At 44.3% G+C, this 144,179-nt stretch overlaps 2 protein-coding genes and 1 pseudogene across 6 annotated transcripts; 2 read left to right on the top strand and 1 right to left on the bottom strand.

The window, feature by feature from the left end:
• Nucleotides 1–33,083: 33,083 nt before the first annotated feature.
• On the top strand, nt 33,084–45,163 carry LOC146352540 (cytochrome P450 1A1-like; annotated as a pseudogene). The gene is made up of 6 exons (XR_014787754.1): nt 33,084–33,905; nt 35,606–35,731; nt 36,552–36,641; nt 36,738–36,858; nt 40,381–40,467; nt 42,292–45,163. The product of XR_014787754.1 is annotated as a cytochrome P450 1A1-like (transcript).
• Nucleotides 45,164–49,917: 4,754 nt separating this feature from the next.
• Nucleotides 49,918–112,014, bottom strand: LOC146352539 (uncharacterized). Of its 3 annotated transcripts, XM_084834291.1 has the most exons (13): nt 111,921–112,014; nt 107,829–107,920; nt 86,625–86,732; nt 73,352–73,552; nt 69,123–69,236; nt 68,178–68,290; nt 63,792–63,872; nt 61,200–61,322; nt 60,008–60,100; nt 57,779–57,839; nt 55,406–55,518; nt 55,045–55,152; nt 49,918–51,943 (listed from the first exon to the last, which is right to left on the bottom strand). In XM_084834291.1, the coding sequence occupies exons 2-13, from the start codon at nt 107,917–107,919 to the stop codon at nt 51,773–51,775; spliced, it is 1,377 nt and encodes a 458-aa protein (XP_084690417.1). In that variant the 5' UTR covers nt 107,920; nt 111,921–112,014; the 3' UTR covers nt 49,918–51,772. The 3 variants fall into 3 exon arrangements, with proteins under 3 accessions (XP_084690417.1, XP_084690418.1, XP_084690419.1); XM_084834292.1 differs by lacking the exon at nt 86,625–86,732 and having other exon boundaries at nt 111,921–112,010; XM_084834293.1 differs by lacking the exons at nt 107,829–107,920; nt 111,921–112,014 and adding an exon at nt 87,647–87,808.
• ANXA1 (annexin A1) lies at nt 109,942–130,620 on the top strand. 2 transcript variants are annotated; one of them, XM_084834296.1, is made up of 13 exons: nt 109,942–109,991; nt 112,346–112,425; nt 113,581–113,671; nt 116,728–116,822; nt 120,075–120,188; nt 122,331–122,421; nt 123,379–123,458; nt 123,590–123,646; nt 124,088–124,181; nt 125,659–125,754; nt 126,545–126,603; nt 128,874–128,996; nt 130,211–130,620. In XM_084834296.1, exons 2-13 carry the CDS (start codon nt 112,360–112,362, stop codon nt 130,268–130,270), a joined length of 1,026 nt encoding a protein of 341 aa, XP_084690422.1. In that variant the 5' UTR covers nt 109,942–109,991; nt 112,346–112,359; the 3' UTR covers nt 130,271–130,620. The 2 variants fall into 2 exon arrangements, with proteins under 2 accessions (XP_084690422.1, XP_084690421.1); XM_084834295.1 differs by having other exon boundaries at nt 113,578–113,671.
• The last annotated feature ends 13,559 nt before the right edge of the window (nt 130,621–144,179 follow it).

Genomic DNA, 144,179 nt, shown 5'->3' with positions numbered 1-144,179 from the left:
GGTAAATATTTACACTGTCAGTAAGAATGCTTTTGCCGTTGTGCACGCTCACAGACAGTTATAGAAAGAGAGGGGATTCCTTACAGCAAATGGATCCCCAGTTGCCAATGGCAGCTTAATCGTAGACCTCTTGGATGCCCTCCAGTTACCCTTACAAGTGGCAGTTATCCACATCCTAGCCCATGGAAGGGAAAAAGAGGAAAAGTGGAGGCAAGGAAATCAAAAAGCTGATGAGGCCGCAAAAAGAGCAGCCAGGGAAGGAATCCAAGGAACATTCCTTGTCTTACCCAGAAGAGGGGAGCACCCCACATACTCCCCCTCTGAGTTGCAAATGGCACAAGAACACAAAGTGAGTCCTCGCGACGATGGATGTATCCAGATGACGGATGGAAGACTGCTTCTTCCACAGACCCTGCAGGGAGCTATCCTGGAACAAGTGCATCACTCTCTTGGACACCCTGGGGCATCAGCCATGATTGACTATTGCAAGAGGCTATTTGTCTCCCCTGGCCTAACTGTACGCGCCCATCGACTAGCCACAACCTGCGAGGTCTGTCAGAAAACTAATTCCCCCAGAGCCCCCCCTCCACCAAAAGGAGGGCGACCATGGTCGTACTATCCCTTCCAGAGGGTACAGATCGATTTTGCTGAAATGCCACTGTGTAGGGGTTACAGCTATTTGCTTGTACTAGTGTGTCAAATGACGGGGTGGGTAGAAACATTCCCATGCAGGAACTGTCAAGCAAAAACTGTAGTTGCTAAATTGTTACAGGAGGTGGTGCCCAGGTTCTCCTTGCCTGAAGTTATAGAATCCGACCAGGGCTCACATTTCACTTCAGCTGTTACGCAAGGGTTGGCACGAGCTCTGGGGGTAGAGTGGCACTTACACTGCCCCTGGAGACCCCAGGTGAGTGGGCAAGTTGAAAGAACCAATCAGAGTCTCAAGGAGACTCTAACCAAGCTCCAGCAAGGGGTAAGACTCACTTGGGTTGAGGCTCTGCCAATAGCTTTGACAAAGCTTCGAAAAATGCCAAGAAAAGACATAAAGCTGTCCCCCTTTGAACTAATGTTTGGATACCCGCCTCGGGTACACTGCGGAAGGATGGAGGAGGTCAAATGGGAAATGGGAGATCAGATGTTAAGGGGCCAGTTGATTTCTCTACAGTCTGTTCTTTCACAGCTACGAGCCTACTCTGTCCTATTCCAGAGATTGCCACTAGATGCTCCCATCCATCTCTTCCAATCGGGAGACGAAGTACTGCTGAAAAAGTGGAATAAAGAAGCTTTAAAGGGTGGGAAGGACCCTACCTAGTGGGACCAACCAGCCATTCATGTGTAAAACTTGTAGGTTCTAGCAAATGGACACACTGCAGCCGGTTGAAGCCATTTAGACGACCCCCGCCTCCTCCTGTCACCCGGAAGACACGGGCAATGGTCCTCTGCTCCCTGGCACCCCCCAGGAAGCTGCCAGGGACACAGGCGAAGAAGCCATCCAGGAGCCACAATCGCCTCTTGTCTATAAATCCCAGCACCTAGGAAAGGCCAAGATCCGACTTAATCGGGCTTAATAGAATAGCTACTCTTGCTAAAATGAAGTGGCTGTGGATCCTAACATTGCTTATCTATGGAGTAATAGGATCAAACAATCTTGTTGCCAAGAAGGGGGAAACACAGTCTTCAGAACTTCTCTAGGGACAGAATACTACAAATCCATGAAGTCTATCACTTGCTTAGGAAAGAAGGTTTTCGAGATACAATTAACCAAACCCTACACCTATTATACTGGTACTCGGAAAAGCCAATTACCACTAGGGGCCAAAGTTTGCCTCACTAAGGGAGGGCAGTGATGATTAGATCGATGGAGCCCGCCGCGGGTCCATCAGACCATTAAGCAAGTTGTGCAGCAAGCCAGGCTAACCCCTGCAGCCCCACATCCGCCCCCCTTAATAAAGATCCCAGAGATAGAGAAGCACCCCTGGAAAGCTAGATTAGGGGTCCCAATAACAAAAGAATAGGGATGTACAAAAGGGACTTACCTTGTCCCGCAGCTTGCTTCGCGGTGGGGGGGAGGCGCTTCACTTCTCCCCCCGAAGTTCAGGCGAGGGGGGGGAGGCGCCGCGCCTCGCCCAGCCGAAATTCAGGCCGGGGGGAGGCGCCCCGCCTCGCCTGGCCGAAATTCAGGCCGGGGAGAAGTGCCCCATCTCCCCGGCCACGAAAGAAAAAGTGAAAAAAAAACCCGAACAACCCCGTGATAGGCTATGTAATGATTAACGTAGCCTATCATGGCTAGATTTCCAAAGTCAGCTGTGATAGGCTACGTTAATCGTCACGTAGCCTATCACGGGTGACTTTTGAAAAAAAAAAAAAAGCACGTACGCAAATGGCGGCGGCCCATGGGCCGCCGCCATTTGCGTACACACTTCCCCCCCCCGAGTCACCCGTGATAGGCTACATGACGATTTACATAGCCTATCACGGCTGACTTTGGAAATCTAGCCATGATAGGCTACGTAAATCGTCACGTAGCCTATCACGGGTGTGTGTATGTTTTTTTTCCTTCACTTTTTAATTTTGTAATGGTGGCGGTGGCCAGTCAGGAGACCGGCCGCCGCCCCCGCCGAACCGCCGCTGAACTGCCACCGGAACCTGCCGCCGAGAGGGACATTCGGCCACGGTAAGTCCCATCCCGGGGGGGGGGGGCGGGGGGCCGGTGGAGAATTTCCCCAACACTTTCGGGGGGCCGAATGCCTCGGCGCTCGGCCTCCCGAAGATTCGTGGAGAAATTCTCCGCCATCCCTACAAAAGAAACTGATAATGTGTGGCTAGAATGGGTAAAGTACACCTCCAAGTCCTTAAACAAGTCTGACTGTTTTATTTGTGCTGCAGGAAGATCAGTAGCAAGGGTACTGCCTTTTCCTCTGGGATGGGACACTCCCTCCCTCTTCACTTGTGTGATCCGTTTGTTCCAGCACCCTAACGCATGGGGAGAGGAGGAGTGCCAGACTCTCAATAAGTTGTACCCTCCCCTCAAATTAGAAAATCGTGTTATACCCCCTGTAGCTTTTGTGCAACAAAGAAACCATACTGGATGTATATACCGAAATCTTATAGGGGGAGGGGAGCCTGTAGGGAACCTGACAAACAAATAGAGATGTGTTAATTCCACTAGCTTTAAAAATGTTTCCCTCCCAGTCCCACGGGCTGATCTCTGGTGGTATTGCGGGGGTCTAGAGTTGTATGAAGTATTGCCCTTCAATTGGTCAGGAGTTTGTGGACTGGTCCAGTTGGCAGTCCCCTTTTCAATCGCATTTCATCCAACAAGGGAGACTAGCCAACCCCGACAGAAATGGTCGGTAACCCCTTTTGATAATCGAAAATACATTGACTCTATAGGGGTGCCAAGGAGAGTGCCAGATGAGTTCAAAGAGAGAAATCAAATCGCTGCAGGATTAGAGTCTACCCTGTTTTGGTGAGCAACCATTAACAAAAATGTAGATTGGATCAATTACATTTATTATAATCAACAAAGATTTATAAATTATTCCCGTGATGCTGTAAAAAGATTGGCTGAGCAGCTAGATGCCACTAGCCAAATGGCCTGGGAAAATCGGCGTGTTCTTGATATGATGTTAGGAGAAAAAGGAGGGGTATGCGTTATGTTAGGTGGGCGGTGCTGCATCTTCATCCCTAACAACACTGCCCCAGACGGCACAGTGACAAAAGCATTACAAGGTCTCACCACCTTATCTGAGGAGTTAGCTGAGAATTCAGGGATTAACAACCCCCTGACTGCCTGGCTAGAAAAGTGGTTTGGAAGATGGAAACACCTAGCAGCCTCAATCCTTATCTCGCTTGTAGTGGTGGTAGGAGTTCTGGTATTATTTGGTTTCTGCATTATCCCCTGTGTCAGAGGCTTATCCCAGCGATTGATAGAAACTGCTCTGTCAAAACAGATGCTCTTGCTTTATTGTACCAATAAAGAGGCTGCGTTTTAAACGCTTTAAGACGTGAGTAAAGACTTAAAGGAGGGAATTGTTAGAAAAAGAGACTCCATAACCGTTGGCGCCTCAGTTACGTAGGAGCCTGAGTGGCGGGAAAAATGTGGGCGGAGCAAAAAGGAGAACCATAATGACGCGCTCATGACTAACGGCTTGGTAAGCTGATACTGACTGTTTATTGGCTATTGGCAAGAACAATAGAAGTGATATGGTATAAAAGGCTTTTTGCACACGTGTCGCGGGGTCCAGACTGCTCTGCACCCGTTTTGCAAAACGTTCAATAAAATAGTGTTGGATCCACTGCTGCCTGCCTGGCATCCTTTTCTTCTAAACCGAAAGTAAGAACTTTTTATCTGACACATTGGTACATTCTTCATAGTGGAAGCCTTGGGAAATCCTGTCTATGGAAGTCTGAAAACAAGCGTTTGTAATTTTAGGTTGTTAAAAAAAATAGTGGCTGAACACTGGCATACTGCTCAAAGTCTTTTGAGTTTAATTCTCGGAAGGGGAAAATAAATAAGAAACTTAAGATATAGCAGCACTCATGGAAGACAACAGAAACTGAGGTCCCTGAAACAGAAACGTTTAAATAAGCATTGGTGTAGAGTTCAAAGTAATTTGTTTTTTACAGACACCATTAAACGCTCACTATCTGTTTAACCTGCTGTTGTACAAACTTGGGCTGGGTTTTCTTTCTTTCTTTGGTTGCCATAAGCTAATTTCGGGAAGGACTAATAAAATCTTAGATGCGCTAATAAAAATAATTAAGCTGACGCAATGCTGCTCCCTCCTATTCAAACGTTAGGCATATTGAGCCTGGTCTTTCAGAATTACAGGGGGCCTTTCCTTGATTTCTTCCTTGAATTTCTACCAACTTTTAAAAATGGCCCTTTTCAGGACAGGGCTTGGTAACTGTGGTGTAACAGGCTCAATAAATTGTGCCTCCCCTTTCTACTAATGGCATAATGAATCTCCTAGGTCCAACAGGCCCTCTTGAAACACAATGCCAGTCTTTCTTGGTTTTTTACGGTCCCAGGTATGTGCAGGGACATTTGGGCCTGTGCTAAAGGTGGGGTGAATAAGTTTTTCCAATGCTAGGGGTTCCTAAGAAGCATAATTATTTCACGGATACTTCTACTTTTGCTGCTCCGCTTTGTATACTCCCCCCCACCCCACCCCCTTCTTCGATTTCACAGAAACCCAATTCATATACTGTCACCGTGGCATGATTACCACATCCACATAGTCAGAAGCCATGCTGCACATTTGTAAAGAGAAACAACAGTGGTCGACAAAGGACATAGTCCTTTCGCGTCCTGATGATGCTTCTCCATGGAGGCTGAAGGTGGTATGGGGACAAAAGAAATTTCCCTTGCCCAAGTAGTTCCTCTTCATAGATTGTTACTACTATGGTATGGTATCTGAAAATGTGGAAACAGTTCCCAGACTGCAACAATAATGTATATATTGGGCCGGGGGGGGGGGACTTGGGAGGTCATATGTCCTATGTTACAGAGGACAGTTCTTTACTTGAAGGGTGGTCAGAGGACAGTCCTCTATTGGAAGGCATCTTTTATTGCAGGGGCCACCAAACTTTTTGGACCCTTGGGCACAATGAGTATTTTTAAAAAATGCCCTGGGCACCACCACAAATTAGCTGCTGTAGGAGGGTGGAGGCTCAAACACAAACACGTTGGGAGTGCCCCCCCCCTTATCTGTGTTTGTATGTGTGCATGGATGTGTACCCTGTGTGTGTCCTACTCACTCTGGCTTCTCACTCTCTCTATTTCTTTTCCCTCTGTTTCTGTCTCCTCTTTTCTCTCTCTTGATCTCCCCACTCTCTCTTGATCCCTGCCCCCCTCCTCTTTCTCTCTGAGCTTTTCTATACAAGGCTGTTAATCCATAGTATCTACTTTCAGTTTCGTCGCAGAATTGAGATCCGAGCACTAAGTAAAGAGCGTTTCCTGCTTTTCTGCTACATAACCACTAGGTGGTGCTGTGATATAGCAGAATTGCACAAGTACACAATGAAAAAGCCAATTTCTTTCCCTTTCACAATTAAATGCCACATTTTCCCTGCTATAAAAAAATTGCCGACAGTGCTAATTAGACAAAGCAGCGAAACTGGAGGGTCACGATGTCGTCTAAAGAATGGTAAACAACCATGACTAGGGAATGAAGAGCGCATGATAAATGCCTTATGTAGAAAAGCCCTTTCTCTCTCTGGAGCCTCTTTCTTTCTTTCTTTCTTTCCTTCCTTCCTTCCTTCCTTCCTTCCTTCCTTCCTTCCATCTCTCTGGCTACTCTTTCTGTCCTCTTCTTCCCCTTCTTTGGCTCCTCTTTACTTCTTTTTCTCTCTCTGGCTCCCTTTCTTTCCTTCCTTCCTTCCTTCCTTCCTTCCTTCCTTCTCTCTGGATCTTCCTTCCTTCTGTCCATCCCTCTCGGCTCCTCTCTCTCTTTCTGACCCTTCCTTCCTTCCTTCCTTCCTTCCTTCCTTCCTTCCTTCCCTTATTTCCTTCCTTCATTCCATCTCTCTGGATCCTCTTCCTCTCTTCCCTCCCTATTAAAGCCAAAGGATCAATGCATGCATTGGTTTCAATAGGGAAAGGAAAAGGCACCTAAAGAAAAATGACTGGGGGTAAGGTCACCTCCCCCCCCCACACACACACCAAGAACTCCGTTGTCCCAAGGGTCCTTGGTGTGTGTAGGTGGACTTTGCCCCCCTCCCCCTTCAGCCATGTTTCGGCAGGGGGTCTTTTCCTTTCCCATTAAAGCCAATGGAGCAATTCATCTATTGGTTTTAATAGGGAGGGGGAAGCCGCTCTGCCAAAACCTGGCTGGAAGTGGGGCGAAGTCCTCCCCCCACCAAGGACTTTATTGCCCCAAGGTCCCTCCTTGCAAACGAATGGAGGATGCAAATGAATGGAGGAATCACTCCAGTCACTTGCAGAGGGGCAATAGCTTGGTGTGGGTGCATTAGCCTGGCCTTGAAGGCTCAGTGGTGCCCATGGGTGCCACACTGGAGACCCCTGCTCTATTGGAAGGGCTGCCTTGTACAAGTCTGGTTTAAAGATAAAGAACCATAACAAGGGAAAGCAAGGACCTTGAATTTGCCCATGAACAGTGAGAACCTGGACAGCAAGACTGTGCAGGCACACAGGTCACCTGGTCACAATCTTCCCCAGTAGGATGACAGGCGCTGTATTTCTATTTAAATTGCAGTAATGATTTCAAAATGTGCATCTGTACATATGAATATGCAAATCTGACCCAAATTTGTGTTCTCTTTTTTTGGTGATATGGAATTGGACACTCTAATGTGGGCAGACACAAGGGAGAACTGCATCACTTAAGTCTGCCTGTATTTTCAAAACAGGAGATGTTAAGCCTAAGTTGACAGAGAAGTTTGAGGGCTCTTGTGGGGCTGGCTTCTCTGAAGGAAAAAAAAAAGCAATTTCAGAGGCATCAAAGTGGTGCTAGGGCACTTAAAACGTCATTCGCACAGTGATATAATCTGAGATTCCTTCTATCTATGGCTACCATGAGTTATCACAGGTTTTCTGCTCTCACACCACCACTATAGATGAAGAGATATCTTCAACTGAGAGAACAAATTGCTAGGGCATGGGTGTTGAACTTCTTTTAGCCTGAGGGCAGCATTCCAAGGAGCTCTCAGGGGCCACAATCCAGTGGTGGGTGGGGCCAAAGGCAAAAAGGGTGGGGCAAAAAGACCATAATATTGTAGCTTAAACCTGTTATTGCTATTATCTTAGCCTTAGGAGCAGCATTTCAGCCTTTTAGAATGGGGATGGGGAACACATGTTGGGGGAAGGGGTGTGACCATCTGGTGAACCCCGGAGGGCCATATTGATACCCCAAGTAGGCTGGATTTGGCCCCCAGACCTGAGGTTCTGCACCCATGCCAGGAGTTAGACACATACCTAGACAAGTCTGCCACAGGCATAGCAACTATCCATCCCCTACCTGTGTCCTTGGCTCATCCATGGAGAACTCCCAATGTTCGTGTAAGGCACTCCTATCTCATGTTATGGATTGTAGGCAAACTTCGTCATCCTTAAAGTAGACCAACCTAAGTCCCACTGATTTCAGTATTGCTAAGTCTGGATACACAACCAACCCAATGTTTGCACACAGGAGCGATTCATTCAGGATGTCCAGGACAACTTACGTGAACAAAATGACCCGGAAAAGCTCCATTGGAATGATACTGAGGTGACACAATGGTAGTGAAAAAGAATTCTTTCTTTGATGCCATTGCTGCCAAGGAATAGGCTTGGTAGTGAGGGTTATCCTGTGTTCGATTAGATTCCACATGCATTTTACAGCACCTGCATTCAAGCCATCTCCCATCTTGCTTCATTGCCCTTTGCTCAGGGTATACTAAGGAGCTGCATGGGATCTGCGCAGAGAGGGCACTTTGGACACAATTGTCAACTGCCTGACTCATCTCTGTATCCCACACGGCTTTGTCGGGAGCACTGGCCATACAAGCAGGAAAATCCCCTAAAGCCCTCTGGAATCTATTAGTTGCTGGGAACCGACCATTTTAATCAGTTCCCCATCTCTGCAGAGAGAAAACGCTGCTAGAAGTCTAAACCTCAATAGGATCTGAGCATAACAAGGTCAGATAATAAATCCCCTACCATCCTCTTGCCTGATCAAAAAAACAGAATCCAGAGTGTGTCCTGCTGCTACATATGTTGGATCAGTGACATGTTGGGACAGCCACATGGTTGTTCTGAAGCAAATTGAGAAAGCATAGCAGATTATTTGCATTCTTTGAAATATAAATATTTGGTCTAAAATTCAAGTCAGCTTCTTCACCTCAACCTACAGGCAGTTCACAAATTACATGGGGAAAGCTAGGAGGCCCTTATTGAAAATCCACACGCCCTGCCCCCCTTCCCAATTTTAGCTAAATAATGGTCCTCTTGTAGTTTTATAAAAAAAAATAGCAGTTAAGGGGGGGCAGACTCCCTTTGCCCCCTCCCTGTATTTTAACCACTGCCTATTGACCAACCACACAACTCATCAGATTTTTGTAGTCTTGCAACAGCTAGAAACTACAGCATGGAAATGTTCCATTGCCCCAGGTGCAAATGTGGCCTTTACTCTGATTGCATCTCACAAGATATTGCAGTTGCTTTGCAATACCTTTCTGCATGTAGCCACGGGATGAAAGATGGGCTTGAGATCTGTCAGAATTAGATATATTTGTGTCTGTTTTAACTGGTTATTTTTATTGATGTTTTTTACTTGCCTTGTTTTAATACTGTTTATTTTGTATTTTATTGTTTTATTGTATATTTTATTGCATTATCGCTGTAAGCCACCTTGAGCACCATCTGGTGGAAAGGTGGGATACAAATTTAACAAATAATACTCCCCCCCACCCCCCAAAAAAGAATTATTTAGGAATTTCTTATATATGAGCTAAAAATTCATAGTAGAAACCGAGCTAATAAATAGAACCAACAACTGTGACATTTCCCTGTACAGAATAATGTATGCACCCTCATGAGAAGTACTGCACAAGTTTATTTTGCTGCCAGTTCATGTCTTGCAAACCCATGTCAAAATAAACACTCGCTTTATATTTCATACAAAATGCTATATATATACACATTTTCCCATACATGGTGATTATGTTCATTCAGGATAAATGTCATGTGTGAAGCAATCTTCAGATATAGATATTGCAGGGACTGTGGGGGCATCAACAATAAAAGAAATCTGGGAAACTGAAGATGGAAAGAGAAAAATTAGAGCAAAGGGTCAGGAAGAACAGTATATCTTTCAAAAAGAATGGTAATATTTACCTAGAGAAGAAGGGGGAAGCAGGACTGATCTGAAACTAGTTTTTAAAAGGGAGAAAGTGAAGAAAATGCAACTATTCCAGGTAAAGTATTGCTCTGTAGTAAAAATATTTGTATCAATTGCACCTCCTGGTGGCAACCAAAAAAGTTACCGCCTTTCAGTGTGTGAAAGATCTTTTCTATACAGGGAGCAGATATTTCTAGCTCTGAAAACAAACAACCTTCACCCCCCACACACACATTTAAACAAGATTTTGAATGAAGTATAGATCATAGTTGTCACATTATATTTCAAATCAGAAATTTAAATTCATCCATACATCATTAGTACTGTACTAGTGATGCTTACAGAAGTTACAAAAGGCTGAAGACAATAAAATATGTGCATCTTGTTGTTAAGGGGGAGGATCTTCAAACAAATTAACCAAACCCGAAACCACAAGTATTATAACCACACTGAGGCCAATTCCGTTTAGAGATAACGGGTGCAAGAGTTGTAATGTTCAAGGATGTTTATGTGAATAAATAGGTTCAAAAGACCAAGAATAGTTTAAAAACAAACAAACAAACAAAAATAGTATTAAGCAGTCAGAAGCCCTTCCATTCTTTCTGTAACATTCACATAAAAGATATGAACATTGTTCCCCTGGGTTCATCTTCATATAAAGGACATTCTTTAGAGAAGGGCCCCCCAACCTTTTTGGGTTGTTGGGTACATTTGGAATTTTGAAAGTGTCAGGGTGCTCTCACAAAATACCTGCCTTGGAGGTGGGGGTTGCCCATTCATAAAATGGCTGCCATGGTGGGCATGGCTGGTCACAAAACACTCATTTCCCAAAATGCAAACTGGTGTGCCTAAAAGAAAAGTAACTTGTCCAAGAACCTAAGTGCAAGGCAGACATGGGGTCTGAGCTCCAAAACACAAAACCTTTCCTTTGAACACAAATAAAGATGGTGCTGGAGGGCAGCAGTTTACTTTGCAGTATGCCAGCCTCCCAGTTTTAAAAAACAATTAATTTAAAAAACTTAAAATAAATATCAGGAGGGGCTGGAAGCCTAGTGGACAACAAGACAGGTGTCCGTGGGCTCACTGGGACCTTCCACATTCTCTTATCACCAAGCAACAGTCCTTTCGCATCTTGTTTAGGCCCTGAGGCCTAGTTCGTAGTGAGGTGGTCTGCCTGTGTCTGGGTTGTACCATTTCAGGCTGCACATGGGGATTCACTTAATGAACCTTAAAGAACCACTTAGGTTCTTGGAGAAGTTACTTTCCTTTTATGCTCCCCACTTTGCATTCTGGGAAATTTTGTGACCAGCCATGCCCACCATGGCAGCCATTTATGAATGGGAAATCTGTTGGACACCATGTTGGAGACTCCAGCTTTAGAGATAGTCTCTGCTGTTTCCTGTAAGGGTTTTCCTAAAAAAGAGCCATCACAAATACTGGCTAAATTATGGAGCCTACGCATGGCACAGGTGGGATGGAGGGGATGGCACAATACACCTGCATTTGTGCCTGCCTTCAGCAAATATTCTCCTCCTCCCTGCTCCAGAAGCCACTTTAGACTGCAGATGGGGACTCAGCCACATGACTGAACGTTCCTCCCTACCACACAAATAATGAAATCCTTATATGTCAAGAATGTTCTAGCCCAGCTTGTGAAGGAATCTCCACTCAGCCCCATGGACGAATGGCCCATTAAATGACTCCCCATATGCAGCCTGAAATGGTACAACCTAGACATCGGCAGACCCCTTTACTACTCAGGGCCTAAACAAGATGGGAAAGGACTGTAGCTTGGTGGCAAGAGCATGTGAAAGATCCCAGGTTCAGTCCCTACTATCTACAGATAAAGCTGGGAAAGGCTGCTGTTGGAAACTCTAGAAAGCCTCTGCCAGTCAGTGTAGGTAATACAGAGCTAGATGGGCCCATGGTCTAACTTGGTATTAGGCGGCTCCCTAGATGTGACATGGGAAATCTGTGATCTGACCTCCCAAACTTTTTTGTTTTCTTAAAAGCAACTGGAGTGGGAACTGGATTGAGGTTGTGGCACTGGGAGAGGAGGAGTTAACCCTTGTGTACCACACTGTTTCCCTGTTAGAAATCTTATGCTTCCACCCCCAGGCTACTATTAGCTGAATGGAAGAATTAAAACAGGTGCCTATATTTATGGTTAATCGCAGCTCGGGGGGTAATTTTGATCAGGGAAATGGTCATCTCCATATGGGCTGAATGCAGATTAGCCATTCTGTCAGTCAAAGAGTGCTCATAGAAAGCACCAGGGTCTAGCAGAGGTTCCCCATTGAAGCAAGGACCCCTGGAAGTGATCTTTGCCAATTCTCCCTTCCACCAGTAGCCCCCCATGTTGCCTCTCATGCTGCTCTGGGGGGTCCCCCAGCCCTCCAGAGCAGCTGTTCAGGAGGCACTGGGGGCTACAGGAGGAATCACAAAGGTTGCCCCCCACTCCTTCCTCCAGCATGAGTGTAAGCCAAGTGCTAATCTGGATCCAATCCAATATATATTTGCACTTACAGAATATAAGTGTAAGATCTTTATATGGCTATGGAATTTCATATGTGTAGGCTTATACTCTAAGTACAGTACAATATATGAATATGCTTTAAAAATCCTAAATGAGAAGCATTCTTGACAAGCAAACAAATAAACAAATAACACAGTTTTTAATGGGCCCATGGACGAATTTAATTCAGATGACCATTATATCTACTACTGTGGGCAAGAATTCCTTAGAAGAAATGGAGTAGCACTCATAGTCAACAAAAGGGTGGGAAAAGCAGTACTGGGGTACAATCTCAAAAACGATAGAATGATCTCAGTACGAATCCAAGGCAAACCATTCAACATCACAGTAATTCAAGTCTATGCCTCAACCACCGAGGCCGAAGAAGCTGAGGTTGATTGGTTCTATGAAGACCTACAACATCTTCTGGAACTAACACCAAAAAAAGATGTCCTTTTCATCATAGCGGATTGGAATGCTAAAGTAGGAAGTCAAGAAATCACCAGGATAACAGGCAAGCATGGCCTTGGTGTACAGAATGAAGCAGGACAAAGGCTAATAGAGTTTTGTGAAGAGAACATGCTGATCATAGCAAATACTCTTTTCCAACAGCACAAGAGGCGACTCTACACATGGACATCACCAGATGGTCAATATTGAAATCAGATTGATTATGTACTTTGCAGCCAAAGATGGAGAAGCTCTATACAGTCAGTAAAAACAAGACCTGGAGCTGACTGTGGCTCAGATCATGAGCTTCTTATTGCAAAATTTGGGCTTAAATTGAAGAACGTAGGGAAAACCACTAAACCATTCAGTTATGACCTCAATCATATCCCTTATGAATATACAGTGGAGCTGAGGGATACATTTAAGGGATTAGACCTGATAGACAGAGCGCCTGAGGAACTATGGACGGAGGTCTGTAACATTGTTCAGGAGGCAGCAACGAAATCCATCCCAAAGAAAAAGAAATGCAAGAAAGCCAAGTGGCTGTCTGATGAGGCTTTACAAGTAGCTGAGGAAAGAAGGGAAGCAAAAAGCAAGGGAGAAAGGGGAAGGTCTATCCAACTGAATGCAGAGTTCCAGAGAATAGCAAGGAGAGACAAGAAGGCCTTCTTAAATGAACAATGCAAAGAAATCGAGGAAAATAACAGAATGGGAAAGACTAGAGATCTTTTCAAGAAAATCGGAGATCTCAAGGGAATGTTTTGTGCAAAGACGGGCATGATAAAGGACAAAGAAGGCAGGGACCTAACAGAAGCAGATGAGATTAAGAGGAGGTGGAAAGAATACACAGAACTATACAGGAAAGATCTTAATGTCCCTGATAGCCGTGATAGTGCGGTCACTGAACTTGAGCCGGACATGCTAGAGAGTGAAGTCAAGTGGGCCTTAGGAAGCATTAGTAACAACAAAGCTAGTGGAGATGACAGTATTCCAGCTGAGCTATTGAAAATCCTAAAAGATGATGCTATTAAAGTGCTGCACTCAATATGCCAACAAATTTGGACCACTCAACAGTGGCCACAAGACTGGAAAAGGTCAGTTTACATTCCAATTCCAAAGAAGGGCAACGCCAAAGAGTGTTCAAAATACTGCACAATTGCGCTCATTTCACATGCCAGCAAGGTGATGCTCAAAATCCTACAAGCTAGGCTTCAGCAGCATGTGAACTGAGAACTACCGGAAGTACAAGCGGGGTTTCGAAGAGGCAGAGGAACTAGAGATCAAATCGCCAACATTCGCTGCATCATGGAGAAAGCAAGAGAATTCCAGAAAAACGTCTATTTCTGCTTCATTGACTACACTAAAGCCTTTGATTGTGTGGATCACAACAAACTGTGGGAAATTCTGAAAGTGATGGGAGTACCAGACCACCTTACCTGTCTCCTGAGAAACCTGTACGAGGGTCAAGAAGCAACAGTAAGAACCGGACATGGAACAACCGATTGGTTAAAAATTGGGAAAGGAATACAACAAGGCTGTATATTGTCACCCTGCTTATTTAATTTATATGCAGAGTACGTCATGAGAAATGCTGGGTTGGATGAATCACAGGTCGGCTGTACAACAACAACAAATAAAATAACCCCACACTTCCTCAATGTCATTAAATAAAGTAGAAGGCCAGATGGGGTCCTCCATTAACAGCCCTGTTATAGTAACCTGTGAATCAAGAGCATGTTTTTCCACCTCAACGTCCCTATTCTACCAAATCTGTCTCCAACTCCTGCTTTTTCTTTTTCTTCTGCAGCACCTGAAGCATCTGGTAAAACATGATGCCCAGCTTACATCAGCTAAGCAAGATACACAGTTGCAGAATAATGACAGGTTAAATGTAAACATATTTTCAGACTCACTGCATCTGGGGTATTGCAGTTCAATATTTAATAGTAAATATACGTTATTCGTATCACACACCTCCTAATCTAATGTAATGTATTGGGCATAATTCGATCAAGTATGCCCACTGATCTGTAGCCCTGATGGAGAAAGTTGTTGACTATGTGCCAAGCCAACACTTTTCAAGCTGTCCGGTTGTCATGTTCTAGAATGTTTGCTGAATGTTTCTGAAGTCTTTCCAGAAAAATATTTGTTGTTGTTCAGTCGTTCAGTCGTGTCCGACTCTTCGTGACCCCATGGACCATAGCACGCCAGGCCTTCCTGTCCTGCGCTCTCTCCCGGAGCATGCTCAAGTTCATATTCATTGCATCCGTGATGCTATCTAGCCATCTCATCCTCTGCCGTCCCCTTCTCCTTTTGCCTTCAGTCTTTCCCAGCATCAGGGTCTTTTCCAGGGAGTTTTCTCTTCGCATTAGGTGGCCAAAATATTGGAGCTTCAGCTTCATTATCTGTCCTTCCAATGAGCACTCAGGGTTGATTTCCTTTAGGATGGACTGATTTGACCTCCTTGCAGTCTAGGGGACTCGTAAGAGTCTTCTCCAGCACCACAGTTCGAAAGCATCAATTCTTCGGCGCTCAGCCTTCCTTATAGTCCAGCTCTCACAGCCATACATTACTACTGGGAAAACCATAGCTTTGATTAGACGGACCTTTGTCGGCAAGGTGATGTCTCTGCTTCTTACTATGCTGTCTAGGTTGGCCATAGCTTTCCTCCCAAGGAGCAAGCGTCTTTTAATTTCATGGCTACAGTCACCGTCTGCGGTGATCTTGGAGCCCAAGAAAGTAAAATCTGTCACTGCTTCCATTTCTTCCCCTTCTATATGCCAGGAAGTGATGGGGCCAGATGCCATGATCTTAGTTTTTTTAATGTTGAGTTTCAAACCAGCTTTTGCACTCTCCTCTTTCACCCTCAACAAGAGGCTCTTTAGATCCTCTTCACTTTCTGCCATTAGGGTGGTATCGTCTGCATATCGGAGGTTGTTGATAATTCTCCCAGCAATCTTAATTCCGACCTGTGATTCATCCAACCCGGCATTTCTCATGATGTACTCTGCATATAAGTTAAATAAGCAGGGTGACAATATGCAGCCTTGTCGTACTCCTTTCCCAATTTTGAACCAATCGGTTGTTCCATGTCTGGTTCTTACTGTTGCTTCTTGACCCTCGTACAGGTTTCTCAGGAGACAGGTAAGGTGGTCTGGTACTCCCATCACTTTAAGGATTTGCCACAGTTTGTTGTGATCCACACAATCAAAGACTTTAGCGTAGTCAATGAAGCAGAAATAGACGTTTTTCTGGAATTCTCTTGCTTTCTCCATGATGCAGCGAATGTTGGCGATTTGATCTCTAGTTCCTCTGCCTCTTCTAAACCCAGCTTGTACTTCTGGTAGTTCTCGGTTCGCATACTGCTGAAGCCTAGCTTGTAGGATTTTGAGCATCACCTTGCTGGCATGTGAAATGAGCGCAATTGTGCGGTAGTTTGAACACTCTTTGGCGTTGCCCTTCTTTGGAATTGGAATGTAAACTGACCTTTTCCAGTCTTGTGGCCACTGTTGAGTGTTCCAGATTTGTTGGCATATTGAATGCAGCACTTTAACAGCATCATCTTTTAGGATTTTAAATAGCTCGGCTGGAATACTGTCATCTCCGCTAGCTTTGTTGTTACTAATGCTTCCTAAGGCCCACTTGACTTCACTCTCTAGGATGTCCGGCTCAAGTTCAGTGACCGCACTCTCATGGCTATCAGGGACATTCAGATCTTTCCTGTATAGTTCTTCTGTGTATTCTTGCCACCTCTTCTTAATCTCATCTGCTTCTGTTAGGTCCCTGCCTTCTTTGTCCTTTATCATGCCCGTCTTTGCACAAAATGTTCCCTTGAGATCTCCAATTTTCTTGAAGAGATCTCTAGTCTTTCCCATTCTGTTGTTTTCCTCGATTTCTTTGCATTGTTCATTTAAGAAGGCCTTCTTGTCTCTCCTTGCTGTTCTCTGGAACTCTGCATTCAGTTGGGTATATCTTCCCCTTTCTCCCTTGCTTTTCACTTCCCTTCTTTCGTGAGCTACTTGTAAAGCCTCATCAGACAGCCACTTTGCTTTCTTGCATTTCTTTTTCTTTGGGATGGATTTTGTTGCTGCCTCCTGAACAATGTTACGGACCTCCGTCCATAGTTCCTCAGGCACTCTGTCTATCAGGTCTAATCCCTGAAATCTATTCCTCACCTCCACTGTATATTCATCAGGGATATGATTTAGGTCATACCTGAACGGTTTAGTGGTTTTCCCGACGTTCTTCAATTTAAGCCGAAATTTTGCAAGAAGCAGCTCAGGATCTGAACCACAGTCAGCTCCAGGTCTTGTTTTTACTGACTGTATGGAGCTTCTCCATCTTTGGCTGCAAAGGACATAATCAATCTGATTTCGATATTGACCATCTGGTGACGTCCATGTGTAGAGTCGCCTCTTGTGCTGTTGGAAAAGAGTGTTTGCTATGATCAGCATGTTCTCTTGGCAAAACTCTATTAGCTTTTGTCCTGCTTCATTTTGTACACCAAGGCCATGCCTGCCTGTTATCCCGGTGATTTCTTGACTTCCTACTTTAGCATTCCAATCCCCTATGATGAAGAGGACATCTTTTTTTGGTGTTAGTTCTAGAAGGTGTTGTAGGTCTTCATAGAACCGATCAACCTCAGCTTCTTCGGCCTCAGTGGTTGGGGCATAGACTTGAATTACTGTGATGTTGAATGGTTTGCCTTGGATTCGTACTGAGATCATTCTATCATTTTTAAGATTGTACCCCAGTACTGCTTTTCCCACCCTTTTGTTGACTATGAGTGCTACTCCATTTCTTCTAAGGGATTCTTGCCCACAATAGTAGATATGATGGTCACCTGAATTAAATTCGCCCATGCCTGTCCATTTTAGTTCGCTGATTCCCAAGATGTCGATGTTCAATCTTGCCATCTCATGTTTGACCACCTCCAGCTTACCTTGATTCATTGATCTGACATTCCAGGTTCCTAAACAATATTGTTCTTTACAGCATCGGATTTTCTTTTCACCACCAGACACATCCACAGCTGAGTGTCCTTTTGGCTTTGGCCCAGCCGCTTCACTCTTTCTGGCGCTACTTGGAAATACCTTCTGCTCTTCCCCAGTAGTATATTGGACACCTTCCGACCTGAGGGTCTCATCTTCCGGCGTCATATCTTTTAGCCTTGTGATACATTCCATGGGGTTTTCTTGGCAAGAATACTGGAGTGGGTTGCCATTTCCTTCTCCAGTGGACCACATTTTGTCAGAACTCTCCGCCATGACCTGTCCGTCTTGGGTGGCCCTGCACAGCATAGCTTATGGCTTCACTGAGTTACGCAAGCCCCTTCGCCACAACAAGGCAGTGATCCATGAAGGGGAGAAAAATATTTGGTATACTATAAAATATGGAAAAGAGCACAGAAGCTTGAGAAAGGAAAATGCAGTGATTGTGGCAACCTTTGTAACTCAGGCAGTAAGTTATACAATACTCAAAAGTTATTATTCTTTGGAGCTTAAAAAATGAACAGCAGGGGACACCATAGACTTTATAAGTACAAAGAGAGACTCATGGGAAAGAAAAGCATACTCACAGAAGTAGATTGTGGACCATGTTTGGTCTGTAAAGGAACCAAAGAGGATTGGGGAAAAGCCATTCTCTTAGACACTAGGCTCCATTTAGTTCTAGAGTGAACTAAAAGGTGTATGTTCTAAACTCTGTGATGGGCACAATCCTACCCACGTTTAGACAGAAAAAAACTCTGACAACTCCCAGCATTCCCCAGCCACTCATGCTGGTTGGGGAATGCTGGGAGTTGTAAGGCTTTTTTTTTTTTTTTGTCTAAACATGCATAGGCTTGCACCTTATGTAAGAATAGGTGAAACTGGAACTATAACCCAACAGTACATGGACTAGGTTTGTACATAGAAGGTTGGAGTAGGTCAAAATGTACTTTCTTCACCTGTCAAGTGCAGATTAGAACAATAGATGGGAAAAGAAATAGAAATCCATCAGCAGAGGTCTGTTCCCTCATAAGTCACACTGAGTGTCAAATATGTTATTACCTCACCCTTATTTATTAAATTTATATCCCACCTCTCCTGTAAGGAGCACAAGTGATTCTCCCCACCCGAATTTTACCCTCAGTCCCCTGGTCCCAGTCTGCTTCAGGGGGCAGCACCACAGCTGCTATTAAGGTCTTATTCTATAAGGAAAGCCTAATTATATATCTCTGTGTTTCGTCTATCTGACTTGGCCCCAGTTCAATCCCATGCTGTTACGGTTGCCAAAACACAGCTACCAAAATGCATTAGGTGTAGCTTTCCAATAGACTGGAGATGCGGTAACGAGGAGGAAAGCTGCACTACCTTACTACCCTCCTGTCAGAAACCTACCACTGGCAGAGACTGAGGCCATTCCTAAAAAAAATGGAAGTGGCAGAGTGATGGAGAGTATCTGTAATATTCTACAGAGCTGACTTGTCTTGCTGTTCTAGAATAAGGCATAACTGGGCATCTCTCGGGACAACAGTCTCCCATCTTAAGCCTCTTTGTCATTCCATTTTTCCCTTGTTGTTCCTCATAATTTCCTTTACTTTAGAGTTCCTCCTGGTTTCCTGTCTCGTCTTGGCTGGCTCCAGCCCCACTCTTTTATTCCTTACAAGGCAAAGGCCAGAATCAAGCTCAGTTGGAAGCCAAGACCTCCTTCACCGTGGGAGCCTGCCTCCCGCTCTCATACCACCTCTCTCTCTCTCTCTCTGTATATGTGCATGTAGGCTGTGCGATCACACTATGCGGTGGGGGGAAATGCACTCTTCACATGCTTAGAAATACCCTCACCCAGCTTGCTCCAGCACTGAGCCCTGCTGCCTGGCATTGCCGCAAGCAGTTCCAGCCTTGATCCCGCAGGTATGCAGCCCCTCCCGGCTGTCCAAAGATCTAGGCAGGCAGGCAGGCAGGCAGGCAGGCGTGGGCCGGGCAAAGAGTGCCTGAAGGCGGAACCGAGAAGCTCCCCGGGGAAGCAGCTGTGAGCGTGAGGGCCGAGCGGCCACGTGTGCAGCCAGGCTTGCCTTCGGCAATCAGCAAGCATGGATTGGGGCGGCCGGAATCAGCCAAGGAAAGCGGCGCGGGCATTTCCTTGCAAAGGCAGCAGGCAGCTGCATCAGGTGAGCTTGTGCAAAGAGGCACTCGTTGACCGGGGAGCTCGATGGTCTAAGAAAGCGACGCCTCGCCGTGGCAGGCTTGGATTGCCTCCATCTGGGGGTGGGCAGACTGCAGGCATGCAGGATCCACGTTGTTGTGTTTGCTAGAATTCTTGAGATCCACCAGTTGGAGCTGGTGCCAAAGGCATACATGGAATCAAAGAATTTTGAGCCCAGGAGTTTGTTTGAGTGCAAGAACAGCCTGTCCATATACAAATCCACTCCTGGTTACCTCAGGCTTTCTTCATTTCAGCGGTGTAATTTGGAGCAGGGAGGGTGGGATCATATTGTTACTGTTAACTGGGAGTCAGAAATCCTTGCTGATCTACTGCATATTACTTTAAGATATCCAGCTCTATCCTCTAACCACCTCTGGCCTAGAAATGCTTTCACTGCAAATCGTACTCCTGTACTATGCATTGAAACGCTCTTTACAAAACAACGGGACTAGTTCTTTACATAATTCTCATTGTCGGGAGTCAGCATGACTCAGAAAACAAAGCTTTGATTTTATAAGGTGGTTTAACAAAGCAGCAAAGGACGCCACCTTTTTTTAATGCCAGGACTTAACATTTTTTTTTTTTTTACTAACTTTTTTTCATTTATTTGTCTTGTAACACACACTTCCACACCAGTGGGACTCTGCTTTTAACCTCTACTGAGTAGAGGAGCAGGCACAGGCTAGTCTAGAACAATCACAAAGCTAGACACAAAAAGGGAGAAGAGGCTATGGAAGGACAAGACTCTCCAGTGGTGGTGACCTGCAAGGTGTGTGCAATGTTTGTTTTCTTGCCTGAGAACAACATGGCCTACACCTGCAACAAGTGCAAGTTGATCACGCTGCTGGAGGAAAAAGTAAGTGGACTGGAGCGGCGACTGTCAACCCTCCGGGGAATAAGAGAACACGAAGAGTTCTTGGACAGAATGGGGGAACTACAGCAGCAAAGGGCAGACCAGAAGCTTGAAGAGCAACAGCAAGATGAGGCAGTGGGAAATGCTGAGGTGAAGAAAAATGGAGTAGAGGATACTCCTTGGAAAACGGTGACAGTTAGGAGAAGAAGAACTAGACGCCACTCTGCACCAGTGGAAGCGGTGGAGCTGTGGAACCGATTCCAGGTACTTGCAGATGAGACTGGAGGACAGCCTGCAGAGGAAGAATCACAGGGGAACCTGCATGAGAGTGAGCAAGAGGCTGAAGGTCAGTCAAACAGAGGCGATGAAACCCAGGCCTACAAGAAGAAGAAGAGAAGAGTGGTAGTAGTGGGAGACTCCTTGCTGCGTGGGATCGAGACCCAAGTATGTCGCGAAGACCCGTGGACTCGCCAGGTATGTTGTCTCCCGGGAGGACAGATTAGAGACGTGACTGAAAGGTTGCCTGCACTCATAAAGCCCACTGACAGGTATCCCTTTCTTCTCATCCATGTGGGAACAAATGATACCGCCAAGCGGAGCTACGAAGAGATCACGTCAGACTTTGAAGCTTTGGGAAGGAAACTCAAGAACTTTGGGGCCCAGATAGTTTTCTCATCCATCCTTCCAGTAGTTAGAAGAGGGATAGAAAGGGAACGAAAAATACTCCGGGTGAATGACTGGCTACGAAGGTGGTGCCGACGAGAGAGATTTGGATTCTGGGACCACGGGCTATACTTCCTGGAAGATGGGCTGTTGGCTAGGGATGGGTTGCACCTCACAAAGGCTGGGAAGAATGTGTTTGGCCACAGCATGAAGAACTTCATCAGGAGGGCTTTAAACTGAATCCTACGGGGAAGGGAGATGTAATGTTGGGGGTAACAATGGACGTAGGCGCATGCACTGCAATGGAGAGAACAGCGCTGATAGCGCCCAATAATAGTCTTCAGACACATGTAGGAAGAAAGCCAGACTATGAAGCACATGGTCTTCGATGTCTATATACTAATGCCCAGAGTATGGGAAACAAACAGAACGAACTTGAACTCTTAATACAGGAGGGAAATTATGACTTGATAGGTATAACTGAGACTTGGTGGGATGACTCTCATGACTGGAATACAGCAGTTGAAGGATATAACTTGTTCAAAAAGAACAGGAGGAACAGAAAGGGAGGCGGGGTTGCACTGTATGTGAAAAATACATATCTCTGCACAGAAATACAGGAGGAGGAGCTTGGTAGCCCCATCGAGAGCATCTGGGTTGAAATAAATGGAGCAAAGAATAAAAGGAACCTGGTGGTCGGAGTCTACTACCGGCCACCCAATCAAGGAGAAGCCAAGGATGAAACTTTTGAAAAGCAAATAGCCAATGTTTTAAGGAAGCATGATGTAGTAGTAATGGGGGACTTCAATTTCCCCGATATTTGTTGGGAGACAAATTCTGCAAAACATGGCCCCTCCAGGAAATTCCTGACTTGTGTGGCGGATAACTTCCTCCTACAGAAAGTAGAGGAAGGAACTAGAGGATCAGCTATCCTTGACTTGATCCTAACCAACAGAGATGACTTAGTGGATAAAGTAGCAGTTACAGGAACTCTGGGGGAAAGCGACCATGTTGTACTTGAGTTCTTGGTTCTAAGGGAAGCAAAAGCCGAGTGTACTCAAACGCGTACCCTGGATTTTAGGAAAGCTGATTTTAATAAACTCAGAACAATGATCAGTAAGGTCCCATGGCAAGCAATGCTAGCGAGAAAAGGAGTCCAAGATGGGTGGGAACTTTTAAAAAAGGAAATTCTCAAGGCACAATCACAAACAATTCCAACAAGAAGAAAAGGTGGAAGACAACAGAAGAAGCCAATGTGGCTTCACAAAAAGCTTAGGGATGACCTGAAAACAAAAAAGGACACATATAGGAAGTGGAAAGAAGGCCAAGTAACAAAGGAAGAGTACAGGCAGGTAGCACAGAATTGCAGGGATGGCGTCAGGAAGGCTAAAGCGGAGAACGAGGTGAGGTTAGCGAGGGATGCTAAAAACAACAAAAAGGCTTTCTTCAGCTACGTGCATAGTAAAAGGCAGAGGAAAGAAATGGTTGTTCAGCTATTAAATAAGGATGGCAAAATGATAACAGATGACAAAGAAAAGGCAGAGGTGCTCAATTCCTACTTTGGCTCAGTCTTCTCCCAAAAGAGGGTCTATGACCCCCCTGGCAAAGGCGAAGTACAGGCTGAAGGGGCAGGATTGCAGCTTGAGATCGACAGGCATATGGTCAAGGAACACCTCATTACTTTGAATGAGTTCAAATCTCCAGGGCCAGATGAACTGCATCCTAGAGTCATAAAGGAACTGGCAGAAGAGCTCTCAGAACCGCTGTCTATTCTCTTTGAGAAATCATGGAGGACCGGGGAAGTGCCAGATGACTGGAGGAGGGCTAACGTTGTCCCTATCTTCAAAAAGGGTAAAAAGGAGGAACCTGGGAACTACAGACCAGTCAGTCTGACATCAATCCCTGGGAAAATTCTGGAGCAGATCATAAAGCAATCCATCTGGAAGCACCTTGACAACAATGCAGTGATTACTCGAAGCCAACATGGATTTGTCAAAAACAAGTCCTGCCAGACAAATCTGATCTCATTTTTTGATCAAGTCACCTCCCTTGTAGACCGTGGGAATGCTGTAGACATCATATACCTCGACTTCAGCAAAGCTTTCGACAAAGTGCCCCATGATATCCTGATGAGCAAACTAGCTCGAAGTGGGCTAGATGAAACAACGATCATGTGGATCCACAGTTGGCTACAGAATCGGACTCAAAGAGTGCTTATCAATGGGACCTTCTCAAGCTGGGGAGAGGTAACGAGTGGGGTACCGCAGGGCTCAGTCCTGGGCCCAGTGCTCTTCAATATTTTTATTAATGACTTGGAGGAGGAGGTGCAGGGAATGCTGATCAAATTTGCAGATGACACAAAATTGGGAGGGATAGCTAATACTTTGGAAGACAGAAACAAAATTCAAAGTGATCTGGATAGACTGGAGTGCTGGGCAGAAAACAACAGAATGGCATTTAATAGGGACAAATGCCAAGTTCTGCACCTAGGAAAAAGAAACCAAATGCACAGTTACAAGATGGGGGATACGTGGCTCAACCACACTACGAGCGAGAAGGATCTTGGAATTGTCGTCGATCACAAGCTGAATATGAGCCAACAATGTGATGTGGCTGCAAAAAAGGCAAATGCTATTTTGGGCTGCATTCATAGAAGCATCGCTTCCAAATCCCGGGAAGTACTAGTTCCCCTCTACTCAGCACTGGTTAGGCCTCATCTGGAGTACTGTGTCCAGTTCTGGGCACCACACTTTAAGAAGGATGCAGACAAGCTGGAGAGGGTTCAAAGGAGGGCAACAAAGATGATCAGGGGACTGGAAACAAAGCCCTATGAAGAGAGACTGAAAGAACTGGGCATGTTTAGCCTTGAGAAGAGAAGACTGAGGGGAGATATGATAGCACTCTTCAAGTACTTGAAAGGTTGTCACAGAGAAGAAGGCCAGGATCTCTTCTTGATTATCCCAGAGTGCAGGACACGGAATAATGGGCTCAAGTTACAGGAAGCCAGATTCCGACTGAACATCAGGAAAAACTTCCTGAGTGTCAGAGCAATACGGCAATGGAACCAATTACCTGGGGAGGTGGTGGGCTCTCCCACACTGGAGGCCTTCAAGACGAGGCTGGACAGCCATTTGTCAGGGATGCTCTGACTTGGATTCCTGCATTGAGCAGGGGGTTGGACTCGATGGCCTTGTAGGCCCCTTCCAACCCTACTATTCTATGATTCTATGATTCTATGACTTAACAGAAGAATATGTGAAATGGTGGCAAACAAAGTGGTAAACAAACTTTGCCTTTGGGTATGTGCAGAGTTCCTTTGTCTCACTTCTAAGACGAGCTTAGCAGGTTGCCAGGAAATTGCGGTAAGGGGTATATCAGTCACTTGTGCATTCTTTTCCCAGCTTCCTCTAAATGGAAAATGTTCACAGCTTTCCTTTTTGCAGAATAAATTTATGTGCTCCTGTTGTCTCCTATAGGGTAGATGCAAAGGGAACTTGTAAGGCTCATACACATTCAGTTGCTCCTTCCTGGTAATGTGTGACCCCAAAATGTCTTAAATTGTGACATGATCAAGAAGGGTAATCTAGGCAGGCTTCAACCTATGTACTGTATAATTTAGAAGCAGCAACTTAGCAAGTTATTGTTCGTGGATGTATGTAAAAGTACTCAGTTTTGAGGTGCTACCAGATGAGGCTTTTATCCTGTGATCACCGTACCTCATTCATGGAATTTTGTGGAGGGTCCAGATGACATCCTCTTCCATTTGGAAATTCCACTTGTTCCCCCCACTTTTTTTTCATTCCACAGAAAATCTGCTAAGGTGGACGAGACGAATAGCTGCACAGTGTCTCTTAATTGCTAGTGTTACGAGCCCTTCTCTGGTCAAGGTACATGTGTAAAAAAAAAGCTCTTTTGAACATATGCAAAATGTCTTTCTCTCACTAATGAGCAACTACAACCAGTCTACGCATGACTATAGAGAGCCAAATATAGAGAGCCAAAGGTATGCAAAGGTAAGGAACACAGAAGAGACAAAAATAGAGCCAATGCAAGTCATGGTAAACAGTAAGGGTGCAATCCTACGCATGTTTAGGCAGAAAAAAAGTCCTACAACTGCCAGCATCAGTGTGCTGGGAGTTGCAGGGCTTTTTTTTTTTTTGTCTAAACATGCATAGGATTGCACCCTAAGAGTATTTTTTCTGAGTACATTCTTGCAAGTGTTGGTATTGCAAAGAAGAAATGAGGCCATTTTAATAGAATATACATTCCAGCAGATATAGAAACTCATATGGGGAATAACAATAAAAAATTAAGCATCATTTAAGAAAATGACTAAATATATTTCTATCTCCTCCATCCTTAATATTTCTATGGGGGGGAAACATTTTTGTAGATGTAAAAACTTCAGATGTTCTCACTCTTGCTTGCCTTTTAGTGGAGGGCTTTTGTACTGCTACAGAGAGAAGAGAGAACACTTCATCACAGGGACCTTTTATCCTGTGATTGAGATTGCTCCTTCACGGAAGTTTGCGGGCTCTTTACATGACGCCGTGACCCTGCCGCAACCCTCCTGCACTAAATGCCCTTTTTAATGCCGTTTTTAAATAGATCACAAATAATGAGCTATCCAATTACCCCGTTGTGTTCCACTTCAGTTTCCTCCGTGAAAAGGGTTAAAGTGGGAAGAAGAGGAGTAAGGTCAATGAAACATAATGGAAGACTCAGATACGGGGAGGAGGTAAGGGGAGGGGTCAGTTGTGATCCTGCATTTAAAACGGAAGCAGAAGGCCCTGTTCTAAATGCAGGCTTTTCAGCTGGTGTAGAAATTTTCAGAGAGAGAGTTAAAAGCTTGTTTATGCTTTGAAAAATCTTGCACAAAGCAGTGTTATCCAGAATTCCTTGTTTCTGAAAATAACTTCAAATTCATTATGTGCATCTTTACCACTCAGTTCATGAGAGTGAAGCCAGAAACTTATTCCAAGAATTCTGCATCTGGGAAAAGAAATGTTTGCAGTAAACTGTTGCATCCTCAGGGGCACAAGCAGGGAAACTGCAAATCTGTTTAAAGTACATACCCTGCATGTGCTGTTAACCAAAAAAAATCATAAATATGACTTCAACACTCATACAGACTCCCCCAACCAGAAAATAAAATAATTACATACTCTGTTTCTGTTAGAAAATACCTTGGAATTTTCCATTTATTGTGTTTCCCCAAAAATAGTTCCATCACATTCTATTTCTATAATAGTCAGGCTTCTGTTTTGTCTCCATGAATTCTCTAATGCTGGCGATTCCAATGTGGTGCCCATAGGCACCAGTGTGTCGAGGGACATCTCTTTTGGCACCCACCAGACTCCCTCCCCCTCCTGATTTTTATTTCTTAAGATTTTTTAAAAATTAAGAGCTGTTTTTAAAAACTGGGAGGCCAGCCTGCTGCAAAATGAAACATTGCCCTCCAGTGCCATCTTTATTTGGGTTGAAAAGCCTGGTTGCGTTTTGGAGATCAGTCCCCACCTCCGCCCTGTACTTAGGTTCTTGAGCAAGTTCCTTTTCATCTCACTAATTTGCCTTCTGGGAAATGAGTGTTTTGTGACTGGCCATGTCCACCATGGCAGCCATCTGATGGATGGGCAAACCCCTCCATGACAGCCATTTTTGTGAGGGTGCCCACAACACTCAAAATTTGAAATGTACCCACCAGCCCAAAGGGGTTGGGGACCCCTGCTCTAATGAATCCATCCTGATATTATAACCCTAACCCCATCCCATCCCATTTGTTCTAATTTCTTCAGCAACTAGTTTTACAAGCTGTCCGCTTTCAGGAGGCAATGGAGACTGCTTCTACCCTCCTCACTTCCCAGACTGGACTCCCAGCAAGCTCTGTTCCACAACCACTGCTTCTGCATATCTGGAGGCCGATCTACACTTATGGGTTTTTTCGCTTCCAGTGAGGTTTCACCACCCGTCTTTCACACTACGCAGTATCCGCCTTGAATTGGAACCGGAATTTCCCGCTTCTGTGCTCCTGCTTTCAATACCCTTATATCCCAGTATTTCCCCTTAATGTGCTCTGATTTTCCTCCTTCGCTACCATATCTGGTCATAGTCCCCTCCCCTGCCTGTCCATATACGGCAGTGTTTGTATTTCCCTCCTGTCCAATCACAGCTCTCGACGGCCCCATGTCATCTTCTGGCTACCGACTGCATAGCTTCCTCAGCACTCAATGTTTCCTCAGCATCAAGCAAAGGGCTGGATGTGCACGCGGTTGTCTGATCTCGGAAGCTAAGCAGGGTTGGCCCCGGTCAGTAGTTGGATGGGTGACCGCCTGGGAATCAGGCTTCCTGCATTGAGCAGGGGGTTGTTCTATCCCTTCCAATGAGACTAAGTTTTACTTCCTCCTATCCCCCGCTTTGGATTTTTTTTTAAATTAAGGTGTTATCTTTGAAGAATCGTGGCTTCTTCGTGATTTTTTTTTTCTAATTCAGGCATGATCTTCGAAGATTCGAAAATTCAAAGATTTGAAGCTTGTTTTTTTTTAACAACAACAAAAAAATCCAAAGTGGGGGATAGGAGGGGGTAAAACTTAGTCTCATTTGAAGGGATAGAACAACCCCCTGCTCAGTACAGGAAGCCTGATTCCCAGGCGGTCACCCATCCAACTACTGACTGGGGCCAACCTTGCTTAGCTTCTGAGATCAGACAAGCATGTGCACATCCAGCCCTTTGCTTGTTGCTGAGGAAACACTGAGTGCTGAGGAAGCTATGCAATCAGTAGCAGGAAGATGACATGGGGCCATCGAGATCTGTGAGCGTGGTGGGTGTGGAATCAGCAGAAACATGAAGAGTTTCTGATCCTCCAATGAGAGCCTCCATCTTTAAGAGCAGGAAAACAGCACAGCACTTGAGTGTGAACCGAACTCGCCCATTCGATGAAGCACTGCAACGGGGAATATGGGTGAGTGTGCATAATCACGTTTTAATGTGAGAGCGGTTAACCCGACAGGTCACCGAATTCATTGTGATGGTGGGCGCAATGTAGATCGGCCTGTCCCTCTTGTCTCTGGGTTGGCAACTAGATGGCCAACTTATGATGTTTGGAGCTAGGACCAAATGCAGCTCACCAGTTGCTGTTTTCTGATTTACATTAAGTTTTCATATTTTATATTGTTTTGTGTTGTACTTTATGGTTTTAATTTTTGTGAACTGCCCAGGGAGCTTTGACTATTGGGCAGTAGATAGATAGATAGATAGATAGATAGATAGATAGAACATTCTTTCCAGGAAACAAGGATGTTAAATTTGCTAAGACTCTTGTAGCCAGCTAGATGTATTTCTGATTACCGAGACCATAATTGTGAATTGTCTATACGAATGCTGGCTCTGTGGGGATGTTCATTTGCTGCATCTTCAGAATCAGGGCTTAATTTAAGTGAAGTGTTTTCCAGGCTAGGACTTGGACATGGATTAATTTGAGTCTCCTCTGCTTTAGAACATGTGGCAAAACAGTACTTCTGAGCATATGCAACATATCTTTCCCCTAGTGCTCAACTACAGAACTACATTCCATTCTGTGCATATCGGGGAGTGGGGTGGGGAGACAGCTTTCAGAGACAGTTGATCTTCTCCTTTTAAAATGGAATGACCCAATTAGTGCTGTGGGAGTGTGATCGCTACTCATCTAGTGGTAGCTACAGCAGCAGAGGCCAAGTGCTGGAGTGAGCACCATATGTAAGGTTGCAGAACTCTGCATGCTTACTTCGAGCAAGACCCATTGAACACAGTGCATCTGGTTGGATGTAACACATCTGGGTGGATTTATAATAAATCTATATTAGCATTTCAAGCTATCCTATGTTTACAGAAATTATAAAACCAGCAGTTCAAAAATGTGAACACAGGTAAAAGAGCCGAGATTGATTTAAATAATCTTTTATAGCTTCACTTCAGATTTATCCTCAACCATGAGGTCTAGAAACTGTTTTTTTTTTTTTTAAATACGCAAAGAGATTCAGGATTCTAACAGGATTCCACATGATGTATATTATACCTCTGTTAGTGAATAAAAAAGCAAAAGGAGGTTTATTCCTGGCATGTCACAAACTTCTGCTTTTATATTTGTTGTTGTTCAGTCGTTAAGTTGTGTCCGAGTCTTCGTGACCCCATGGACCATAGCACGCCAGGCCTTCCTGTCCTCTGCTCTCTCCCGGGGCGTGCTCAAGTTCATATTCATTACTTGCTGTTAAAACCAAGCACTCTTCTTATGGTGGCTTCTCACTGTTTGTGGCAGATACCTTCAGTGTGCCCGCTGCATGTCAGGTTTTACAAAGTATGTTTCATGGGGTTATCTCTAAGTGTAAAGGTTTGTTTGAAGGAGGAATGCACATCTATGTACGTACATAGTCTCTGTTTATTTACTCATGCATAGCTCCATTTTAAGCACTAGTGGACTCACTAAAAGAATGTAAACCAATTCAGGCATAAAGTAGACATTTAGAAAGGGTTTGCAGGTGTGTGCGTCTGTGTTTCAGACTCTGTTTTCTTGGCTGTGCATGGAAACTGTTGCTTTTGCCTATGCTGCAGAGCGGTTTTCCCCACCCTGGCACCCTCCAGTGTTGTTGTACTACCCATCATCCCCAGCCAGCATGGGCATTGTTGTCCAATGTCTCTGCAAAGCACCAGGTTGGGGAGGCCTGTTCCAGAGCTACAATGTAAGTTCTGAACTTAGTACTTAGAAAATCTGTTCTGCAGGAGTAGCTGTGTAAGTACGAAGTATTGTTTGCACATGGAAGCATTTACATTGCACATGCACAGATGCAAAATTAGTATCCTCCTTTTTTGTAGTATATATTTATTAAAGTTTTATACTTTTTACAGTATTCAAAAACAAGTTATTTCAGAAAATGTATATACTGCTTTTCATTTTTTTCTTTACAAACCCCCAAAGCAGTTCACAAAATAACATCATAACAAAATGCAATAAAACTAATCAATAAAAAATACAAATAGTAACAAACAAAAAGAGAGATTACAGAGTGCAAAGAAGATATCTCATGTACCTTACTCCATGAAGGAGAAAGGTGCATTGTTTTGGACATAATTTATTGTAAGATGGCTGGCTAAATATGACATATTTATCCTGGGGGAGGTACGTTGAGACACATTTATGTATTTACATATTTGTACGCCACCTTTCAGAGCAAAGCCCTCCCCAACCTTAAGGAAGGATCTGTAGAGCTCAGTGGTAGAGCACCTGCTTTGCATGCAGGAGGTCCCAGGTTCAATCACCAGCATCTCCAGCATCTGTATGCTTTATGATCTTGCTTTGCAGTTGCTCACTGCAGTTAGGCTATACCCTATAGTCATGTTCTGCTTTAATCTTTTGCTTTATCATTTAGCTCTTGCTTAATAATCATTAGCCTTCACCCTTAGTGTGTTTATTGTATTCTGAATCCTAAAAGAATCGTTGCCTATTGGCAACTGGACAGCCATCTGTCAGGGATGCTCTGACCTGGATTCCTGCATTGAGCAGGGGGTTGGACTCGATGGCCTTGTGGGCCCCTTCCAGCCCTACTATTCTGTGATTCTATGAACACAATTGGCTTAGTCAGCAGATTCATAGACAATGCCCTTTGGGGCGGGGGGAGAAGCAGGTGCAGTATCGCCCAGTGACCATGGTCTCATCCCCAGGGGAGGGCACGGCACAGGTGCATGCATTCTGGAGAGAGGCCCATTATTGAGCCCTCTGACTCTGCTGGTGTCATGGGAATCTGAGATGGCTGAACAGGGGACCCTATGCCCAATGTAGTGCATATTTGGGGTGTGGAGGAGAGGGGGGCTGAAAGTGGCGATGGGAGGAAGATGGGTCCTTCTCACTGCGCTCCCCAGTATGTGGGAATTAGAAGCCACTCAGAAGCAAGTACAGTAACAGGCAGACACTGCCGTAAGGGAACAGAAGCGGGCTTTATTGCAGAAAGGGCTGGGAGGGGCTCAGAGAGGCAGGTTTGTATAGAAGGCAGAGCTGCAACTGTAGATACTTGCTTTGCTGAGCTGAAGCATTGAAAGCAAGCAAAGCAGGGCTGTGTGCCCAGTCCTGCTACAGGACATCTCTACATTAAGGGAAAAATCCGCACCCTTGCCGGGTTTTCTTCTTCTGGAGTCTTTCCACATTCACTATGGGCTCCTTTACATGGCGACCAGAAGTGACCACATGATTTGCAGTTGAGAACTTCCCCTCTTGGCAAGGCTCCATAAGGTTCAATGAAACAGCGCCATGTCGTCGCTGTATTATAGCACGATGGTGATGTTACACACTGGGGATATCCCGCGATAATTTTAAATAGTGCATTATCTCCCATCTTTTTATAAGTGAAATTACCAGGGGAAGGCATGGGAGATGTCCTGGAGGTTGATGATGTCGTGTAAAGGACTGGCAAACTTCCATGAGTGGCCAGTTATGAGCATGCAATACATTTCTCATGTGGAGAAGCCCACAGCCATGGCACTCATCAAGTTCTGAGTATGGGATCCTGGAATCTGGGACAGAAAATCCCAGATAGGATTCCAGTGTGGGAAGAGAGAATGAATGAGGGACTGAGTGTGTTCCTTGTATTCCGAATCCTTAAAAGACACATTGCCTATTGGCAACACAAAAGCTTCCAGTCCAGGCCTCCAATCATCTTCCTTTTACCCATCCTCCTCTGCTCCATTCTGTCATCCCTATCCACCAAAGTTGTTCCCAACCCTGAAGTCTCCCCTCACCCATGTTCCATCTCCCTCCTTGGATGATCTGAAGCTTCAGTCTGTGAAATGTTGCTCTAATAGTGGAAAGATTTTGGAATATGAACAGCATTCCCTTTAAGATATGGTTTAGACAGGCTTGACTTTCTGTCATCCGAAGCCCTTCATATGTGCATGACAGTAATTCAGCAGGTCATGAGGCTGGACCCCAGGACAGTGGAAGAGCTGCTGCTGCTTCTCCCTCTAACAGTCTCACCAGTTGCTGTTGGTAGCTGGAGGCAGTGAATGCTCTCAGCTGTATCTGTATCCTGGCATGATGGAAGAGTGCCTGTCCTTCGCATGGCTTCAGCCATGTAATTCTTTGGCCCAGGGGTAGGCATTAAAGTGCTTCTCTCCATAAAATGTGTGTCATGCTAGCATTTGATATATAGTTGAGCCCAGAACCCTGTCCAGGATGTAGGAGAGAGCAGTCCATGTACAAAGCGTTATAAGTTGCAAGTGTGTTGTATGATGTTTTCTCCAAGTGCTTGGGGGCCTTCTGCTTGCTAGGAGGAAAAAAAAATAGTTTTACCATATTGGGGCCAGTAGAGAATATGTAAAGATGTGTGGATGAGAGATTCTGGAATTCCTGAGCGAACCTCTGAATCCTTGATTGTATGAAGAGACCCTGAGATAAGGCAGCAGGAAGCAAGTGGATTCTGTTGTGTAGAAGGAAGTTGAGCTGCATCTATATTGTTATGTTCACAATATCTACATGTCTACACATTTCTACAAGAAGTTATTGAAAGCAGTTGTTTCAATTTCTGGTATTTTCCTTTGCAGATCCTTCCTTTTCTGAAAATGAATTTTGCCGCTCCTGAGAAGGTTTCCTTTTCAGAGGTGACCATTGCCTTATTTACAGTAGCATCTATTTTAATTTCTATAAAAATGTTAATGAAGAGCAAACAACCACGTCCACAAGGACCTTGGTCACTACCGATTTTAGGGAACCTCCTCCAGCTTGGAGAGTACCTGTATGTTTACTTTGATCACATGAGGAAATATGGAGATGTGTTTCAGATAAAGATGGGAATGATCCCCGTTGTGGTAGTGAATGGCTTAGATGTTGTGAAACAGGTGCTTTTGAGAGATGGGGAGAGTTTTGCTGGCCGACCTGACATATACACCTTTTCTTTTTTTGCTAATGGAGAGAGCATGTCATTTTCTGTGAAGTATGCAGAGAGCTGGAAGCTTCAGAAGAAAATTGCCAGCAAAGCTTTGAGATCGCTCTCCAAATCCGAAGCCAAGTCCTCAACCTGCTCTTGTCTTCTTGAAGAGCATGTTTGTGCGGAAGCTTCAGAACTGGTGGAAACCTTTGTGGAGTTTTCAAAAAATGGTAACTTTGACCCCGCTACCATTACTACCTATACTGTTACTAACATTGTCTGTGCCCTTTGCTTTGGCAAGAGGTATGAGTATAACAATGAAGAATTTCTGAGTGTGGTTCAGCTAAATTATGATTTTATAAAAGCCACCAGTGTCTTCAATCCAGCTGATTTTATACCATATCTTCGTTACCTTCCACTCCCTGCTGCAAAGGTTGCTTGTGAATTTTGTGGAAAGTTTAATCAATTTGTTGCACGCTGTGTAGAAGACCATTATACCACATATGATAAGGTAAGCTGTCAACAATGGAAGCTGAAAAAACCCAGAGGGCCTGTTCAGATGATATGATACCCACAGAACCACTACATACTGAGAAATTATGTGTACAAAAGATAACCAAAGGAACAATAAATGTAATATTTCCTAGTTCAGACATTACATTTCTAAGCATTGTGGAAGAATAGAATGGTGTTTTAGATCATATTTCCTTTTTCAAAATTCATATATTTCCTGAATGTGCAGGCTTTCTGACTGGTTTCTATAACAGTTAAAGCATATTGGTTTTCAACAAGACATTGTTTACTATTTATACTTTAACATTTTAGCCTGCTTTTCTGAAAAAAAGAAATGAGGTGTCGTACAACAACAACAATGAAAACACAAAGCAGTTAAACATATTGGTGGCACCTCACTCCAAATCCCATGATGACTGCACCCAGTGACTTCATATAGATCAGGGGTGGGCAACCCTCCAGATGTTTGGGTCTAAAGCAGCTACCTACCATGTGAATGTTGAAGTCCCCAGAACGACTCCCTTAGGGTTCGCCAACACCACAGCAGAAACCACCTTAGCCAACCTGAGCAGAGTGGTCGGTATTCCAGCAGAATCCCTAATCTCTGTGGCTCAACACCAGATGCAAATACTCAAACCTGGCACCTGAATGGACTGAACTCCTGGTGAAAGAAATGGACTTCTTATAGATGGCAACAGCTTCCTTCCCTGACCCGCCAGCTGTTATTGCTGTGCACTGCATACCCAGGGAGACAGAACTGGGACAGACAGACCAATGCCACCTAGCTAATCCGCCTAAGTTTCGGTTACACACGCCAGGTCGGTCCCTTCATCCACAATCAGATCCTGGCTGGAGGGTGCAAATAGAATACAATGCAAAATGTGCCATTAAATGCAGTACAGTGCGGTCAGAGTTAGAGTGCAAAACAGTGAGGTTACCAATAAACATATTAAAGTGCAGTCATAATCGGATGTTGATATCTCAAAAGCCTGTTTTTCTCATCAGTACCTGCTAAAGTGCCACGTTATCGCTTAGTCAGGTTACCAATAAACATATGTATTAAACTGTAGTCATAATAAGAGGCTGACAACCTAAAGGCTTGTTTTTCTCATCAACACCCCTAAAGTGCTAAGTTCTCGCTACACAAAATAGGCTCTAATATTAAAATAAGATGGCTATTGTTCTAACATACATGCTCCCTAGGAAGTGTGATAGGATCCCAACAGGTACGCACATCTTTTAACACCAACCAACACCAATATAGACTTAAAAGGCTCGGGTTCCCTAATCTGGTTTCCTAGGAACATTTACATAATTTAAAAACGCACGTGTGTGTGTGTATCTTTAATGCTTTGAAGCCAGTGTTACCTGAAATAACCATGTGGCACTGATGTCCCCTGCATCAATTGTAGCATTGCTTTACTCCCAAATCAGCCTGCATAGGATTGTTGCTGAAGGAATTTATTGCTACTGTTAGCATTATTAATGTTTGTTTACTGAGTAATGTTTATATTAATTATTACTGTTCCCAAAATAAATCCATAGAGTCCAAAGCCTTTTGCTTGGCTACGAGGAAAAGTACAAAGATAGATTCCATGTAGCTTGATGTAGAATGAAACAAATTACTAGTTACCAAATCTGTAGCTTTAAAAGTGGCTTGATGAAAATAGTATCCAGGGTTTTGTTTGTTTCCTTTAGAACCATCTCAGAGATATCACTGATGCCCTGATTTTAGTGCTAGCAATGAAAATGGGGCAGATGGGAAAACTGCAGCCATATCTAATGATAAAATTATAATTTCTATCAATGACATCTTTGGAGCTGGTAAGTATTAAACATTTTTACCAATAGGGGACATTTTAAACTTATCCCTTAAAGCATAGTTGCCTGTTGCAGACCTTTTGGGCAGAGATGATGTGAAGACCTTGTTGGGACCAGAAGAGGGCCACCATTTTTGTTGCTGGGTACAGCAACTATGACTTAAAACTGGTGATAATAAAAAAGCGCGATAGATTCCAGTCTCTTTGTCCTGGGGCCGATCTACATTGCGCCCATCATCTCAATGAATTCAGTGTCCTGTCGGGTTAAACGCTCTCGCATTAAAATGTGATTATTCACATAATTTTCCCCGTTGCGGTGCTTCATCGAATGGGCGAGCTCAGTTCACACTCGAGCTCTGTGCTGTTTTCCTGCTCTTAAAGATGGAGTCTCTCATTGGAGGATCAGAAACTCTTCCTGTTTCTGCTGATTCCAGGCCCACCACGCTCACAGCTCTCGACGGCCCCATGTCGTCTTCCAGCTACTGATCGCATAGCTTCCTCAGCACTCAATGTTTCCTCAGCAACAAGCAAAGGGTTGGATGTGCGCACGCTTGTCTGATCTCGGAAGCTAAGCAGGGTTAGCCCCGGTCAGTAGTTGGATGGGTGGCTGCCTGGGAATCAGGCTTCCTGCATTGAGCAGGGGGTTGTTCTATCCCTTCAAATGAGACTAAGTTTTACCCCCTTCAGCTTTTTTTTTTTTTTTAATTAAGGCTTATCTTTGAAGAATCGTGGCTTCTCCATGATGTTTTTTTTTCTAATTCAGGCATGATCTTCGAAGATTCTAATTTAGCCATCAAATATCCTAATGCCTCATTTTTTTGTAGGTTTTACTACTGTGCCATAATGTTTGGAATGGGTATTCCTGTAGTTGATAAGCGACCCAGAAATTCAAACTAAAATTCAAGAAGAAATCGGTAATGTACTTGATTAAACTGTAAAACAAGAAATAGAAACAAGACTGAAGCCATTAGTTGTGAAATACTTTGGATTAAATATGCTCTACTTTGCAGATGGAAAGATTGGACTAAAGCCATCAAGGTTTGATGATCAAAAAAACCTGCATTACACAGAAGCTTTCCTCAATGAAGTCTTTATGAACACCTCCTTTATACCATTCACCATTCCTCACTGGTAAGAAATAATGTTGGAGAGTGGTTTTGTTTAAATGTAGGGATGGCGGAGAATTTCTCCCCGAATCTTCGGGAGGCTGAGCGCCGACGCATTCGGCCCCCCGAAGTTGGTTGGGAAATTCTCCGCCGGCCCCCCGCCCCTCCCGGGACGGGACTTACCTCCTGCGAATGTCCCTCTCGGCGGCGGGTCCCGGCAGTGGTTCGGTGGCATTTTGTCACAAGCGGGGGTGGCAGCCGGTCTCCCGACCGGCTGTTGCCGCCGCCATTGCAAAAAAAAAAAACTAACATAAAAACCGCTATTTGCGTTGCCCTTATTTTCGCCGTAGTCTAAATCTTTACGTAGACTAGACGGGCCAAAATAAGGAACGCAAATGGTGGCGCCCCATGGGCGCCGCCATTTGCGTATGCGCTTTTATTTTTTCTTTTCTAAAGTCACCCGTGATAGGCTACGTGACGATTTACGTAGCCTATCACGGCTGACTTTGGAAATCTAGCCATGATAGGCTACGTAAATCATCACGTAGCCTATCACGGGGTCTTTTTTTTTTTTTTACTTTTTGTTTCGCGGCTGAGGAGACGGGGGGCTTCTCCCCAGCCTGAATTTCGGCCGGGCGAGGCGGGACGCCTCCCCCCCATTGCCTGAACTTGGGGGGGGGGAAAGCGAAGTGCCTCCCCCCCCCACAAAGCCAAGCTGCGAAAAGGTAAGTGACTTTCGTACATCCCTATAAATGTAAGCACGTTCCGCTAGTGCCACTATTTAACATTTTATACGGTGTTGACACAGAACCCTTACAAGGCCGTTACAGTGCAGGATTGCAGAGGAGTGGGGAACTTCTTTCAACCCTAGGGCTGAATTCCATTTCGGAGAAGCTCTCTGGACTGGAGGTGCACTCCAGTAGTGAGTGGGGCTGTAGGCAAAAAGGGGTGAGGGGAGCAAAAATCCCAGCATATTTTGGCATAAAGTTCTCAATGCTGATAGTTAGGGATGTCAGAGAATTCCGCCATGGATCTCGGTGAGGTCGAATGCCAGTGCATTCGGCCCCCCGAAATCTGTGGTGGAACAGCCTGCCCCCCCGCAGATCCCCCCCGGGACGAGACTCACCTGGGGTGGATGTTCCGGGTGGCGGCGGCTCTGGCAGTGGCTTCAGCGGCGGCGGCAGCTGCGGCGGCTGATCTTCCGACCGGCTGCTGCCGCCGCCATTTGCAGTCTTGTTGTTTTGGTTATTATTTTTTTTTTTTACAGAGACGTGATAGGCTATGTAAAGACTTATGTAGACTATCACATCCTGGTTAAAAAACAAACAAACTGCATACGCAAATGGCGGCGGCTATGGCCGCTGCCATTTGCGTTCCTTATTTTTCACGTCTTAGTCTATGTAAATATTTACGTAGACTATTACGGCGAAAATAAAGGGGAACGCAAATAGCATAGTGGGTGCTATTTGCGTCCCTTTTTGATTTGCCGTTTTAGCCTACGTAAATATGTACGTAGGCTAAAACGGCGAATCAAAAAGGGATGCAAATAGTGTCCACTATGCTATTTGCGTTCCCCTTGATTTTCGCCATAATAGTCTACGTAAATATTTACGTAGACTAAGACGGCGAAAAATAAGTAACGCAAATGGCAGTGGCCATAGCCGCCGCAATTTGCGTACGCATTTTTTTTTTTTACCCAGAGCCCTCAGCGGCCGGAAATCCGGCTGCGAACAGTTCTGGCCTGGGCCTGGCCGGCTGCTCCGCGGAGCCGCCGCGGAGCACAGCCGGCCGTCGAGGATTCTGGGGGGGAGGACCGGATCCCCTCCCCCCCATGGAGGATTCCGTGGGGAGGGATGGAACACCTCCCCCCCACCATGAACATAATCCGCGGAAAGGTAAGTGACTTTCGTACATCCCTACTGATAGCTATGTATTTATTTTACTTTCGCTACTGCATTTTATCCTGTTTTTCAGACAGTTGTTGCCTAAAATCTTAGAGGCATTTCAATAGGGATGTCAGCGAATTCCGCCACGGATCTCAGTGAGGCCGAATGCCAGTGCATTCAGCCCCCCAAAATCTGTGGCGGAACGAAGCCCCCACCCCCCCAACCCATGAAAGGTGCACGAAACGGAGCACTTACCTGCTGCCGTCCATGCTGACTTGTGAATGGTGGCCGCCTGCAGCCGCCATTCGCTTCTTTATCATAGCCGTGATAGGCTACGTAAATACTTAGGTAGCCTATCACGGCTAATGCAGGGACGCCTTTTGCGTCCCTGCGGAGGCCGTGATAGGCTACGTAAGTATTTACGTAGCCTATCACGGCAAGCCCCCCCCCCCCAAAAAAGCAGCGTATGCAAATGGCGGCAGCTACGGCGGCCGCCATTTGTGTTCCCTATTTTTAGCCATTTTAGCCTACGTAAATATTTACGTAGGCTATTATGGCGAAAAAAAGAGAAAGCAAATAGCGTAGTGGGTAAAAACTATGGCTAAAAATAGGGTAAAAAAGGGGAATGCAAATAGTGTAGTGGGTAAAAAAAAAAATGGCTAAAAATAGGGAACGCAAATGGCAGCCTCCGTAGTCGCTGCCACTTGCGTATGCTGTTTCTTTTTTTTTTGGCTTGCCGTGATAGGCTATGTAAATACTTACGTAGCCTATCATGGCAGCTTCGCAGGATGCAAATGGTGGCTGCTACGGCGGCCGCCATTTGTGTCCACAGCAGCCCGTCCGCAGATGGAACTCCGGCTGTGGACGGCCCTGGCTGGCGGCTCTATGGAGCCGCCGTGGAGTGGAGCCAGCCCAGGGAGGATTCCGGGGCGAGGGACGGAGCGCCTCCCCTCCACTGCGAATCCAACCCGCGCAAAGGTAAGTGACTTTCGTACATTCCTACATTTCAACCTTTTAGAATGGGGGGAAAAGAGCACAAAAGTTGGGAATCCACCAAACAATTGGTGGTCAGGAGGGAAAAGGGTGTGGGCCAGGGGACGAGGCCACCTGGGAAACCCAGTAGGCTGGATTGGGATGCCAGGAGGGCCAAATTTGGCCCCTGGGCCTGAGATTCCACACCCCTGCCTTAACATTTCTAGAAGAGTGAATTTGCTATAGGCTTAAGAATTGAGATCTTACTTCAACAGTTGTGAGCTGGAATTCTTTCTCTGCTTTAGGGATGGTTTTAGCCATATTCAACACTGAATCAGCTCCAAGTTTTAAACCAGACTGAAGGCAAGATGTGCTCACCAATCTCACTGTTTTTAAACAAAACTAAAAGTGCAATCCTATATATGTCTACTCAGAAGTAAGTGCTACTGAATTACTCCCAGGTTAGTGGGTATAGGATTGCAGCCTAAGTGGGGGAGTGATGTCAGAGGAAAAATACAAAAATTTGTGGGGAAACTGGTCATTCTGGTTCAGAGTCAATATTTAAAAATAATACTGAATTGCAGACAGTCATGACAGAGTAGGGTGATACAAAGCTGTTGTGCAGATCCACAGGCATCATGCTGAACTAAAATGATGTTTTGTTGTGTTTTTTTAATTATATTTTCCAGTACCATCAAAGATGCCATTCTCAATGGGTACTATATTCCCCAAAACACTTGTATCTTCGTTAATATGTATCAAGTAAATCATGATGAGTAAGTATCAGGGCAGTAATTTGGATGATGATGATAATTCATCAGCATTATAGTCAGGGTTTTTTTTCCCTTGCATTCTTCCAAACCTGGGCGTACAGCATATATTGTGTAGGTATTTTATTATAGTTGCGACATTAGTGCTGAGACAAAGCATGTTATTTATTTGTTTATTTGTTACATTTCTATACCACCCATTAGCCAAAGCTCACTGGTCTGTTTACAAGACAAAGCTTAAAACCATAAAATATAGTAGCACAGTAAAACATAAAACCGTAAGTTTAAAACCTAATGAAACCAAAATAGTAACCAAGATAAAATGCAACAACAGTGCAAAGATCTAAAAACACATTAACACCATTTCAAAAACTGAAGGGCTAAAAAGGACCAGCTTCTTTTTGTGTATGTGGCATGTTGGGAGGGGGAGGGGGGCAACCCCCCAAAAATTCCAAGGTGCGAACGTTTGGATGTGTGGAATGGTACTTTCTTTAAATGAGGTGGTCCAAGCGTTTTTCTTCTTTTTCTGTCTCCCACCCACCTCTGAAACCAAGCTAACCTGTTATTTCATGATGGTTGCACTGCATTGGGGTTTGCTAATTTGGCTAGGATGTCCCCTGGGAAGGACACCATGTGATGACCTTCCCAAGGGCATTCCTGGGGTGGAAAAGATGTCTGTCCCATATGGGGCTTTGTTTTAAAGGAAGAGAAAGGAGAAAGAACAAAAGAAACCTTTGGACCACCTCATCAGAAGTAAGTATCCCCCCACTGCCCCGAAAGTGCAGTGATGTTCATCTGCCCTCCTGAAAGTCACCCACATTCTCCCCTCCCACACCTTGAGGGGATGAATGGTCCAGCAAAAGTGGCAGGAATGCTGCTCAGCTCTAAGTGAAATGTCTGTCATCATGATGGACAGGGCATGGGGAGAAAGGGCAGGAGAAAGCAGTGGAGGCTGGAGGCTCCGATTTCTGTGAATCCATTCTGGGTTTCAGTCAGAACTAGTCAGAACTCTAAAGGAGCTATCCAAGGTGCTGAACCCTATCCCCAAAATAGGTTCAGCATCTTGGATAGCTCCTTTAGAGTTCTGGCTGGTTCTGACTGAAACCCAGAATGGATTTACAGAAATTGGAGCCTCCAGCCTCTATGCAGTGACTTTAGAAGGGGTAAATACATCTCTGAGCTCTGCAGGTAGAAACACATATTGGACCTCCCACCAAGATACCCTTGTCAGGGGAGGTGATGGTGCTTCTCTTCCACCACCATCCCCTTCTTGGATGCTTGCTTTCAGGTATTATTTGGACAACATTAGAGGTCTTGCCTGTGTCCTCCCTGGCAGAAGCACGACTGATAAGGCTCAATCTCTTCTCCTCTCTCTGCAGTGCAAGACATGTTTTCCCTAACTATCTCTTAATTGTCCATGCTGGCTGGGGATGATGGGAGTTGCAGTCCAACAGATCTGGAGGGCACTAGGCTGCCTTAATGTATTTATGTCATGGGTGGGTGACCCAATCTCTACTTCCAGTTCGCAACCAAGTCTTTTTAGCACTTTTATCATCCCAAACTCATCTCTGCATATATGAGGGAAAATAATAATACTGTTCCGGTGAAAAGTGGACTTCTTCAAATTCTAATAAAAATCCACAAGGGATGTTGTTTTCTTCATTGGTTAGGCATGGCCAAGTTACATGAAGCACAGTGTTGAATTTGACTATTGAAATGAATGTTCCTTTTGGCCATAGCATCTGCTTTTGTTTCCTGTTCGAAGGCTGTTTTACAGAGGCCTCTAACATATGCTTCTTCTTTTTCTCTTTCGGTATGTTTTTACAACAGAACCTTGTGGGAGGACCCTTACTTGTTTAAACCACAGAGATTTCTGAATGAAAATGGGGAACTCAACAAGAGCTTGGCCGAGAAGGTCTTGATCTTTGGAATGGGGATACAAAAATGTCGGGGAGAAGAAGTAGCCTGCAATGAGGTTTTTGTAATCCTTACCACCATCTTGCAACAGCTGAGGTTGGAGAAACCTCCTGAAGATCAGCTAGATCTAACTCCAGTATATGGACTGTCTATGTCACCCAAGCCATACCGAGTTCAAGTTGTGCTGCGCACTTGACTTGAAGAAACACAGAAAGAGAGAACAGCTTTGCTTTACAGACCCAGTGATTATTCAGAGTGATAAAGCGACCCTCCCAACCTGGTGCCCCCCAGATGTTTTGGACTTCAGTTCCCACCAGCCCCAGCCAGCATGGCCAGTGGTCAGGAATACTGGGAGTTACATGCCCAAACATCTGGAGGGCACCAAGTTGGGGAAGGTTGTTGTAAAGTAATCCTGGATCTTTGTGGGCATTTGTAGTGATAGCCATGCTGGGTTTTTAATGGCTTTTATTGCCCTGGCTACAGCACTCATAATGTAAGATTAGCTGGATTGTTTGACTTTAATCCTAGCAGGCCATTAGCAAGTTGCCTGTGTACCTGTACATTTTCCCATACAGGGCAAATAGCTTTGATAAGAGGGGCAATTCAGATTGGGGAAAGGGTTAATACCCCTTCCCCAGCACCAAGGCCCTGATCCAGTCCACATAGGAGAGCTGCTTTTAACATTTAAAAAGAGATCTCCTGATGTCACATCTTGTTTGACCCTTGGTGGCCGGGTAACATGTTTCTGCTGGAGACAATTTTCTTTCTCTAATCCTCTTCCTGATGTTATGTTGGAAGGATAAAAAATGAGAGAAGCAAGAAGAGTCATGTGAACACATTACTTTGGTGTAGTATCCCATTTCTCTCTTCCCTGCCCCACATTCCCGCTTCCAATTTGATCAGGAAAGAAGCAGGCACACAGCATGAATGATAGTATTGTCAGACTACATATAAGAAGAGGATACAGAGCAACAAGTTGGTAAGGGAAATAGATGTGTGTGTGTGTGCGCTCGCGCGCGCATCTGAGAGAGATCTGTGGTGTGCAGTGGTGAGGAGAGAGACATACTGAAAGATCTGACGTTAATCTAAAATGGTTGTGTGAGGGCAGGCAAAATTATGTTTGGCCTCATAATTCTCCTGGCCCTCTCATGCCTTCTTCCTACATTACTGTCTGTAGCTAATGGATATACTTAAAAACCTTCCCACATAACAGCTTCTAACATTCCTGTGTGCCAAAATGGTAATGTGGGAAGCTGTTTTAATGGAATATTGTAGCTATCAACTGTCTAGTAATAGTTTTTAAAAATTACTTTCTGTGTTCTTGGACAAAAGTAATGGTGGCTGAGATCATTTCAGGTGTACTTACCTTTGAAAGGAAATGATATTTGTCAGAATTATATTTGATTCTTTTTCTTCTGAGTAGACATGGATAAGATTGCACTGTTTGTTCAGATTCAAAGGAGCACCCTCTAAACACAGTGCAGAACTCCTGGAAAGGTTAAGTGGCTGCCACCGCTGCTGAAGATAAACCAACAATAGAGGAAGGAAGCTCTTAATGGCATCCATTTGAAGTATTTTATCTTTTTCTTCTGTAAAATGTGCATCCACCCTTATAGATACTAAAGAATGTGCCTTGCAGTCCTATACATGTCTACTCAGAAGTAAGCACCACTGAGTTCAATGGGACTGACTCCCAGGTAAGTGGGTTTAGGGTTGCAGCCTTATTGGCTCAGTGAAGTGATTAAAGCCTTGGCTTTAGCTCAGGTGCTTGGGATTTTCTGTCTGTTCTGTAATATGGTATTTCCCATGTAAACTAAAATAAACACCAATAAAACTTGGTAGGCACATCCAAGGCAGAACTTTGCACTTTGTAGACACGATCCTACAATCTAGCTGAAGTGAAGCATTTTTCAGTGCCACTGATTTTTATGTAACAGATCAACCCTCTGCATGTTTACTCAGAAGTAAATCCCACCAAATTCAACAGCACTGCCAGATTAGTGTGTATGGGGTTGCACCTCAAGTCTGCTATGGAAATTAAAGGAACGTGCTAATCTTTGGCTGAATCAAGCCTTTCATGTTCATAACCTATCCAGCTGTTCTTGTGTCAGATCCAACCAATAGGTTTGAGGGGGGCACAGAGTACATTTTTGTGACAACACAAAAGTTGGTATAGAAAAGCTCCAGAGAAACTGTTTTAGACAAAAAGTAACCAATAAACCACAGCGAACAAGAGGCATTGCTTCAGATATTATATTACAATGTGCTTTTGCAGCTCTCAGCCCACTGGAACTTCAGGTGGAGAATATGTACCAGGTTTCATTGTGATATCGGGCTTCGGCAGTATTTTGCATTTTGTTGTCCTCATTGAAAAAGAGGTGCAAGGGTTGAATTGTGTTTGAACAAAGATATACAGATTCTGTTAAATCCTTTCTGTCTGTGTTTTGTGGATTGTGAGGTGTTGTTCATACCATCGTCTGCTCATTAATGGATTCAGATTTTTTCTTCCCTTTGGGAAAAATACGCAAAAAGGTCCACCACGTTATACAGAATTTTCAGTGGCACGTGACATTTTGCATATTTTTCTTAGCTGAGTGTATCATCAATGAGCAGAGCACACACACAAAAAAACATTGCTACACAGCAGTCTGAAGAGAGATCAGAGATGTATAAAATGTGTGTGTGTGTGTATGTGTTTAATTACATATATATTACTGTATTTTCCAGAAACTTTCATATTTTAGTATGTCTAAACATGTGTACAATTATGGGAAGTAAAAAACTGATCCACAAGTCTGACTCTGAAAAAATCGGTCTGCTGGGGAATCTGTGGGTTGAATTCATAGAAATCGGAACTCATTTGATTCTGTTGCAGATATCTCTGATATCCCCATCTTGAACTTGAAACATTGAAAGATGTTCTCCACATGTGTACCACATTCCATTCTGATGAGAACATAAGTAGAGCCACGCTGAAACAGACCAAAGGCCCATCTAGTCTGTTTCACACAGTGGCCAACCAACTGCCTGTGGGAAGCCCACAAATAGGACATGAATGCAACTGCACCCTCCTGCTTATGTTCTCCAGCAATTGGTGTACAGAGGCACAGTAGTACGGAGGGGGCATATAGCTATCATGACTAGTAGCCTTATCTTCCATGTATTTGTCTAATCCCCTTTTAAAGCCACCCAAATTGGTGGTCATCACTACATCGTGTGCTAACAAATTCCAGAATTTAAACTATGGGCACCATTTGAAGAACTTCCTTTTATGTCTCCTGAATCTTCACTTGCTCACTTACGGTAGTTTGTGGGTCCTTTACATGATGTCGTCATCCTCCAGGGCCTTGCCTGTGCTCTGCAACTATTTTAATGGGGTGGGGCGGGGGCTCTAATGAGGAAAGTCTGGTATTATTTGTGAATGGCAGGATAAAGCTTAGTGTAGTTGCACAATTCTGTACCACAGCACTACCCAGTGCTTGTTTAATGGAACATAAGGAAAGGAAGAGAAAGAAAGAAACCCCCTGCCAAAAAACATATGTAAAGGAGCTGATCTTAATCCTGCAAAGAATCTGGGAACAGAAGCCTAGGTAAAGTGGTGGATTAAAAGCCCCATGTAGAAAGGCCCCCAGACCTTTTCATCAGCTTAACAAAATGTCAACCCTTCAGCTTTTAACTTTCTTCATATATACTATTGCTTAAGCTGAACTCTTAAGTTTCCTGCTTCGTTGACTCTCTTTCTGGAACTGTTGTCCACACTATTTTGAAAAGTGTGGGGAAATACTGTTTATTTCTTGGTATATTCAGAAATGGGCATACTTCAGTGTGTCTTGAGTGTTGGATAGCTTGCCATTTCTCATGAAAGCTTTTCTACTTTGCTCTCATCTGAACCATACTTGACATTTTCCATGCTCAGAACAATTTCTATCCTTTTAACAAAATGGGTACAGTGTTCATTTTCCTAAGAAGCTTCATTAATTCATTAGGTAAAAGAAATTATATGCCATGTACAAGAACAAACATAATGGAATGGGGTGAGGGGGATTGCAGAATTGTTATGAAACATACAAGACAGCAGGGAAGGATGTAGGTGATGTTAGAGGGTACACAATGGATATTTGGATCTTGGTGGCCCGGACCTCCATTGACTTCCACTTGTTGGATTGCAACCTGGGTTTATTTGTTATGCCCCTAAAGGATCTGAGTCTCTGGTGAACAGGCAAGAGGACAGACACTACTACATGGATGCTTCTTCCCAAAGGAGAGAGGCAAGTCCTGTTTAATGAGTCATGGGAAGAATGAGACATTTGTTGGAAGTCCAAGCTGATGCCAGATCAGGACGAGGATCCTGAGTAGGCAGGAAACATTAGAGAAGTGAGGGCTGTGTGAAACTGGTATAGGAGGTTTGGAGAGTGGAGCAAAATCTAACAGATCAGGGACAATGGTTAGGTCCTGAGTCTAAGCTTCATGCAGGACGTGCTGAATTGCACAGACTAGCAGGAAGAGAAAGCTTATATAGGAGCAGGAAAGGCTCTGACCAATCATGTAGAGAAGGAATAGTGGATACAGCTTCATGAAGCTGATTGGGCTGCATCTCAGTTTTTCAAAACGCAAGTATTGGCTCATGGAACAAGGCTCCAGCTGCACTCCCAGAAGCTCTTCACTTTGAGACCTCCTGGAGCTGGTGATGCACCCCTGGGACACATTTTCAGTGCTGTAGTGGTACATGCTGAAGGGTGGGCGCTATCAGAACAGTCCCCATAGTCATGCCCCCAAGGAGAGACTAAAAATGTGGTCACCTGTGTTGATCCAGATCAACAAACCAACTCTAGCAGTTCCAATTTCCACCAAGAGCAGGGTTGTAAAGCGAATCACCCTGAATTGCCCATTCAAGACCAAGCCAGCCAAAAATGCTCTGCGTCACAACAGGCATAGCTCACAATATTGTCATCCTCCCTGCAGCCAGCTACTGTGAGGCTTGCAGTTAATTTCAGAGGGAACAGGGAATTCTGAGGGGTGTGTGTGTGGCAGATGATGCCATCATCCCATGGCAATTGAAAAGCGCCAGTGTGGCGTCCCTGTGAGCCCTGGCTCCACAGCACCACTGCATATCTCTGGAAATGGCAAAGCCACCTTTGACACCAGTGAAGATCAGGTCTCCATGCAAAAGGGTGGCATTCTTTGCAGCTCAGAATGGGCATGAAAATGGAACACGTTACATCTAAAATGGTTCACATCCACAAAGGATCTGCGAGCCATCTCCTCTGCCATTGTGTGCTGAGCCAAGATCCCAGCAAAGGGAAGGGAAGACTACAATGCATCATACAAAATGCGAGGATTATTTCTTAGGGACATAGGCTCTGTACCAGGAGAAGTGAATGGCTCCTCTGTATTCAGCGTGTCGGGCCAGAGGAATTTTCGAAGACAAGCCCTGTAAAAGAGGATGTAATCATTGGGTCAGCTGTGGATGTGCCACTAGCAGATTTAGTGCCAAATTTAGGTCAAGAAGAACTCCTGGGCTGCATATCCTCTGGATAACATGGGATGGCCAGTCAGCATCTCACCAGCATTTCCATGTGTTGTTTGCACTAACTGGCCAGTTAGAATGGTGATGGAGATGTCCTTTCATACAGTACAGAAATATGAGGGGACCAAGGACACTGTAAGGTCAACGTGATTGTTGCAATGTATGACTGGCTTCACACCTGGATGAAAATGCTGTTGTGCATGTGGTCCTCAATGGCCATCAAGTGGTGCTGTTAACTGAAACTAGCCTTTGTTCACATGAAAGCAGTGCTAATTCTTAGGCTCCCCACCCACCCCTTTAAAAATATTTATTTAAAAAGTGTTTAGGTGGTAATATTTGTACAGGGAATATGTCACCAACCAGTATTGTCTGTGATGGAAAGTAGGATTCTTTATGTAATGATTGGCTGTCTCCAGTTCTGCTTCTTTGCATTCAAACAATCATGCTGACAGAAAGACCATGTGCACCTGACAAATATTATCCCCGAAAAAGTGGTCGATGTTGAACTGGAGCGCCACCTGCTGTATGTCTTGACCATGTCTTATGCTTTAAATTCCAGCCAATAATAGTATTGAATAAGGCATCTTCAAATTGTTCTATAGACTATGTGTGAAATCACATCAAAGAAGTTATTATCAGTTTTTTCCATAAGTGTCCAGAGCTATAAATATGGTTAAAAAGTAAGCATTGCTTCTGTAGGCATTAGAAAAAACATTCCAATGGGACAAGAGTTACTAAGCTTGTTCTCTGTTATTTTAAATGATTGGCAGGGAAGGGTGAGCTTGTTTCAAAATTGAATGTAATGAAAAGCAAAGGCTTTCAACCATTTTTTCTTCTTTCTTAAACCATTCAGTGTTCTAAACTCTGATAATCTATAGTGATTTGTGGTCCCTTTGCCTGATCATCAGCTCAGTGAATTAAGTGGTAATGGGTGTGCATGAGTTGTGGGGGGTGGGAGACAATTTACATGGGGTTTGAAAAATAATCTTCAAACTGTAGTTTTAACACACTAAAATGCACAATGGAGATTTTCCACAAGTGACCACCATGTATGCCCTTCTGTTGCATCTGCTCCTAGGATATTGTGAAACTCCTTTGAAGGGCTGTGAATATTCATACAACATTCATTGGGTTGGATCAAGCTTTTTTTCCACCAGTGTGAGCAGAGTTCTGCTCAAAACGCTCCTGCCAGTAGAAAGCGGTGGGAGTTGGTGATATCTGTTGATTCCTGCTTCCTATGCAGCCCCTAATGCCATCTCCCTCGCTATGCCATAGGGTTCGCCAACCATCCACAGCAGTGGGGGGGGGGGATAGGGCAATGCAGGGGAACAGGGGAATCACCAAAGATTGCCTGCCCCCTTCTGACAGTGAGATTCCCTCACCTGACTGGAAGCCTCCCAAGGATGGAAGGAACTTTTCCTTCTGCAGGTTTATACGGGATGCAACCCATACATTCTAGAATTTCATATTAAAAATATTTGTTAGCTACAACTATGCTAATATTTGCTAGAAGCCCAAGTGAGTTGGGGTACCTCAATATCCACACCAATATATTTTTCCCAATGCATTTCAAGATGTGTCTCTTTATCAAGGGAAACTGCATTGAAAGCTTCCTAAAGAGTTACTTGGTGCTACTTCACTTAGCCCAAAGTGAGGTGTACCCATGTTAGAAGTGAATAATTAATTTCTTTTTCTAAAGAGAGACACATCTCAAGATGTCTTTTTTGTCTTGTATAGCTACCTCTTTTTTCTTGTCTTTTCTGTTTATGGCTTTTACAGCTATTTTTCTATCCTTGTCGTTTTTGGTACCTCAGTACCCACAAACAGCTGACATGAGCCTATGCACACTCTCCTTACTACAAACAGGTGGATTTACAATTATAATATGAACATGAACAACTTCCAGCAATCAGATTCAGATGAGGCTTGATGGCTGGTTAGATTTCAACAACCCAGGAGTGAAACCAAGAAGTGGAAAAATGATTTCAGAAAACAAAAATCAGGCATATCATAAAATAAAACAGCATTTTATCTAACTCTAGGTTTGTTTCCATATATGTGAATTGTATTAGGGTTTACAGCTTACATATTACAGAACTGAGTCAGTTCAGTCCACATTGTATCAAATGCAAGAAGGCCTCTTTGCTAGGCTGGCAGGATGGCAGGTGTGTCTAAGGAGCTAGTCAGTGAAAACCCAGGACAGCTCCAACGATCTAGATTTTCTACACAAGCCTGTTAATCGCTGCACTAATTTTTAGTTTCATCACAGAATTGACATCCAAGCTCTCCACAAAGAGCTACTTCCTTCCTGGTTTTCTACTACATAACCTCTAGGTGGTGCCGTGCTAGAGCAGAATAGCACAAATACACAAGTAGGAAACTACCTTTTCTTTTGCTTTCAGAAATAATACCCCATTTGCCCTGCTCTAAAAAAAAAGGGGGGGATGCTCTTTAAAAAATGGAAGCAAAACTGGAGAACTACAACATTTGTCTAAAGAACCCATAAACAACTATGAGTAAGGGATCACAAGTGCACAAGAAATGCTTTGTGTAGAAAAGCTCTACTTCTCCAGGGGATAATTATTTTGAAAGTGGAGTAATACCACAGCCCCTCACTGAAGAATAAATTTCCAGATAACAGTGGACTCCTCTGCATGAGAATTAAGCATGGAGTTTGTCTCAGCAGAGGGTAATTAAATGTTAAACCTTTATTAAAATAAACTACTGTTAATTGGATCATGCCAGTGTGTTTTACAGGAAACTGAAGATGCATTTCAAACACAAAGCAGAGAAAAATAACTTATCAAATAGACATTCAGAAACAAAAGATATGATCATTTGAAGATTACAGCCTTTTACCCCATGAAGCTTTTCTTTTTAAAGATGCATACAAAATAGAATACAAAATACAGGAATGTTCAACTTCATATACTTGTAACATCTGCTTTAAGTGATGCAAAAGGACTTCAGGCTTGGGGTGAATGGAGAGTGGGAGTCCCTTGGCAGGGTTCTTCCTAGAGTATATTTATGTCTTCTGTTTTGCGGGTGCTATGGGCTCATTTTCAAGGAGTCTTCTAGTTGCTTTTTTCATTTCCTCATCTGTTTCACTTGGGTTTCTACCCATTAACGTACTATACAATGTTTTTGCTTTTACAATGGGGCTTCCCTCCAAAGTTGGTGCATTTCTTCATCTCCTTTGTCTCATCTGATTTTCATTTTAAAGAGTGATAAGATGATGGAAAATATATACTTTCCAACAATAATTTATCACATGTGATAGAAGAAAACAAACAAGAATGTACTAGGAATCAAGACTGTAAAGTATACACATGCCTGTGTCCACAGTCTCTGAATGTACAAAGTTGTATACCAGTTTCTTAGAAGGCAGAACGCATACAATGACTCCCCTGAGATGAGGCTAATTAATGGAGTCTAACGTTGTTCTCTAGAAGAGACGGGCAGCATAAACGAATGAGCATCGAGTGCATACCTGCTTCCCAACAAGCACAGGGGTTCTGCCAATCACACCCTTCCTGCCGCAACCTCTTGTCTGCATCAGAAGCCACGCTGGACAGTTCCTCAACCCTCAAGAGTGGCTTTTCAAGGAGTGCAGGAAACTGGTGGGAAGGAAAGCACACTTGAACAATACTGGTGTTATGTGCAGAAGGCCATGTACAGCTGTTGGGATCATGGGCATTGTTTTTATGAGAATGTGATAATATTAGATTGGGTTAAATATAAGAACGCACAGCAAAAATGGACTGTGCTGCATTCACATTACTTGGTTGGGTTCTATTAGTAGCTTTAGGAACCTTGGAAAACCAAGCAAATGTTTCCAGACGTCAAATACGTACAGACTGTATCCACTCATTTTGTCAACAATATATTTGTAATGTGAGGGTTACACCAATCTGCTCTCCGTAGAAGTTCATTGATCTCTGTTTCTCGTTTGTGTAAAGACCTTTTAACCAGCTCCAAAGTGCTTTTCACTTCCAACAGAAGTTTCTTTTGTGGCAAACACACCTCCTCCATCTCCACCTGAGAGATACCAACAAATCTTGATCACCTTCTTGAACAATTGCAACATCTAGCAAGATATGAGACAATATATTTGTGTCAAAATGAGTGAGATGGGGCGAATGCTACGCCGGACACCATTTGCATCCCTGCTCTTTGCTGTGATAGGCTATGTAAAGATTTACGTAGCCTATCACGGCAAAGAGCAGGGATGCAAATGGCGTCCACTACACCAGACACCATTTCCGTCCCAGCGGCCGGAAGTCCACCAGCGGCCAGAGCTGGCCAGCAGCTCCGCAGACACGCCGCCAAGTGGAGCCGGCCAGTGAGGATTCCAGGGGGGAGGGACTAGGGATGTACGAAAGTGACTTACCTTTCGCAGATTATGTTGATGGTGGGGGGGAGGCGCTCCGTTCCTCCCCCCCGGAATCCTCGAACAGCCGGCTGTGCTCCGCGGCAGCTCCGTGGAGCAGCTGGCCAGGCCGGGCCCGGCCAGGCCAGAGCCATCCGCAGCCGGATTTCCGGCCGCGGAGGGCTCTGGGTAAAAAACCCCAAAACAACGCGTACTCAAATGGTGGCGGCTATGGCCGCCGCCATTTGCATTCCTTCTTTTTACTGTCTTAATCTAAGTAAATATTTATGTAGACTATGATGGCGAAAATCAAGGGGAATGCAAATAGCGTAGCGGGCGACATTTGCGTCCCCTTTTGATTCGCTGTTTTAGCCTACGTAAAGATTTATGTAGGCTAAAACGGTGAATGAAAAAGGGACGCAAATAGTGCCTGCTACGCTATTTACGTTCCCCTTGATTTTCGCCGTCATAGTCTACGTAAATATTTACATAGATTAAGACGGCCAAAAAGAAGGAACGCAAATGGCGGCGGCCGTAGCCGCCGCCATTTGCATACGCGTTTTTTTTTTTAACCCACCCCCAACCATGATAGGCTACGTAAAGATTTACATAGCCTATCATGTCTTTTTTTTTTTTTTAAACCTAGCCATGATAGGCTACGTAAATCTTTACGTAGCCTATCACGTCTTTTTTTTTTTCCCCACAAGCCTGGAAATGGCGGAGCCGCCGCCGCCCGGAAGATCTGCCCCAGGTAAGTCTTGTCCCGGGGGGGATCCGTGGGGGTGGCGGGGGGGTGGCAGGCCGTTCCGCCACAGATTTCGGGGGGCCGAATGCACTGGCATTCGGCCTCACCGAGATCCATGGTGGAATTCTCTGACATCCCTAGGAGGGACGGATCGCCTCCCCTCCTGCGGACCCCCCGCAGACTCCAGGTAAGGGGGTTTCGCACATCCCTACACATACAGAGCTCTTGCTCATTTATTGGGTGGAGTCTGACTCTCATTCTGGAAGGGAGTACTTCTGTTTAAAGGATATCATGTTTTCCCCTCCTCAATCTGCAATTTATTATTGTTGTGGAAATGTGATTCCCAGCTACTGGAATGACTCGGGACAAGCTGAAGTGTGTTTTGGAATGTGGTTGCATGAGTGTCACTGGCACCTCTTGGACAGTGCCTGCTCTGCTGTTTGCACTATGTGTGACCCAGCTCCCCAGCTCCATGCCTAAGCCATGCTGCGACCCTACCACCTATTGCTCAACCTGCAAAGAGGGGCCTCTTTGAAATCCCCATTTTTGTCTCAAAGCAAAGTCTGGAGAAGAACATAAGAGCCATGCTGGATGAAATCAATCCATCTAGTCCAGCATTCTGTTCACACAGTGTCCAACCAGCTGTCGACTAGTAACCCGCAAGCAGGACATGAGTGCAACAGCACCCTCCCACCCATGTTCCCCAGCAACTGGTGTACATAGGCTCACTGCCTCTGGTACTGGAGGTAGCACATAGCCATCAAGACTAGTAGCTATTGATAGCCTTCCCCTCCAGGAATTTGTCTGACCCTCTTTTAAAGCCATTGAAATTGGTGGCCATCACTACATCCTGTGGTAGAAAATTCCATAGGCTGACAGTTGTTCTCTAGAAGAGACGGGCAGCATAAACGAATGAGCATCAGTTTCACCCTTCATCAGTTTCACCCACATCAGTTTCACCCTTGGCACTGAGCCTTGTTGGTACAGATGTTACCAGCTGCAATAGGCTTCATGTGATGATGGAGTGACTCTGGACACCTCTCCCATGTGGCATAGATCTTTGGATTTTAAAATACCAAAGTGCCCTGAGCCCGTAATTATTAGCAGAGAGCTGCAAGCCGGCTCAGATGTCACTGAACCATATATGATACCAAATGACACGGGAAGGCTTGGTCCTGTGAGAGCTGCAGATCTCGAAGGGGTGTTGAACCTCTTTCAGCCCAGGGGCTGAATCCCATTCTGGAGAGGCTCTGGGACCCGGAATGCCAGTGGAGGGTGGGGCCAAACAAAAAGGGTGGAGCCTAAAATACTAGCATATTTTAGTATACTTTTCTTCCTTAAAAAGTTTGTGTGGGGAGGAATTGTGCTAATAGGTGGCTTTATATTCATTTAAGAGTGTTTCTGTCACATGCTCCTTGAGGTGGAGAGAGGGGCAGCCACCTCACACCACGCAACGCCATGCCACGCCATGCCATGCCACAAAGCTTGTCACCAGGACCAGGATCTTTTTACTTCGATGCTCGAGCTGGACTGCTGTTGAACTAAACTAACAAGAAGCTTTTCCAGGCTTTATCTTGTGATGGGACAGTTTTAACTCCCATATAAATTCCATCTATGCAAGTTGACCACTCCATTCCCCCCACCCTGCCTCCTGTCTTCTGGCGCTGTGCATCACCCAACCGTTGAAACAAACAAACAAAAATAAGGTACAAACAGCACGGCTATTCCTCCTGCATTGCCAATTTCCAATCTATAGGTTAAATCCAGTATCTGCTTTCCACTCATGGAAGGTTCTTCTGCCTGATTTTGAGGGAGCCCCACCCCCATCCCAGCTCATGGCATTTATCAGGCACTCCAGACACTCTGTCTAGCATTCTCAGGCAGCTGGAGGGACGTCTGTGGGAAGATGGGGGCAGGGAAATCCAGTTCTGCCAGCACAGTGGATCCAGATTGAATCTGGATCCAACCCCATATTTGTAACTGAAATATTGTGTTACTGCTAATAAAGGTGAATGAAAAGCTTACCACAAAAGATGTAGAACTTTGACCAGTTTCTGTAGTCCCTGAATCCTGTGTGGAGACATCAGACTTCTTTTTATCTGCATCCTTGTCTGTGGGTCTGTCTTCTATTATCTGAAAGAAGCTTGTCTTTTGGTATATTCCAGGTTAATCATACTCCTTTTACTAAAATACTAATTGTTTCTGTGATTAGAGCTGTTGACAATACAGAATGGAATTTTGAATTTGAAGTATCAGAAAAACACCATCCTGTTATCTCCACCAGTTAAATTATTTTTAAATAGATAAAATATTTTCTAAGCACCTTATTCACAAAAGGAAAACCGACCATTTATTCTAATTCATGATTTGAAACACAAACGTTTACCTCATCAGATATAATTAATGCTCTTTTCTGATCACAAGCCAAGTCCATCTGGAAATCCACAATTCTTTGCACTTTTTCAAGCTTCAACTTGTTGCTCTGAAGTTCCTCAATAGCTGAAGTGCGACAGAAGAAGAAGAAGAAGAAGAAGAAGAAGGAGGAGGAGGAGGAGGAGGAGGAGGAGGAGGAGGAGGAGGAGGAAATATAGTAAAAATTGGTAGTGGGTTAGTAGGTATTATGGGACATGGTATATATGATCAAATTAACTGTCATAGTTAGAGTTAGGAAGGAAGACAACAGGGAAATAAGTTTAAAGGAAAGTGGAGGATGTTCATCTCCTATTGTAATAATAAGGTCCAGGATAATATTGATCCATATGTATTGCTGGGTATGATTTAATTTTTAAATATTATATTATAAGGTTTATATTTATTCATTTTACTTGTATAATAATTACACACACAGGCACACACACAAGGAGATATAGATATATTCTTACAGTATTGATATTTTTACAGCTTGACTGGAGTTGCAGAATGATTTTGACAGACAGTTTACTTCCAGAGGCTTGCCCTGCTTACTTCTGAGTAGGCATGAAATGGGTAAAAATCACATTTTGGCCCCGCCCACTCTATCTTGGCCATGTCCACTTTGCTTTTGTCCCACCCTCAGATGGGGTCCCACACCTGAGGCCTTTCCCGGATTGGAATTCAGCCTTTGGACTGGAAAAGGTTCCCCCGCTCTGACTTAGAGTAGAGCCCACTTGCAATGGTTCCACTCCTGGCCCCCAATGACCTTCCTTTTACCCATCCACCCCAGTCCATTTCACCACCCTTATCTATCAGAGTTGTTCCCAGTCCTTATGCCTACCCCTCACCATGACTCTACCTCCTTCCCTGGATGGTTCAGTGCCCCTGACTGTGAAACTTTGCTTTACCAATGGGAAATTTTTTGGAATTTGTACAGCATTCCTTTTCAGCTATGGTTTAGAGAGTCTTCTTGGCTTTCTGCTTTCCAAAGCCCTTCACATCTTCATGACAGACCGTCATTCAGCAGATCATGCAGATGGAGCTAAACACCATGGAGGGCGGCTGCTTTTCAGTTCTTAATACTTCTCTAGAATTGCACACTTACTGGCCTGCAACTTCTACTGAAGTAAATTGAACATACATGACATAACTGGGAAGGACCGCAGTTTGGTTTTTCAGTAGCATAGTTTTATGTCAATTTAACACCTAGAGTCTCCCAAATGGATTAAATCCTGTGCATTCTCCAGGGAGTAATATGATGCTTTGGAAGGTCCAGCAGGAACCTCTTCTGTTCTGTTTCTGGGGATGGCAGAGAATTCTGCCACGGATCTCGGGGAGGCCGAATGCTTGTGCATTCGGCCCCCTGAAATCTGTGGCGGAACAGCCTGCCCCCCCACCCCCACCCCGCGGATCGCCCCGGGACGAGACTTACCTGGGGCAGATCTTCTGGGTGGCGGCGGCTTCGGCGGCGGTGGCTGCAGCGCCTGGTCTTCCGACCAGCTGCTGCCGCCGCCATTTACAGGTTTTGTTTTGTTTTTTACACCCACGTGATAGGCTGCATAAGTTTTTACATAGCCTAAAACGTTTGGGTAAAAAAAAAAAAAAGGCGTATGCAAATGGCGGTGGCTACGGCCGCTGCCATTTGCGTACACTTTTTTTTTTTTTAACCCAGACGTTTTAGGCTACGTAAAAACTTACGTAGCCTAAAACGACTGGGTAAAAAAAAAGCGTATGCAAATGGCGGCGGCTATGGCTGCCGCCATTTGCGTTCCTTATTTTGGGCCGTCTTAGTCTACGTAAATATTTACGTAGACTAAGACGGCGAAAATAAGGGGAACGCAAATAGCGTCCGCTATGCTATTTGCGTTCCCCTTATTAGTCTACGTAAATATTTACATAGATTAAGACATCAAAAATAAGGAACGCAAATTCTGCCATTTGCGTACGCGTTTTTTTTTTCTCAGAGCCCTCCGCGGCCGGAAATCCGGCTGCGGACGGCTTTGGCCTGGCTGGGCCTGGCCGGCTGCTCCGCGGAGCCACCGCGGAGCACAGCCGGCCAAGGAGGATTCCGGGGGGGAGTAGCGGAGCACCTCCCCCCCATCCAGGATTCTGGGGGGAGGGATGGAACGCCTCCCCCCCCATCATAAACATAATCCGCGAACAGGTAAGTGATTTTCGTACATCCCTATGACTGTTTCTCCGTTATGACATGATTAGAAGCCTGTGGGGAAACTCCTGATGGACCAAGAGGCATTAGGGTGGAGCAACAAACCAAGTGCAAAGGAGGAATGAAGTGGTGCATAGAGTGTTTGTTGTCTATAGTTCAACGAAGAGGCAAAACACTTACTTACAGTATGCTGCGTATACAAACAGTCTAGCTTCTGAGTGGTGCTTTTTAGAAGCCAATCCTGAAAAAGACCATAACAGGTCAACTGGAAATGAATGTCTTCAGTTATTTCATTGATCAATAAGAAAAGTGACATAATACATATAGTGTAGTTCTGTTGTTGTAATCCACTCAGAGTCAGACAAAACTGGAGAACGTCCAACATAACTTATTGGAAAAGAGAGCTAGTCTGAAGAAGAAAACTTGATTTTCCTGTATCCTGAGACTTGTTCTCTCTTTTCCATCGGGTAACCCAGGCTTTAGTCTAAATCAGTATTATAACACTGCATTATGTATGATATGTATTTTAAATGAGGGAATGGGGAAAGCATGTGCTTATTCTGATGTATAGCAGAGAATAAAGATGGTTGTTAGACTGAAGATAAGCATTGTCTTTAGTCTCTGTCCACACGCACACACCTGATCACCTCCAGAACAGACTACTGCAATGTGTTCTAGATGGGACTGTCTTTGAAGGCTCCTCCGTAAATTCAGTTAGCTTAAAACAGCTTCTAGGTTAATAACTGGTCTGGTTGAAGGGAAGATGTCTTACCAGTTCATCAAAAACCACTACTGCCTGCCAGTCATAAGAACAGACGAGGAGCCCTTCTGGATCAGACTGAAGGCCTATCTAGTCTATCATTCTGTTTCCACAGTGGCCAACCAGATGTCCATGGGAAGCCCACAAGCAAACCCTCCCAATTGGTACTGAGAGACATACTGCCTCTGATACTGGAGGTAGTATAGAGCCATCATAACTAGTAGACATTGGTTAGCCTTCTCTTCCATGAATTTGTCTAATCCTATACCTTCACTTGGTATTCGGAAGCATACTGCCAATGATACTGTTGGTACTATATAGCCTTGCCTAATTCTCTTTTAAAGCCATCCAAGTTGGCAGCCATCACTATATCTTTTTAACGATGTGCTGTTTGAAGGAGTACTTCCTTTTGTCTTCCTACCATTCAGCTTCATTGGATGACTCTAGTAATACTCTAGTATTATGAGAGAGAGAGAGAGAGAGAGAGAGAGAGCACTCTATCCACTCTCTCCATACCAAGCATACTTTTTTTACAGCTCTATCATGTCTCCCCATTTATTCACCCCTTTTCTATGCTAAGGAGCCCTAGTTTAGAGGAATTGCTGATAGAAGGATTGCTGCAATCCTTTTAGTATTTTGGTTGCCCTTTTCTGCACCTTTTCCAGTCTATTTCCAAGCACAGTTCTAAGTACTGAGTGCTTACATGGCTTGGGGCCAGGATACTTGAAGGAGCACATTCTCCAAAGTGAATGTCTCCATGTACCAAGGTCATGCTCAGACGTTCTCCTCTGAGTGCCCCAGCTATCCGAGGTGTGGCAGGTAGCGATAGTCAAAAGTGTCTCTTTGTTGGTAGTGCCCTACTATGGAATGCTCACCATAGGGAGGCTCACCTGGGGCCTGTTTGGTGCTAGGTAAAAATTCCCAGGCCTTTTTAACAGTCCAGTCTTATGCACGTTTTCTCAGAAAATAGTCCCAGTGTGTCCAGTGGGGCTTGCTGCCATGTAAGTGTGCATAGGCTTGTAGCTTAACAGCACAATCCTAGGCATGTCTACCCCAAAGTAAGTCCCATCATGTTCCATGGGACCTACTGGATCATTTGACACAGTGGGTCTCACTTCCAAGTAAGCATACATAGGATTGCACTGTTCATGCCTGAATTGGTTTCACTTTACTGATTTTATATGTTTATAGTTCTGCATACTGTTCTGTAGTTGTTTAAATTGTTTAGTATTATTTATTAGCCTCCTGGGGTATAAGAATACTGAAAGTGTAAAAAAGAAAAGGAAAAAAGTGACTTCTCTGTCACAGCCAGGTATATTATGCATGTATCTTAGATTAACTTGACATGTAAAGAGATCAATCAGATTTATCACACATCTTCTGCTTCATATAGATCACCTCCACAGATTACTAAGAAAGTGATAGATTTTGCAAGTATGAATGTATTTGTTTTTTGTTCACATTCATAGCCTGATCCTCAAAGCAAAGACAACATAGGACCAATTAAAATAATCTACAAGTGTACAGATATCTGTGCAGCTTTGGTAGGCCCACAAGAAGGGGGATTCAATATAATTTCAGCTTTTAAAAAAAGATGAAACCCTTCGATCGGCATGCTCATAAGAAGAAAACATCCAAACTAATTTTACCTTTTCTTTGTCCCATTTCTCCTTTTGCAGTGTGATCTGGTTTAGAAGCTCTTCCTTTTCTTGTCTCAGCTTCCTGTTTTCTTCCTCTGATTTCTGGATGTATAATAATCCAGAAATGACATTATTATTTAACAGACTGTAGAAAGAAAGTCCTGCATGCTTGTTATGATTTGTGTGCTATAGTAATTATGTTATACTTTTGTTGTATTTAGTTTTTTTAAATTTATTTCAAGAATTTATAAACCACCTTTTTCAGGACAGAACCAAAGATTACTTTAAGACACTCCTGCCTAATAAACAGTTAACACTTTCATAAACATCTATGCATTTCTCCAAGAGGAGAAAGAAGAGGATTCACTGCCGATACTAGTTTCACGTCATGTGCTGTGTATACAAGGTGATCCATAAGTCATGCACCATCTTGAAATTTCCATCCAGCTTCAGCACAGGTCAAAGTATCAGCAGTATAGAATTACATTCTCAGTGAAATGTATGGATCCATTTGGGATCACTGTAGCCCGTAACAAAGTGAAAATATATTGAGGAAAGTAGCCCACGTTTTACTTCCTTAATCAGGAGACTTTGAAGTCAATAAAGGAAAAATGTGCAGCTGTTGCAGATAAAAGTAATTCAGTTTGGTTTCAATGGGCTTATGCCAAAATAATGATCTGATCCTGAATATTGTTCATAAAATCCCCTCTAGGAAGCAGTTCATAAAGCATGCATGTAATGATTATGCAGTTGCACACCCTTCATTTAAAATGACTGTGGGCTTCTTGACAAGGAGCTTTTATCCTGCTAGTGAAATTGGTTACTCATGGAAGTCTGCGGGTCCTTGAGATGATGTCATCAACCTCCAGGGTGTCTCCTGCACTAAATGACCTTTATTCCTTTGTTAAAAAGATTGGACATAATGAGCTATCAAATTACAGCGCTTGAGTTCCTATTGAGTTCCCTCATGAAAAGAGGAAAACCCGCAGTAAGAGGAGCTAGACCACAGCACCATCTAGTGGCTGTATAATGAAACATATGGAAGACTCAGATAAGGGGGAAAAGGAGGGGGGAAAGGGGGGAAGGAAGCATGTGTAAAGGGAGTCTGTTGTGATCCTGCATTTAAAACAGAAGCAGAAAGCCCTGTTTTAAATGCGGGATTTTAGGCCGGTGTAGAGATGCTGTATATCTTCCTTTTTACCTTTGCTGTGTCTTGCCAGTGTTGGTTTTTCTTGTCTACCATCTCCTGATAGGCTTCTAGCTGATCTCTCAGGTTCTTCATTTTATTGCTGTACTGATTTTTCAAAGCCGCTATGGCTTGGTCCTATCCAATATATGACGGTAAAGAAAATAAGCTAGATTTATTTATTTAAAGTATAGTTATCCCATTCCTCCGGCAGCCAAAAAAAGGCTCCTGGAGTGGCTTACAATCAATCTGTAAACAATCATATTAGAAAGGTGATGTGTTTTGCAATCCTGATCTCTTGCATCTTCCTAACAACCTTATGGATGGTGAACAGGAGCTGAGAAAATAGCTGCCCTGATCCAGCAGTCCCGGTGTGTGTGTGCATGTGTGCCTGCTCTGCTTATATGTTTGTAGCTAAACTGTTTTTATATTATGCATAATACTGTATTTTTAAGGGTTTTAATCTTTGTTAACCACCCAGACAGCTTTGGCTATTGGGTGCTATAGAAATGTAATAAATGAAATGAACATCGAGTTCTGTTTGTAGGAGGGACTATATGCCTGCCGCTGTCCTGTACATGCAAACCCCAAACCATAGACAGGCCCCTTCACTCACACCCACACCCACACCCACACCCACACACGTCTGAGATGCCACTGAGCAGGTGAACAAAGAAGGGTGCAGAGGGTGGATTGCTTTCTGCCTCTGCTGTCAGCCACAAGTCACCACATCTGGATCCAAATTCCAAACAGAACATTTTCATTTCCTGAGAACAGAACATTTTGTCTCATGTATAATATATCTAGACCAAGCTCAACTTTTCCTAGGTCCTGTCACTACTGGTCAGTAGCGCCTTAGTCTGACACTTTCACACAGCTCACAAACTTTAGAAAATAATTACAAGTGATACAATTAAGCCATTTTTCAAATCCAGAACCTCATTCTGTTCTTAATTATGCCAGTTTAATAATCCTAGCATTAAAAATGTATTGAGTGTGTGATCCAGAGGGCAGATGATAAAGTCATTATGCCACAGGACAACAAATCAGCACAGGGCAATTGTGCGAAAAGACAATGTGCCTGAGTCAGCTTGAATTTTGATGATGATGTTTCCCCAGCGGCAACAATTTCAGATGACAACAACATCATCTGCATAAGCTTGCATTAAAAACTGTACTGCAGGAGGGCCTTCATCGCTCATTCTTTAGCAAGAGGGACAAGCCAGTCCTCAGGTTGGAGGGGGAAATCATGTAAACATGTAAGCCATTCTGCTGAAGGCTCAGAAACTAAACGTCTCTGAATGGTATTTGCTGCTGATATGAAGAGGAAGAACTCTTTCTGCTCCACAAAGCTCTCCCTCCCCCTGGTTATTTGTTTGCCCCAGGACCTCTGTATTCCATACAACTAAGTGGCAGAAAGGTCAAAGAAAATTTGCATTCCCCCGTGCACAGGGCCATTATCAGCATTTTGAATATTGTTCATTTTAATAATTTCCAGAGTGGCAGTTGTGTTTAGTCCATTGCAGCAAAAACAACAAAGCGTCTTCCAGAAAGTTAAAGGCAAACCCATTTTGGGTGCAATCCAATGCATGTTTAGACATTTAAAAAGTCCTATAACTCCCAGCATGAGCCAGGTTTTTTTCTCTGTCTAAACAATCATGCACAAGATTGCTCCCTTATTCTGCCATAAGCTTTTGCAGACATGTCCACCTCATCTCTGCCTCCCCCACGCCGCCACGCTGCCACTGCCACCCTTGCCAGCATGTGTCTATAAATCTGCGAATTTGAGGTTAACACTTCATGCATCTGATGAAGCGGACAGTATCTATGAAAGCTTATGACAGAATAAATGTATTAATCATCTTAAGGTGCCGCAGTCTCACTGTAATCTTCATTTCAAAGCAACTGCTTTTGCTCACCCCAAAAAAACGCCAGAGGGAGCTACCATCAAATATGAAAACAAGCCTGGGTTAATGGTATAAAAACTCCAGTATGTGTATATTGCCCTTGGCGTTGTGTGTGTGTTTGTTTACAGATAGTGACTATAACATGTAAAACAGTATAAATACAAATTAATTGGGCCACAGTTGAGAATTCTCACTACATTTAAAAAATGAAATTACCTAATGTAATTCCATTAACGTTAATATGACCATTCCAAAAAGTTAGCCTAGCCCTATGGAGAATTCAGTTTAAGGCCGCAATCCTATACCCACTCACCTAGAGGTAAGCCCCACTGAACTCAATGGGATTTACTTCTGAGCAGACCTGTACAGGATTGCACTGTAAACTGATTATTTTCAATAGGCTAAAGAGTATGCCCATCTCTGCATAGGATCAGTTTGTATGTAAAATCCCCCCTAATGGTGCACTCCTGTAAATGATTAAGAAGGCCTATTGACTTTAATGGGATTTACTCCCAGGTAAGTGTGCATATGATTGCAGCCTAAATCATATTTCTTTAAGGAAGAATGATTTCCTAACCATTAAATGGCTTTTGTGCATGTGTATCTAAATGAGAATGTGTTTTATTGAAGAATGTTTGTTCTCACAAGAAAGTGGAAGAGCTGGAAATTTGGGCTTTATCTTTGCTGTGCGAAAAATCACCTGGCTTTCTTTTCCAACATGTTGCAGCTCATTGATTATCTTCATGTAATCAGTTTTCATCTGGTGCATGTCTTTTGCAATCTATAAGAAAATGCAGACAGAAACAGTCAGCTCACCCTCTCAATAACCAGCAATCATGTACAAACTCATCAAAATACAGGACCATAAAAAGTGCATCATAAATATCTAACATATGGATGTAGTATAAGGCAAGCAATGAACGAAGCTAAAGTAGTAGAGCCAGACTGTAAGTTCAGAATAATGATTTTGTAAAATGCATTCTATTTCAGCATGTCATATAATTTATTATATTTTATCATATTGTCCAGTTCTGGACTGGTATCTGTGATTTTTAAGATCTTTACACATGGGGTTGGAGCCAGGATCTGTCTTCCATGAGAGGAAGGTCTCCACTCACGAAGGTCCCTCCACCTGATTTTGGGGGATACCCCTCCCCACCAGCTCATCCATTTCAGTAGAGTCTGACTTTCTCTGCAGCATTTTCGTGGGGCTGGAGGGGCTTCTGTGGGAAGGAAGGGCCAGGGAAGTCTACTTCTGTTAGCAGTTTGATACACTTTAAATCTGGATCCAACCCACGCATCTCATTCTAAGATTTTAGCAAACAGTAATGCCGTTTATAAGTGGTGGTTTCAGCACAGGCTGAATGTGTGCGTCTTTATTTGGCAGACAGCCTAAAATAAACCTAAAGATGTGTGTCCAAATTTGCTATGTGTAACCACAATTGCATTGTCATGCTGTGGGACTTCTGTATAATGTAGGATGGGACTGGACGGAACTTCAACCAGGATCTGGTAAATGATTGCCTCTTAGGAAGAACAGGGTATCCTTGGTAGTGGTGCTGTGAAAAGACTTATGTTGGTTGGTAGCAAACCAAGGAGACATGCATACATATTATCGAAGGTAATCAGATCTCAGTGGAAGATATGATCTGCAATATTTACACCTCCGTCTTAAACAGATTAACTTGTAAGCAAGTTTCATTGATGTAAAAGGGGACTTGATCTCTGGTAAATGCATCTAGCGTTGCACAGACTTCTGAGTGAACTGAGAGACAGAAATGGTTATCAGTCATCATTTAACTGAAAAGCTGACTCCCAGTAACCACACAGGAGATTGGTGTTGTTGAAACTGTCTAGCGTACGGCTGGGGCAATGGCAGAGGATTCTTGTGGGGGCAAAAACAAGAGAGACGGGCAGAGGGTAGACAGTCATTATGACTAATATTCAATACGTTTACTGAAAAGTGTATCATGTTGGTCATAAACAAATGAAGCATAGAACAGGAAAGATGATAAATATAAAATATTTGTATGAAACATGAAAGGCCTCTTCAGACGTTAGGGCTCCGCCCCACCATACAAAGAACACAAGGCCCATGGATGGCAGCACCAGCCCCCACCCCTTCACTTGTTCAAATACTCATCTGCAGCAGGTGTTGTGCGGTGGCAGGGCTCCACATGATCAAAGGTTCCTGACTGTGTGGAGCCCAGCCTCCACATGACACCAAGGCTGGTGTTAGGCATAGCATAGTTGGGCACCTGTTGAGGCTCACACTCCTGCAGGGGTCCCACAAGCCACTGTCAGGAATGAATCTGAGCGTGTGGAGATAGCTAGCAGCTCAGATTCAGAATGGGAACAGCCAGAACAGGGGGAGGCTCCCTACCTAGTAAGCTCAGATATGGCAAGGCCTTCTTCTGAAGACCTTGGCACACAGATGGCTCAGCCTGAAGCCCCCCCCCCCCTCCATGAGAACTCAGGTTTCGGAGGAGGAGGAGAGTGAGGGGCGTGACTTGAGGGATGCGTCCATCACAGAGCGAAGTGGGAAAAGTTAGAGGTGGAGCTCAGACGCTCCTCCAGGTTGGCTAAGCATGATAGCCTACATAGGAGGGAGCCAGTGTAACGGAGAGGCATCCCCCCTAAGCTACTCTGGCCGGGAAGTTCTTGTTCAGACTGCTGGCAACTTCTCTGACTTCCACTTCGGCTCCTCTATTGGTATTTGTAATCGTGTAGAGTAGCTGTTTCCTTTGTAGCCTGAGAGTTTCCTAGAATTTGCATTTGTAAGGAGCCTGGTCATTAACTAATAGTGATCCTGAAGCCTGGTATCTTGGAGAGTGTGAACTTGATTGTGAAGGAGGACGACGAAGGAACGTGACATCCACTCTACGGAAGCTGCTGCTCCTCATTGCTGTTGCTGCCTGTACATCTTACCCTCTCTGAGCATGCATGGATTGGAGAAGCATCCTCCACCTCTTCTCCTTCTGGGTGGTGGTACAGTTTGCCACCTTGAGTGCCGCTTTGCGGCAGAACAGCAGGTTTTCAGTAAGATAAGTAAACAAACTTGGTCTCAGAGGGAAAAGGGGAGGTGGTGCCTTCTAGAGGAGGAAGGGGTCCGCTGAGGGCACTTTGTCCAAGGGCCCCCAGGTCTGGCACTATGTGACACACACTGTAGGTTGTGTTAGAACACATGGACAGTAGAGTGAGGTGCGTGGGGAACAGCTTGCCACCATCCACTTTCTGCACAACTGTTGTATGTGCAGAGAGGAGCTCAAACACTTGAGGAAGGATTAGGAAATAAAGTGATACAAGATATATACAAGACATTTCACAGAAATGGCATCAACTAGGCTTTAATACAAAGATTTTACACTCATGTTATATGCTTCATTGGATGAACATTTGTACATTAGATGACTTTCATGACCGTTATCCAGCAGGCTGATTCATGGCACCCTGCTGACTTTGTGGAGTAAGGCAGCTCTCTAGCCAGGTATTTCAACGGAAGATCTAACTTTGATCCTCCCCTGGGCCATAGTGCAATAAAAATGTGATATGTTTGTCTCTAAGTTGATGTAAACACAAGTCACACCTGGACCAAAACAGGTGCGCAAGGACACTGATGTATGATTATGACTCCCACAGGTTTTGTTCGTCAAATCAACAGAAGCAGACACAAAATAAAATTTCCTTTGGGCATCCCTCCACCAAACACTTCATTTGCTTCTTCTTATTTGAGTCTCAGCCACAAAGACTGAGATCCCCATTGTAGCCAAGATTTTATGCATACTTTTCTGTTGAAATGCATATGAAAAACGATTGGATTACACAAAGAACATGGGGATTTGCAGGCTACTGGGTTTGTTTGGTTTATTTTGTTGCTGATAAAAAGGGTTTATCCATCCAGATAACCTCAGTTCATCCTGAAACATTAATCAAAGCAGAAGTGGAGCTGCTGAGATTTGGCATGATGGACAGCAAAGAAGAAGAAAAAAGCATCCTTATTTTATTTTCAGGAGGTGTGACCTATGTTGCACAGATCCATGAAGTCTAATCAAGAAGACAAAATAATTTAGCTCATGCACTATGCCATATTGTGGGTGCCAATGCTGTTTTGGAGCTTCATAACCCTCTGGAACCAGGTTCTGACAGAAGATGCATCTTGGGGCATGGCGGCACAAAGCCAGCCCTTCTCATCTGACCTCAGATACCCTGACTCCAGGGCAAATGCATTAGCACTGGAATTTCTAGTTTGGATAAGCATTTTAAACTTCTGATGCATATTAAATGTGAGCCAGGACTCCATCAGTACAAGCTCCAGTAAAGTAAGTGTGCCTTGCCTCAGCAGAATTGTTACTGGATCCGGGCCAGAAACCATTCCCATGTTATAACAATCTCACCAGTTAAACGTGGCCTATTTCTTTACAAAAATCAAATTGGATTGAAACCAAAATTGAGAATCACTTATATTTGATATGTTTATTAGGGGCAGGCACCTACAAAGGCCAGAAACCAGTAATTATGAGAGCAAAATAAATTTTTTATGTTTGCCAGGTCCAGTGTCAAAGACGGGCATGGTTGGGCACCTGCTGAGGGCCCATACCCCAGCAGGTCCCCACTGACAAGGGCTCCCTGGACTTGCTCCTCCTCTTCACCACTGCAACCAGCTTGTTCACCCACCATTCGCTCTGGCGCAGACAACGGTGTTGGTGAGAAGGAGTAGTAGTAGCTGCCCATGCCAATATGCTAATGCTAACTGGCTCTCTGCCTGTCAAGTAAGCAAGTGGTAGCAATAATGAGAAAGAGGATGAGAAGGTACACTGAGTAAGCGAGGGGGGCTACTGAGGGCGTCTTGTGCAAGGGCCCTCAAAAACCTGGAGTTGGTGCTGATGTTTGCCATCCCTTAAATGGGCAAAATTAATTAAGATCAATGTCTCTGACCTAAGAGTAGGACCTGCCTCCTGTAGGAAAAGTGGAAAAAATAAAATAAATAAAATAAAAAAGAAGGCTAAAACGAACCAGTAATGCATTAGCAGTGAGTTATGTAGTGAGGTCAGTTCATATCAGAAATTACTTCCATTATCTGTTTTACCTTGGTAATATATAGTTTAGCTAATCTGTATGGAATGTAAGGTTGCTCTTCTTTGGACAGGCATCCATCTAGTTGACCATCATGAGAGAGCACTCTAGGAGAACTTGGATGATCTACAATATACAAAAAATATAATTCTTGACTATGAAGCAAAATGTACCAGAAATGCTCACAGCTGAAAACATCCCCTAATTCTTAACATGGGAAGTTGATTTAAGAAGCAAATCACCATGAAGAATGAATCATTCATCTGGAGAGACAGGCAGGAAAAGAAAACACACATTATGCATTTATCAATAAGCAGAGGACAAAAGTATATTGACAAAGCTAAACTCAAACCATACAAAATATAGCCAAGAAATCCTGCAGTGCTGGCACTAGAGGCAGGCTCATGTACATCTGCACAAGCTAGAGGATCTTACCCAGATCCATCTAATGTGTGTGAAATTACAAATAGTGATGGTAGTGCAGTTTGACTCGGAGTTGCTCAGTTTAAATTCCCCCAAGGTGAGGCGAGCACATGCCCTCCAAGATTTGGGCCCAGAACTGATTTGTCTCATATTGGGTTTGTACCCCAACTGCTGCCTGCTAATTGGCTCTCCAATGTTCATTTCCCATCTCATTTCCTTCCTTGGCTACCCCTTTCCCTTCTTCCGTACTTACTTGGCGCTACTGCAGTCGTAACAATGAAAACAAGCTCTCTCTTACTCATTCCCCCTTGTTACCAGGACACCTCTAGACTCAGGAGCCCAAGGCTCCATGGGAAATATAGTCCTCCAGGGCTCCTGTGTCCAATGGAGTCACAAACAAATGAGAAGAGTTGAAGAGAGTTCACACATATTATAAACAGAAGACATGCCCAAAGAAACGCCCATGTCTTGCTGTGGGAATCTTACTGTGGTATGTCAGGCCGAACATTTTCTTCTGCTTAGGTTGTCAAAGTACCTTTTGGTGCACCTGTTTTGTTTTCTTTGTTTTCATTCAGGCATTTTACAAATGACAGCTTGTTCTTGCTGAATGGGCATTTGTTCCACAATGATTGTCCCTGCCTGATTTCACCTGTAAAAACAAAGCAAGGTGTAAAAGTAGGAAATATTACATGATTCCGTAGAATGATCTTGAAGAGAAATATCCTCTTGGTTTTAAAAATTCTGTTTCAGTCAAGAAGTTATTTGGGTTCCAATGTGCTTTACCTTTTGCTTACACTGGCCCTGTCAGGGTTGGATCGGAGCCCATAGAGCCCCAAAGCAGTTCTGATTCTGAGGAAGAGACAGAAACTGTGCAGGAACCTGTGCACTGTTCAGAGGTGCCGCCGGAGGGAGAGCCCCTCCCTGCTCACATTCCTGAGAGTGGTAGCGACCCTGGCAGGCAGGGGAGGGGCAACTGGAGCTTCAAGACGCTAGGCACTGGCGCAGGGACAAGCGGGAGATGGAGGGCGCCAAGAGGAGGCACTCAGCCTGCTTGGTGCGATGTCAACAGCTGCGCCCCGATGCCCCATGGGAAAGGGGCGGACTTTCGCCTCCTAGCCCTTAAATCCAGAAATTTCCCACCTCTGTCCTCCAAACGGAGATCAACTGATTTCTCTAAGGCTAGCAACCTCTGTTAGGCAGCTCTCTAAAGTTTTCCTCATTAGGCTCATGCAATTTGCATCTGTATCATCATTAGGTTGAATGGAAATAAAGCCTTGGAAAAGAGCCCTATTGTCTCTGTGTTGATTCTGGCTACTTGAGGATTTCAGAAGGCAGCAAGGGCGCTCCTGACAGGCCCAAACAGAAAAGGAATGGGAATACACTCAAACATTTTTGTTTGCATAACAGTTTTCTGTTGAACTCTGTAATGTTTACAATGTCTAGTGATTAAAGGGATTACAATTTTGGGAGGAGTTGGATCTAAGGCAGATATGCTTGCTAGCGGTCCAGATGATTGGGAGTAGTCATGACAGTGTGCGGGGGGCAGGGTGGGGGAGGTCCAGGTTGCTCCATAGATTGCAGCCACACACATACTCAGGCAAGAGAGCCTGATGTTACCAATGTGAAGTGATCATGTAAGTAGAACTAGTTCTAATCAGAGGTCCTTCTCCTGGAGCCCCTGTCAAAGGAAGTGAGGAGGGTGGCTACTAAGAAGAGGGCCTTTTCTGTTGTGGCACCCTGGCTGTGGAATGAGCTTCCTAGAGAGGCTTGCCTGGTGCCTACGTTGTGCTCCTTTCTGTACCAGGTGAAGACTTTTTTATATTCCCAGACATTTTAGTCTTTCAGTTCCTTCTGTTTTAAACCTGTTACTGTATTTTAAATCTTTGCACTGCTGCTTGGTTTTATTTTGGTTTTTACTTTTGTTATACTGTCCTTTTAAACTTTTGTATTGTATTTTATCGTGTTGTATTTTTTATGGTTTTAATTGTTGTGAACTGCCCAGAAAGCTTCGGCCATTGGGTGGTACAGAAATATAATAAATTTAAAAAATTTAACTGGAAGGCTGACATGCTGCAAAGTGAAGGGCTGCCCTCCAGCACCATCTTTATTTCTTTTCAAAAGAGTGGTTGTGTGTTTTGGAGCTCAAACCCCACCTCTACCTTGTTCTTAGGCTGTTGCACGGGTTACTTTTCTTTTAATATTGCCACTTTGCCTTCTGGGAAATGGGTGTTTTGTGACCGGCTGTGTCTACTCTGGCAGCCATTTTATGAATGAGCAAGCCTCCCCTCTCCATGGCAGCCATTTTATGGGAATGCCCACAACACACTCAAAGTTCCAAATGTGTCAACCAACCCAAAAAGGTTAGGGACCCTTGCATCCCATATTGACATACTGGATACTTCCTGTCTCCGGTATTAGTGGAAGTGTACAGTCAATGCATCTGTAAGATGAGTGATACATTAGCTACAAGCTACAAGTGTTAATTGTGACTTTCTCTTGTTCCTTTGAAACCAGAGGATTTCACTCCACAATAGACATCACTAGTTTTAAGAGCCAGCCCTACCATTAGGTAGAGTGAGGCAACTGTCTCAGGTGGCAGATGCTGAGAGGTGCAATGTGGTGGCAAGTTGTTGGGGACAGAGCTACATGAGCTACACAGGCTGGCCTGCATTTGCTAAGCTAACCTTCTGCCCTCAGGTGCTGTTGAAGACACTGTTCCTTCACCAGGGTTGAAATATTATTCAGCAACCAGTCTAGTCAGCTTCTGTACATGGAATGGGAAGAGATGCCATTTTGTCCTTTGCCTCAGGTAGACAAATGTCTTCGGCTGGGCCTGTCACTTCTGTATGGCCCAATATTTGAGAAATGGGTAAAGATGGGAAGAATGAAGCCACATAACCAGAGACTTCATAAATATTTCCTCCACTTCCTTTTCCAGGCTTGTGTTAGGCCACCTACACTGTAAAAGTAGCTATAGATAGGAATGGCTTGAGGAATTCCTATATAAAATGATCCGATCTGCACGTCTTGGACTAATGTGCTCACTGGAACTCAGCTGTGCACCACATTTTGACTTCTCCAATGTTGCAATACAGTTCTTGGCAGCTTAAATGTTTCAAAATCTAACTGTATATTGAGCAAAAAATCTTATTGAAATATGTATTCTCAGAGGATTTTTTTTTACAGATTAATGCAGAAATGGAACAGAAAAGAATTATGGATAAAAGCATGCAAAAGTGGCACAGAGTGGAAATAGTTAGATTGGCCCATCTCTCAGGCCACAGATCAACTCACTTTTGTTAAGAAAGCTTTTACTGTAATAATCTTCCTTGCAGGGAACAGTATGTAGCCTGACCAATGGCTTCCTACCAATCAATAATAATGCCACCTTACCAGTTTACCTGGGACAGGCGCAAGGCTCACAGGCCTGTATTACCTTGGTGTGTGTGTGTGTGTGTGTGTGTGTGTGTATAGACTGGTGTTCACTCTGGCAACCTACCTTCTAAATGAGAAGTGTCATAGCGCTGACTCTCAGCTATTTAACCTTAGGATTTCCAGTTCTCCCCACCCTGCGATATTCTGTGCCTTTGTCAGGTACACAGGAAAGCCAAAGTTCAGCAGGTGATGCTTTTCCTAGCATGAGTTACAGTGATGGGAAAGCTTCTCCTGCTGAATTCCATGAAGCTGGTAATGGTGTGTGTGTGTGTCCAAGCCTATTTAATGATAGAGGAGAAGCCTATCAACGGCTACTAGAAGGCATGTACGGACTGTGTAAAATCTGGTCCATCTGCGTTTCGCGGATTGTCAGGCGCCTTTTGTTCTGTCAGCCACTCATAGGTGGATACAATTTTTTTTGGTCATGCAGAAAAATCAGAGGTTTCGTAACAATGAACATAATTTACCTTAGTATGTAACATTTAGCGTATTGTCCCCTATTCCATTCAACTTTTCCTCAGCAGAAACTTGCGTATTTTCCTACAAATAAATATGTGTGGATTTGGGGAAAGTGAAAAAAAAACATCCAAAAGTCCACGGACTCCACGCGGCCTGCAGGGGTTGCTCCGCAGCAGATTCCGCAGGTTAGATTCTTCAAAATCCGAGCTCATTTTAGTCCATCTCAAATTTATCCAGCATCCCTAGCTACTAGTCCTGATGGCTATGTGCTACCCCCAGTATCAGAGGCAGTTGCTGGGGAACATGGGCAGGAGGGTGCTGTTGTGCTCATGCCCTGCTTCTGGGTTCTCGGTCAACAGCTGGTTGGCCACTGTGTGAATAGAATGCTGGATTAGATGACTCTTGATGAAGCCACCCTTCATCAGCATGGCTCTTCTTATGTTCTTAATGATCTGTACTTGATTTAACACCTGGATGTAGCTTTGCTTCTGTAACTAAACTGAATTGGGAGACACCTTGGGAGGCAAAATAGAGTTGCTTGAATATAACTATCCTCTGGTTGCTGTCTGCCAAATGAGGTGATGGCTCATTGCTGGATGGCTATTAAGGAGAGGGACTTTTCAGTGTTGGCACCCCAGTTGTGGAATTTCCATTTAAACTCATATGTAGATCTGCACAAATAATGATAAGGTGAATAATCTAACTTTAGATCCAGAGAAGCTTCGTCGGATGGAGGAAGCTTCTCTAGATCCAACCCACACACAGACTTTGAACATTTCTTGAGCATTTTGGAAGGTGTTTAAGTCGCTACGAGTGTCCAGTTATGGATATGAATGGTGTGGTTTTGTTAGCCAGCAACCAAATGCTTACCACGTCCACTGTCCTCATCAGTGGTAATGCTTTTTGTTATCTGCAAAGGATGGATTTGCATCTCATCCATGTAGTCAGTAGCGCTGCCTGGCAGAGGGATAGATGAGATGATGGTTGTTTGTGATTTGGGTTCGGCATCACTTCTCAATGACTCCCCAGTTACTTGAGAGATTGATGGAATCACCGTTTGTACCCAGGCCTCTGGAACAATAGCACAGGGATCATTCATACAGAAACCGGAGTAGGGCTATAACTAGAAGGCTATAATAACATAGAGGGAGAATTGCATTGTGCTAGGTAAATAACACAGAGAATAACTGTGCCTAAAAACTCTGCTGCATCAAGAATGACAATGCACTTGCTGAAAAATCCCAGTTTCATTTAAGAGGACCTAAAGTTCAAAGATTGGCACCACCAGCTTAAGGCAATGTGGCATGACACGGATGCCCGAAAACCCATGACCATGACTGCTGTTACATTTAGAAGCTGCAGAATTTTGCACAGTTTTCATAATGGCATTCGAATTATGTGATGCACACCATGTCAGCAGAAAACGTTGTGCACAAGTCATTATTTATGTGGAAGTATTTCACTATTTCTCTTGTCGTGCCCAGAACCTTCATGCCTTGAATTAAGAACATGGGAAGCTGCCTTATACCGAGTCAGACCCTTGGTCCATCTGGCCCAGTAGCGTTGAGTGTTGACACTGACTGGCGGCAGCTCTCTGGGGTTTCGGGCAGGAGCTACCTGGGCGTGCTGGGGATTGAACCTGGGACTTTCTGCACGCAAAGCAAATGCTCTACCACCGAGGTATACAGGTCCTTCCTTTAAGCATTGGGAGGACTTTGCCCTGAAAGGCGGCGGATAAGTATGTAAATAAATAAATGTGTCTCAACGTACCTCTGAGGGTTAAATATGGCATAATATTTAGCCAGCAATCTTACACTGAATTATGTCTAAGACAATGCACCTTTCTTCTTCATGGAGTAAATTACATGAGATACGTATATGTATGTGTTCTACCACTGAGCCACGGCCCCTGCCCCTTCGGTCACCCAGACATTCCCTGGGCCCTCAGACAGCTCTGTTTTTCTTCCCTGTTCCTACTCATGCCTGGAATTTCTGCCCAGACATTTCCTTTGCGCTATCTTTCTTCAGATCCCTCCAGAAACCCCTCAGCAATCCTGTGAAACCTTTTGGCATAACCCTTTATTCCTCACCTCCAGCAGAAACAAAGCCTATGGAAGCACTTTGCACCAATTCATTTCCTATTAACCTTAATCTCCTCCTACTGTTGAAATGTAAACTTCACCAGGCAGGCGCCTATCTTTCTGTTTTTTGTTTTGTTATGTCACACTAGGACTGGGAAGATGTAGGTTAAAATCACTGCTCAGACACAGGTCTCACTGGGTGACCATGGGCCATTCATACTCTGTCTGGCCTACCTCACAGGGTTGTTGTGAGCATAAAATGGGGTAAAGAATCAGGTAGGATGCCTTGTGCTCCTCGGAAGAAAGTCTGGATATAAATGCAGTAAACAAATAAAACACGATGTATGCTATGTATCAATCAACCAATCCATTTTACTGTTTATTGTATACTGACTACAGATCAATTCACAAAGTTTATAAATTTCAGCAGAATAGTATACATACTTCAGCTTCTGGGGCATGGTTCAAGTGGTGGACAAATAAGTGCTTCATATAAACCATTGTAAAAATTGCATTAAAAATATATATGCGAGTCAAGTTTCCACTTTGTTTGATCCACACAGACACTGACATTTTACATGCTATATAAACTACTACCGATACCAACAACACAGACGTTTTGTTCATTTCAGGATGTTTACCCCACCTTTCCATTCCAAAGGCATGCTCAAGGCAGCAGCTATGATTATCATCATCATCACCACCACCACCACCACCACATATATTTCCTCTTGGTGCTCTCCAGATGTGTTGGACTACAACTCCCAGTTGGCTGGCTGGGGGATGCTGGGAGTTGTAATCCAACACATCTGGAGAGCACCAAGTTGGGGAAAACTCTCATAGAGGCTAATTTTGGAGAGCAAGCGTCCTTAATGTATTCACATTAATTATCATGATTATTTTAAGCATTGGAAACCTTCGCAGTTAACTTATTTAATATGACACGGCTTATGTGCAGAAGCGTGCTGCATGATGAGCTGACTCCTGTGAAAAATCAATACCCTATTTAGCAAGGCAATAGGAAGGATAACTGAAGTTAAACCATCTGTGAATGATGTTCATTTACCTATCAGCCTAATCCTCTTTAACGGAGAGGATAACTTTGCATAGAAATATAAGTAAATATACTTTAGTTTGCCCAGATGAGGTGCAAAAAAGTATGCATCAAATAGAAAAGGACTCCTTAAATGTGCCAGATATAACCATACATCCTGTACATATTTGCATATAGTCAATGGAATTTAAGTTCAGAGAATTCCAGCCCCAGCCTTCATTCTGGATTACATGAAAACATGCCAGAAGAAAACATGCCAGATAATTCAAGATCTGTGAATAATTACTGCAGTGTATGTAGCTTATTTACTATTGTTCTAATCAGATGATAGTCATGAGGCCAGCCATGTCTCTTGTGGCACAACTCAGAAGGGTTCTTAACTATGCCTTCGTAATATTACTAATATCTTGCTTAATGAAGGAAGATATTAAATGAAGGAAACGTTCAGGGTTTTATCCGTCTGCACAGAATACCATGATATGTGGAATGCATATGCAAACTCAGTCAGTTCTGAATACAAATTATTATTTCGCTATATTGGCTCACAACCCTTTGGGTGAAACGCTCTGGAGTTACCCAATGGAAAAAATAGCCACTCTGTACATAAAGTAGCTATTACAATCAGCATTTATATGTCCCATATGTATTTAGATAAAAAAAAATACAGTTCCCCAGACCTCAAAGGTGATATCTGGACTTCAACTTGTGCTTAGATTTAGACAAGAAAAGAACCACATCCTCTTCCTGCTCCACTGCAAGTGAGAAAGACCAATTTGTACACATTTGGACAATATCTGTATTAAAAGCATAAGCATACCAGAACGTCCCCCGTTAAAAAGTATTCTTCAAGTAATTTTCAAATAGAATATTTACAAAAAACATTTAAAAACCTTGTCCTGCATTGTACTTGTGGTGTTGAAGCCTCATCACTAGGGATGGACGAAAATCCCTTACCTGGTCCCGCAGCTTGCTTCGTGGTGGTGGGGAGGTGCTCCGTTCCTCCCCCCGAAATTCTTGGTGGGGGGGGAGGCTCCCCATCCCTCCCCGCCGAAACTCTGGCCGTGGGGAGGCACCCCATCCCTCTGGCCAAAATTCTGTCCGGGGGGGAGGCGCCCCTTCCCTCCGGCCGCGAATCCTCTGCTCCTGTCGGGTCGCAAATGGCGGCAGCCATAGCCGCCGCCGTTTGCGTCCCTGCAGTCAGCCATGATAGGCTATGTAAATGTTTACGTAGCCTATCACGGCTGACTTTGGGGGGAAAAAAAAGCGCGTAAACAAATGGTGGCGCCCATGGGTGCCACCATTTGCGTTCCTTATTTGGGTACGTGTAGTCTACGTAGACATTTACATAGACTACGGCGAAAATAAGGGCAACGCAAATAGCGCTGCCATTTGCATACGCGCTTCCCCCCCCCCCCAAAGTCAGCCGTGATAGGCTACGCAAACATTTACGTAGCCTATCACGGTGTTTTTTGAAAATCTAGCCATGATAGGCTATGTAAAGATTTACATAGCCTATCACGTTTGTTGTTGTTGTTTTTTACACTTGGAAATGGTGGTGGCGGCGGCAGCCAGTCGGAAGACCGGCCGCCGCCACCGCCGCCACCGGGACCCGCCGCCGCCAGGGACATTTGACCAAGGTAAGTCCCATCCCGGTGGGGGGGGGGGACTGTTTCTCCACCATTGGCATTCGGCCTCCCGGAGATTCGTGGAGAAATTCTCCGACATCCCTAATCACAAACAGGAAGGAGGTGGGGGAGAGGGAGACCCACGGAGGGAAGAAGGCGGTGTGAGAGAGATAGAAAGAGACAGGCATGGGGGACATGGGCAAGAAGGTGGTAAGAGAGGGAGAGAAAGGCTGGGATGGCCAGAGACAGGTCAGAAGATGGCAGGTAAGACTACAGTTGGCCAAAGAGGAAACAATGGGTAAGAAATCAGAGGAGAGAAGAGAAAGAGATGAGTGAGAATGTGGTACGAAAGACAGACATGCCAGAGAGGCAGAGAGAAAAGACAAATGGGCCATAGAGAAAGAGACAGACTGACGGTTAATAGGGATGAGAGAATCAGTGAGCCTCAAGCTCATTGAGGTTCTCCAAGTTCCACCTTGAAGCTCGGTCTGCCTTGTTCCCATTCCTGTATATGCGCTTTTGTTGTTGTTTGAATATGAAAAGTGCACAATTAGGTGCACATTTTTAAAGTGTGCTCCCAAATGTGTACTTTCCCCCACTGACTAAAGCAAGAAAATGCATTTTTTTCAAAATGCACATTTGTAGAGTGTGCATTTTTCTAATGAATACATTTTGTGATTGCAAGCTCAGGAATATGCCAGGTTTGCTCAAAAAATGTGCTCACACTTGGGGGGAAGTGGTGAATGGGACAAGTTCTAATGTTTAACGAACTGAAACAATATTCTTGTACAACCCTAATGGCTAAGAAGGCTTACAAGAGCAACAGTGAAATGCCAAGCGAAAGAAAGAGGAGGTTGGGTGAGAGACAGAGACCAATAAGAAGATGGTGCGTATCAGCAGCGTATGAGAGACGCAAAGAGAGCGGTTTTCCCCTGGTTCTCTGATTAGGTACCTAGGTAGTGTGAAAAGTTGTTTCTGTGGGGAATTATTAGCCAAAATATTGACTGCAGTTCTCTAGGGCTGTTCTACAGTTAAATTCCTGGTGGAGACATTTTGGCAAAGAGGGAGTTATCACAGGATTGCACCACTGCCTCCAAATAGATTCAGGCATGCAGCTAAACTCCCTTATTATCTTTCTCATGAAGCTCTCACAGCACTGATGAGTTTCACATGGGAAGAGAAATTGCAGTCGTGATTTATTGTTGTTAGAAATACTTGCTCTTAATACTGACAGACTAACAGAAGAAACATAACTATTCCGCCACCAAATATGCCACAATAATAGCTTTCTCTGTTACCACATGAATGTAAGAGATCTTCCCTTCCCATAAATCTAAAAACATGAAAACAAAAGGGAAATCCTCATGCTAGTCTCAGTATTAACATCTAGCTTCACTTTGTGCTGTTCATTCACAAGTGCTGTAACCGTGATCCATTAGGCATAGCTGGGCATCTGCCAAGGGCCCACTTCCTAGCAGGGGCGCATGGACAAAAGCCCCCTGGAGTTGCTCCTCCTCTTCACCATTGCAACCTGCTTGTTCACCTGCCTCTCGCTCTGGTGGTGAGAAGGAGGAGCAGTAGATGCCCCTGCCCACTTGCTCGCTGGCTCTCTGCCTGTCAAGCGAGCAAGTGGTAGCAAAGAGGAGAACGAGGATGAGCAGCAGGAGCAGGAGCAGCTAATGACAATGGAAGTGAGAAGGTAGACTCACGGAGGGAGTGGACCCACTGAGGGTGTCTTACCCAAGGGCTCTCCAAAACCTGCAGCCAGCACTGTCCAGCGCGGTTTTAAATGGCCACCAAGCTCCTTTCCTGTCTGCTTGTCTCCCTCATCTCCAGCAGTCTTGTTTGCCCAAGGGAGTCAGAGATGGGAAACTGAGCTTCATTCTCCCCATCCCTCTCTGCTCAATCCTTCCATTCTCCTGCGTCCCAGTGACAGAGATTATGAGGTCAGGCTCCCATCCCTGAACTAGACCCAAGATTGATTCTAAACCGCACACAACTGGAACACACGAGTGTAAATTACATATATAATATTATTGTTTTATAAGGGGACAGAAGAGCACGTATACAAAAAGAACCACAAGAGTAACAGCACAGTGCAAGGAAGAGAATTATAAAAAATGTAGATGAAATTGGCTAAGTGCTACAAGGACAAACAGTAATTAATTGCACCTGGAAGAACTGTCCAGGAGGTTGTGGCCTTCTGTTTTTACAGGAATCATTTTTCTAATTGTTCAACTAAACACGGAACAATATATGTCATCATTTGTCCTTGTGAACACTTATATGTAGGCAAGACCTTATGCAGTATTCATCCACGGATAGTGGAACACCATTCTAAAATCAAAAATAGTATTTTAGATGCACCTTTGGTTCAACATTTTTATGACCAGGGTCACAATCATAAGGAGCTGAGGTTTTTGGTCATTGACAGGATTTATGCCCACAAATATAACTGGTGCAATATGATAATTTACTTCTGCAAAAATAAGCAGAATGGATCTTTAAACTAAATACTGTTTAGCCTCATGGTTTGAACTTGATTTGGGAGTTAACGTCTTTCCTGTCCAATGAGCAGTATCGATATATTTTTCAAATTATTAAGTGGAGGGAGCAATGGCTGCTAGACAGCAGCTAGATGGCCATAGGATATCTGGTTTTCTGGGAGCCGACCTCAGAGCCCATGCTCCGAGGTCAGTTCCTGGAGAACTGACCTCCTCCCATTTCCGCACTGCCTCCGAGGCAGCACGGAACAGCCCCATCCTCCGCACTAGCAAGAGGAGTGAGGAGCAGCCAAAAAAGGGCGTTCCAGGAGGCATTCCAGGGTGGGGAGGACAGAAATGCCTGTATGACACATTCAATGTGTTGTACACTGGCTTCCTGCACCACTCAGCTCTCCTGCAGCTAGACAGCTGCAATTGGCTGTCTAGCCGTAAATGCAGGGCAGGAGAAGTACAGAGGGAACGATCCCCTCCGTGCTTCTCCTGCCCTGCATTGGATAGGCGATCGCCTCCGAGTTCAGAGGCGGCCCCCTATCTGAATAGGATTGTGCCCTAACAGTTCTTTTCTGTGGGCAATACACCCCTGGTTAAATGAGCATTACGTATCTAGGTTGTATTATCAAGATAACAATTCTTTACTGAGGGCAATATGCTGGTGATTGTACTTTTGGTTGAATCCCATGTAAAATTGATACATTCTAATGCAAAATTGTACTATGAATATGGGTTTGTACATTGCTTACTTGAGCCATTTGAACTCTGAGTTATTTAGGATAAACATGTACAATTTCAGCGATAATTTTTGTATTTTGCATTGTTTGTATTAATTGTTTGCGTTATTATTTTTTTTTATTTGTATCACTGCATCTCCCAGTAGTGATCTTGTGTGCCGGCAATCTTTTTTGTCATTGAATAATTGAGTAAGTATGCCCTTAAGAGAATATTGCATCTGTCTAGTATATATGCCTTTAAGACAACTGTATATATTGTAAGGGCTGGGCTACCACACCTGCCTAAACTCACTGCCGTAGAAGCCTCCTTATCTTGGTTGCGTCAGGAACGTGAGATTTGGATATTTGTTTATATTTGTTTATTTTATTTGTTTATTTATTGAATTTCTTAATCGCCCATCTAAAACAATAAAATTCTACTTTAAAACATCATATTTCTAAAAATAGCCTAACCCACCCCAAATGCCTGCCTGAACAGCCATGTTTTTAATGCGTGGCGGAAGCTCATTAAACAGGGGGCATGGTGGAGTTCCCTAGGGAGGGAGTTCCACAGAGTGGGGGCCACCACAGAGAAGGCCCTCTCCCTCATCCTCACCAGCCAAGCTGTCCTGGCTGATGGGACAGAGAGAAGGCCATCCGAGGCTGATCTTGTTAAGCAGTCTGTCTGGTGTTGCTGGAGGCTTTCCTTAAGATAGGCTGGGCCAGAACCATATAGGGTTTTAAAGGTCAAAACCAACACCTTGAATTTGGCTCTGAAAACAACTGGTAACCAGTGCAACTCCTTCAGCACCGGAGTGATGTGATCACGCCGGCGGCTGCCTTTAATCAGGGAAATCATAATATAATATATATCATATATTTCTCTAACTGTTAAATATTTTTGTCTAATTTCATATAGTGTTAAGTTATTTTTGTTTTTTAGTCAGCATGCTTTGGAAGAACTGGGTGACAATTGGATGCAAAGTCTTCCATTGGATAAACAATGCTTCAGTTGGTTATAGAGATTATCTCACTGCCATGTCTTTATCTCAGCCATGGCGGTGAGTTTATTATGACTATTAGGTCCATCCAGATTGCAACACCATTAAGTATTGATGTGCAAGCTCAAATGAGGATAATTATATTATTTACAGTGCATATGGTACTGATATGAATATGTGATGTCTTCATTTTTCGTTTGTATGATTTTTACTTCTGAGGAAGCCTGCTGCGAAACATCCAGATTCCTGTAAAAACACAAGGCTCCACGTTCCACAGGACAGTTCTTCCAGCTGCAAGTAATTACTGTTTGTTCTTGTTGCACTTACTTAGCCAGTTTCATTTACGTTTTTTTTTAATAATTCTGTTTCTTGTATTGTGCTGTCACTCTTGTGGTCCTTGTATGCATACTGTTTTTGTCCCCTTATAAAACAATAATATTATATAATTTACACTTGTGTGTTCCAGTTGTGTGCGGTTTAGCATTCTTGGGTCTAGTTTTGTTACAAGTGGTGCCCTTGGTATTAGTCGTCCCATAACTGAACACCAGGGTCTTATTCCAGGCAAAGACCCCACTACCTGGGGAGAAGGCAAGCTGGATGGGAGCTTGGACATTCCTATCCATTCAGGTATGACCTAAATCATATCCCTTATGAATATACAGAGGTGATGAATAGATTTAATGGATTAGACCTGATAGACAGAATGCCTGAGGAACTATGGACAGAAGTCTGTAACATTGTTCAGGAGGCAGCAGCAACGAAATCCATCCCAAAGAAAAAGAAATGCAAGAAAGCAAAGTGGCTGTCTGATGAGGCTTTACAAGTAGCTGAGGAAAGAAGGGAAGCGAAAAGCAAGGGAGAAAGGGGAAGATATATCCAACTGAATGCAGAGTTCCAGAGAATAGCAAGGAGAGACAAGAAGGCCTTCTTAAATGAACAATGCAAAGAAATCAAGGAAAACAATAGAATGGGAAAGACTAGAGATCTCTTCAAGAAAATCGGAGATCTCAAGGGAACGTTTTGTGCAAAGATGGGCATGATTAAGGACAAAGAAGGCAGGGACCTAACAGAAGCAGATGAGATTAAAAAGAGGTGGAAAGAATACACAGAAGAACTATACAGGAAAGATCTTAATGTCCCTGATAGCCTTGAGAGTGCGGTCACTGAACTTGAGCCGGATATCCTAGAGAGTGAAGTCAAGTGGGCCTTGGGAAGCATGAGTAACATAAGCATGAGTAGCATAAGAAAGCTAGCGGAGATGACAGTATTCCAGCTGAGCTATTTAAAATCCTAAAAGATGATGCTGTTAAAGTGCTGCACTCAATATGCCAGCACATTTGGAACACTCAACAGTGGCCACAAGACTGGAAAAGGTCAGTTTACATTCCAATTCCAAAGAAGGGCAATGCCAAAGAGTGTTCAAACTACCATACAATTGCGCTCATTTTACATGCCAGCAAGGTTATGCTCAAAATCCTACAAGCTAGGCTTCAGCAGCATGTGAACCGAGAACTACTGGAAGTACAAGCTGGGTTTCGAAGAGGCAGAGGAACTAGAGATCAAATCGCCAACATTCGCTGGATCATGGAGAAAGCAAGAGAATTCCAGAAAAACATCTATTTCTGCTTCATTGACTATGCTAAAGCCTTTGATTGTGTGGATCACAACAAACTGTGGGAAATTCTTAAAGAGATGGGAGTACCAGACCACCTTACCTGTCTCCTGAGAAACCTGTACGAGGGTCAAGAAGCAACAGTAAGAACCGGACATGGAACAACCGATTGGTTCAAAATTGGGAAAGGAGTATGACAAGGCTGTATATTGTCGCCCTGCTTATTTAACTTATATGTAGGGATGGCAGAGAATTCCTCCACGGATTCCAGTGAGGCCAGATTCTTTAGAATCTGGCCCCCCAGAATCCGTGGCAGAATGGCCTCCTGCCCCCCCCCACGGAATCTCCCGGGACAGCACTTACCTGGGACGGATGTGGCAGATGTGGCAGCGGTGGCGGCAGCCGGGCTGTTGAGGCCGCCATTGGCATCTTTGCATAAATATTTAAATATTTATGTAGGCCAGAACGGAGAAAAATAAAGGAACGTAAATAGCGTCCACTATGCTGTTTGCGTTCCCCTTTTTTCCCGCCGTTTTATCTTACGCAAATATTTACGTAAGATAAGTCGGCAAAAAATAGGGAACGCAAATGGTGGCCGCCGTAGCCGCCGCCATTTGCGTACGCTGCATGTTTTTTGTTTTTGACGTTAGCCATGATAGGCTACGTAAATTTTTATGTAGCCTATCACGGCTGTCTAGCTGGACGCAAATGGCGGCCGCTATGGCAGCCGCCATTTGCATCCGCACCAGGTCATCCACAGCCAGAAATCCGGCTGCGGACAGCCCTGGCCGGCTGCTCCACGGCCTGGCTGCAGAGCGGAGCCGGCCATCAAGGATTCCAGGGGGGAGGACCGTATCACCTCCCCCCACATCGAGGATTCCGCGGGGAGGGACGGAGCAAAGGTAAGTGAGTTTCGTACATCCCTAGAAATCAGTCAATCCTAAAGGAAATCAACCCTGACTGCTCATTGGAAGGACAGATACTGAAGCTGAAGCTCAAATATTTTGGCCACCTAATGCGGAGAGAAAATTCCCTGGAAAAGACCCTGATGCTGGGAAAGATTGAAGGCAAAAAGGGAAGGGGATGGCAGAGGAGGAAAAGGCTGGATAGCATCACTGATGCAATGAATATGAACTTGAGCACACTCCGGGAGAGAGCGGAGGACAGGAAGGCCTGGCGTGCTATGGTCCATAGGGTCACAAAGAGTCGGACACGACTTAACGACTGAACAACAACAACAATCCATCTTGCCTCTCCAGGCATGGCCAGTAGCTTGGGATGTGCATACAAGCAAACAGGCCAAAAAAATAAGCAAAACTGGAGTTCGTCAAAGTCCTCCAAATGCCAGAGAGTTCCGTCTCATTATTTATTATTATTTATGTATTGCATTTATATCCCGCCTTTTTCCTTTTGCAAGGAACCCAAGGTGGCTTACATTATCTTCCACTCCATTTTAGCCTCACAACAACCACCCTGTGAGGTGGGTTGGGCTGAGAGTCTGTGACTGGCCCAAAGCCACTCAGTGAGCTTCCATGGCCGAGTGGGGGCTAGAACCCGGATCTCCCGGCTCCCAATCCAACACTCTAGCCACTAAACCACGCTGTCTCATGTCAGTATCAGATTGTAATCTTTGTTTTTTTGCATGAAAATGTGTGTGTATTTTCATGCAGATTTTTCCAAATTTACACATCAATTGTGTGCATCTTTGAAATGCACACATTCTTCTTCCAGTGATTAAAGCGTGTTTGTGTGCATTTTTTTCAAAAGTATGCATTTTTCATGCATATTTTTCAAATGTATGCATGCTGTAGAACATATTTTTTTGGGGGGGGGGTCTGCGAATCACGTTGCAAACTCAGAAATGTACAGGTTTTACCACAGATCGCATTCGAATTCACAGTAAATCCAGAAGGTGTGAACTGGGTAAATCCTGATAAAAAATGAGCTGAAACTAATTTCACATACATTCCTAGCAGCAACATAAGTAGGCAGCAGTTGCAGGCTGGATACAGACACTGGCAGTGGATGCCTCAGGGCTGAACTAAATGGTCTTCAAATCACGCATAGTACAGCTATGCATAATTGGGTGGTTTACTTCAGTGTAAGTGCATGCAGCCCCAATTTGGATCGGGACCATGGCACTCCTGGAAAAAAAGGGGGGGGGAATTTAAGTCCCACAATGAAGATCTTTTTCTTCTTTTAACATCTCCCCCACAGGGGGTGGAATTTCGGCACAAAAACAAGAAGGGAGAAAGCTTAAATCCCGCCCGCTCCTGGAGCACCACATTCCAGATCTCAACTGGGGTCCCATGTGCTTACCCTGGCCTGAGGTAAATAATCCAATCATGCATAGCTCTGCTATGTGTGATTTGAAGAACGTTTAGTTTGGCCCTCAGAGGGCCTGGCAGGAGAGACTATGCTTTAGCTTCCATAGTGGCCATTTCTCCCATGTATTTTTTGTGCATTGGTGTTCGCTATCTTTGCTTCAGTTTTTACCCCATCTTAATGTTTGTCTCTTTCTGTGCCCCCATATGTGTTCTTTGTGTGTTTATTCCTCTGCTCTCCCTTTGCCCTATATATGCTTCTTTCTGTACCCTTTATGCCCTGTGTGTGGGTGAAGACACAACTAGACCATAATAACAAAATTGGGCCATGCATTCTCAAATGTGGTGGGTCAGTAACTCCTAGACCCACCAAGGAGCCTCATCACACAATCTCCTTATTTTGGTCTTTCTGCTAACTATGAACAAACATGCAGATATGTACAGAAACTGTAATACTTATTTGCGTTATGCTCATTGGGTTGTATCCAATGTTAGTCCAACTTAGAGTAGACCCACTGTTACAAAAAATGTGTTCTTTTCCCTGGTAGACTTTCCAATTTGTTTACCAAGAACGAGAGGAGGCAGAGATCTGGTCCAACACGATTTTATTCTGCAGAATAAGGCAACCCTTGGGGCTAACGCTCCAACAAAGGTTACAATCAAGTGATGTGATTCAAAAGTTTATATAGGCAAGACCTTTGGGGCTGTCTTACGCTTGCGCTGTACTAATCTCTTTGTCTAGCTGACAGGGAAACAGAAGACAGGCAGCACCTTTGACATATCTAGGCATGCGCAGAGAGGTAGCCTTGTACTCTAGTAAACACATTCTTGGCATTCCTGAGTCTCTGATAAGGCGCTGTGTCTTTGTTTAGCATGGCAGTCTCACACTGAGGTAAAACAGACATAGCCTAGCTTATAAAATCATGGGATAACAGACATACTACAACTGAAATTTCTATAACACCACTGAACTGAATGTGACTTCAGTGAGTCACTTTTCATTTCAATGGGTCTGCTCGAAGTTGGACTATCATTGGATACAGCCCATTAGCTCTGATCTAAGCACATTTACCTAGGTAAGTCCTGTTGAACTCAGTGTCAAAATACATATGTTTAGGGCTATGTTATAAAAGTTTAGAGCTGAGCAAGGAGTCTAAGTCTTCACAGTTTTCTTATGATCATTTTGTAATTCTGAACTATCAATGATATTTGAAGAGAAACTGGGTTAATTTTACCTGTTTTGCTTTGGCTTTCAGCAGCAGGGAAGACAGAATTACTTTTTTTCTTCCAAAGCCAGGACTGTGATGACATGGGGATATTTTCTTCACATGCAAGATACATGACTGGATGGAAATAAAATACCAACACTACTTTGAAAACCATTCATTCATTTATACAATCCCTATTTATCATGAGTTCCATTTGAATTACTACTAAGTAAGACAGCCCATCTGGCTAGTTAAATTGATTGATATAGACAAACTGCCTATATGCTGATTTGTAATTAATTCAGAATAACTGGATTAATTTACTGCACATCTGCTTGATGTCTGAAAGGTTCACTCAGTTATTAAATTGTCCAGGCTCTACTAGATCCCTCAAAGGCTTCCAGGTTCTGACATAAGGCAATAACAACATCACAGGCACGTGCCTTAATTTGGGGTTTAACAGCACATATTGCACTTCCTAGTCGCCTCCACCCCACGTTGTTTCACTTTCTGCAGGTAAAAGGGACAGTCAGGAAAGCCTGATTCTGTCAATGCTGGAGGCACAATGAAGGCCTTTAAGAATCTGTGAAGCCTCTGACCCTGAAAGAAATACATTAGAAGCCTGCTGTGACAATTGCAAGGCACTCTGAGGACGAAGTAGTTTATATCTGCTCTTATCTTGACATTTCTGTTACAGCAGTTCTTATGGAGGCATCCAGAGCACTATCTAGTCTGCTTTTGTGGGATCAGTATCAGGGCTTGCAGCCTGGAATATATACGTGCACATGCAGGTCATCTAGGCAAGCTAGGAATCCTGGGAAGACGCTGCACTTCCCTGGATGCTCCATGCATGCAATGGCACCATGAGGGCAGGACTTGGGGGCGGAAGTCTGGAGATCTGCTCTGCAGAGTAAATAAGTAAATGGGGGACCAAAGCAGGGTTTTAAAAAAATGGCCTGGAGGAGGAACATGCAGGGATGGAGGAATTGGGAAGTCCAATTACGGGAGAGCTGGCAGGAGAGCAGACTGTCTGCCAAGTGTGAACTTGCCTTTGTGTTTGTACTTGCTGAAGAAGCTGCTTCCTGCTGTTGCTGGCTGTCCGCTCTCCTGACCGAGAGTAGTTACGTAGGAGGAAGTGGGGACAGTGTTATCTGCTTAAGTGGGTCCCTGCAGTATCCACTCCTGTGCCAACAGCCACTCTTCTCCCTCTCTTGTTTTCTTCCCACAAATGTACCGGGGGTGGGGGGTGCAACCAAGGCTGCAATATTCTGTGCACTTCCTTATGAGTAAGTCCATTGACTTTGGCAAATTTATTGCTGAGTAAACATGCATAAGCACCAGTTGCAGGCCCGCTATCTCATGCATAAAGAATGCTTAAAAAACAACAAAAAAACACCTCGCCTCCTGACTCTCCCTTATTTCCATAGCTATTACTCACTTGCCAAACCCTGACCTTTTCTTCTCCAGCATCCTCTCCTCTCCCAAGCCTAGAGGCAGACAAGGAATGCTATTCAGGAAAGCCCTGAGACACAGTGATTGTTTAAAAAAATGATTGTATTATTAGCACAGTGCCTAAAACTGTTCTTAGATAAACTACAGCCACCTAAGTGGGCTTAGAGAATAGCTTGGCCTGACTGTCTAGGGTAGCCTTCCCTAACCTGGTGTCCCCCAAATGTTTAGGACATCTCCCAGCATTCTTGAACATTGGCCATGCTGGCTGGGGAGTTGAAGTCCAAACCAATTGAAGGGCAGTAGGTTGGGGAAGGTTGGTCTATGTGCTGGCCAATTGAAGTTCCGACATGGCCAGGTGATTTTTCATTTGTTTGTGAGTCTTTTTAAACCTCCCTTTTTATATAAATATGTAACATTTACTACTGTCTACAAACTAGCATGGCCAAACTTTGTTTGTTGGTACAGGAGAAAATCCTCAAACCTTGCTAAATCAAGTAAACATTCAAGTAAGTTCTTAGCTGCTTTTCTGAAAATGGGTCTTAGATGTGTTGGGTTTTTATTTAAATTTTATTTGTCCTTTTTTAGAAACAGTTCTACACTGGCTGTTACCTATATTGTACAGCATTTGGGGCAGTATCCAACAGGGCATTTATGCCCCCGCTTAATTCCTTCCGCCATTGCTGATTCCCTTCTGCAAATGGTGTCTACTGCTTGCAGAACTGAGATTTAGTACTTCCAGGGGAACTGGAAATGAGTGGAAAAGCTCTTTTCTGGAATGGGGCAGGGTGGCGGTGCTCACATACGGGAGCTTTGCTAACCTGTCCCCAACCAGAAACTAGCGTTTCCATTTGTTTTGGGGCTTGCTCCAGGAAGCATTACATCTCTGTTGCATAGGGTTGTCTGTCATGGGGAAATCTGGCCCTTGTTAGGCCCAGCGGATCTCCAGGATGGACCTGGCTCAGCTTGCATTGCGAGCTGAGCCATGTGAGAGTTCCCAAACCCCGGGAATGTTGCTGAGGGGTTTTTTTTGCACAAAATCGTGGTCTGATTTGTGCAAAACAGCGGCCATAAATAGCACCATTTGCACAATATTACACCATTTGTGGCCACAATTTTGTGCAAATTCTGCTATTTACAGCTGCCATTTTGCACAACTGGCAATTTGCACACCCACCCACCCACCCACCCCCTGCCAAAAAATCCTTAAGTTGGCCAAGCTGGGCCAACTCGCAGATGATTGAGCTGGAGTTTGGGGGGCCAAGCTGGCCAAAACTGGCTGAGCTCTCCACCCCTCAAATGGATTCCTCCTCCGACATCCCTACCGTTGCGCAAGTGGTGGGTCCCACTTGTCCAACGGAATTGGCAGGATGCATCACTTGTGCAACAGAATTGCCAGGGTATGAGAATCAGCAGGGATGGAAGTGCCCGGATGGATACTACCCTCTGCATTAAAATTTGCTCATGGTACTGAAAATAAGGATATCTCATTCTTACGCTCACAACAGCCTTGTAAGATAGGCAGTGGAGGCTAGTGGATCTGATGTTAGTGGGGTGGTGAATTCGTGATAGGGATGGTGCAGGCATCCGGGAAGGGGGTAGAGTCCAATGGACTCCTCGCTGGTCACTCCTCCAGACTCCGTTTGCTGAGCTGCCCCTGCTGCCCGCCCCTGCTCTCTGCACTGCACAAGCTGTTGGAAGACTTGGCGAGCAGCTGACGAGCAGCATTGCAGGATCGCCCATGCCCCTAGAGAGCCGCGATTCTGTGCAAAATGGCGGCTATTCCCCACTCTGCATAAGACCTCTTTTATGGAAATAGCGTCCAATTTTGCTGCTTCTCTGATGCTTGTGTAACTTCACTGTATCTGGGCCGCGCAATCAGGGAATCACGATCCTTCTCTGATGCATGTGTTACTTTGGAGTTTCTCTGATACAAGTGTAACTTCGCACTTCTCTGATGCTTGTGTTACTGCAGCTTGAAAAGTGCAGATAAAGGAGAAAAGGGTGTAGGAGCTATAATTCCCTGACAGTTTGCTGGAATGGGGCAAAATTGCACAGGTGGAGTGCCCTCCTGAGGAGCCTTCAGATGCTGTAGTGGATAACTGTGCAGTTTTGCTTCATGAAAAACTGCATATAATAGGAAAAAGGGGGTGGGAGCTATAACTCTTTGACAATTTGCTTGAATGGGGCGATATTGCACAGGTGGGGTACCCTCAGGGCGATCTTCCAAGTGCTGTACTAGATAACTGCACAGTTCTAGTTTTTCATGAAAAAGTGAGCATTTTCCCCCCTATCCCCCTATTTGGCAGTTACCTCTGTTCCACTTATTTATTTATTTTTGCACATTTTTAACTGCATGCATTTTCTGAGTTAAAAAGAGGGATCTTCCTCTCTACTCTTTACTTTGCCATTACAGAACTGCACATTAGTACTTTACTGCGGTAGCAATCGCACATTCACGGGAGGCTGTGACAGCAGGGAATTGCAAGCAGGGAGAAGTGGCCAGAAAAGGAGAAAGAGGGTGGGAGCTATAAATCCCTGACTGTTTGCTGGAAAGGGGTGAAATTGCACTGGTGGAGTGCTCTCATGGGGCATCTTCAGATGCTGTTGGGGATCATTGTGGATTTTAGCTTCTTCACTGAAAAGTGAGCAGCTCTTCCCCTATTGCCCCCATTTTCCCCTATTCCCAATCATTTTGTGCATAATCGAGGCTCACCTTGCTACAGGGATGCTCTCATCGGCTGCTCTCTGAACCCTCCAGCAACGTAACGTGGCAAGTGGGGGCAGAGGTGGCTCAGCAAGCGACTGATGGGCACAGACAGAGGTGTCCTAATTCGCAAAGCACCTTGGATAGCTCCTTTAGAGTTCTGAGTTGTTCTCATAGAAACCTAGAGCAGATTCACCACCCCACTGACATCGAAGGCACCAGCCTCCACTGAAAATAGGTTAGGCTGAAAGAGAGAGTGAGAGAGAGATGAGATAGCCTTACAGTAGTGTATGACTCAATGAAAAATGTGGGGTGGAAAGGAGACATGACTGTATGCGTGAGAGAGGATAAGTCAGGTTGGACAATACTTTTTTAGTTTTAACGAATGATCAAAGCTTGACTGCAATGAGAACTCTGCAGGATCAGGAACCCTGATAAGGCAAGGTCCATGAGTGTGTTCTACTCATGTTCAAGCAAATGCAAGTAGAACTCCTGTTCAAACCTTGCTGGCTGAACACAGCAAGGTGTGAACTGAAGGGGGCAGCATACAGATACAGGGTGCGGGACCAGTATACAGGGCCCCCTCCCAGTATACTTTGAACCCTCATGCATTCAAACATCTGAATAAGCTCCTGACGGTTACAGTTCTACTGCCAGGCAGATGCCATAGCCTGTGGCTTTTTAGACTTGTATGAGATAGATGCATACATAGTACCCAGCTTCCCTGGGATGGAAGTGAAATCCAGGATTTGGGCACAGCTACAATTGGGTAGAGGTGTGTCCATTCTGAAAATGTAGGAAAATTCATACTCTTTCTAACTCAAGTCTTTTTTCATATGTTAAATGTTTTGTGGTGTTTGTTTTTTAGTTTAGTGCAATGCTTCTGCATGCAAGTCAACAGACACAAGGCTTCTGCTTGCAGCTTAGTGCTGGATTTGGGCTAGGAAGGGCTCTGAGGGGGCAATTTAAGTAGGCTGACCTTTGTTGCAACCTGAAGGGTGGTCTGTATGGGAGATTTTTGGCTGGAAATCCAAGCCAGTCTTGGCCCATCTCTAACCTACAATATTAAAAGTGGACAACATGGCCGGGCTGATTTGCGATCTGGCAATTATAAATTAATACTGAACTACATTACAGGTCTGTCATAAACCAGTCTCTCCTACAGGCCCCCCCCAGTTATGGAGATAATAAACCGTATTGGCTTTGGTAGGGTATTTTTAAAAAGTTTTAACTCCTCTCCCAAATTTATTTATATATAAGATTAGTCCCCCTATAGCTTAGAGCGCTCAGGGCAGCATACAAAAACACACACATACAATCCAAAATCCACATAAAACAACAACAGCATGACATCTTTTCACATGAAACAATTTTCACATGAAATAAGACCCGAGTGGGAAAGAGCATTAACTCCTTTCTTCGCTGCTATCTTTTGTTTGGAGATGGATATGCTTCTGTCCTGCCCAGCCTCTGCTATGCTAAAATCCTGTATTTCTCCTTTGGTTCCTATAGGCAGCTCACATTCTGTCCTGGCAGAGAAAAGAAATTACTTCAAAAAGGAAACAACCACTTTGATCTCCAGACAATTGGAATGTCTTTCTAACCTTTTCCTACGTCTATAGTTGACGTCTCCGGTCTGCATACAGGAAACGCTGCAGGAACCAAGGGATTTTGGGACTTGTAGTTCGTGAGGGCACATGCTGCATAGGAGACTGCACATCTCTCAAGCTACAAGGCTTAGATTTTTCTCATAAAAATCATACTCTCTGTTTTAGAGTAGGGATTGTACAAGCAGCTTACAGTTCAGACAGATAACCGTGCTTATCCGGTTTTCATACTGCTTCTGGTGGTCTATAGCACCCTTCCCAAGCTATTACAAGCTCTCAACTGCCCATATAAAAACACAGTTGCAGTGAAATACATTTGCTTGAGGATGTTCCTGAATGACCTACATTTAACTTCAATCCCTCCCCCCGCATGGTAATTGATTGATTGATTTAAAATATTTCTAGGCCACTTTTCATGACACAAGCCCTCCCAAGGCAGCTTACAACATTAAAACGCATATAATTTTAAAACATGGTACAATAATAAGGCAGCAAACATTAATAAAACAAGAGACACCAGCAATAAAACATTACTAAAAACCTGCAGTATAACTTCTGCTACAGAGCAGAACAGTTGAGTAAAACATAGGAGAAGACCAGAGTAAACAAGAAAGTCATCAGGGCCTTCCAAAAGCCTGCAAAGATTGGGCCTGACAGCCCCAGATGGCAACCCATTCTAGAAGTGTGGGGCCACTGCAGAAAAGGCCCCCTCTCATGTACTTGCCCACCTAACTGCCCTCAAAGGTGGGCAAGTGAGAAGGGCCTCTATTGCTGATCTTAAAGTATGGGTAGGCTGATATGGGTCAAGGTGGTAGGGATGGGCGGATCACTTACCCCGTTCCGGGTGGGGGGGTCCGGGGGGGAGGCGATCCGTTCCTCCTCCCCGGAATCCGTCCAGGCCGGCTCCGCTCCGCCTTGATCCTGTGGAGCCAGCCGCCAGCTCCGCTTGGCTGGCGAATGTCGATATGGCCAGCAGCCATTGCCGTGCTGTATTGCTGTAAGTCAGGCTCCGGATGCAAATGGCATAGTGGGCGCCATTTGCGGCTGTAAAGCTGGTAGATTAGCCTAAATGCAGCCATTTACTGCTGCATTTAGGCTAATCTACCAGCTTTACAGCCGCAAATGGCGCCCACTACGCCATTTGCGTCCCTGTTTTTAGATGTGATAGGCTACGCAAATATTTTTTTGCCCCTGTTTTTAGACACGTCCGGCTCTGCAAGATCAAGGCAGCGATGGATCCGGAAGGATTCCGCACGGAGGTGAGTGCTCCGTTCCGCCACAGGCCCCAATGGGACTCATTGGGGTCCGTGGCAGATTTCTCCCCCATCCCTACAAGGTGGTCCTTCAATTAATTTGGTCCCAAGCCATTTAAGGCTTTAAAGGTCAATACCACCACTTTAAATTGGGCTCAGAAACATACTGGTAACTAGTGCAGCTGGTGTACTATAGGTGTTATATGATCTGACTGCCTCCCCCATCAACACTTGGGCGGCCTCATTCCACACAAGCTGGTTTTCAGATCATCTTCAAAGGCAATGGGCTTGCAGCATGGGCCAGGGCCCAGTAAAATGCCCCAGAAAGTGCATCTATTTCTTCCTCTCCAGTTCACCCTGCCTATTGCTTGGGTCCTAGATGAGCAGACTGTATAATTCAGTCCTAGATGCGCAGACTGTATAACTACAGTATGCACTGTTGCATCATGGGCTGCTTCTAGTTCTAGGTATGTCAGGCAACTGGTGGGGCTGGGGAGTGACAGATAATAGTGCCCAATAAATGTTTGTCATTCTCTCGTCTCTTTTTCTCTGAGTACCATCAGTTGACTGCTTTTTCCATTGATGTACACATTAGTTTCCCTATATTATCCCACAAATATTCACTCACAGGCTTTCTCTCCCCATACCCAAAGTAATATTCTGTTGTTACTACATCATTTTGCATATAATTGGTTTTCAACTCTTCTGCATACTTTTCTAAACACATAGCTGTCTTGACCAGTCAGGTTCCTTAGCGCTGGGCAATAAGGTTGGCTAACATTGCCTAACATATTCTTCATTCTATCACTTTGAACTACTTCCAAATTCTTAGTTAGCTGTTGAGGTGTTTTTTGTTTTTGTTTTAAACACAGGCAGACACAAAACACCATACACGTTTAGGGCTGACTGCCTTCTTACCCCTGTGATAGTAAAAATAATTGAAGGCAAATTTATATACAAGGAGTGATATATGGATACAATTAACCGATAAAGCAGGAGAACAAGAGCATAGCAATTAGTACCTCCCATTATTACTCTCTATAATTTATTATGCTTATGTTATGTCTTTGCCCTTTGGCAGTGCTGTACTTTGTTCCAACTGATCAAATTAAAATTATACATGTTGAGGGAATAAATTGCAGAACTATTCTAGCTGTCCAAATTACCCTAACAATTATCTATGGTATATTGAGTGGGGGCAAAAGCTACTCATTCCACTAATTAGAATATTGCTCAAATTATGTTAGGAATTTCTTAGCATTTATAAAGGCATTAGGTGTTTAAAATCCACAGATAATTGACCTCCCATAATCCTGATCAAGTGACACAGAGGCTGCAATCCTATACCCACTTTCATTGGAGTAAGCTCCACTGAACTCAGTGGGGCTTACTTCTGAGTAGACACATATAGGACTGTGCTGTAATTTAATGTTTTCCTGTTACCGTTTGCTCTGAATTTAACAGGATTTTAAACATAAATAATGGATTTTAAGTACATTACTGACTTGTTGTTTTTTTTACTTCAGCTTGAAAAAAATGATCTTTGTGAATTCCAGTATGAACCAGACTGAACAACAACAACAACATACTTCATGTATCTTTAAAGTGGGGGAACTAGTGGGAGAGCTGTCTGTGGAGAGGGCGGCCCAGGAGGCCAGAGAGAAAGTTCTGGAAGTAAGAAGGCCTCTGTATGTTTGGCTGGAGTTTCAAGAAGAGAGGCCTAGTTTGTGTATCAGAAGAACAACAACAGATTCTGTATCTGGATCTAAACTGGATCTGTCTTTTCTGAAAAATAACCTGCCTGGCTGAGCAGCTGGAGCAGGCCAAAAAGCTGTATTGGTGGTAGATGTGGGATCAGAGTTTAGTAGGCAGTGGAGAAAATGGCTGAGTGATGCAGAGAAAGTAACCTCAGGAACTAAGGTAGGTAGAACAAGGTGCTGTTTTTATGCCTGAACCGTCAATACCTCACCGACTAATGTGCAGATCACAATGTAATCAATTGGATTTCACACTTTCCCAAGTGTTGCAACATAGCCCTCAGCTCAAAAAAAGTATCAAAATGAATTTTAAAATGCGTAGTTTGAGGAAAAGTACGTTCAGAACCCTACCTATTCAACCTGTACACAGAACACATCATGCGACTAGCTGGGCTTGATGAATCCAAAATCACTGGAAGAAACATTAACAATCTCAGATATGCAGATGATACCACTTTGATGGCTGAAAGCGAGGAGGAGCTGAGGAACTTCATGATGAAGGTGAAAGAAGAAATTGCAAAAGCTGGGTTGCGGTTAAACCTCAAAAAAACCAAGATTATGGCAACCAGCTTGATTGATAACTGGCAAATAGAGGGAGAAAACATGGAGGCAGTGACAGACTGTCTTTCTAGGCACAAAGATTACTGCAGATGCTGACTGCAGCCAGGAAATCAGAAGACGTTTACTTCTTGGGAGGAGAGCAATGACAAATCTTGATAAAATAGTGAAGAGCAGAGACATCACACTGACAACAAAGGTCCGCATAGTGAAAGCAATGGTATTCCCCGTAATAACCTATGGCTGCCTGAGCTGGACTATAACGAAGGCTGAACAAAGGAAGATAGATGCTTTTGAACTGTGGTGTTGGAGGAAAATTCTGAGAGTGCCTTGGCCTGCAAGAAGATCAAACCAGTCCATACTCCAGGAAATAAAGCCAGACTGCTCACTTGAGGGAGTGATATTAAAGGCAAAGCTGAAGTACTTTGGGTTTGGCCACATAAGAAGACAGCATACCCTGGAGAAGATGCTGATCTAGGGAAAGTGGAAGGCAAAAGGAAGAGGGGCCGACCAAGGGCAAGATGGATGGATGATATTCTGGAGGTGACGGACTCAACCTTGGGGGAGCTGCGGGTTGCGATGGCCGACAGGAAGCTCTGGCGTGGGCTGGTCCATGAATTCACGAAGAGTCGGAAGCAACTGAACGAATAAACAACAAAAACGTTCAGAAAGGAGTATTTTAAGGGAAAATACAGTCAGGAAACTGCAGAGCCATTCAACAACAGGTGATGCTCCTGTGACATGTGACAGCAATTACCTGAGCCCCCTGGAACTACCATACCCTGATCCTTGAGCAGGAGCTATTGCACCTGTTCCAACCGGTCACAGCAGTACTTGCAATTTCTCATCATGCGCTGTGCAGTCTCCCAACTTTAAGCATCCTTGGGGCTTTCTGGGGTTGAATTTCCTGTGGCAGCACAGAAAGTGGACAAGTAGGAGGGTGCTCTTGCACTCATGTTTTGTTTATGGGCTTCCCACAGACATCTGGCTATCCACTACGGGAAGAGAATGGTGGACTCGAGCAGATAGGCCGTTGGTTTTATCCAGCAGCGCTCTTCTCATGTTCTCATGTTCTTATGAAGGGGAAGATCTGGCCCCCTTAAAAGAGATCATGCCCAAAGTTTATAAAAATGACCACATTTCTTTCAGTTCCGCTGGTGTATTTGAAATCATCTGACAAAGTGATGTGATTGATTATGCAGATCAACGCTTTGTGTGGAATATGAAAGCAAGTGAAGAACAAGTTGCATATGCAATATGCAATTATTCCATACAGTAAAATAATTCAGGATTGCTTGTTAGCAGAATATGATTTGGAGGGTTTACAGCATAATTAATATAGCATAATTATTCTTTTTTTTAATTAAGCCAATTGTTGGCAAATGTAGACTAGCTACATTAAATATAGAATTCTCTATCTCTATAGAAATAGAAATAAAAAGTAATATCTTTCCTTCTCTTTTCACACTATGATATCCCAGTAGTAACCGAGAATTTCTTTATAAGGTATTCATCATGTATACTTAAGAATGTGTGTATATGACATTTCCCACCATAAATGTGGTTACATGTACTGGAATTGGGCTTGGCTATAGCTCCCCACCACCTATACACATAGTGGTACACAGAAACCTAAACTACAGAAACAAAAAGGGCTGCATTTAAAGACAATTTGTATTAAAGATACTTTCAAGCACCTTTGGGACTTTTGTCCCTTCATAGTATGTGAAGCAGCTTTGACTAATTGAAGCTGCAATCTTATACACACTTACCTGGAACTAAATCTCATAGAATTTAATGGATTTACTTCTGATTAGACATGTATAGGATTGCAATGTAAGAGCATCTACTGCCTGCTAAATAATGTTATCTGATTACCTCCAAAAGTCCAAATATTATCTTCCTTCATTACTGTTTTGTTTAGTTTCATGTTTTCCCTTGTTTAGAGCTTGGTTAGAGATCCATTCAGATTAATAAGAATACATCCTTAATGGGAGTTTTAGGTATGACTTAACTTGTACAGTCCTCTATATAAGTGCATTATTTCTCACCCACAATAAGACTTAAATTGATGACTACTTCTGTTTATTGAATACAGTTTAATAAGGCTGAACACATTATAGATGTATCGGTATGGTGCGTTCATTAATTAATCCAGATTACAAATGTAGCTTTCAAATTGGAATGTGATTACAGATTTGTTCCCTGTGAATGTGTGTCCAGTGCTGATGGCATTAAGGGGTATTTTATTCTGCAATGTAAAGTAAAAGGTTGGACTCGATGGTCTTGTAGGCCCCTTCCAACCCTGTGATTTTATGATTCTATGATACTAAGGATGGCGGAGAAATCCGCCACGGACTCCAATGAGGCCGGATTCCTTGGAATCTGGCCCCCCGGAGTCCGTGGCGGAACGGACTCCCCCCCCCGCCACCCCCCGCAATTCCCCCGGAATGGAACCTACTTGATGGTGGCTGGTCTGGGTCGCCATCTTCGTTCCGCAGCCATCTGCTGCCGGGCTGTGGAACAAAATGGCATCTGGCATAGGGGACGCCATTTGCGTCCCTGCTGTTGGCCATGATTGGCTACATAAATATTTAAGTATCCAATCACAGCCAATGGCAGGGACGCAAATGGTGTTCCCTACACTGGACGCCATTTGCGTCCGCAGACTGGCTGCGGCTGGAAGTCCGCCAGTGGCCAGAGCTGGCCAGCAGCTCCATGGACTCCCCGCGGAGCAGAGCCGGCCGGGGAGGATTCCGGGGAGAGGACCAGATCGCCTCCCCCTGCCTGTGGACCCCTCCATGGACCCCAGGTAAAGGGATCTGTACATATTGATACCACTGATATGTGTGCATTTTTTGACTCGATACTGGTAATGCATCTAAGATAATTTTTGAAACAAATTTTGTCAGTGATATTTACTTGATGTGTTATACTCACTAAATATCATCCAGGTATCACCTGTGATGGATTAACTGCAGTAACCTTGGCTGCTTCCATGCTATGGACCTTTAGTTCTGCTAGGGCATTGCTTTTCTACAGTCAGATGTAAGTGGAATTAAAACAGTGGCTCTACACAGCTTTTAGTGCTATATTATCTGGCAATGCCATGGCCAAGATCATTCTATAATGTTTACTCTGAAGAAAAGCAAAGGTCCCCTGCAACTTTAATTAGACATTTTCTCCCTCTAATTGTTCCCTATTCAGCGCTATTGGGGCATTACTGACAAATTTCTTAGTTTGTTTTCCCCACAATTGTGTTTTAAATAGTGCAATAATTCACCACCACCACCTGAGGCTCACTGGAACATTTTTCTGCCAGCTCCAGCACCATGAACCCTTGCTTTGTGGCTGATCCACTTTTCTGCTGACCTTGGGGCACCTGCTAGACTCTGCTCTTTGGACTGTGTTTATGTTAAGACCATTTACCCGTGTTTTGACCTCTGGACATGCCTCAGACCCTTTCCTTGGAATTTTTCTTCTTGATTTGTAATACTGTGCTCTTGCCCTTTGCCTGTTTCCTGACTTTGCCTGCTTTGAACTTATCTCTTGCTGAACTGATACAGCCATGCTTGCCTTTTTGTCTCTTTGCTGACTTATTGGATTTGCCCCATAGGTGGCCCCAGAGCTGAGCCTGACCCCGCCATAGCTAGACGACATGGTTCAAAAATAGACTGATCTGTATATCCCTAATATGGAGTGTCCCTGAAATATCTGAAAAGGGCAGCAAAATAGTAGGAGCTCCTTGCTCCTTTCACTTGGCTTTTGTCATGGGTCTGAGAGTTAAGAACACAACTGCTATGCTGGGTAGGGCTGGATAACTTAGTGGGAGGATGAGCCCCACCTTTTCTCTAAAGAGCTCAGACCAATGCTTTAGCTTTACAGACATCCTGTGAATTTGCAGCGGGTGTGGGGGGGAGAAGAATCATTTTGTTTGTTTGTTTGTTTGTTTATTTATTGAATTTCTTAATCGCCTATCTGGCCAGTTACCCGGCCACTCTGGGCAATGTACAGCAATACAACAGTTTTAAAACAATAAAATTCTACTTTAAAACATCATATTTCTAAAAATACTCTAACTCACCCCAAATGCCTGCCTGAACAACCACGTTTTTAATGCGTGGTGGAAGCTCATTAAAGAGGGGGCACAGCAGAGTTCCCTAGGGAGGGAGTTTCACATAGTGGGGGCCACCACAGAGAAGGCCGTCTCCCTCATCCTCACCAGCCTAACTGTCCTGGCTGATGGAACAGAGAGAAGGCCATCTGAGGCTGATCTTGTGAAGCGGCCTGTCTGGTGTTGCTGGAGGTGCTCCTTAAGGTAGGCTGGGCCGGAACCATATAGGGCTTTAAAGGTCAAAACCGACACCTTGAATTTGGCCCGGAAAACAACTGGTAACCAGTGCAACTCCAGCGGCTGCCTTTAATCAGGCGAGCCGCCATGTTCTGCACCAACTGCAGCTTCCGAACCATCTTCAAAGGTAACCCCACGTAGAGCGCATTACAGCAGTCTAGATGAGAGGAGACCAGGGAATGTACTATGGATGGGAGCAGATGGTCAGGAAGGTAGGGGCACAGCCGCCATATCAGATGGAGTTGATACAGCTCTGTCTGGCTCACAGCTGACATCTGAGACTCCATGGACATCTGGGAGTCTAAAATGACCTCCAGGCTGTGGACCTGGTCTTTCAAGGGTAGCCGTACCCCATTCAACACCAGGTCAACATCCCCCAACCTCCTCTTGTCTCCCACCAAAAGTACCTCGGTCTTGTCAGGGTTCAGCTTCAGCTTATTCCTCCCCATCCAGCCACTCACCATCTCCAGACATTTGGACAGGGATTCTACGGCCAACCTTGGTGAAGATTTAAATTCCGGCATCGTATCTTTTAGCCTTGTGATACATTCCATGGGGTTTTCTTGGCAAGACTACTGGAGTGGGTTGCCATTTCCTTCTCCAGTGGACCACATTTTGTCAGAACTCTCCACCATGACTTGTCCATCTTGGGTGGCCCTGCACGGCATAGCTTATGGCTTCACTGAGTTACGCAAGCCCCTTCGCCACAACAAGGCAGCGATCCATGAAGGGGGGCAGAAACTCTGATCAACTACTAATATGTTTGAATACAAAGGGACTCAAACATAGACTTTTAAGAGCAAACCACTCCAAGTCTTGGCCCCGGATGGGCAAATTTGGTTTCTCCCACATCTAAATTTTGTAAATCTTCACATTCTTTTTGTCCCAAATATGGAACTTCGTGAATGTTGGGCAATTCTGATCAAAACTGAACCATCTTCCGGCTGAACATCAGGAAAAACTTCCTGAGTGTCAGAGCAATACGGCAATGGAACCAATTACCTGGGGAGGTGGTGGGCTCTCCCACACTGGAGGCCTTTAAGACGAGGCTGGACAGCCATTTGTCAGGGATGCTCTGACTTGGATTCCTGCATTGAGCAGGGGGTTGGACTCGATGGCCTTGTAGGCCCCTTCCAACCCTACTATTCTATGATTCTATGATTCTATGAAAACTGAACTTAAATGAAATTCTAACCTATCCCATCCCTAGTCATTTGTAAAATAAATTGCCCAGTGAATTTCATAGTTAAGCACTTGGGGTTCCGATAACGAAGTCAACCACTGCAGTTATTGCACCACCACACTTTCCACATCTGTTTACCAGCAATGGCCAGGCAAAAGCCTTAAGGAAATTCGCAAGCAGCATATGATACTGATAATATTTGACCCCTGTTATTCATTCCTACATCTGGAAGTCTGAGATACTGTCTGAAATTAAGGCTAATATGCAAGCCACTGAGGGCAAGAACTCTTTGATTTTGTATTTTCTTGTTTTGGCATCTAAATGGTCACTTCCTTAATTGTGCATTTAATTGAAGTTTTGTTCTGCCATTTGCTTTTTTAATGAGTGGAAAAGTTAATACTTTGAGTAACTCTCTAGTAGTTAATTTAAAACTGGGTTGGCTTGATTGTGTCCAATGAATGCTAGTTATTTTAATAAATACTCAAAGCTGAAAGGACTGATTTTTTTTCAAACAAATTATTTCATTAAAAACATTTTTTCTCATATGTCTAAAGCAAGTGAAAAATCTTGCTGTACTCTTACCAACAATTTTTGCAAGAAGAAAATTTTGCTCAATTTTTCTTGACAAACAGGCAAACCACTTGTTCTGTACATACATTTCATCATTGTTAAGCCATCCTTTAAATGCAGCAGCTTGGTCTCAGAGCCAAGAGATACAGAGGAATGGATTGCGGCATTGCTTGGGGTTAAGAAGAATAAAAAGGAAGATGAACTGTGTTGCACAGCAAACAGTAGACTTTTGAAATATTTGTTAACATATTTCAGATTGAGGAGTGGCTTTAGCATGAAACCATTCCAGTAGGCGATATGGGCCAGATTGGTTCTTGAGATCGTCCCACTGAATAAACACCCTGAAATTGGCACCAAACCTCCTCATTCCAATATGGAAGCCATAAAGTTCATACAAGTATTGTAGTTCAGCAGTAGTTGTGCTTCTGTTTAAAATTTGTAAGAAAACCCTAGCTTCAGTTTTGGGAAGCAGAAGGTCAGGTGCTTAATCATTTACTGGTTTTTCTTGTTTCTCATATCTGTGCAGGTAGGGGCTGTGGTCAGCGTTCAATTTCTTCTGCACCAGCAAATTCACTCCCATTTAATATATGAACATCAGCTTTCTTTTCCACCCCCCTTTTTTGTTTTGCTCCTCTCTCACGATCTTCTCAAAGAGACGGTATGAGAGTAAAATCCAGAGTATTTTTATATATTTTCAAGCAGTGCCATTCAACCTTTATAAACAAGCGATCACATTTAAGTTATTTAACAAATAATGATTACGTAAGTCAACTTTGCCACTCCCGATAAGTCTCAGGTAATAATGCTGCTGAACAAACGGCTGACCTCAAATTAAAGAAAAAAGCTAGAGCAAATTTACCTTCTTCCACGGTGAACAAACAGCAGATCGGGGATAATGGAATTTCTTAGGTTAAAACAACAACAACAGCATGATGTGCAAGAATCTGACAAAGAGCGTGTTTAAAAATGCAGAATGGAAGAAGATATCATTTCCTGTGGAAATGCAGCAGTGCTTCTGATGGGGAATCAGGTTTCTGATCTGGCCAGCAGTCAAGCCATTAAGTTAAAAGGGCATAGCTGCACCCAATGGTTGTGCTGCACTCTGGGATTCCAAAGCCCAACATTCATTTGAGTGTCTGGGAAAACTCCAAACTTTCCCCAGCACCGAAACAAACATGGCAGTCCCTGCTTAAGGAGAGCTCCATAAGTACAACAGAGCCATGTGGAGCTCTGGATTACAAACTGCATCAGGACTCCTGACTGCCAGTATGGTGATGCCTATGCTCTCTTGCTATGGCCTTTTTGTAGCAATAGGAGTGGGAGAGATAATGCCAGTAGAATGGGAGAAGCCATCGGCAACATTGTTTCTGCCAGCGTAGAGACTAGGCTGACTGCAACTCACCCTATCAACAACGCAGAACTGGATAAGCATCAAGGGCTGATGTTGGGCTCAGTGTGTCCCACAAGTATGTGGTGTACATGGGTCATTTCATTTGGTAGGCTATTTGTACATCCAAATCCTGGCATGAATCAGTTTCACAAAGTGCAGCTTTCCATGTGCTAGTAGGGAGGAAAAATTACCTGCAAATATACTGGTTTTGAAACTACAGTTAGGCTGCAATCCTCTACTCACTTACCTGAGAGTGGACGCCATTAAACTGAATGGGGCTTGGTTCTGTGTAGACATAGGACTGCATTGCTAAAGTTATGAGATTCTTCCTAACGTGCTTGGCTGTCCCTCTTTTAAAAGCTTTTCAGGAGTTGGATTGACACTGCTGGTAGAACAGATCCCCATCCCCCCGTAGCCCCTTGGGCCCCTCAAATCTGCTCTGGAGGGGTGGAGGACACTCTAGAGCAGGAGGAAGTAGAGGAAGGAAGTCTTGTCACAAAAGTGGATGTCCACTTGTACAACGCTGGATAGCGCCCAAGATAATTATTTAAAATATTTCTTGGCCGCCTTTCAGGGCAGAAGCCCTCCCAAGGCAGCTTACAGCAATAAAATACATAAAAACAGTTAAATATTGAAAATAATAAAAACATAAAACACTAAAATAGCAATAAAAACAATAATAAAAGCCAACAATCAGCAACAACAATGGCAATAACAGCAGTCATATCAAGAGAAGGCCACGGTAAAATAATATGTTCTTCAAGGCCATTTAAAAAGCCTGCAATGACGGAGCATGGAGGACCTCCAATGGCAACTTGTTCCAAAAATGTGGGGCCACTGCAGAGAAGGCCCTCTCACGATTTCATATCTATGAAATCTCTAATGTGGAGAATCTCCCTGTGCTGCTGGGGATTGCTTTCTTCTGGCAGTACTGCAAGTGGATCATTTGGTAACCTGGATCTCCATGCTTTTTTCCTAGAGGCCTATGAATCAATCCAAATCAGCTTTTGCTATAAGTGCTTACAGAACCACAACTACGGTAGAACACATCCCAGGTAGAGAACTATTTTGCAGCAATAAGCCAGCCAGAAAAACCTGTAAGATGCATTCTTCATTTCTGTAGTAATCCTTAGATGTTATCTTGCCATGCTTAAACTACCAATCTCTATTGCAAGGAATTAGTTCTATTATTCATGGCTCATAGTGTGTAATACTTTACTAGTGCTTTTCATTAACCTGGAGGACAATGTTTCCATTTTTGACCATAAAACCATCATCAGACAACATGGATGCATCTCTTTATTAAAGTGGTAATTAATATAAATTATCCTTTTAAGTTAATGATCAGCTGCTTGCATGGTATCTGAAAGCACCTTTTCTGTGACTGGAAAGCTGCTACTTATCTCCACATTTTGTGGGCAATCTAACCTGGAATACTGGGGGTGGGGAGGTAAAACAAGAAGCCATGTTGTGTGAAATAGTAAATAATTTGGGCCGATTTGTGATGTCTGGGACTAACTTCAAATTCAGAAATACTAAAAACTTCTCAAATAGTCTTGTTAAGCATCAATCTAAAATTGGAGGCTACTTTCTATGGGTGTTGCCCAATGAAGGACAGCTAGTGCTACCAATAAAAAAGCATTGTGCTCATATTCTGTCTTTTCCTCTTTACTGTGGTCCTGATTCGACACTCCACACATTTAAAGTATCATTTAGCTTGCCCCCAAGCTCTGATTTGCCCATATCATCACATCACATTAGCAATAATCCTATCCCTTCCCAGTGAGTGGAACTTGAGGACAGAATTTCATCTTTACCTGGGAGTAAGTCTCACTGAACTCAGAGGACTTACTTCTGGGCAGATATGTTTAGGACTGTCCTGGTAGCCTCCCTTCCGGATGCTAGAGAATAGGAAGGTCTTTTTTATTTGCAGAAGTCCCATGGAATGATTGTTTGCTTTTTGCTTTTCCCTCTTTAGTTTCACAGCTTACACATGTGTATAATGGAAGCATACACAATAGGTATCTGTCTTGATTTCAACATAGTGAGTGAGCTGTGTAGACCTGGGCAGGCAATAACAAGAGTTCAGCTTACAGGGTTGCAAAGCTGAGCTGGGAAAGGGAGTGCTGGAATTTGTAGCTGACAAAGAAAGAAGAAAATGTTTTACCCACGAGGAGGAGGAGGAAGCCGAAGGAGTGCCTCTGAGTCATAGAAGCCACTCCTGGTCAGGGCTAAGCTTAAAGGCACACAGACTTTTCCTAAGCAGAGAGGGGAGTTTTCCCCATTCTCATGATATTAGCTATACTCATCTCCATCCACGTTAGTAGCTGCCACCAGGCAAATCTTATTATTTATTTCCAGTTACGGAACTGAATGAACCAGAGAATTAGGGCCAGAGTTAGCCCTCCTAGGGCTTCAAGAAATTACTGGAAAATCTGTGATTTCCTCATAACCAACAGAAACCTCCACAACCCTGTCACTGAGCTCAATTATCTCTGCATGAATGAATTATTAGTATTAGAGACAAATAAGGTGAGTAAAAGCAGTTCTTTCCACAGGGAAAGAACCTGCATACAACAAACAACTTCCTTAAATAAGGAAGATCCATACAAAAAAAGGATAGATCCATGGATGATTTTATGCAGGCTGCATGAAATTTGCATATAATGGAAAACTGATTACAAATACCTTGAACTAAATGACTGGTGTGTGTTTTGCTTCAATAAGCATGAACAATGTGAATACACAAGCAACCTTGAATAAATGCTCCACCTTTTTGTTACTCACTGACTCTGAGTTTGGCACGGTGCTTAAAGGGGATGAGGGGGTATCGTAAAATGCAAGGAGCTTGAAAAAAGAACACCCTTTAAAGCTGCAATCCTTTGAATACTTTCTTGGGAGTAAACCCCAATGAACATCATGGGACTTTCAAGTATACATGTATTTGTACTAGGATTGTGCTGTACGTCAGCTGCGTCCATGGGCATTTGAAGACAGCATCCAGCCCTACCTATAGATCTGTGGTCAAACCAACCTGGTGCTCTCCAGATAGACTACAACTCTCATGCTGGCAGGGGGGCATACTGAGAGTCTGCCAGGTTGGGGAAGGCTGGGCCAAACAGAACATGGACCACATTATTAGCCCTTGTGTGATTTTTATAAATTAATAGCAGCTTGGAAGGGGAAGAACTGGAGTGGGACAGAGGCGGGGGGGGGGAATCTGCCTTTGCCCTTTGCCCCTGCCCTTTGCCCCTGCCATAGTCCCAATCCAAATCAGCCATCACCACCCTCCCATGCCTGCTATTTGCCCTGGGAAGAAAGCTTCCATTGGCAGTTCCCCAGGGCTGATGCTTTTGTCTGTCCCTCCCCTCTAGACTGAACAAGCTGAACAGTCTGTGTTAAGCTGAAAGCACTCGAACTTGGTGTTTATGGCCATAGTAGAGGTGGGTGTTGTTTTTTCCAGGAACACTTTATAGTTCAGCCCTGTACGCCTCTTTTCAGAAGTAAGTGCTATTGAATCCATTCATTCTCCGTTTTATACCTTCACTCTGTAAACATTCATTTTTTTTAATAGAAAGTACTAAAACGACAAAGGAATGGGGCAGTGTTTCTTTATCTTTTCAAAAGATATTTGCTGTTGCTCTCTACAATCTTTTTTTAAGGGTGGGGATTTCTGATTCCTTGAAGCATTTCTGATTCCCTGAAGTTTGAGTAATCACTTCAGATCTACTACATAAATAGATGCAATCAGACTGAACATTAAAAATATACTATTATCTACTTAATTGTTCTTTGGAAACCGTTCAGTCATGTGTTATGCCTTCTCTGAGAGGCAGTGCTGTTCAATTATTCCTAACCAGGGATTATAGGTTAGTAACAATACAGTGTATTTTTTTAACTAAGAGATTTTCTGTCATGTATCAGTTCAATGTTTGCCTGTCTTTTTGCTTTTCAGTTCTAAAACATTTTTTTTTAAACAGAGCGTCCTCTTTTGGGGACTGGTAGCTATTCAGTCCCAGCTCCTTCATTCTTTCTCTACCACATTCCTCGCAATGCATGAGGCTTTAACACTGAGCAGGGGGTTGGACTCGATGGTCTTGTAGGCCCCTTCCAACCCTACTATTCTATGATTCTATGTAATGGTTTTACAGTGCAGTCCTATGCAAGTTTATTCACTTCTTTGTTACTTCTAGTGATGCCGCCAAAATTTATAATTGGCTTATTGGTCAAAATGTATCCATCTGTAATGCTCACCTTTGAAGTGAGCTTGGATTGATGTATTATAAATTTGCCATTAAGTTTGGAATTCATTGTGAGTTTCAGGGTATGCACAGTAAAATAGTACACAGATTCCCCCACCCCCAAATTTTCAGTTGTCCTACCACCTAGACGACCCCAAATCATACCTGAAGAAATCTCCTTAGCTGCTTCCCTTGCTGTTGCCTCTGCCACAGTCTTGGCTACGAGGAGGATGACTCTGGGGGGGTCCATCTTCATACTGGTGACCAGTGATGATGAGTAAACATCACATGACATCATCATGCAGGCAGGCCACATAGAAACAATCAGAAAGGGGGCACATAACTGGTGATGAATGATGTTGCACTATGCGATTCCAAACTACAACTCCCAAGATTAGGCATATTGGAGAAATCCATCTGGGAGGTGGAGTTCGCTGAGCTTTCAGCAGCTCACCTTTTTTTTCGTAAATAGCAATTCACGCAAATTGCAGCTGCAATTTGTTCAATTTTCTGCCACAAATTGCATAATTTGCACAAATTTCAGCCATGATTTGCATAAATTTCAGCTGTAAATTGGGTGATTTGTACAAATCATGGCCAAACATTTTGCAAATTATGCAAATTGTAGCAGCAATGTGCACAAGTTGCTATATATGGGGAGGGGAACAAGCCGAGCCAAGGGCGCTGGGGGGAATCTGATGAGCCCCCAAAGGGCCAGATTTCCCCACAATGGACATTCCTAAGCACGACATATCTTAAGCATGTGCAAAAACTCATATATATAGAATGAAATTTCATATTAAAAGAGAACTCTAGTCTGAACTCGCAATGGACAAATGTGCTGCTTTCCAAGTAGATTACAAACTAACTTGGGGTTAATTTGCCCATCACTACTTACATCCAAGTGGGCATCCAAGTCTGTAGTCTCTAAACCATAATACTCTGTTGAATCAAACACACCTATTTAAAGTTATTTTTAAAAAAAGAAGTTACACTACTCACACATATAGGAAGAGCTGTACTTCCTTTTGTAAAAATGGGGAAGGGCAGGAAAAAGTAACCCTTTTTCTATAAAGAACTTGATCCAGTGTGATCCTTATATGCAGCAGTGGGTTGTGCTATGTGCCTGCAGTTATGCAAGGGGTCCCCTCTTCTCCCTTGTCAGCAGACACATGATTGACTAAGCATCGCTTGAGAACAATTTGTGTAAAAATGAAGCCTTGGGTTAGACATGATGTTAGGGCATCTTGCAAGGGCTGGTGGCAGGAGTACATGATTTCGACAGGGCCTTCTCTAATCCAAAGTGTTGTTTTTGCATAACACGCTTTGACACAGTGATACTTCCAGGCCAACGTTTAGGAATATGGAGGAGCTCGAGGTTTTATACCCTATAATAATGCTTGGGACACCCGAGGTCAGGGGGGACGGGGACACATGGGACCATCCAGATGTTGGACTCCAACTCCTACCAGTGCTAGACAGCATGATCAATGGTCAGGAATGATGGGAGTTGGAGTCCAACATCTGGGGGGCTCCAGATTCCCCACCCCTGATCTAGAGTATCCTAAGGCTTATTTCAGGGTACAAACCCTCTAGTTCTTTGTTCCTAAGTGTTGGCCTGGAGGCATCACAATGTTAAAGCCTGTTACGATTAGAGAGAATGTTGGTGCATCTCAGAGGGGACAGTCTCACAGTCGAAGGGGTGTATGATTTGGGGTGGTTCAAGGCTTATTTAACAGTGCAAAGGTGTATAAACCTCAGCTCCATGTTGAATAAAGTACAATTTGCATGGCAGATGGTGGCTATGAGACTATGAAGGAAATGTCAGAACTGTCAAGTCAACTAATTCTCAGATGCAGGATGAAGGAATCTGCAGAGCTTTACATTAGGTAGGTGTGAGTTCATGGGAGGAACAGTGGAGGTCCATTCTGGAACAGAATGGTACCTACTGTATTTGTGCCCATTTTGGTATACAAAACATGGCAGTGATAGTAGTCTACAAAGTCACTTCAGTTGTTAATACCTTCAGTGCATCAGTACTATGCTTCTGCCTGACTTATTCATTTGCTCCCAGCAGTTTCTCCATTAGCTCAGACGTCTATTTCTTCACTTCAGGGGGCAGTTTGTTTCCAAGACTTGTGGGTGTGCTTTTTGGCTAGATCATGTTTAGCCTTCATGCCACGCAGCAACCAATCACTGGAGTTGGAGTAAGCATTGGTTGCTAGGTGTGGCTTCCTGATGGCTTTATAAAAACCACAAGTTTACAGCTTAGTTCCTCCAGTCTGTAGTTTTCCAGATCTGAAAATATTATTTCTGTGCTTTGAAAAGGTATGATTTCTTTAGACATTTTCTTTCGCTTGCTCTTGATGGTAGAAACGTGTACCTTTTGACTTGCTTTCAAACATTACTTATTTGGACTTATTTCCAACACAGTGTGTGTAGGAACAGGGTTGTAGTATGTCTGTATACTTGCATTAAAGTTTTCTGTTGTCTGTATTTAGAGGCACACTGTCTGGGAGCGGCAAGGCTCCAAAACTTATAAACTACAGCTTTATTTTTATGTTTTTTAAGTTTACAAAACTGGTTCTTTTAGGATTAAAGAGTTCTGCGCTTGCTTCCTTTTGGCGGCAGGAGGGGGGTTACCATGGAAAACAGAATTATTTTTAACCACCAAAGAATGAGTTAAGAGGGGAAAAATGTGACTTCCTTGTATGGAAACTTTTTTTAAAAAAAATACACACCCTGTGGTCATGAAGTCGTTTTACTGTTTTAACAACAGTGGAGTTTTCATTCCTTTTGAAACGTTAACTTGCATATGAAATTAAAACATGAGTTGCCTTTTGGGAAGATAAAGAAACTAGTTAGTTGACTTTATTTTTTTTTTTTTATCGTACTCAGCATGTATGACCCCTCCTAGTCTGTTCGTATTTTCCACCCAAGCTTTCAAAGGAGTGTGAGGCTTTTTCTTCGTTGTCGGTGGTTTCTTTCGCGTTAAGGGACACGTTTTTGCAAGCTTTTAACTAACACGAAAGAAAATTGTTCGTGGGAGCTGTAAAGGAATGTAGGGTGATGACAAAATAGCAAAATAACTTTTGCTGTGAGAGAGCTTTGAAATAGTTGAGTTGCAATCTTAGGCATACCTACTTGGGAGAATGTTGGAACGTTACAAGGATGCCCTTTCAAACACCAGGCTTGAAGCCAGTGGAGGTTGGTGGCTCCGATGTCAGTGGCATAGTGAATCTGCTCCGGGTTTGAGTCAGAACTCTAACGGAGTTCTGGATAGCTCCTTTAGAGTTCTGACTGGTTCTGACTGAAACCCGGAGTGGATTCACTGACACTGAGCCACCAGCCTCCCCTACTTGCACTACTCCTTGGGCTATTGCAACGTGATACATTTTTTGTAGATACAGGATTTAGCCTCCTGTTCTTATGCAAGCATTTTGTGTGAATTGTCATTCAGTGGCTCTTCCCTCAGCCAACAACAAAACGTTTGCAGTCATGCAAAAAGCATGGTTTTGTAATTCTAGATTTCATAGATCTGTCCCATGGGATTCATGTGTTGGCCAACTCCTACAGGATGTGTAGCTGTCTTTGGTGACCCGTAAAATGGCTTTGAAAATGTAACATCCAGAACTATGTTTAACCTACCTGGGGTTACAAACACAAGATTTGAAATGGTAGTCTGTGGTGCAACACCGCCCCCCCCCCCTCTCCCCTGTAGCCAGTCCCTGGACATTTCCTACACATCTCCAGGAGCACCTCTTTTCTTCAAAATTTACAACAGTGGAACATCCCCCAGTATGCATTTTTGAGCCGTTGGTGAGAAAACCTCCAGCTGCTGCTTTCTTTTTCTGGAGCTGGGTGGGGAAGACTGGTCTCCCACATAGTTAAAAACATTTAAAGTAAACAAAACCAAAACCAGAGTCAAAACTCAGCTAATGCTAAGGATTTTTTGTGAAATTATGAAGGCTGGGTTCCTAAAATCATATCAGTAGGATTACTAATATGGCTGAAACCAAGAAGGTGCAGAAGAATGTTGGATCTGGATCTCTAAGATCCAGCTCAGATCTTACCTCAGACTAACTTGTTGGTTTCGAACAAGTGCCTCTGAGACTGAGCCTCAGTTTTTCCTCTGTAACAGGAATATGAGGATTGTTTTATCACTCGCTATCTCCCACTAACTGTTGATATGGGGAATGGATCCGTAAGGTTAGAAATAAGGATACGCTATGCAAGTAAGGTGGTAGCGTCCCCTACCGCGCTTCAGGAATGGGCAACCCGAACCCCACTGGTTCCTTCTGGCCGTCACCTCTTTTCCATCTGCCTCTCCCTTTACCACCTTAGAAATGGTACGTGAGTCTCCCACATGCCGCTTTTGGGCTGGGCAGTGAGAAATGCACTTCCTCCAGCATGTGAGAAGTGTACTTGTGGCATCTGACCTAATAGCAGCCCCTCCCAGTGCAAGATGAGAATGCCTTCGACTCCTTTGCCTCATTTAGAGGCCCCTTGGGGAAAGAAGGAGGAATGTTCCATGGCTCTCAGAATGCCCTGCGTGTGTGTGTGTGTGTGTGTGTGTGTGTATATATATATATATATATATATATATATATATATATGGCTACTTTTATCGAAGGTGAAGGGAGATTCTCTAACATTTCCTCCAAATCTTCATCCCTTTACAGAAACTTGAATCAACATGGCTTTTGTACAAGAATTTCTGAAGCAAGCCTTCTTTATGGACAACGATGAACAACGGTGTATTGTAAGAGACTCCCAAAAGAATAAAAAGTGTATACAAAATACATTTAGAAAATTGAATTAAAGAAGTGGAATGATAATGATGATTAATATGATTGTTACTAAGGTCTGAAGGGGCATTCTACTTGCCTTCGCCTGAATGGAAGTCGAACTCTCCATGCAATCGGAGACCCTGATAAAGCAAGGTTCCTAACTGCATGGACAGTTCTACTTCTGCTCAAGCGAACATGAGCAGAATGAATGCCCCTTCAGACTGTGCCACTCAGTGTGGCAAAGTTGGGAACTGAGTTGCTGTAGGCTGGTGCGCACAAGGACATAGGGAGCAGCATGCACAGCCCCATCCCCTTACACCAGGGATGCAGAACCTCCTTCAGCCTGAAGGCCAAATTCCATTTTGGAGGAGCTTTTGGGCCTGCATTCCAGTGGTGGAAGGGACCAAAGGCAAAAGGAGCGAGGCCCAAAATACCAGTGTATTTTAATGTAAAGTTCTTAGTGCCAGTAACAAAACCTTAGGAGAGGCCTTTCAGCCTTGGGTGGGGGGTGGGGGATGCACAAAAGCTAGGAAACTAGATAACAGTAGGTGGTTGGAGGGAGGGGGGAAGGGTCAGAGGAAAGGGGTGGGGACATCTGGGGGATCCTGAGGGGTTGGATTAGAATCTCAAGAGGTATGGATTTGGCCCCTGGGCGTGAGGGTTGCCACCTCTGCCCTATGCAGATGTAGGCCGCACACATTCAGGAGAACACCTGAACAGGGTTATAGTCCAAAAACAAATAATGGTATCTTGCAAAACCATGGAATTAGTAGTTGCTGATATATGCAGTAAGCTAAGGAAACAGCACACGTAAGGATGCATATACATACTGGTATTTCAGATTGCTTAATCTGGAATTTTAGCTATCCTTAGCTATGTATTCATAATTGCCCACTAGAAGCAATGGTTCACACCTTAATGTGTATTGAAAGGCTAGGCAGAACTCCTTTGGTTGTATTATCCAAATGTATGAATAGGTTTATTCGAATTAGCTGCGTTGTCTTATTCTGCATCTGTTAATTAATTTGTACTTTAACCACCTGGCTCTAAATATAATTCACCCTAACTTTGAGAGAGAAATTTAGAGCAAAGGAGGTTTTTCATTTGTTCAACATTTCTTTCAGAAGAATTCAAAAACTGGCTCAGCAGTCCATGCTTATCCTAGCTTTAATCCTTCAGCTGATGCTGCTGCACTGGACAAAGCCATAACTACTAAAGGTAAGATGGAAAAAAATATACAAATGAATAATAACAGCTTGGATCCCAAATGTGATCTGCATGAGAGGAAAGGTGCCTTCGCTCACACAAAGAGAGGTGTCCCTGATTTTCGGTGGTTTCTCCTTCTTGCTGCAGCAATGGGGGCTGCATTTCAGTGGTGGGCATGGCCAAAGGCAAAAGGGGTGGGGCCAAAATATTGTAAATACCAGCATATTATAGCTTAAAGCTCTTACTACTTGCATAGAATCATAGAATCATAGGGTTGGAAAGGGCATACAAGACCACTTGCTCAGTGCAGGAAGCCTGATTCCCAGGCGGTCCCCCATCCAAATACTAACCAGGGCTGACCCTGCTTAGTTTCCGAGAACAGACAGATGAGATCAGGCAAGCAGCATTACTGGAGGGGTATCATAGAATCACAGGGCTGGAAGGGGCCTACAAGGCCATCGAGTCCAACCCCCTGCTCAGTGCAGGAAGCCTGATTGACAGGTGGTCTCCCATCGAAGTACTAACCAGGGCTGACCCGGCTTAGCTCCAGCCCCTTTTGGTTTGAAACCATCAGCAATATACTGAAACTCCCATTCTTGTGCAGAATAGATTGGTGGAAAATTAATGAGCCTGCTTGAGCTCTGAACCTTGCCCTGATGTTAAGTTTGGCAAATTGAGCCACTCCTGTCCAATATTTTAATTCCCCCACCTCCCAAAAACAATATTTTCAAGAGTATGACTCATATAGCGTTATCACATCCCTGCAATGAAAGGTGATAAAGCACCTAAGCCTTAAAGGCTTTCTACATGACATATTTATTGTGAGCTTGTGACTGCTCACTCACAGTAGTTCGCAGGTCCTTTATACAACATGGTTATCCTCCAGGGCCTCTCCCACTCTTTGCAACCATTATCGGGGTTTTTTTTTCTTAATGAGGAAAGTCTGTCATTATTTAGAAAATGTGTTCTAAAGCCCCATGTAATTGCACAACTCTGCTATACCACAGTGCCATCTAGTGGTTGTATAATGAAACATATAGAAAAGCAGAGAAAGAACCCCCCCCCCCCGAAAAAAAGCATGTGTAAAGGAGCTTATCCTGCAACAAATCCAGAAGCAGAAGCTCCAGTAAAAGTGCAGGAGAAAAGCCCCATGTAGAAATGCCTGTAGAAAAGGCATTTCAACCTTTTTTTTTTTAATGGGGGTTGGAACTGCACAAAAGCTTGGAAACTCCCAAATGATTGGTGGTTGGGAGAAAGGGGGTGGGGCCAGGGGAATTTGTGGGCTGCATTTCGGCCTTGTGCCTGATGTTCTACACTCCTGTTATATAGGATCAGAATCAGCATATTGGAATCAATGCTTGCTCTAAATGAAATGAGTGGGTGCAACAGCTGGGGTTGCAGTTTGCTTTTACCTGGCAGATTGTCTGTTTCTTTGCATTGCAGTTGTGTGGCTTGCGCACGAGAGGCAGAGGATCCAGCACAATGCTGAACTCTATCACTCTTCTTGCCTGCCCTCTTGCCTGGCCCCTATGGCCCCTAGAGCCCTCGGGTAGATTTTGTGTGTACTGGATTGGTGGCACTTTAGATCTGTGCAGGTTTTCTTGTGTTTTACCTCCATGCATCTGAAATATTTGAGACCTGCAACAGCTTAACAGGAAGAGACTAGTCTAATTTGTGTTGAGATGTCTGCTGTTTTGAGGACTGGATTAGAGGATGAAAGTTTTGATAGGGCTTTCAACTGAAGCTGGCTTATAGCCAAACTGGTTGGAATTCACATGTTGTCCCAGTCCTCTGAATTGTTCAAATATTTATCAGGATCCATGGGGTTCAGAGAGCCTCATTCTTTATTTAGTTTTTAAAGATAATTTTGTGCAGGGCTGGGTGGACAGTCTCTACTTTCAATATTTGGCTTGAAACTAGAAATTCTAGTTTGCTGGAAATTAAACTTAAAATAATTTTATTTTATAATTGGAAATAGTATTAAAATAGTCTGTGAATATTTACATTTTCTATCCTGTTAGTCATCATTGTTTGTGTTGGCTGCTGCTGCTTCCTCCTTTCCTGGATTTATCACATGGATGATCCCTTCCAATCAGAGATTATTGAAGGGATCCATTTCACAGCGCTTCTCAGCTAATCAGACTTATGTGCACGATGACCACATGGAGATCCACTAAGGGCAGATTTGGGTGCATGATGACAACATGGAAGGCAACAGTGGGCCCAATCCTATTGGGATAGGCAACCGCCTCCGAACTCAGAGGTGACCGCCTATCCAATACAGGGCAGGAGAAGCGTGGAGGGGATCATCCCCTCTGCGCTTCAGCTGCCCTGCATTTATGGCTAGACAGCTGATTTCGGCTGTTTAGCTGTGGGACCTTGGAGTGTGGGAGGTGACAGCCGGATGACACGTAGGATGTGTCATACCAACATTTCCGACTTCCCCACCCCGACATGCCCCCAGGAACATCCCATTTTTGCTGCTCTGTGCTCCTCTTCTGAGCCCAGGGCTATTCTGCGCTGCCTACGAGGTAGCGCGGGAGGGGGTGGAGGTTGGTTCTCAGGGAACCGACCTATCCTATCGCCATTTAGCTGCTGGCTAGCAGCCATAGGATTACGCTCTAAGGGCAGAATTAGCTGCACAATGACAAGATGGAAGGCAAATAAGGGCAGAATTGGGTGCATGATGACAACATGGAAGGCAGCTAAGGGCAGAATTAGGTGCATGATGACAACATGGAAGGCAACTAAGGGCAGAATTGGGTGCATGATGACAACATGGAAGGCAACTAAGGGCAGGTTTAGGTGCATGATGATAATATAGACAACAAGTGATGGCAATTGACACAAATAAGTGAATGGCTGAGCAAGAAATGCTGAAATAACCTCAAAAAGGAGGTATTTTTAGCATTATCAAAAATGTTCATGAAAAAAGTGAGCAATGGTGTAGTTAATCGAAAATCAGCATTGTAATTAGATAAAATAATTTGCTGCATGCAACGTTATGCAAAATGGACCAATTTTATAACTTTTACATTTACAAACATTTGTTCTTCTTTACATTTCAGGAGTTGATGAAGCAACCATCATTGATATTTTGACCAAAAGAAACAATGCCCAACGCCAGCAGATCAAAGCGGCCTACCAACAATTAAAGGGGAAGGTACTGTCTCTAATAAAAGGTTATCCTTAGCAAGTAGTTTGTGTATACATCTTTGCGTTTAGCACTCTGTGATGCATAATCTTTGAAAAAGAAATGCAAATATTACGCTCTCATAATTTTCTGCCACCTAAGGTCCTCTGAGGGTTATCTGCTACAGTTGCCTAATGTGAGACTAGCATCCACATGCAAGAGGAGGACCTTTTCCTTTGCTGTCCCTCAGTTGTGGAATCACCTACCAGTAGGGATGCTGGGGAAATTCAAGATGGACTAAAATGACCTTGGATTTCTATAGGGGTGTACAAAACCCACTTACCGTTCCGTCAGGGTGTCCGCAGGGCAGGGGGAGGCGATCCGTCCCTCCCCCCGGAATCCTGCCCGGCCGGCTCCGCTCCACAGCGTGTCCACAGAGCCACCGGCTGGGGCCGCCCGCAGCCGGACTTCCGTCTGCTGCCAGGCTGCAGCCGCTAATGGTGTCCGGCATAGGGGATGCCATTTGCATCCCTGCTTGGCTGTGATAGGCTACGTGAATATTTATGTAGCCAATCACGGCCAAGGGCAGGGACACAAATGGCGTCCCCTACGCCGGACGCCATTTTGTTCTGCAGCCCGGCAGCGGATGGCTGTGGAAGGAAGACGGAGACCTGGACTAGCTGCTGACAGGTAGGTTCCGTCCCGGGGGAAGTTCGGGGGGTGGCGGTAGGGGTAGTCCGTTCCGCCACGGGCTCCGGGGGGCCGGATTCCAAAGAATCCGGCCTCATTGGAGTCTGTGGTGGATTTCTCCGCCATCCGTAAATTTCTAAGAATCCAACCTGTGGAATCTGCTGCAGAGTGACCCCCTCAGGCCGTGCAGACTCCGTGGACTTTCGGATGATTTTTTTTACTTTCCCAAAATTTATGCACATATATTGGTAGGAAAATATGTAAGTTTCTGCTGAGGAAATGTTGACTGGAATGGGGGACAATACGCTTAATGTTATGTACTCAAATAAATTATGTAAGCACTTACATAAATACTGACGTAATTATTTGCATATTCTTCCGCACGATGAAAAAAAAATTGCATCCGTCTGTGGGCAGATGACAGAGCAAATGGCACCTGGCAATCTGTGAAACGCAGACAGAGCGGATTTTACACAGTCTGTACATCGCTGCCTGCCAGTTGAAATGCGCCCGCTGACCTCTTTGACGGTTTTTAAATGGGAGTTAAAGACTCTATTATTCTGGCAGGCCTTCCCTGTTTAGAACTGTCGTTCCTCTTTGTTGACTCTTATATACTGTTTTTATGCTGTGTTGTTTTTAGTCATGGGTTTTTTAAATGAATGTTTTTAACTTTGTATGCCACCTAGGGTATTTGTATATAGGAAGGCTATAAATTGAACAAATGACGACGACGATGATGATAATTTTGATCGTTGGGATATACGTTTCTAAAGCTAGACTACACGAGGCTCCCTAGATGTGGCATGGGGCAAAAGGTTTATACCTCCCGCAAGCTATCACAGTCCTGATCTGAATTAGAGGGCAGGGGCCTCTCATTATTATCATGCTCATTATCACATTTCTATACATTTCTATTATCACATTATCACATTTCTTTAGTTTTTGTGAACCACCCAGAGAGCTTCGGCTATTGGGCGGTATAGAAATGAAATAAATAAATAATAAATAAAAATATACTTCTCCAGAGCTGAAGCTGTCCGGGCAGTTTACAGAAATTAAAACATTAAAATACAATATACAAGGTGTAAAAGCCATCTACTTAAAAGCATGCAGACAATATACACAAACAACATATAACTAAAAACAACTTCGAACAGTCAGTCATAACTACTGACACATCCAGGACTGATTAAAACTCATCATGTGCTGCCAGATGCCTGGGAAAAGAGATAGGTATTAACCTGGCGCAGAAAAGATAACAATATTGGCACCAGGCGGACCTCATCGGGGAGCTTGTTCCACAGATGGGGGGCCACCACTGAGAAGGCCCTCTCCCTCGTTGCCGCTTTCCAAGTTTCTTTGAAGGAGGCACTCGGAGGAGGACCATAGATGTCGAACGTAGAGTATAGGCAGGCTCATTTTGGGAGAGATGTGCTGTCAGGGATTGCGGTCCCAAGCCGTGTGGGGCTTTATAGGTTAAAACCAGCACCTTGAATAGAGCTCGGAAGCATATAGGCAGCCAGTGTAAGTGGGCCAGAGTTGGTCTTACATGTGTGGACCTTCTGCATGAGCTGCGGCTTCCTCACCATCTTCAAAGGCAGCCCCACATAGAGTTCACTGCAGTAATCTAACTTGGAGGTTACCAGAGCAAAGACAACTGAAGCCAGGTTATCCCTGTCCAGGTAGGGGCGTAGCTGGGCTCCCAACGGAAGTTGGTACTCTGTGCCACTGAGGCCACCTGAGCCTCAAGTGACGAAGGTGGTTCCTTCGCTCCTTTTGTTTTAAACTTCAGGAAAGCCTGTTCACAGATCCCGCATGTCTTGTCTAGGTTGACTCTAAATTGGACCTAAAAGATGTGGCTAAGGAGTCAGTCAGCCAGGAACACAGCACGGGACAGGTGCCACTTGAGAATGGGGGTGAAAGGAGCAAGCTAGGGACATCTTCAGGTGGAATAAATTTGGCAGGTATGCCATTGGGAGTGGTTGATGTTTCTGCATCATAATGCACTTCGGGTAGGATCATAAGTTCATTTGACAACATATATGGAGTGTATGACATATACGGATGGGAGAATCCACGATGCCCATTGAGGTTCTCCGAGTTCCACCCTGAAGCTCAGTCTGCCTCATTCCCATTCTCAAATGAGAGCTTCTTTCTGTGTGTTTGAACAGGAAAAAATTGCCTTTTTAAAAAAGTGCGTACCCAGATGCGCACCTCCTCCGCACCCCCATTGGCTAAAGTGTGAAAATGATTCCCCCCCCCCAAATGCCCATTTTTAAAGGGCACATTTTTCTAATGACCACATTTTGCGAATGTGATCTCAAGCTCAGGGGTATGCAATATTTGTCCCAAATATGTGTTTGCGTTCGGGGCTGTAAATGGGTCAAGTTCTGGTCAAAGACGAATCCAAAAATGAATTCTTGTACATCTCTAAAGTAGTGTAAACAATATTCTTCCTGCCTAAAGTTAGGTAGGAGGTCGATTAGACTGACACAAGACTCTTCTCATTGTTCCTTCTTTCTTAGAGTATTTTATGGTCCAAATTATGCTCTAGATGGCTATTTTACATTTATGATGTGTTTCCTCTTATAGCCCCTGGAAGAAGCTTTGAAAAAAGCACTCAAGAGCCACCTAGAAGATGTTGTCGTTGCTCTGCTGAAGACGCCAGCCCAGTTTGATGCTGAAGAACTCAGGTATTCCATGAAGGTATGTCTGGCTTACAGGGCACTTTTAAACAAAGTGTGTACCCAGATGCATCGTGCCGCAGGGAGAGGATTTTTTTTTTTGAGTTTTTTAATAAGGGTTCACTGGAGCACGCTGATAGTTTTCTCTTCTTCTCAGTGGCCTTGTTTTAGCTCTAGTCCTGTTGGCACTCAACCATTTGAGTTCCTTATTAGAGGGAACAAGTGGTGACCCACAACAAAATGTTGCAAAGTGTTTTGAATTATGTCTTTAGGAGACATTGTAGTAAAGATGTAAAACAAACATTGGGGTTAGAGGCCTATTTTTTTATTTGATTTGTACCCCATCTTTCTACCAAAAATGGCACTTAAGGCGGCTATCTATAGAGAAACTTGTTTCTCTCTTTTTTAAATAGCTCTGATTGACCTTTTTTTTTTTTATAAGCTACACTTTTAATTTTCTATTTTATTAGGCATTTTTATATTCTATCTTTCCAGCCCTAAAGTAAATTTGACAAAGAGCTTTGAATTTCAGGATACATAAGCACTGACCCTTACAAATTATATATTATAGGGAATTGGGAGTGAACTGCTCCGCTAAATGTGCCCATTGGGTGTCCGGCTTCTGAGAGCCTTGCAAGGCAGAGGATCCTTCCCCTGTTTTGCAAAGCTCTCAGAGGCTGGGAGCCAAAGAGGGAGCTTTATCTGCCTCTTCTACAAGCACGCCAGCAAGAGACCTTTCCCTGTGCTTCCTCTGAGCCAGGAGGAGTGGGGAAATCCCTGCATCTTGTGCCTACTCTTTCCCTGTTCTTCCTCTGAGCCAGGAGGAGCATGGGGAAACCTCCAGACCAGCAGAGTTGGTGCAGTCTAGCTGGGAAGGGCTGGTCTGTGTCTGAGGCCCTGTTGTGAGTGCATTGTCACCCTGCTCTTCCCTCTCCTTCTGCACACATGCATAGCCTTATATTCTTGTTTTCTAGGATTTCCCCCCCATTAAATTTGTTTTTTTATTTTTAAAAATGTTTGTATGCACTTCTGCAGTCCTTGTGATTCCCTTGAACACACTGATACCTCCCTCTGGTTCTCAGTGGCTCTGTTTTGGGTACAAAGCTGTCAGCTCACCAGGGGGATGGCATAGGTCAGTATTGGAGGAAGTGACGATTACTTGGATCATAGAGCAGTGTGAAAGAATTCTTAGTTTGAACACACCTGCCTATAGTTTACCTGCCTTTATGCTCACACAAAATTAGGGACACTGCACACAATTACAGCAAAATTACAGCAAAAATCCTCACGGTTCCACAGTGGTTGCATCTTTTCAGTAATGTCAAAGAGGCATTTCCAAAGCTGAAGACACGTTCTGTTGAATCACTCATACTTAGAATATTCCCATTGAAATCAATGGGAATTAAGTTGGTTACAACTAACTTAAGTCCTGTTGATTTCAGTGGACCTACTCTTAAGGATGATTAAGTCTGGATCTAGCCCATGGTAAGCATATGCCGTGGACAATTGTGATTACTGGAGGTGTGTGTGTGTGTGCGCGCGCGTGTGTGTACCACATGTTTTCAGGCAAGTGAATGTTCTCAGGAGCTGTGATTGGCCGAGACTCTTGGGTACATGTTTACTGTGTGTTTTTAGATATACAGATACCCTTTCAATGTTATAGGAAAAAAATGTGGTTATCCTCTGCAGAAGCTTGGCTGTATCTTTTGCTGTAACGTATGGAACAGTCATCATATGTGATACAGGACCCTTTGGGTGTTTTCATATGTAAGACTTAAATACTTTTGAGCCTCTCGCACTGTTTATACCATGCATTTGTAATGTACATTAACATTCTGGCTCATAATTAGTATTTATTTGACTTCTTCCCTGCTTCCCAGCCTTGCCCTTGAAGCAGGCCTTACAAATAACTAAATCAAAAACTTCTTTAAGGCATGTATGAAGTCACCCTTATTGTTGCTGATGCAACACATGGTTCAGTTATTGTCGCATGCCATTTTTATGCCTCTACATTTTGCACTTTTCCGATTATGTCATTTTAGTAGGGGGAATGTGTGTGTGTGTGTGTGTGTGTGTGTGTGTATATGTGTGTGTGTGTGTGTGTGTGTGTGTATGTGTATATATATATATATATATATATATATATATATTTACCACCAAACAGGGGCTTGGCACTGATGAAGACATCTTAACTGAGATTCTGGCATCAAGGAGCAACAGAGAAATCAGAGAAATCAGCAGAGCGTATCAGGAAGGTAATATACTGTTATTTCTTTTTCATAATGTAATAGAATAAGCTGTTGCAAGGGGAAAATATAATGCTCCGTTGAGCTGTTTTGTTTGTTAATGCGATGTAAGCCAGGAAAATGAACCTTGTATTCAGTTCAGGTTCAGATATAGAGCAAAGTGTATAGTAAGTGTCTGACTGGTGTCACACTCAGAACTTAGAGAGCAACCTTACCATCCCACTTCTCATTACTGGAGATGATTTGCAACTGCTGCTCTGTAGGGCCACAGAGAACAATGTGGAATATTTCCTGCCTGCCCGCCTTGGCACCTGCACCATGTGAGAATACTTATTAACTGTGGCTGAGGCAAATCCATTGAATTATGTTTCTCCTGAAGAGCTACTAGGCCACTGATGTTTATCTACTTGTGTTCTATTTCACCAACTGTATATAAAAATTATAGGGCTGGAAATGCAAATTATGGCACCTGAACATGAAAGAAAATGGTCTGGGCATGCACCTATGCCTATAAGTAGCCATATTCTTTATTTGGACACCTAGTTGGAAGTATATTTTTTCTGTTGTCTTTGAACTTCTCAAATAAAGGCAAAATTGGGATTCTGTGTGTACGGTTCTCAGGTCCTCTTTGCACAAATAAAGAAATAAAATCCTTGGGTGGTCCCCTCAGTGGGAGGAAAGGAGGGGAAAGTCCTGTAGTGTGACACTAGATTTCATCCATAGAGGCTATAGCCCTATGCATACACGGGAATAGGCCCCATTTAACACAGTGGGACTGTGGAATATGGTGGGAGTAACCATGTACAAGATTGCACTATATGATTCCAAATGGGTGTCTTCAAGATGTCACTGGGACGTAGAAGTCAATACACATCTCCGTGTGTAACGGAGATGGTGTGGAGTCGTCTCACCATGAGAAATATTTTCTTTAATAGATTTTATTTTTATTTTTTTGCTCTTTTGCAGTTTTTAAGAGAGATCTCACCAAGGACATTATTTCAGATACATCAGGAGACTTCCAGAAGGCTTTGGTTGCCCTAGCAAAGGTACTCAGTTCTCAACGATGCACAATTCTAAACGTGAAACTGCACGCTCGTGTTGTCTTGAGGAATAATCTGGGATAACAGCGTACAGTGATTTGGTACCACTTATAATAAGTGAAGCTGAATTTTTGCAGGGTGACCGTGATGAAAATCCTCACGTGAACGAAGAGCTGGCAGATAATGATGCACGGGTAAGAACAGGCTGTATATTCTGAGTCACTGTGTCATTGTTCCCTGCTTTTGATAGATCTCTTTTTCTATGTCTCTTGCCAAGGTGAGCTTCTCCACCCAAGTGAATCCATCTCCAGCACAGGGCCCCCCAACTGTGCCATGCCTGTAGAAAGGCTGGCAGTGGGACACCAGGACTCCAGCTGATGGCCTCTGTGGGTCCCAGTTGCTGTCCTGACAGAATCAGACACCCAGGACACTTCCTGGGTTCCCCAGGAAACCTCATTTCATGTTGGCCAGGGATCCTGACCATCACAGGAGCATCTCTCGCAATAAGTGGGATGGAAGGGATTTGATCCCCAATTTGAATTCTACTGTGTGATTACTTGCTTTTGACTGAGTCTGATGATTATGTACACAATATTTGGGGCTCCCACTTCATATTATCTGGTTTATTGCAATAGGCCTTATATGAGGCTGGAGAGAGAAGAAAAGGAACAGATGTTAATGTTTTCATTAACATCCTCACCACAAGGAGTTATCCACATCTCCGAAGAGGTAGGTAGATCTTGTATGGGGAAATGCTTGTATTTTAAAGATGAATGCCTTCATGTGCAAGATACAATTTTAAAAATGCAAATGCTAAACAGTACTGTAGCAGAGCTTGAACAAGTATTCATTTTGAAGCCTATTCCAGTGAATGGATGTTCTAAAACGAGTATATCCCAAATGAGAGATGAAATGCACAGCCCCTCTCAAGACAGATAATCCTTCAGACCTACTTTCCTGCTCTGTTTATGACACTTTTCACAAATGTAGAAATGTGAATTTATCTCACTGAAATGCTCAGTATGCTCTGCCTACTCCAAATGGAGCAAACTTATTCTCTGTTGCTGCAGAGGGCAGGACTAGAACTAATGGTTTGAAATTGCAGGGAAGCAGATTTTGGCTAAACATTGGGAGAAACCCCTAGCAGTAATCTGCACAACAATGAAAAACACAGCCCCAGAAGCTGGTGGGCTTTGTTTCACTGGAGGAATTTAAGCAAGGGGTGTATGGTCATTTGTCAGAGATGCTGTAGCTGTATCTTGCATTGCAGATCCTGTACTGAGCCCTGGGTGGGCTAGATGGCCTCTATCTCTGTTATTCCAATTCTGTTATTCTTTTATTTTGCCATTTCAGTTGGACAAGCAGCTGTCAACATCTGTTGTAAAAGCACAGTATCATATTGTATTGTTAAATTCTATTCCAGCTCACTATTCTAAACTTTACAGCAGCAAATATGGGAATGGGTCCAAATTTTAATGAGCTGATGGATACATTATACAGAGTGCTTCAGATCCTTGGAGATGAAGGATCTTTAAGAACACATACAGCTCTCTCTGGATTGTGTCAAGCAGGTGTGCTGGTTCTATGGAAGAGTGTTTGTTTTTGATGTGGGAAACTTCCACTGTGGCCTTCCTCCAAATTTCTCCTTAGCCTCCAAGAACACTGGGTAGTTTGGGCAAGTAGCCATCTTTAAGCTTGACCTACCTTATGAGGTTATGCAATAGGAAATGTTTCTCTGTGTTCCTTGGAGGAAGGTTTGGGTATAAATGTTACAAATAAATCTGCTGAATGCAATGGTTCTTAAGCAGATATGTAATATATGGTGCCTATTGATTTCACTGGGGCGTAAGTAAGTCTGTTCTTTGAGTGGATCACATCCATAATATGTAGCTCATGAAAGAGCCTGAATTGGAGGAAATTCTTGGGCTTGAGCTACTCCAGCAGGGACAAAAAGGCAGCAACAGCAGAATGCACAATAGCGACAGTTTAAGTAAGCAGAAGTATCAGTGGCTTTGATTTATAGTGTATTTCCTTATTGCAGTTGGCTGCTTCTAAGAAGACAATCTGTTAAGAGTTGAGTAATTTACGGCTGTTCGTTATATCTCACAGATGTTGCATGAGAATTGCATCTTGCAAGTACGCCTCGTACGAAGAGCATAACTGTCTACTCCAAATCTCCCTGGCTTATGCTTTTGTTTGATTTCAGTTTTTCAGAAATACGGCAAGTACAGCAAGCATGACATGAACAAGGCTCTGGACCTGGAGCTGAAAGGAGACATTGAGAATTGCCTGACGGCAATTGGTATGTGACCCTATTCCATAGAACTCATAGTTCTTCCTGATGCTAAAAATCACTAGGTGATCGTTCATGATAGCTGTAGCAGTAGCAGCATGCAGGAACAGACAGGGACAGAGAACTGGCAAAATATTATGGAGGTCTGTTAAAACTTTCTAAACTAATTCAGCACTGCCAGGGCAACTGGAATGCATTGCATGTCAGACAGGCTTCCCCAACCTGGTGCCCTCCAGATGTGTTGGACTGCAATTCCCATTATTTTCACATGGCATGAAATTTGTGTGAATCTCCTAGAGAGCTTTGGCTATTGGGCAGTACAGAAATGAATGAATGAATGAATGAATGATGGGAGTTGCAGTCCAACACATCTGGAGGACACCAAGTTGGGGAAGGCTGATGTAATAATTAGTGCTGGTGGCCACTTTTTGTAATGAAAAGCTGCTTTGGGAGGAGACAATCCTTGAGTGTAGAAGCAGCAGCAGAGAGGGAATGCTTAACCTTTTCCCTGCCAGCTGTGTTTTAAGTCTTATATCACCCCCAGCAGCTTTGCCCTTCCTTGAGGGTTTCCAGATGAGTGTTTGTAGCTAGAAAATGATTAATCACTGCTCCTCTGCCCAAAGCTGCCACTGGTTTTTTTGTTTTTTTAACATACGCATTAGTATGGAACTGTAATTTGTACTTAATTAACTTCCAGTAGCAAGGTTGCAATCTTCAGGAGGTGCTTTCGTTTTTTTCCATGCACCTTGTTTTTGTTATCGTCCCATCATAAATAATCACCGTTCCGTTTCATTTCCAGTGAAATGTGCCACAAGCAAGCCGTCTTTCTTTGCCGAAAAGCTTCATCTGGCAATGAAGGTAAAATATGTCTCAGTAAGGGGCGGGGGGGTTGGAAGAGGAAACACTGTCCTAGGGGCATATGCTAAGATTGACATTAGGTTTTGGTTCTCTCTGTAATTATGTCAAAGGAAACCAACAAGAGTTTTGTCTGCCCTCTCCTCTTGGTAATGATGAGGGGAATTAATTTGTATAGTATTCCCAGCTGAGACTGACAATACTGGACAAAACTCAGACATTAAATTCTCAAATTTCACAAGCCCTGATGCTGGTAATGCTTTATATGTATGTTCCTTAGAAGAGAAAGGAACCACTACTGTAGGGCAAAACAATTCAGATTAGTGGTATAATCCTCCTCCCCCCCCATATATGCACACATCCACATGGGCCAAGCTCATTTTTTTCTTTTGTTATAAAGGTAAAAATATTGACACAAAATTGCTCAAAGCAGAACCCATTATTCATAAGTGGTTCTGCATGGGCCGGGAAGATCCTCCTAGGCTTCTCTGGATGCTTTCCTTCCCTTAGTCCTTGCCTGGATATGATTCCGGCCAGAGGGCTCCTAGCAGTACCAAGCAGAAGCCATTGTGCAGCAATTCCATCTTTTCTTTCTTAAGAAATTTCCTGCTGTAAGAGAGAAGACGGAAGAAGCGGCAGGAAACATGGGAGGGTTGTGAGTCAAAGACAACGATGTCTGGACATACACACCCCTCTGTGAGTGAGGCAGGGCGATGGCGCCATTAAAGCCTCGTCTGGAAGCACCCTACATGTGCTGCCACTGTGCTTGATGCTGTGCAGTTTGCCTAGCTGTTCCCGATTAATGTGAGGCGTTCCTGTGCCTTGCATACCGTTACCCAGCAGCCTGCTTCTCTCCAGGTCACCGGCACGCAGCACTGTTGCTGTGAACCAGGGGCAGAGCTCATGTACGCAGGACAGACAGGATTAGCCCAAACATTGTAAACCATTTTTTTCCTAGGTTCATCATTTCCAATGACCTCACTGATGTTTTCAGCCTTGGGAGGCCAGACATCCTGTTAACCCCATCATGGCCTTTTTGTTGCTGTTGTAAGGAAAAAGAATTCTGCTCATTTTCCTGGACACATTTTCTATTTGTAGCAGCAGAATTCATGTTGGGCCAACAATTGTTTTCTGAAGTGCCCATGTCTCTTTAATAAAAGAACAGGCCTGAATTAAAAATCACACATATGATTTTCATTTTTACTTGAAAAAAAGCACATACATACGTCATTTTGGGATAGGGGTTGTACCTTGAAATATGGTATTTTGCAGGCATTTCAAGAGTCTTACTGCTGAAAGGGATACAGAGGAACTCTGTGTCCCGACTTCCTGCACGTGTGAAATGCTCATAAGCCTCTGCAGTTGGAGGCACACAAGATCCTATATACATAACCTGCATTGCCAACAGTGTCTGGGAGTGACTGGAAAATATGCATTTTTCATTTATGATAGTTGTGCTTTCCCTAGTACCTAAAATCAGAAAGGTTCATAGACAATGTTGCATTGTCTATGAAGAATCCTACCTGACAGGAGTCATAGTCAAGAGAGAGACCCTTAGGAGTCTGTCTCTAACAGAGGCAAACCGGAAGGGGACGGAAGCAGGCAGAATTTCAGGCAGTGGCCCAAGGTAAATTCATATGGATGTAGACAGATGAGGTTTGTAAATACTACTTTCTAAGTAAATGTGCAAGGACTAGGGATGTACGAATCCCTTACCTTGCCTTCTGCTGGGGGTCTGCCAGGTGGGGGAGGCGATCCGTTTCTCCCCCCCGGAATCCTCGCCGGCTGGCTCCGCTCCATGGAGATTCTGCGGAGGCGCCGGCCGGCTCCAAAGCGCCAGTGATACAGCCGCCATGCCATATCACTGGCTGAAGGGGACGTACTGTGGCTGCAAATGGCGTCCGGGACACCATTTGCGGCTGTAAAGGCCTTAGTTTAAGGTAAATGCAGCCTGCTGGAGGATCCAGTTGAAGAGGATTCCACGCGGAGGCGGGGGTAAGCCTTCCATTCTGTCACAGACTCCGGGGGACCAGATTCTAAAGAATCTGGCCTCATTGGAGTCTGTGGCGGAATTCTCTGCCATCCCTAGCAAGGACAGCTATTTCTCTTGAGTGGAGACCTCTGAACTGACCTTCTCCCTCTTGATAGGTCTGAAGAAACGGTCAAAATAATTCAGAAAATTGAGAATGTCATTTGAGCAGGACAGAGTTAAGCCAGTTATAGTAAAAAGTAATGAGTTATGTAATGAGTTTGCTTTCAATTCTTTTTAACAGGGTTCTGGAACACGCACCAGAACTCTGAACAGGATCATGGTGTCGCGTTCTGAGGTCGACATGAATGAGATCAAAGGTTTTTACAGGCAACTGTATGGCAAATCCCTCTGCCAGGCTATTTTGGTATGTAACTTAAGTTTCAGTTAATAAGTGTACGGCAAACTGGGCTAGGTAGTTCAGGATTTGGACCCGGAGCCCTGGCTGCTGAGCTTACAATAGGTCTTAAAGCAGGTCAGGGACTTACAAACAACCCTTATTCCTAGTGAGAGAAAATACTCATATTAGGGGGTCCCATAAGAAATAGCAGTAAGGCTCCCATCAACATCACAAGGCTACAGCTATGACTTTGTTATGTAGTTGGAACATTTTTAGTAGCCCTGTTTTTTTTTTTTACAAAAACAAACTTAGTAGTCACGAGGTTGTGTTATACTAAATAAAGTGCTAAGGAGATATCTGGCTGGATCCTTTATTGAACTGGGGCTTCTGTTGGCACAGATGTTACTCTCCCTTGGGTCTTAAGCACATGCTTTGCTTTTTGCAGCAAAGTTAAGCACCTATTAGTTTATTAAGGGAGCAATCCTATGGCTGCTAGACAGTGGCTAGATGGCCATAGGATATCTGGTTTTCCAGGAACTGACCTCCCCCCAGTTCTCCGCTGCCTCTGGGGCAGCACGGAAGAGCCCTGTGCTCCGCGCTCGCAAGAGGAGCACGGAGTGGCTGAAAAGGGGCATTCCGGGGGGCGCTCCAGGGCGGGGAGGGCGGAAATGCCGGTATGGCACATCCAGTGTGTTGTACAGCAGCCTCCTCCCCTGCTCCGTCCTCCCGCGGCTAGACAACTGCAATTTGCTGTCTAGCTGAAAATGCAGGGCAGGAGAAGCATGGAGGGAATGATCCCCTCCGTGCTTCTCCTGCCCTGCTTTGGATAGGCAGTCGCCTTCGAGTTTGGAGGCGGCCGTCAATCTGGATAGGATTGCACCCTAAATATGTTCATGATATGTTCTGGCTGGACTACAGAAGGACAGTTCTCTTTCAGCATAGCTATGGACTTCCCTGAGAACTGAAGAATTGCTTTCCGTGGAGTCACATTAGATCTGATGTGCGTTCTGTGCCATTAACTCTGGGATGGGCCAGAAGATGTTTCCCTTTGCTGGGTAGCTGCAGTTAGACCTGTGGCAACAAGGGCCACATGCATGGTGTGATATAGACTTAGAATGGGGGGGGGGAATGGCCTTAGCTTTGGTGAGCCATTCTCCTCATTGCGCAGTGCCTAGCAGCAATGGACTTGTTTTGTTGGTCACTGTTTAGACTAACATTGCTCTTTTGCTGTTCCCATTTAGGATGAAACAAAAGGTGATTATGAAGCCATTTTAGTGGCTTTGTGTGGTGGTGACAACTGAGCCCTGTTTCCTTCAGAAGCCTCCCAGCCGCTCAATTCAGGATATCCCTTTTTAACTCAAGCTGTTACATATATATGTATAACGAAGCGTAATCTATGAATTAGACTATTGCCTAGTCTCCCTACCTTGAAAAAATCTGTAGCCTGGAAAATACTTTTTTTGTTAACTATTTGTGTGGCGTTATCTGCTTTTTTTATATTTATCCAAACCAAAGAGCATACGAAGTACAGCTGTATTTGCTTTTACAGGGCTAGTCAGTGTAAAAGGGACAGAACCCGCCTGAGTAACAATGCAAATAAAGTTAATCTGTGATCAACACCATGGCGCTTGATTTCCTCCCACAGACTTTCATCTGATGCCTGCTGCGTTTGCTTTCAGTACACGAGAGACACGTAAACTCCCTTCGTGTGTACATCGGGTGAAGGGGCTCCATGTGATGACTGGCACAACACCACTGGCCCCGATCCCAGCATCAGGCATGCCACTGGCCCGATCCTTTGGGCCTTCTGTGTTCATGTAGGTGGGACCTGGGAGCAGGGCTACTGGCATGCCGGAAGTGGGGCAGGGCTAGCGGTATAGCCCCAGTCCCCATGTGCAGCTCCTTCATGCAATTACTGTTTGAAAGGGGCTGTAAAGTTAAAAACGTGTTAAAAGCTTCATCCTGCAATCTGCATTTTCCTCTGCATCCTCATTTCCTCTTACACAAACGCCAAGGCAATTTTATCCCAGCTCTAGGGATGTTAGAGAATTCTGCCACAGACTCCAGTGAGGCCGGATTCTTTAGAATCCGGCCCCCTGGAGTCCATGGCGGAATGGAGCAATCCCCACCACCACCCCGCGAAACTCCTCCGGGACATATCTTACCTTGTGTCGGCCATCCGGTCCATCTGCTGCCCCTGGTCTGCAGCCGCGAATGGCTGCCCCGGTCTGCGGCTGCCATTTCCCTCCCTGCATTAGCCATGATAGGCTATGTAACTATTTACATAGCCTATCAAACAAAGAGCAGGGACGCAAATAGTGTCCGCTACGCCATTTGCGTCGCTGCTCTTTTCGTGATAGGCTACGTAAATATATACATAGCCTATCACGGCTAACGCAGGGACGCAAATGGCGGTTATATATATATTTACGTAGCCTATCACGAAAAGAGCAGCGACGCAAATGGCATAGCGGCCGCCATTTGCGTCCGTGCTCTTTGCCGTGATAAGCTATGTAAGTATTTACATAGCCTATCACGGCTAACTCAGGGATGCAAATGGCGGCCGCTACGGCAGCTGCCATTTGCGACCGCAGCCCAGCAGCAGATGGAGGAGCCGGCCGGGAAGGATTCCGGGGGGAGGGACGGATCGCCTCCCCCCCACCGCGGAAGCCCTGGACCGGAACAAGGTAAGGAAGGGATTAGTTCATCTCTACCCAACCCAGCTCAGCTGCCCCTTCCAGCTGTGTAGCCCCTTCTCCCAAACCTGTATCAACAGCAGGTAGGGATGTACGAAACTCACCTTTTCGCGGACTCTTTCGTGGTGGGGAAGGCACTCCACTCCTCCCACCCCGGAATCCTCTGCGGCCGGCTCTGCAGCCAGGCCGCGGAGCAGCCGGCCAGGGCTGTCTACAGCCGGATTTCTGGCTGCGGACGGGCTGGTGCAGACGCAAATGGCGGCCGCAGTAGCGGCTGCCATTTGCGTCCAGCCAGGAGGCTGTGAATAGGCTACATAAATTCTTATCACAGCTAACGTCAAAAACCCCACAAAAATGCAGCGTACGCAAATGGCGGTGGCTACAGCGGCTGCCATTTGCGTTCCCTATTTTTCGCCGATTTATCTTACGTAAATATTAACGTAAGATAAAACGGCGGGAAAAAAAGGGGAATGCAAATAGCGTAGTGGACGATATTTGCGTTCCTTTATTTTTCGCCATTCTAGCCTACGTAAATATTTACATAAGATAAATTTGAGGTTAGCCGTGATAGGCTACGTAAATTCTTACGTAGCCTATCTCGGCTGCAAGGACAGCAACGGCGGTGGCAGCAGCCCTGCCACGGCCGGCCAGGAGACCAGCCACCGGAGCATCTGCCGCCGCCGCATCCGCCCCAGGTAAGTGCCGTCCCAGGGGGATTTCGCGGGGGGGGGGGAGGAGGCCGTTCCGCCACGGATTCCGGAACTGGAATCCGTGGCGGAGTTCTCCACCATCCCTAACAGCAGGACCTTTTCTCCCTAGTTGCCACAGGAGGCAGCAGTTTAGCGTCATTGAGTCAGAGGCATGCCGATTAAGGTTGGGCTATCGACCAGGGAGCAACGGGAAAGCTGACCTTCCCTCTCTCTCATTATGTTGGAAATGAAAACGTTTCCGGCTGCAGAAAACGTTCACTGGAGATGTGATTTTCTTACTGAATTCCTAACATCTGGAGCCATGCCCAAGCAAGGGATACGTTAATTATTATTTATTATTTATTTATTGTATTTTTATCCCACTCCTCAGCCAAAAAAGGCTCCCGGAGAAGCTTACAATCAATGAAGAAAGAAGACAGTCCCTGCCCACAGGCTCACAATGTAAAAAAGACACAACACACAAGAAAAAGGCAATGGGGAGGGGAGAAAAAAGAATTAGGTAGACTGTCAGCAGGGCTGGTGGGATGGCCCTGTTCCCCCCTCTCATCTCCCAAAGGAGGGGCAGTCCAACTGGAGCAGGCCCTGTTGTTGCCTTTGCCTGCTCCCTCACTCCTTCCCCACAGGGCCATGGATGTCAGTCAGCCCTGGGGTGGGGGGTGGGGGGTGGGGTGGAGTCCAACTGGTTTGCTTAAATTAGTGGCCGGCTCAGACAAAGAGGAGCACCTGCTTTGCTGTGCAATTATATGTACAGGTGCTAGGGATGTACAAAAGTTCCACCACGGATCTCGGGGAGGCTGAATGCCAGCGCATTCGGCCCCCCGAAATCAGTGGCGGAACGGCCCGCCACCCCCCCGGGACGGGACTTACCTGGGGCGGATCTTCCTGGCGGTGGCGGCGGCTGCGGCGGCGGTTCGGCGGCTGTGGCAGCCGGTCTTCCGACCGGCTGCCACCGCCGCCATTTCCAGGTTTAAAAACAAAACAAAACGTGATAGGCTACGTAAAGATTTACGTAGCCTATCACGGCTAGATTTTAAAAAAACACCATGATAGGCTACGTAAATCTTTATGTAGCCTATCATCATGGCTGACTTAAAAAAAAAAACAAAAAAACGCACATACGCAAATGGCGGCACCCATGGCCGCTGCCATTTGCGTTCCTTATTTTGGCACGTCTTAGTCTACGTAAACATTTACGTAGACTAAGACGGCGAAAAGGGGAACACAAATAGCGTAGCGTCTACGCTATTTGCGTTCCCCTTATTTTCGCCATCTTAGTCTACGTAAATGTTTACGTAGACTAAGACGTGCCAAAATAAGGAATGCAAATGGCGGCGGCCGTGGCCGCCGCTATTTGTGTACGCGTGTTTGTTTTTTTAAGTCAGCCGTGATAGGCTACGTAAACATTTACGTAGCCTATTACGGCTGACTGCAGGGACGCAAACGGCGGCGGCTATGGCCGCCACCATTTGCGTCCCTGCTAGCCAGCGGCCGGACGTCCGGCTGCTGGCGGAGCCGGCCGGCGGCTCTGCAGAATCACTGCGGAGCACAGCTGGCCGGCCAGGATTCCGGGGGGGGAGGAACGGAGCGCCTCCCCCCCCAGTGAGGATTCCGGGGGGAGGGACGGAACGCCTCCCCCCGCACCATCAGTATAATCCCTGAAAGGTAAGTACCTTTCGTACATCCCTAACAGGTGCTAGGCTGGCTGGCTGCTGCCTTTTTTTTTTTACTCTGTCATTACGAAACACTGTTCTGGGTCCCATTCTATGATGTTTATGGAGTAGGAGTAGATAATTTCAGAGTCTCTCTCTCTGAGTGCTGTATGTCTTGCATTCGCATGCTTACCAAGTTCACATTTATCCCAAGTAATATTTCAGTGTTGGGCCTTTGCGCGCGTGCACGCACACACACACACACTATTGGGATGTCAACCGTAGGAAAGACTTGCCACATTTCTGCGTACCTTTGCCAGTGTGAAAAGATACTTTCAAAAAGCAGCTCCATTGTCCAAGCCGATGCTAGGATCCCCGCCATTTTGGTAAGACAACAGGAAATCAAATGTGTACTGCAGTAGGAAAGCTGACATCTTTCAACATCTTCTGAAGCAGATAATGGAAGACACAGATTCAGCCTATGCCCCTGCTTCACTCTGGCTGAAAGAGGGTGATGAAGGAAGATCAATCTAGGGTGGCCATGTGGCCTCTTTCACAGATGACAGTCCTCTATTTGAAGGGCTGCCAGAGGGCTGTCCTCTATTTTGAAGGTGTCCTCTATTTGAAGGGCTGTCCAGGCAAAGTCCAGTATAAAGATAACCATGAGAAGGAGGAGCTGGGCCTTGATGGTGCCCATCAACAGCACCTTTACAGCAGACTTAGCAAGGCACACATGTCACCTGGTCATAGTCTTCCAGGCCATGGTGAGATGCAGTGTATGTCTACTGCAATTATAATAATTCATTCTAAATTTGCATCTATAGCTATGAACAAGTATATGCAAATTTAATGAATACCAGTGTCCTCTTCTGTCCTCTTTTTTGGCAATGCATGTCCTCTTTTTTGACAATTCGCAAGCGGCCACCCTACGTCAATCAAGCCACTGGAAGGTTCCTAACAAAAGCCTCCTCTAAAAGGTCAGTCTCGCTAACCAGCTTCAGCAACTTCGGGATTCTGCTCTTGCCACTAGGTATAGCCATTTGGGCTTTCTAACCTATTTTTCCTAACTGTTCTTCCACCACCTTGGCTTACACTACCTCCAGCTTGACAGGAGCCAGGTCAGGTGAGACTCTCCACCATCTACAAAACCCTCTGAGGAAGGCTTGTGGCAAGAGGGTTCTGTTCTGCTGTGTTCCCTGCAATAGATCGACCTTCCTTCTGTCTCAGCTCCTCCTTCCCCTTTTGACTGGGCCTGACATGCACTTCTGTTGCTGACCTTAAGGGGATCTGATTAGAGAAAAGTTTGGTATAGAGGAGCCTTCCCCAACTTGGTGCCCTCCGGATGTATTGGACTGCAACTCCCATCATCCCTAGCCAGCAGGGCCATTGGCTGTCCATGCTGTTCGGGAACAATGGGAATTATAGTCCAATACATTGGGAGAGCACCAGGTTGGGGAAGGCAGGTCTAGAGGATCAAGTGAACTGCAGAGACATGGAGGTTGGGCAAACACTTGACATTCTGTTTTATTTTTTGTAAAATGTGGAAAATGGTGGTTATTGAAACACACAGCATAATTTCTTAGTAATAAAGGGCCAAATAATTACCATTTGATCATCAACTATCCCTGGGCTGTGCAGAATTGGGGGTGGGGGGAATGCTAGAGCAACCAGTGAAAAAAACATTGTACACATGTATTCCTGAACAGATTTGCTGTGGTAAGAAAAAAGGCAGAATAAGAGGTAGGAAAACATGAGAGGCTGACATCTGAAACTGCCCCCCACCCCCATTCCCATCCCCACCGCCTTCACCCTAAAATTCCATGAATGAGATAGGGTACATTACCTAGAAGTGCCTAAAGGCAGTGCCGTTTCATGACATTTTTCTGCTCTTGGGTCATATGTGATAGCCTTAAGGGAATAATTGATGGCATTTGCTGTATAATTAGAGCATCATGTCTTCAACTGAAAATATCGAGTTTCAGGAACTGGGCACTGTTCAGGAACTGGGCGTTTGTTTGTGGATGATGTGGCAGATAATTTTTTTTTTTAATTAGGGTTGGATTAAGGGATTTGGAGAGTCTAAGAACACAAAAATCCCATACACATCCATCCCATGGACCATGGTGCTCTTGTGTTCCCTAACACAAAGAGTTAAACCCCACTGATTTCCCTAAACCCCATTGATTTCCTGCAGATTTAGGGACGGGCTAGAACTTTCCATTCTTGCATGATCAGCCTTCCCCAAGCTGGTGCCCTGCAGATGTTTTGGACAACAAGTCCCAGCATTCCTAACCATTAGCTGGCTGCAGCTGATGGTAGCTGAGGTCCAAAACATCTGGAATGCACCAGGTTAGGGAAGGTTGCATTGCTTCCTGTGAAAGTCCATCTTTCCTAGCAGTTTTGAAAACACCAGTACTGGTCTGAAGGAAAGTAACTTCTTCTGGCATGGGGAGGCAAGGAGAACAGAAGGGATCGAGGCGGGAAGGTTCAGATTGTAGAATGATGGAAGAGCTGCAGTAGTGTTAGAGGCCTTCAGCTCATCACATTAGTTCTCCCCAATCTTGTAAATTTATCATTTCCAGATGTGGGAACATAAGGCTGGAGCAGGATGTTTCTCTTCTGGGTGGGGCTCCTACTTTAATTTATCAAGGGTAGTTGTTAATCTGTCTGTATACTTTTTAGTATTCAGTTTCTGTTGCTCAATGGAAGCATTGCTCTGTACACAGTACACCTATAAAGCTGACTGGTGCCAATCTGACTGGCTTTTAGGTGAAGTCTCGGTGAAAACTTTTTTTGTTTGCCTAGGCCTTTTGAACTGTAAGGCTACTGGTACTCACTGGGTTTCAGCTGGTTGTATATTATTTTTTTTAATTGGTGTTGCTGTTGTATTTAAAACACATTTTCATTGTGCCGTAGTGGTTGGACTAGGACTAATGAGACCTGGATTCAAATGTCATCTCAGCCATGAAGCTCACTGGGTGGCCCCCTCCTCAGCCTGAACTGCCTCACAAGGTTGTTATGAGGATAAAATAGCTCTGCGTATGCCATCCTGGGTTCCTTGGTGGGAATTACAGCAATGAAAGGTTGGGCAAAAATGTTTCAAAGACAAATACATAAAATAAATCAAGCTTTAAGACTGGAAAGATAGATAACATTCAAGAAAATGGTATGCACCCCCTATACGAGCATGGTAGTCTCAGTAGGACTAAACTGGGTAGTGCAGCAAACTATAAACAGATTAGAGTCATAAGGTGAACTGTAAGAAACCCACATCTGCATATGATCACACAGGAAACCACCACACCGACACAGATGAACTGTGAATAGACCAAAAGAGCCTTAGCAGAAATAAGATAAATTTAAAAGCCAAAGACCCAAAAGGATAATCTAGGCATGTATCTTAAAATTAATTTATTTGGGATTTATTTGTAATTTTGTCCGTCTGATGTGAAAGGCTTAGAAGAACACATTTTAACATTTTAAATAAAATAGGATTAAAATATTCCAAGTATTATATTCTACAAAGACTATGCTGGCATGTTGAGGATTATGCAAAACCATGCACTTTTCATGTTCATGTGAGTGATGCAATCTGGATTCTGACAACTTCCCTTCTGTTTTAAAGCTGCCGTGAAGTATTTGTCTGTGGCTAAAAGGGTCCTTTTATGGATTAGGTGAATGGCACAAACAGGCCGTCCTCTGTGGGATGGGTTTGATCGACAGGCCTCCAGTGGTCTGCCATGGAGTTAAGGTGACTCATTCAGCATTGTGAACCCACACCTTCCCAGCCTTCTCCTTTCTCTTAAGGCCATGTCTGTAAATGGTAATAAGGGCATATCTTCCCTTTCCAAAAGAGTGTGTTTGTCCTCACATGGGCATGCAAGGGATTTCTTGTGTTTCCTGGAGGTTAATATGAACTAGGACTCATCAGGGCACTTTGTCTTAAAATATGTTTTCATTGTGAGGGTGCAGCTCTGAGACTTTTGGACTGGACAAGAGTACCTTTGAGCATGCATAGAGTTCAATCTTCCCACCAACTAAAGCAGCCATGTCCAACCAGGCGGCCTCCAGATGTGTTGGACTACAACACCCAACATCCTCAGCCACCACACACACTGGGCATGCTGGCTGAGGATGATGAGAATTGTAGTCCAACACATCTGCAAGGCAAAATATCGGGGAAGGCTGAAATAAACCATCACGAATCAATTAGAACTCGCTTTAAGATCAAGGGCCTGTGCTAAACAACAACAACAAAGGTTCTGTGCTCAAAGGAGCCAAATTCCACACCAAGAACAGGTGACTTCTGTAGCCTGTATGAATGAATTATGCAAGTGTGCATTATTTGTCTTATTCTGCCTAAGTTACTTTAGCTTTGCTAATCATAGGCAGAGGTGGGGAGCTCTGTGTGACACAGTTGCCCTGTCCCCAGCTCCTGGGAACCTCATGTAATACTGTAAAGTGCCTTAAATACCATGTAGAAAGGTGGGGTAAACATTGAATCATGATTACCATCATGGCTTCAATCCAGATGTTCCCTTCTTCTGACAGAAGGACTCTTTCTACAGATGGAAGGAATCCTTCATTTGGAGGAAGGCTCCTTTTGTTGAGGAGGAACCTTTGTTAATAATAACAACAACAACATAATATTAATAATTCTGAGATTTCAGTGGGCATTGCCTGTACATGGCTGAGCATATCTGCACACCCATAAGGACTAGAAACATGCTTTAAAAACAAAACCTGCAGTTCCCTGGAAGCTGAATTCTATGCCCAATGCAATTCCCTCATCCTTACTGGGTCTCCTGTGGAATTGCAGCATAATACAGCCCTCCTTAAGGGCTGCAGGTTCACAGGAGGTGACATAAGCAAATTGTGTCCCAGTATTTCTTATTCACTGGTACTTGATTTCCTAGAATGCTTGAGGGCAATCTCCTCCTTCTTCTCACTGCACACACCTAGTTTTAAAGTCATCTGTTCCTGGGCCGCCCCTCCCCCTGCAAGTTATGAATGATTGATAACCCCAAAGATCCCTTTTCAGTGTCAAGCCCACACTTGCCAATGCGGACAAAGGCCTGAGAGCTTGTGGTTTGTCATCATGATTAACATCCCCACTGCCAGGTTGTCTTTGTGCGGTCAGGTGTGGGAATGTGAACTCTGCTGTTGCTGTGGAGCTGCCTGCTGGCATGTATTCGTGATGCAGAACGGGTGCGTTCTCTGGTGGATTAGAAAGCCGATGAGTAATACAGGAAATACAGACGTCTCATACAATACAGCGGGGTACATAATCTTAGATCCATGGGCCAAATCCGGCGCACTTGGGGGGCCAAGTCCGGGTCTCTGGGGTTGCCCAGATGATCATGGCACCTTCTCCTGGCCCCACCCCCTTCCCTCAACCACCGAACATTTGGTGGTTTCCTGGCTTTTAAGCAGTTTTTTCACCATTCTGAAACGTTGAAACTAGAGCTGTGCACAAATGGCCTCTCAAAATTCTCCAGCCTATTGTGGACAAGAGAAATCAGGGGAACAATTTTGCCGAATTTCTGGGGAGGAGAAAGTCTCCAACAGTTTCACACTGATCGGGCTCATTATTGGTGGGGGTTGTTGTAGCACAAGCTTGCTTGCTTGCTTTCTCTCTCTCTCTCTCTTTCTTTCTTTCTTTCTTTCTTTCTTTCTTTCTTTCTTTCCTAGGGGTTTTTGGCTTATTGCACTGTTTCTGTAAACAGCAAGAGCATCAACTGTGTTGAGGCTTCCACTTTTTTAAGGCAGAATTTTGAATTTCTTTTGGTAGTATATTTGAACTTGCCTAATCATTGTGAGGTGGCTGAGTGTGCTGTGTGTGTTTCCTCTCTCTATTACATATCTCTCCTTTGCTCTGCATCCACCCAGGCCACCTGCATTTTCTGAACTGAAAAAGCCCCATGGGAGGAATTGCCTCATGATCTCTTCCTCATGAGGGCTTTAACTGAGGTGTGGGAAGCCGAGGAGGCTACAGGCTGCCGCCGAGATTATTGTATGATGACAGATAGGACACTCATGCACACTCCTTGGCCACCTCATAAGTAAGGTAAGCACAAGAACCCCAAACCCAACCCATGAGAATTTCTCCAAAATTTCTCCTCCTTTGAATTCCTTTTTGAAAGCAATTTCATTTCTATCAAATTGAATGAGAATGGTTGGGAAAAAATGTAGGGGACATTTTTGGCACAGCACTGGTTGACATGCCTCTCCTAAGGCTTTGATACTAGCAGCAAGAGCTGATAAGCTAAAATATGCCGGCATTTTTGGTATCCCCCCTCTCGACCTTGCCTTCAGCCCCACCCACCACAGGAATGAAACACGAGAGCTTCTCTTAAATTACATTTGGGCCTCAGGCTGAAAGAGGTTCCACACACTTTCTAGCAGCCAGAAGAGTTACTAGGCACTGTAATTAAAAGCCCCTTCCTGAGGAACTCTGGAGTAGCATAGCTGGTAAAAGAATGAGCTAAAGGGTGCAGGTTACTGGTTCAAATTTTATTTTAGCCACAAATTAATTACATGACTTTAGGCTAACTGCGGTCCCTTAGCCCCACACCACATCTGCCACATGGTGACAATAATATTGGCCTGCCTTACGGGGTTGTTGTAAGATTCATATGATAGTGCACGTGAACGCTGTTTAATATGCTGAACAATGTTCATAGGGAAAGTTTATCGCACTATATTAATGCTAAGCAGCGTCCTTTGTAATAATAGCAAGTGTGGATCTGAGTGTGGATCCTCATATAGCCAAAACAGCACCATTCACGTTTGAAGGATTTTGAAAGAATGTTGGAATTGCTAGGAAGACTTCTGAGAAATGGATAAGCCACCTCTCTCCAAACAGTATTGGATGTCTTGTTATGAAAGGCCAAGAGAAGAGCAACAAAAATGCTTAACGATACAGAATTAAGAAACTGAAAATGTGAGTAAAAAGTAGTAATTTGGACCAGAAATTAAAGGGAAGATACATGAAGATACATGCAGGTTCACAATAAATTCTGGGTAACTTATACAAACTAATTGGAAAGATAATCTGGATAGTATCCAAAGAAAGAGTGTTGAATTGTAAAGCTGTATCACTTGGGTGAAAGAGTTACTTGCGTAATGGAGGTGTGAGATGGTATTATTCATGGTCAAAAGTGTATTTACATATTTGCTTCTCAACTGATGAGTAAAAAAATATTGTATGAGGCAGAAATGTCAAACAATTTCATATACAGGTTTCTTAGGGAAAGGATATTTGTTGTTTTCCAGGCCAAATTGAAATTCAAGGTGTTGGTTTTGACCTTTAAAACCCTATATAGTTCCAGCCCAGCCTATCTTAAGGAGCGCCTCCAGCAACACCAGACAGGCGGCTTAACAAGATCAGCCTTGGATAGCCCTCTCTCTATCCCATCAGCCAGGACAACCAGACTGGTGAGGACGAGGGTCAGGGCCTTCTCTGTGGTGGCCCCCACTCTGGGGAACTCCCTCCCTAGGGAACTCTGCCATGCCCCCACTTTAATGAGCTTCCACCACGCATTAAAAACATGGTTGTTCGGGCAGGCATTTGGGGTGGGTTAGGGTATTTTTCAGCAAAGGAGATCGTTACCTTGTCGTGGTGCTGGAGCTTGAGCACCTCAATGACGTCATGAGCTAAACCGTGAAGGGACACCCAAGACGGGAAGGTCATGGCAGAGAGGTCAGACTAAATACGATCCCTGGGGAAGGAAAGGGCAACCCACTCCAGTATTCTTGCCATGAAAACTAAATGGATCAGCACAACCAGAAATATGTCGGTATACCATCAGAAGATGGGACTCCCAGGTCGGAAGATGGTCAAAATGCTACTGGGGAGGAACAGAGGATAAGTTCAACTAGCTCCAGATGTGATGATGCAGCTAGCTCAAAGCCGAAAGGACGGCTAGCAGCCAATGGTGCTGGTGGTGAACGACGAATCCGATGTTCTAAAGATCAACACACCACAGGAACCTGGAATGTAAGATCTATGAGCCAGGGCAAATTGGATGTAGTTATTGGGGAGGTGTTAAGATTAAATATAGACATTTTGGGTGTCAGTGAACTGGAATGGACTGGAATGGGCCACTTCACATCAAATGACCACCAGATCTACTACTGTGGACAAGAGGACTACAGAAGAAATGGAGTAGCCTTCATAATTAATAATAAAGTGGCTAAAGCAGTGCTTGGATACAATCCAAAAAACGACAGAATGATCTCAATTCAAATTCAGGGTAAGCCATTTAACATGGTCACAGTGATCCAAATATACGCCCCAACCACAGATGCTGAAGAAGCAGAAGTAGATCAGTTCTATGAGGATCTGCAGCTAGTAGGGATGTACGAATGTCACTTACCTTTTCGCAGCTTGGCTTCACGGTGGGGGGGAGGTGCTTCGCTTCTCCCCCTGAAGTTCAGGTGAGGGGGGGGCATCCCGCCTCGCCCGGCCGAAATTCAGGCTGGGGAGAAGCGCCCTGTCTCCCCGGCCGCGAAACAAAAAGTGAAAAAAAAACCCACAAAACCCCGTGATAGGCTACGTAACGATTAACGTAGCCTATCACGGCTAGATTTCCAACGTCAGCCGTGATAGGCTACGTAAATCATCACGTAGCCTATCACGGGTGACTTTGGGGGGAAAAAAAAAGCGCGTACACAAATGGTGGCGGCCCATGGGCGCCGCCATTCGTGTTCCTTATTTTGGCACGTCTAGTCTATGTAAAAATTTACATAGACTACGGCGAAAACAAGGGCAACGCAAATAGCGTTCCCTTATTTTCGCTGTAGTCTACGCGCTTTCCCCCCCCCCCCAAAGTCACCCGTGATATCGTTACGTAGCCTATCACGGGGGTTTTGTTTTTTACTTTATTTTGTAATGGCTTTATTTTGTTTTTTACTTTATTTTGTAATGGCGGCGGGGGCAGCCGGTCGGAAGACCGGCCGCTGCCCCTGCCCCCGCCCCCCCCGAAACGCCTCTGAACCGCCGCCGGGACCTGCCGCCGAGAGGGACATTCGCAGGAGGTAAGTCCCATCCCGGGGGCGGGGGGGGGCGGCGGAGAATTTCACCGCCAATTTCGGGGGGCCGAATGCATTGGCATTCGGCCTCACCGAGATTTGTGGAGAAATTCTCAGAAATTCTCTGCCATCCCTAACAGCACCTACTGGATAGTACGCCAAAAAAAAGATGTTATTTTCATTACAGGAGACTGGAATGCTAAGGTGGGTAGTCAAACGACCCCTGGAATTACAGGCAAGCATAGTCTGGGAGAACAAAATGAAGCAGGACATAGGCTGATAGAATTTTGCCAAGACAACTCACTGTGCATAACAAACACTCTCTTCCAACAACCTAAGAGACTACTTTATACATGGACTTCACCAGACGGTCGACAGCAAAATCAGATTGACTACATCCTTTGTAGCCAAAGGTGGCGGACATCTATGTAGTTGGTAAAAACAAGACCTGGAGCTGATTGTAGTTCAGATCATGAACTTCTTATTACACAATTTAGAATCAGACTAAAGAGAATAGGGAAGACCCACAGATCAGTTAGATATGAGCTCACTAATATTCCTAAAGAATATGCAGTGGGGGTGAAGAATAGATTTGAGGGACTAGATTTAGTAGATAGGGTCCCGGAAGTACTATGGACAGAAGTTCGCAACATTGTTCAGGAGGCGGCAACAAAAAAGTCCCAAAGAAAAAGACAACCAAGAAGGCAAGATGGCTGTCTGCTGAGACACTGGAAGCAGCCCAAGAAAGAAGGAAAGCCAAAGGCAACAGTGATAGGGGGAGATATGCCCAATTCATTGCAAAATTCCAGAGCTTAGCCAGAAGAGATAAGGAATTATTTTTAAACAAGCAATGCGCGGAAACGGAAGAAGATAATAGAATAGGAAGGACAAGAGACCTCTTCCAGAAAATTAGAAACATCGGAGATAAATTCCAGGCAAAAATGGGTATGATCAAAAACAAAGATGGCAAGGACCTACCAGAAGCAGAAGAGATCAAGAAAAGGTGGCAAGAATATACGGAAGATCTGTATAGGAAGGATAATAATATCGGGGATAAATTTGACAGTGTGCTAGAGCCAGACATCCTGAACAGTGAGGTTGAATGGGCCTTAAGAAGCATTG

The sequence above is a fragment of the Heloderma suspectum genome, chromosome 2, assembly GCF_057233095.1.
Source record: "Heloderma suspectum isolate Gila_16-S chromosome 2, 16-S_ref, whole genome shotgun sequence".
Taxonomy (NCBI): Eukaryota; Metazoa; Chordata; class Lepidosauria; order Squamata; family Helodermatidae; genus Heloderma; species Heloderma suspectum.
This window is presented reverse-complemented; position numbering and strand designations above follow the sequence as displayed.

Bases quoted from the DNA above. Each gene is read 5' to 3' on its own strand.
- LOC146352539 (XM_084834291.1), bottom strand. From the start codon at position 107,919: ATGAAGATGGACCCCCCCAGAGTCATCCTCCTCGTAGCCAAGACTGTG. The intron at 86,733-107,828 runs GTATGATTTGGG...ATTTCCATCCAG, and splicing joins AGCTAAGGAGATTTCTTCAG to TCATGTATCTTGCATGTGAA. The intron at 73,553-86,624 runs GTAAAATTAACC...CTATTGTTCCAG, and splicing joins TGAAAGCCAAAGCAAAACAG to AGGCCTGGGTACAAACGGTG.
- ANXA1 (XM_084834295.1), top strand. From the start codon at position 112,360: ATGGCTTTTGTACAAGAATTTCTGAAGCAAGCCTTCTTTATGGACAAC. The intron at 122,422-123,378 runs GTAATATACTGT...GCTCTTTTGCAG, and splicing joins CAGCAGAGCGTATCAGGAAG to TTTTTAAGAGAGATCTCACC. The intron at 125,755-126,544 runs GTATGTGACCCT...TTTCATTTCCAG, and splicing joins GAATTGCCTGACGGCAATTG to TGAAATGTGCCACAAGCAAG.